The sequence below is a fragment of the Sus scrofa genome, chromosome 6 (assembly GCF_000003025.6).
Source record: "Sus scrofa isolate TJ Tabasco breed Duroc chromosome 6, Sscrofa11.1, whole genome shotgun sequence".
Taxonomy (NCBI): domain Eukaryota; kingdom Metazoa; phylum Chordata; class Mammalia; order Artiodactyla; family Suidae; genus Sus; species Sus scrofa.
In genome coordinates this window covers 18253182-18397360 of record NC_010448.4, presented here as the reverse complement: position 1 = coordinate 18397360, position 144179 = coordinate 18253182, and the positions used below count along the sequence as shown (strand labels likewise).

Here is a 144179-nt window from a genome sequence, read left to right as displayed (position 1 = left end):
CATAGAAAAGAGAAGCAAAGAGGCTAAGAAAATATGTAGAAACATGTCTCAAGACTCCTACCCATTGCCTCCTTCTCCCTGAAAACACACTGAGCATCCTGGGAATAAGAGCCTGCTCACATCAAAGAAAGAGACAGCAAATATTCAAACTCCTACACCAAAAATAAATAGTAACCCCCCAAAAAATACAAAGGGTTATTCTTGCATAGAAGTACCCTTAAAGGACTACAGTTTGCCTACCCCAAACTCACAGAAAAAGAAAGAAAAACACAAGCACGATGGAGAAGCACAGAAACCACTCCCAGTTAAAGGAACAGAGGAATTCACCTAAAGCAGTCAACAATGAAACAGACCTCTGCAGTCTGACAGACACTGAGTTCAAAAGGGAGTTATTGAAAATACTGAAGGAACTAAGAGAGGATATGAACAGTAATGCAGATTCCTTAGAAAGAACTAAAAATATAAGGAGACAAGAAAAACTAGAAAATTCACTTGCAGAGATACAAACTGAGCTGAAGGCAGTAAAGAGCAGAATGAATAATGCAGAGGAACGAATTAGTGATGTGGAAGATAAAATAATGAAAATCAGCCAATCAGGACAGCAGACAGAAAACCAAATGGAAAAACATGAAAGAAATATGAGAACAATGGGATAATATAAAGCAGGCCAATCTACACATAAGAGGAATTCCAGAAGGAAAAGAAAAAGAAAAGGGGATTGAAAACATATTTGAAGAAATTGTGGGAGTTCCCGTCATGGCTCAGTGGTTAGCGAATCCGACTAAGAACCATGAGGTTTCAGGTTTGATTCCTGGCCTCACTCAGTGGGTTAAGGATCTGGCATTGCTGTGAGCTGTGGTGTAGGTCGCAGACTCAGCTCAGATCCCGCATTGCTGTGGCTCTGGCGTAGGCTTGGCAGCTACAGCTCCAATTAGACCCCTAGCCTGGGAACCTCCATATGTCGTAGGAGCAGCCCTAGAAAAGGCACAAAGACAAAAAAAAAAAAATATGGCTGAAAACTTTCCAAATCTAAAGGATACTAATATCAAGATATAGGAAATCCCAAACAAGTTGAACCCAAACAGACCCACACCAAGACATATTATAATAAAAATGGCAAAAGTTAAAGAGAGGATTCTAAAGGCAGCAAGAGAAAAGCAAAGCATTAATTATAAGGGAACCCCCATATAATATTTCTCTACAGAAACACCACAGGTCAGAAGGGCGTGGCAAGATATATATAAAGTGCTGAAAGGAAAAAATTTGCAACCTAGAATACTCTATCCAGCAAGAATATCATTTAAATAGAAGAGGAAATAAAGAATTTCTCCAACAAACAAAAGCTTTACAGAAGATTACAGAAATACTAAATCTTTACAAAAGATACTAATCTTTACAAAAGATTACAGAAATACTAAATCCATTCTTAAAGAAATACTGAAAGGGCTTCTATAAATTAAAAAAAGAGAGAGAGACAGAAAAGAGAAAAAGAGCAATTAGGATGGAGGAAACCACAATTGGAAAGCAGTCACTTAAATAAGCCAGCATACAGATATAAACATGAGGATGTTAAAAAAAAAGACATTAAAATTTAGATTCTTTTTTTCTATTTTAATGATATGCTTGAGCCTGTATGACTGTCAGGCAAAAGCAAGCAGATATAGGAAGGGCTTAACATGCTTAAAAAACAGGGCAACCACAAAACAAAACCAAAAATTACATTCACAAAAACTGAAAAGTACTCAAGCACAAAATAAATGGAAACCATTCAATCCAAAAAAGAAAAGAAGAAAAAAGAAAAGAATCAACTGGAAAACAAGGTTTAAAATGGCAATAAATATGTATCTATCAATAATCACCTTAAGGAGTTCCTGTCGTGGCACAGTGGTTAACGAATCTGACTAGGAACCATGAGGTCGCGGGTTTGATCCCTGGCCTTGCTCAGTGGGTTAAGGATCTGGTGTTGCTGTGAGCTGTGGTGTAGGTCACAGATGTGGCGGATCCCTCGTTGCTGTCACTCTGGCATAAGCTGGTGGCTACAGCTCCGATTGGACCCCTGGCCCAGGAACCTCCATGTGCCAAGGGAAGCAGCCCTAGAAAAGGCAAAAAGATAAAAAATAATAATAACAATCACATCAAATGTCAATGGACTGAATGCTCCAATCAAAAGACACAGAGTGGCAGATTGGATAACAAAGAAAAACCTTCAATCTGCTGTCTACAAAAGCTTACCTTAGAGCAAAGGACACATATAGATTGAAAGTGAGGGGATGGGAAAAGATATTTCATGCCAATGTACAAGAGAGGAAAGCAGGAGTTGCAATACTCATATCAGACAAAATAGACTTTAAAACAAAGGCCATAAAGAAAGACAAAGAAGGACACTAATGGTTAAAGGATCCATTTAAGAAGACAATATTACAATCATCAATATATTTATATCAATTTACTGGTCTTCATTCAGCCAATCCGGCTTTAGATCAGGTCTTCCCTACCATGTGTAGAGAGAAAACAAGGAGGCTCACATGCAAAGAAAAGGACAGAATTTCAGGAGACCTCTGGAGAGGAAAAGCACACGGAGAAGTGCAGTGGCTCACCAAAATATCACCTTTGACCACCTTCCAAGCACAACCCTCAGGCACCGGATCCAGATCCCAAAGCCAGGTCAGGCTGGGGTTTCGAAATGACCACCTTGACACCTGACACCACCCCAGAGCAAAACAAAACCAGCAGCCCATTTAAAAAATGGGCAGAAGACCTGAATAGACATTGCTCTCAACCAGATAGAGGGCAATAAGCATGGGAAAAATTGATCCCCATCACTCATGAGGAGAGAAATGCCTACCCAGACTAATTGGAGGTACCACCTCACACCTGTCTGAATGGCCATGATTAGGAAGTCTACTAATAACCAGTCCTGGAGAGGGTGCTGAGAAGAGGGTGCCCTCCTAGAGTGTGGCTGGGTATATACATTGGTACAACCACTGTGGACAACAGGATCGAGGTAAATCAGAGAAATCAATACAGAACCACTGCCACTGTATTGCCCAACAATCCCAATCTTGGACGTATATCCAGAAAAATATTCTTTTAAAAAGTTAAACACCCTGCTATGTTCATTTCATCACTGTTCACAATAGACAAGACATGGAAACAAACAATGTCCATCGACGGATGAATGGACTAGGTAGATGTTCTACATATACAAAATACTCCTCAGCCACAAAACAAGAACCCCACTAATGCTATTTGCAGCCACAGAGATACGACTGGAATCTCCTGGACTATGTGAAATAATGGCGACAGAGAAAGACAAACACCACAGGATACCCCTTCTCTCTGGAATCTCAAAATTAGCACAAATGAATGCCTCTACAGAAAAACACACACACACACACACACACGGACTGGGAGTTCCCATCATGGCACAGTAGAAACAAATCCGAGTAGGAACCATGAGGTTGTGGGTTTGATCCCTGGCCTTGCTCAGTGGGTTAGGGATCCGGTGTTACCATGAGCTGTGGTGTAGGTTGCAGATCTGGCCTGGATCTGGCATTGCTGTGGCTGTGGCAGGTGGCAACACCTCTAACTGGACCCCTAGGCTGGGAACCCACATATGCCAGGGGTGTGGCCATGGAAAAGACAGAGACAAAAAAACAAAAACAAAACCAAAAAAACACATGGACTGAAAAAAAAGTTGGCTGTTTGCCAGATTGGAGGGGTTGTGTGCTGGAAGAACTGGGATTTGGGGGGTAATCAATGAAAATTCTTGTGCATGGAGTGGGTAATTGATGAGATACTGCTCCATAGCATAGCGAACTATATCCAGTCTGTTATTTTGGAACAAGAGGGAGCATAATGTGAAGAAAAAAGCATGTATATACATAGAGGTCTGGTTCACTTTGCTGTCAAAGAGAAATGCAGCACTCTAAATCAGCTATAATTTAAACAAAACATGATAAAAACATACTCCAAGATTACCAGCTCAGTGTTTACCAGAGAAGGTGTTTGGGTCCAGACTCCAGCATCTCAAGAAAAAAAAAAAAAAAAAAACAGGCAGGCTGATTCCATTAAGTCTGTCAAGATTTCTTAGCCTTCTGACATCAGACCATATATAATTACCTGGATGTATGAATTTATTTTTATATTAACAGCTTTAGGTATTTATTCTTTTTCCTTAACCATGGATTTTTTTCTGCACCCATTTGTGGCACTCAGATACCATCTGCCAATAATTTCATCCATGCCACAGCTGCACAATGCCAGGCTCATACTTCCAATACTCTGTGACCAGAAGTGTTGTGTCAGGAGAAATTTTATTATTGCCTTACCTATCAATTCCCTTAGCTGCTCTGTATGTATGTATTGATGGACTACTTTATCACTTCAGCACATTCATTTCAATAACTCTTTATTTATGTATTAATTTGGGGGCCACCTGTGACACTGGGATGTGGTCTGGCCAGGGTTTGATTTCCCAACACAGTTCTTACCAAAGTCACAGCACAGAGAAAGAGAGAGACTCTTATGCCTAGGAGCCATGAGGGAACTCCCAGAGAGCTTACTAAATGATACCAATCCACCCTGCTTAATATATCAATTCTGGTTTTGGTCAGGCTGCCATACCCTGGCCCTGTACTGAAAAAAGATGCTCACCTCGAATGGCAAGAAGGAAATTTCCTTGGGTGTCTTGAGCGAAGACAGCGCAGGGATTAGCCCAGCTGCCCACCATAATGCCAGCGAAGTTGACATTCATTCATCAGCGCCAGCCTCTCTCTCTCGATACTTAAACCCCCATCAGTCAGGGGCTTGAAAATGGCCAGTTCACGATTCAACACTGATACAGTGTGTGTCTCAGCTCCTGGCTCTGGAGGAACACAAGGCATTCTGAAACCCAGTGAATCCCTCAAGCATTCTCAACACACCACCCCCCAACCAGGCTGCAAATCCACACCAAATGCTGCAGGGACACCTGTGTCCTCTGCCTGATATGAGGCGTCTTTCAGCAGAGTCCCAGGTGCCAAGAAAACAACCCCAAACCTCTGGGTGGTTGGTGTGGGTTCCACCCAACACACAATCAACCCCTCCTCTGAGCCTGCACCTGAAGCTTTGGAGTTGCACCTGGGTCCATTACAGACTCTGTCACTGTCTTCGGGACCCCTGCTCTAACAGCCACACTCTTGTATTCCTCCTCTCTCTGGCTTAGCAGCCCCCATGGCTGTATTGGCTGTGGGCCATATGTGGGTTTGGTCACATTGCCCCTCTTTCTGGAGGAAGTGCCCTTCCAAATGTCTATTTCTCTCTCAAAGACTTCCAGAGCCCTGAGGCCATCCTACCCAATGCCACTCCATTACAAACACTCAGCTCTTGAACCATCAGCCTTCTTCCATTTTTTCTAGTGTCTTGCATTTATGTTTTTAAGATGAGAAGTGTGTACATATGGAACTCTTGATTTTTTTCTTCATTTCCCACCTCTTACTACTTCATTCATACAATTCATACTACATTCATACTTCATTCATACAACAGCCTTGCTGCTGCTTTCTTTTTTTTTCTCTTTTTCACATTTCCTCATTCTTTAATTTATGGACCCCACCTGAAGTGTGTGTGATTTGTATGCCCTTTGATGGTTTTCAAGCCACAGTTTTTACCAAAGCCACCACAGCAACAAAGACAGATCTGTGCCCCAGAATTCCAGGAGGGATCTCTGTGAGAGCTTTCTTTATATCAGTTTATCAGCCTTCATTCAGCCAACCCTGGCTTGAGGTCAGGTCTTCCTACCAGGTGTAGAGAAAGAAAAAAAGAGGCTCAAATGGAAAGAAAAGGACTGAATTTCAGGAGACCTCTGGAGAGAAAAAGCACATGGATAAGTGTAGCTGCTCACCAAAATATCACCCTTTGACCACTTTCCAAGCACAACCCTCAGGCACTTGATGCATATCCCAAAGCCAGGTCAGACTGGAGTTTCAAAATGACCAGCTTGACCCCTTATACCACCCAAAAGCAAAACAAAAACAGTAGCCCAATGGAAAAATGGGCCAAAGCCCTGAATAGACATTGCCCTCAACCGGTTACACAGAGGGCAACAGGCATGGGGAAAACTGATCCCCATCACTCAGGAGGAGAGAAATGCCAATCCAACCTAATCATGTTACCACCTCACACCTGTCTGAATGGCAATGCTTAGGAAGTCTACAAATAACAAATCCTGGAGAGGGTGTTGAGTAAGTATTTCCCTCCCACATTGTGGGTGTTTGTGAACATTGGTACAACCACTATGGACCACATGATACAGGTAAATCTGAAAAATCTATGAAGAGCCCCTGCATTACCCAGCAATCCCACTCTTGGGCATATATATGGAAAAATATTACTTTAAAAAGTTAAAGGCTCCTCTATGTTCATTTCAGCACTATTCACAATAGCCAAGACGTGGACATCGATGGATGAATGGATTAGGTAGATGTCATACACAGACACAATAGAATACTCCTCAGCCATAAAATAAGAACCCCAAAAATGCCATTCACGGCCACAGGGATGGGACTGGACACTCACAGAGTATGTGAAATAAGGGCGACCGTGAAAGAGAAACACCAAAGGATACCCCTTCTCTCTGGAATCTCACAAAGGCACCAATGAAAGCCTCTACAGAAAAGAAACTCAATGGAATCAAAACCCTGTTGCTGATTGCCACATTTGAGGGTGGGCGGGTGTGAGGGTAGGACCGGGATTTTCAGGGTAATTGATGCAAACTCTTTCACTTGGAGTGGGTAAGGGATGAGATCCTGCTCTATAGCACAGGGAACTATATCCAGTCTCTTATTTTAGAACAAGATGGAGGAAGTTGTGGGGAAAGAACATGTATATATGTAGAGGTCTGGTTCTCTTTGCTGTTAAAGAAAAATAGAGCACTCTAAATCAGTTACAATTTTTAAAATGATAAAAAAAAAAAATACGGAGTTCCCATCGTGGCGCAATGGTTAACGAATCCGACTAGGAACCATGAGGTTGCGGGTTTGGTCCCTGCCCTTGCTCAGTGGGTTAACGATCCGGCGTTGCCGTGAGCTGTGGTGTAGGTTGCAGACGCGGCTCGGATCCCGCGTTGCTGTGTCTCTGGCGTAGGCCGGTGGCTACAGCTCCAATTCAACCCCTAGCCTGGGAACCTCCATATGCCGCGGGAGCGGCCCAAGAAATAGCAACAACAACAACAACAAAGACAAAAAGACAAAAAAAAAAAAAAAAACCTCAATTACCACTCTGCATTCACCAGAGAAGGTGTCTGGCTTCAGACCCCTGAATCTCAAGAATGAAAACAGGCACAAAGACTCTAGTAAACCTGTCAAGATTTCTTGGGCATGTGACCTCTGACAAGATGTAATTACGTGTGGTGTATGAATTTATATCCATATTTACATCATTAGATATTTGTTTTTTTCTTACCAATGGATTTCTTTCTGCACCCATTTGTGGCATGAATACTCTCTGGCCAGGAATGGCATCCATGCCCCAGATGCACAACCACAGGCTTGTACTTCCTACCCTCAGCCACCAGAGTTATTGTGTCAGGAGAAACTTTATTATTGCCTTATCTATCACTTTCCTTAGCTGCACTGTTGGAATATATGTATGTATTTATGGATTCCTTTATCACTTTAGCTCATTCATTTCAATATCTCTTTTTATTTATAAATTAATATGTGGGCCACTTGTGACATTGGACAGGGCACTGGCCAGGTTTGATTTCCCAAAGCAGCACATGCCACCACCACAGCACTGAGAGAGAGACTCTTAAGCAAGGCAGCCATGAGGGAACTCTCAGAAAGATTTCTCAATGATACCAATCCACCCTGCTTAATTCATCACACCTGATTTTGGTGAGCCCTCCATAAACTGGGGCCATACAGAAAAGAGAAGCCCAACTTGAAAGGCAAGAAGGAAATATCCCTGGGTGTCTTGAATCTGAGAGTACAGGGATTAGCCCTGCTGCTCACCATAATGCCAGAGATGTCCAACATTCATTCATCAGCACCAGCCTCTCTTTCCACATACATAAAACCTTGACAGTCAGGGCTTGAAAATGGCCAGCTTACAATTCAACACCAATGCAGAATGGGTCTCAGCCTATGGTTCCGGAGGAATACAGGGCATTCCAAAACCCAGTGAATCCCTCAAGCATTCTCAACAGACCACCCCCAACCAGGCCGCCAATCCTCATCAAATGCTGAAGGGACACATTTGTCCTCTGCCTAACATGAGTCATCTTGCAGCACAGAGGCCCAAGTGCACAGAAAACAACCCCAAAACTCTCAGTACTTGGTGTGGGTTCCACCCAACACACCATTAACCACACCTCAAAGCCTGAACCTGCAGCTGTGGAGCTGCACCTGCATGCAGAAAAGATTCTGGTGCTGTCTTGCTGACATTTGCCACTCTCGGGTTTTCCTCATCTCTCTCTCTCTGGTTCATCAGCCCCCAGGGCTGCATTGGCCACAGGCCATATGCGGGTCTTGTCTCCTTCCTCCACATTCTGGAAATACCAACATGTGCCCTTCCAAGGGGGCTTTTCTCTCTCAATGTCTTTAGGAGCCCTGAGGCCAAGCGGCCCCATGCCACTCCATTACAAACACTCAGCTCCTGATCATGACAGCCTTCTTCCTTTTTTACTAGTGTATTGCCCTTTTGTATTTATGATGAGAGGAGTGTACATATGGAACTCTTGATATTTTTCTTAATTTTCTACCTTTTATTCCTTCCTTTGTACAATAAAGTCTAAATTCTCTTCTTTCTTTTTTCACCTCTTTCTCTCATTCCTTCATTCTTTCTTACTTTATCCACCAACCTGAAGCCTGTGTGAGTTGTATGCCCACTGAGGTTTTTCAAACCACAGAGGTTACCAAAGCCACCACAGTGACAAAGACAGATTTTGATGCAGGGAGCCAGGAGGGATCTCCCTGAGAGCTTTCTTTTTATCAATCTCCCAGGCTTTATTCAACAGACCTGGCTTTAGATCAGGTCTTCCTACCACATGTTGAGAGAGAAAAAAAGAGGCTCAGGAGTTCCCGTCGTGGCGCAGTGGTTAACGAATCCGACTAGGAACCATGAGGTTGCGGGTTCGGTCCCTGCCCTTGCTCAGTGGGTTAACGATCTGGCGTTGCCGTGAGCTGTGGTGTAGGTTGCAGACGCGGCTCGGATCCTGCGTTGCTGTGGCTCTGGCGTAGGCCGGTGGCTACAGCTCCGATTCAACCCGTAGCCTGGGAACCTCCATATGCCGCGGGAGCGGCCCAAGAAATAGCAACAACAACAACAACAACAAAAAAGACAAAAAGACAAAAGACAAAAAAAAAAAAAAAGAGGCTCACATGGAAAGAAATGGACAGAGATTCAGGAGACCTCTTGAGAGAAAAGCATGGAGAGAAGCATAGCTGCTCACCAAAATATCACCCTTTGACCAATTTTCTAAGCAAAACCTGCAGGCACTTGATCTGGCTCCCAAAGCCAGGTCAGGATGGGGTTTCAAAACAACCAGCTCAACATCTGATAGCCCCCCAAAGCCAAACAAAACCAGTAGCCCAATTGAAAAATTGGCAAAAGACCCGAATAGACATTGCCCTAAACCAGATAGTCAGAGGCAAACAAGCACCCAAATAATTGAATACCATCGATCATTAGAAGAGAAATTCAAATCCAAACTGTTTGGAGGTACCACCTCACACCTGTCTGAATGACCATAATTTAGAAGTCCACAAACAACCTATCCTGGAGAGGGTGTTGAGCAGAGGATGCCTTCATATATTATGGGGGTGTATTACATTGGTACAAACACCATGGACCTCAGGGTTGATGTAAATCTGAAAAATCAACAAAGATCCCCTTCATTACCCAGTAATCCCACTCTTGGGTATATATATCCCGGAAAATATTCCTTCCAAAAAGTTAAAGGCCCTGCTATGTTCATTTCAGCACTATTCACAATAGCTGAAACATGAAGAAAAACACAATGTCCATCAACAGATGAATGGATTAGGTAGATGTTGTACATACACATAATGGAATACTCCTCAGCCTTAAAATAAGAACTCAAAAAATGCCATTTGCATACACAGAGATGGAACTAGAAACTCCCAGACTATGTGAAATAATGTGACAGAGAAAGACAAACACCATAGGATACCCCTTCTCTCTGGAATCTCAAAAATGGCATAAATGAATATCTCTGCAGAAAAGAAACTCATGGACTGTAAAACAGGTGGCTGGTTTCCAGATTGGAGGGTAGGTTTGTGGGAAGGACTGGGATTTGGGTGGTAATTGATGCAAACCCATGAACTTGGAGTGGGTTAGTGATGAGACTCTGCTCTACAGCACAGGGAACTATATTCAGTCTCTTATTTTGGAGAAAGATAGGACATAATGTGGGAAAAAGAACACGTATATACAATTAGGTCTGGTTCACTGTGATGTCAAAGAGCAATGGAACACTGTATATCATTTATAATTGAAATAAAAAATGATAAAAGAATACCCCACAATTACCAGCTTAGCATTCACCAGAGAAGGTGTCTGGGTCCACAATCTTGCCTCTTGAGAAAAAAAAAAAAAAAAAAAAGCCAGGCTGACTCCATTGAACCTGTCAAGATTTCTTAGCCATGTGACATCGACCAGATGTAATTACATGGTGTATGCATTTATTTTGATATTAACTTCTTTAGTTATTTAATAATTTTTACTTACCAATGGATTTTTTCTGCACCAATTTGTGGTATGCAGACACTGTCTGGCCAGGAATGACATCCATGCAATGGCTATATAACACCAGGATCAAACTTCAAATAATCTTCCACCAAAAGTATTGTGTCAGGAGAACCTTTATTATTGCCTTATCTATCAATTCCCTTAGCTGCTCTGCAGGAATGTATGTATGTTTTTATGGACTCCTTTTCACTTGAGCTCATTCATTTAAAAAATCTCTTATTTATAAATTAATTTGGGGGCCACATGCAACATAGGGGTGTGGTCTGGCCAGGGTTTGATTTCCCAACACAGCTCTTAGCTCAGCCAGAGCACTGAGAGAGAGAGAAAAGAGAGACTCTTATGCCTAGCAGCCATGAGGGAATACCCAGAGAGCTTCTTGATGATACCAATCAACCCTGCTTAATTCATCAGACCTGACTTCAGTGTGGCCTCCATACGGGGCTGTTCTGAAAAGAGAGGCTCAACTTGAAAAGCAAGAAGTAAATTTCCTTGGTGTCTCAAGCAAAGAGAGCACTGGGATTAGCCCAGCTGTCCAAAATAATGCCAGTGAAGTTCCTCATTCATTCATTAGTACTAGCCTATCTGTCCACATACATAATCCCCAGCAGTCAGGGGTATGAAAATGGCTAGCCCATGATTCAACCCTGACACGATGTGGTCCTTGGCTCCTGGCTCTGTAGGAACACAAGGCATTCTGAAACCCAGTGAATTCCTCAAGCATTCTCAACACACCACCCCCCAACCAGGCTGCCAATCCACATCAAATGCTGAAAGGATTCCTTTGTCCTCTGCCTTCTTCCTTTTTTTCTAGTGTCCTGAACTTAACTATTTATGATGAGAGGTATGTACATATGGAACTATTGTTTTTTTCTTAATTTTCCAACTCTTAGTCCTTCACTAGTACAATGCAGCCTTGTTTCTTTTCTTTCTTTTTCTCTTTTCCTCTTTCTTACTTTATGTAACCCACCTGAAGCATGTGTGAGTTGTGTGCCCATTTATGGTTTTCAAGTCACAGAGGTTACCAAAGCCACCAGAGTGACAAAGACAGATCTTTGACCCAGGGAGCCAGAAGGGATCTCTGTGAGAGCTTTCTTTTATCAATCTACCAGCCTTCATTCAGCTGACCTAGATTTAGATCAGATCTTCCTACCATGTGCAGAGAGAGAACAAAAGAGGCTCACATGGAAAGAAAAGGACAGTTCAGGAGACCTCTTGAGAGAAAAAGCACATGGATGAACACAGCTGCTCACCAAAATATCACCTTTTGTTCACCTTGCAAGTAAACCCTGCAGCCCCTTGGCCAGATCCCAAAGCCAGGTCAGGCTGAGATTTCAAAATGACCAGCTCCACACCTGATACCACACAGCAGCAAAATGAAAACACCAGCCCAACTGAAAAATGGGAAAAAGACCTGAATATATTGCCCTAAACCAGATAGAGAGGGCTATCAGCACATGAAAAATTGATCACCATCACTAATGAGGAGAGAAATTCCAATCCAAATACTCGAGGTACCACCTCACACTCTCTGAATGGCCATGATTAGGAAGTCTACAAATAAGCAGTCCTGGAGAGGGTGTCACGTAGAAGTTGCGCTCATACGCTGTGGTTGGATATGCACATTGGTAAAACCACTATGGACCACAGGATTGGGGTAAATCAGAAATATAAATAAAGCACCACTGTATTACCCAGCAATCCCACTCTTGGGCATATATCTGGAAAAATATTCTTTAAAAATGTTAAAGGCACCACTATGTTCATTTCAGCATATTCGCAATAGCCAAGACATGGAAATAAACACAAAGTCCATCATTAGATGAACTGATTAAGTAGATGTTAATACATACACAATATAATACTCCTCAGCCATAAAATAAGAACCCCACAAATACCATCAGCAGCCACAGATATGGGACTGGAAACCTCCAGGCTATGAGAAATAAGAGTGACAGAGAAACACAAATACCATAGAATACCCCTTCTCTCTGGAATCTCAAAAATGGCACAAATGAATACCTCTATAGAAAAGAAACTCATGGACTGGAAAACAGGTGGCTGGTTTCCAGATTGGAAGGACTGTGTGTGGGAAGGACTGCGATTTGGGGTTAATCAATGCAAACTCTTTCACTTGGTGTGAGTAAGTGATGAGATCCTGCCCAATAGCATAGGGAATTCTATCCAGAAGGGGGATAATTTGGGGAGAAGAACGTGTATATACATAGAGGTCTGGTTCACTTTGCTGTCAAAGAGCAATGGAGCACTCTAAATCAGCTATAATGAAATTTTAAAATGATAAAATAAATACACCACAATTACAGGCTCCGTGTTCACCAGAGAAGGTTTCTGAGTCCAGACTCCTGGATCTCAGGGGAAAAAAAAAAAAAAGGCAGACTGCCTTGGTTGAACCTGTCAAGATTTCTTGACAGGTAATAACATCCGACCAGATGTTATTACCTGGGGTGTATGAATTTATTCCTATATAAACAGATTTATATATTTATTTTTACTTACCAAGGATTTTTTTTTCTGCACCCATTTGTGGCATGCAGATACTCTCTGGCCAAGAACTGTATCCACGCCACGGCTGCACAACCCCAGGCTCGTACTGCCAACCCTCTAGCACTGGAGGTGTTTTATCAAGAGAACCTTTATTATTTCCTTATCTGTCAATTACCTTGGCTGCTCTGTAGGAATGTATGTATGTATTTATGGACTTCTTTACCACTAGAGCTCATTCATTTCACTATCTCTTTTTATTTATAAATTAATTTGAGGGACACCTGTGACATTGGGATGTGGTCTGGCCAGGGTTTGCTTTCCCAACACAGCTCTCACTACAGCCACAGCACTGAGAGAGAGAGGAGACTCTTAAGGTGGACAACCATGAGGGAACTCTCAGAGAGCTTTCTTGATGATATCAAGCAACCCTGCTTAATTCATCAGACCTGAATTTAGTCAGATCTCTATACACTGGGGCCATACTGAAGAGGCTCATCTCAAAAGGTAAGAAGAAAATTTCCCTGGGTGTCTCGGGTGAAAAGAGCACTGGAATTAGCCCGTCTGCCCAGTGTAATGCCAATGAAGTCACTCATTCATTCTTCTGCACCTCCTCATAACAAAACCCCTGGCAGTAAGGGGCTTGAAAATGGCCAGCTCATGATTCAATCCCGACCTGGTGTGGGTCTCAGCTTATGGCTCTGGAGGTACACAAGGCATTCTGAAACCCAGTGAATCCCTCAAGCATTCTCAACACACCACCCCCCAACCAGACTGCCAATCCACATCAAATGCTGAAGCAATGCATTTGTCCTCTGCCTGACATGAGGCATCTTGCAGGAGAGAGTGCCAGGTGCCCAGAAAACAACTAAAAACCTATGAGTGCTTGGTGTGGGTTCCACCCAACACACCATAAACCCCTCCTCTGAGCCTTGGAGCTGCATCTGTGTCCAGAAGGGAATCTGGAGCCATTTTGTGGACACCTGCTCTAACAACCACTCTCAGATTTTCCTCCTCACTGGCTCAGCAGCACCCAAGGATGTATTGGCTGTGGGCCATATGTGGGTTGGGTCTCATTCAACCAACTTCTGGAAATACCAAGCAGGCCCTTCTAAGTGGGCTCTTTATTTCTCAAAGGCTTTCAGGGACCTGAGGCAAAGCTACACCATGTCACTCCATTCAAACACTCAGCAGCAGTCCCATATGTCTTGAGAGAGTATTTTGTTACATATGTATATGTATGTGTATATATATATACACACACACACGTGCACATATACATACATATACATCATGTTTGAGTAGCATTCCATTGTGTATATATCCATCCTCTTCTGAATCCTATCATCTCCCGATGGACATTAAGTTGTTTCCCATGTTTGGCTATTGTGAAGAGTGCTGTATGAACATAATGGGGCTTTTAAATTTTTAACAGAATTCCAGAAATAGGAGCAGGAGTGGGTCCTGAGGTCGTTCTCTATTGATTTTTGTGGATTCCCTCGATCGTGTGGTCCATCGCGGTTGTCCACACGTACAAAAATACCCACCGTGGAGGAGGGCATCTTCTTGTCCACACCCTCTCAGGGATGTGTGCCTTGTAGCCTTCCTAATGGTGGCCCTTCAGAGAGAGGTGGGTTGGTCCTTCAGAGTCCCTTTGACGTGCATTTCTCTCCTCATGAGGGATGCGGGGCCATGTCTCCCAGTGCTTTTTGCCCTCTGCATGTCTGTTTAGTGAAGTATCTATTCAGGACTTTTGCCATTTTTCCATCAGGTTTGGGGTTTTGTTTGGCTGTTGACAGGTGTCTGTTGTCAAGCTGTTGATTGTGAAACCCCAGCCTGACCTAGGCTTTGGTACCAGGAGAAAGTGCCTGAGGGTCGTGCATGGAAGGTGGTCAAACGGTGATCCTTTGGTGAGCAGCTGTGTTAATCCCTGGGCAGTTTCTCGCCAGAGGTCTCCTGAAATGCCGTCCTTGTCTTTACCTTTCTTTACCTCTTCTGGTCTCTCAATACAGCTGGTACGAAAATCTGACCTAAGGCTGGTAGATTGATTGTGAAAAAGGGAGGTGTCACCAAGAATCCCGATTCCCTGGGTAAAAGAGCTTTGTCCCTGTGGTGGGTTTGCTCACCACTTTTGTTGGAAAACCATCCATATGCAGTCAACTCAGCCCAGCAAATGTGGGGTCAATAAATTTGGAAGAATGAGGGAAAGAGAGGACAAAAGGAATGAAAGCAAAGAAGCAGTATTTTGGCATAGGAAGGAAGGAATCACACCTGGAAAATGATGAAAAAATCAATTGTTATATACCTACTTAATCTCTCTTCATCAATACATCATTGCAGGGAGCGCTGCACAAGGAAGAATGTTATCATGATGTGATGGGTTGGGAGCTGAATATTTGAATGGAGTGGCAAAGTGTAGGTTGGGCTCAAGGCTCCGAAAGCCTTTGAGAGAGAAATGGCCCACATGGGTTGGCACTTCTTGCTAGATCAATAATATGGAAGAAGGAAATTCAAGGAGCATATTGCCCCTAGCCAGTGCAGCCCATGTTGCAGGGGAGGGTCTGAGCCAGAGGAGGAAAACCTGAGAGTTGCTGTTAGAGCAGGTGTCCACAAGATGGCGCCAGAGCACCTTCTGGACCCAGGTGCAGCGGCAAGGCTGCAGGTGCAGGCTGAGTGGTGGGATGGAGAGTGTGTGGATAGGAAGCCACAGCAAGCACCCAGAGGTCTTTGCGTTGTTTCCTGGGCACCTGGGACTCTCTGGTCCAAGACGCCTCCTGTCAGGCAGAGGACACAGGCGTCCCTGCAGCATTTGGAGGTGGATCGGCAGCCTGGTTGTTTGGGAGTGTGCTTCGAGTGCTGCTGGAAGAGTCACTGGGTGTCGGAACGCCTTTTGTTCCACCAGAGGCAGGGGCTGAGAAACACACATCATCTGTGCTTTTCATGAGCTGGCCTTTTTCCAGCCCCTGACCATCAGGGGTTTTGATACGTGCAGGAAGTGGCTGGTACTGATGTAAGTATGCGGGACCTCGGTGGCATTAGGTTGGGCAAGATTGCTAACCCCTGTACTTTTTTCACTTAAGAGACTTCGTGAAGTTTTCTTCTTGCCTTTTGAGATTAGCCTCATTTTTTAGTACGGTTCCAGGTTATGGATGCCTGACTGAACCCAGGCCTGATGAATAAAGCAGGGTTGATTGGTATCATCAAGAATGCTCCCAGGGTGTACCCTCGTAGCTCCGTGCTTAAGAGTCTCTCTGTCACTGCTGTGGCTGTGGTAATAAGTGGGTTGTGAGATCAAACTCTGGCTAGACCATAGCCCATTATCTCATGTGGCTCCCAAATACCTTTATAAAGAGATATTGAAAAGAATGAGCTGAATTGATAAGCATGTCAATGAATACATAGATGACTACACAGTAGCTAAGCGAAGTGATAAACAATCCTAAAGGCTCTCCTGACCCAACACCTCGGGTGACAGGTGAAAAAAGTACTAGCCTGGGATGTACAGCAGAGTCTCGCACCCAATTCCTAGGCAGAGGGTATCTGCATTCCACACATGGGTGAAGGAATATCAATAGTAAGTAAAACATACATACATAAAAATATGATTATAGGAATAATTTCATACTCGCTACATCAGTATGTCTCATCGGATTTCACATTGCTAGGAAATCTTGATGTTTTCAACAGTCAGTTTGCCAGTCTCTTTTCTCTAAAGACAGGAGTCTCGACACAGTCATATTGTCTGCTGAACACTGAGCCCATGATTGGTGGGGTTTTTATCATTTAATATTTTCAAGTATCGCTTATGTATGGTGGTCCATTTCAATCTTGCAGCAAAGTGATCTAGTCATCCATGTATGGACATACTTTTTATAGTGCCCTTCATTATGTTCCAAAACCAAGACTAGATAATAGTTCCCTGTGCTATACAGTAGGATCGCAGTGCTTACCCAATCCAAGGACAGGTTTTTGGATTTACTACCCACAAAATCTTTGCCACTTTTCAATTAGGTTTTGGGGTTTGTTTTGCTGTTTGCTGGTGTCAGTTGTTGAGATGTAAATTGTGAAACCCCAGCCTGACCTACACTTTGGTATTAGGATAAAGCACCTGAGGGTTGTACATGGGAGGAAACCCTGAGAGTTGCTGTTAGACCAGATGTCCACAAGATGCAGCCAGAGTACCTTCTGGACCCAGGTGCAGGACCAAAGCTGCAGGTGCAGGCTCAGATATGGGGTTGATGATGTGTTGAGTGGAACCCATGGCAAGCACCCAGAGATTTGGGGTTTTCTGGACACCTGGGACTCTTTGCTCCAAAATCTTCATGTCTGGCTGAGGCTACCTATTGTCCCTTCATCATTTTGGGGATGGATTAGGCAGCCTGGTGGGGTGGCAGTGTGTTGAGAATGCTTGTGTTCCTCCAGAGGCAGGGCCTGAGACCCACATAGCACCAGCATTGTATCTTCAGCTATTTTCCAGCCCCTTGCCATAGGTAGGTTTAGGTAGGTGGAGAAATAGGGTGGTGCTGATGAATGAATTGGGGACTTTGGTGACATTAGGTTGGGCATCTGGGCTAATCCCTGTGCTTTTTTTCACTCAAGAGTCTTCAGGAAATTTCCTTCCCGCCTTTCAAGATTAGCCTCACTTTTCAGGGTGGCCCCAGGGTATGGAGGCCTGACTGAAACCAGGTCTGATGATTTACACAGGGTTAATTGGTATCCTCAGGCAAGTTCATAGGGAGTTCCGTCATGGATGCATGGCTTGAGATTATCTGTCTGTCAGTGCTGTGGTTGTGTTCAGAGCTGCGTTGGGAGATCAAACCCTGGCCAGACAAAATCCCAGTATCACAGGGGGCACCCAAATACATTTCTAAATAAAAAGATATTGAAAAGAATGAGCTTAATTGTAAGGAACTTAATGACTCCATATATACTTTCCTACAGCGTGGTTAAGGGAATTGATAGATAAGGCAGTCCTAAAGGTCCTCCTGACACCATAACTCGGGGGACAGAGGGTGTTAAGCAAGATCCTGATGTTGCAGAGCATGGCATGGATTCAATAACTGGGCAGACAATATCTGCATGACAAAAATTGCCACAGAACACAACTAGGTACATTAAAAAAGTAAATAGAAATGCTAATAGCTCTCTCTGGTCTGAGTTCCCATCATGGGTTGAATGCAAAACTCTGGACCCAGAAATACCTGGCTGGGATTTTCCCCTATACTTGGCTATCATCAGCCTGGTCCATGTGGATTTGTACTTCTGGAAAGTGGCCCTTCTGTTTGTGAATGTACGGTGTCAACACAGTGGTTTGGAGGGGGCAGGCTGTGCTCATACCATTTCTCTTTCTCTCTAGAGATCTCATCAAGCATTTTTCCCTCCCCACTAGCCGCGTCCTCCTCTGCCAGACACCTGTTGCAAGGTAGCTACCTAAAACTGGGCAAGGTATATAAAGGCTTGATGGTCCTTGGTCTCAGGCTGGGTCCCAGGGTTGAGTGGTGCTGATTGATTAGGGGCCTGCTCACATGACTTACAAAGGGGTGTCATTGATTTCAGGGTGTGGGGTGAGTGTCCTGGCTGACTCTGAGATTGTCATACCTTGGCCCATTGTGTACTTCTGTAGGCTGAAAGGGAGAGGAGTAAGGAAATCACACTGGCAGTGCCCCAGGCCAGTGCAGACCAGACTTCTGCTGGTGGAGGTGGCATCAGGGTTCAGAGTTGCTGTTACAGCACATTCTAGCCAAAGGGCCCTAGAGAACCCACAGAGAGCCTCCTCTCCTTCAGGCTGAAATACTCAGCTGCTGACTGGTGGGACCCCATGGAAGCGCTCAGGGCTGAGTTGTGGGTGCAGGGCGCCTCATCAGCTGGACATTTTATTTTCCACCTCAGAATGTTGACATAATTCCCTATTCTTTAGTTCAAATTCAGCATGTTGCTCTGGGTACATGTCCAGAAAATGTGACAGACTCTCGGGGTTCTGAGTGCCTTTGGCTTGTCTGAAGGGACAAGCACATACCTGGCTTGAATCTTGGATGTGCAGTTTTCTAAAAACAAGCTGACATCATGTCCTCTCTCGGGTATTCAGTTCCCTGAGAGGAGAAGGAAGAGGACAACCAGGCTGGTCCTTGCCCAAGACTAGGGCTTGCAATTGACAAGCCCAATCTTCAACACCTTTGTTTCTGGGACCCAAGGTCTGCCTCTGAGACACAGGGCAAGGTGACCCATGGAACGTGTCACACTCTTGCACGGAGCACCCAAGGTGGCTGACATGCCCCTGGGATGCTGAAGGCACAGCTGCGTCCCTTCCCTGAGGTGAGTCCATTTGGCCGGCGTATTAGAGGCACCCTGTTTCCAACCCCAAACCTCTAAGCATGTCCTGAGTGTTCCCACAGTCCCTCTGCAACTCCGTCTCGGGAATCTCAGCCAGGCATCTGCCCAGGGGCTCTGCCTGTGCTGTGGTTTGGCGGGGCCACCTTCAGCTCTCACACCATCTCTCAGCCCTTCCTCCTGTTTCCCTCAGCTGCCCTAGAAGCAACATTGGCTCTGGGCCCAGGCAGCTTGATTTTGTTAAGCAGCATGAATGCCCTAGACACTGGGGTATTTCTCTCGCAGTCTCCCTGAGTGCTCACCCCAACTTACCCCACACCCCAATACATAAACCTCTGCATCTCCACCCACTGGGTACGGAGAGCCTTCTTTCCATCAGTCGCAGCTGCCTTCGCTCACATGACTTCCTTCAGTTCTGCTCCTTGAAGCAGTGGCTGCACACAGGGAATAGAGGTACAGATGGAAGGGGAAGAAAGAACTTTGGGGAGAACTCCTGAAAGATAAAGCATGGGGATTCCTGTCTGCCCCTTAAAATAGCACCACTTTGACAAGCTCCACTCACCACCACCGGTCCCTTTTGACCTGTGATAACTTTACAGAGGCTGCAGACTTGGTGATTGCAAAGCCAAGATTCAAGACAGATATTGTGGGTCCAGTGTCCTTGCCCCTTGAGAGACAAAAAGCAAACCTAGCCAAGAGAACATGTCCACCTGTCTGGCCCCTGGGCAGCCAGAGCAGGATGGAAGTACTCAGCAGATGCAGAGAACACACATCTTTCTGCTCCCTGAGGTGACTCGATTTGTGCCAGAGAGTCAGCGGTGCCCTGTGAGCCATCTTAACACATCCTGGTGCTCCCACTAATGCAACTTTGCACCATCCCTGAGCCTGGAGGTGCAGCCAGGGAGCCCTAGGTGGGCTCTATCTGTGCTCTGGCCCCTTCTGGACACCGTCCCCTCTAATACCAACTCTCAGCCTTTCCTCCTGTTTCCCTTCTCAGCCCCGCAGGGCCCTACTGGCCTTGGGCAGCTGCCAGCTTGATTGAATTCCTGCTCACCTTTAAGCCAAGGGAAGTGCCCAGACAGTGGGGTCATTCTCTCTGAAAGACTCCAAGCACTCCCTGCTACCACCCCAACTTGATGCATTAAAAGCCACTGTTTTCTCCCACCCACACGTGTCATGAGAGCATCCTTTCCCTCCGTTACCCTACTTTAATTCCCAGAACTCCCTTTAGGTCAGCTCCCTGAAACAGGGGTTGGGGACAGGAAAACAAGGCCCCAAAGGAAAGAGAGGGGGGAATTTAGGGGAGGTGTCTTGAAGCACAAAGCATAGCGACTTGCACAGTTGCCCAATCAAAACAGCACCACTTTTATGTGCTCCACTCATGACCGGCAGCCCCTTCTGCCACCTGACAACTCCATGGAGGGGCGGGGGCAGGGGCATGGAGCTTGGCAATTGCAAGGCCCAGATTCAAGACCCACATTCCAGGTCCAGAGTCCTGCCTCTGAGAAACAAAAAGCAATCTTAGCCCAGAAAACCTGTCAAACTCTCTGGCCCCTGGGCTACCCAGGCAGGCTGGAAATGCCCATCAGATTGCCCGAAGGCACAGCTCTGTCCCCTCCCTGAGGTGAGGCAATCTGGGACAGAGTATTAGAGGCACCCTATAACCAACCCCACATCTAGGAGCCTACTGAGTGCTCCAACATGCCTGCTTCACCTCCATCTCTGAGCCCGAATTTGGTGGCAGACAGCTGCAGAGTGTCTCTGCCAGTGCTCTGGTGTGGCCTGGTGACCATCTGTTCTAACCCCATCTCTCAGCCTTTCCTCCTGTTTCCCTCAGCAGCCCCTGAAGCTGCACTCTCCTTGGGCCCTGGCAGCTTGATTTCACTTCTCCTCAGGCACCAAAGACAATGAAGTACCCTAGGCCCTGGGGTAACACTCTCACAGTCTCCCAGAACAGGCACCCTGGCTTACCCAACCCCAATATATTTAAACCCTCTGCCTGCCCACCCATTGGGTCTCAAGGGCCTTCTGAAAATCAATCACCCAGCCTTAGTTCATGAGAACTGCCTTTAGGTCTGCTCCGTGAAACAGGGAAAAAGAGGCTCAGATGGAGAAGGAAGAAGTTTGGTGAGATCTTTTGCAAGAAAAAGCACAGAGATGAGCAAATCCACCCACCAAAACATCACCCCTTTTATTTGCTCTATTCCCAACCAGCAGCCCGTTATTCCACATGAAAATCCTCTGCAGTCCTGAGGCTTGAAAATTGCAAGCACAAGATTGAAGACACAGGTTTCTCACCCAGAGTCCCACCTCTCTGGAACCAAAGGGAAATCAGGCCCCAGAAACATGTCAAGCAATCTAACCACTGGGCCCCTAACCAGGCTGGAAGTGCCCTAATACATTCTTTTTACTTGTGTGTATAGGGGGCACACCCATGGCATATGGAGGTCCCAGGCCAGGGGTCAAATTGGAGCTGCAGTCCCCTCCTATGCCACAGCCATAGCAATGCAGGATCCTAGCTGCATCTGTGACCTACACCACAGATCACAGCAACCCCAGATCCTTAACCCACAGAACGAGGCTAGAGATCCAAGCCAAGTCCTCATGGATTCTACTCGGGTCTGCTAACTGCTGAGCCAGGATGGAACTCCACCCCAGTATATTCCAAAGTGACTCCTATGCCCCTGTGGAGCGACAAAGACCCAGAGTAACCACCTCCTTGTCTCTGGTCTTGTGCGTGGGACTTGATCACAGTGATCTCCAAACCCATCTCAGACTGAAGGCACAGCCAGGGAGCTGCACATGGGCTGTGCCTGTGCCCTAGTGCCATCTGGCAGCTGTACCCTCGAACACTAACTCTCAGCCCCTCCTCCAGTTCCCTCAGTAGCCCTCTGGGCTGCCCTGGCCTTGGGCACCTGCCCAGTGGATTTCCTTCCTCCTCTCCCTCCCAGAGCACTGAAGTGCCCCACAGGCAGGGGTATTTCTCTCTCGCAATCTCTCCCAGAGCGCTCACCACAACCCACCACACCCCAATACATTAAAACCCTCGGTCACCCACCCTCAACTGGGTCCTGAGAGCCTTCTTTAAATCCAACCCCCTGCCTTCATTCATGATAAGTACTTTTACGGCTGCTCCCTGAAACAGAAAAAGGATACAGGAAAAAGAGGCTCAAGGGATAGAAAAGAAGGAATTTAGGGCCATGTCCTAAGAGAAAAGCCACAGCAATTCGCACAGCCACCAACCAAAATAGTACAGCTTTTACGTTCTCCCTTCATGGATAACAGCCCTTATCTGTACATGATAAACCCACGGAAGCCAGAGACATGAAAACTGCAAGCTCAGGATTCAAGACCAATGTTTCTGGGTCCTAAATTGTGCCTCTCCTGAAACAAGGGAAGTCCAACTCCAGAGAACATGTCAAACTCTCTGACCCCTGGGCTCCACGACCAGGCTGGAAATGCCAGTCAGATTTTGAAGTCCCAGGTGTGACCCCACACTGAGGTTGGGCAATTATGGGCGCCTTGTAACCAACACCACAGCCCTGGGTACATCCTGGGGGTTCTACCAACCCAGCTTCAATCGCACCTCTGAGTCTGGAGGTGCAGCCAGGAAGGTACAGATGGGTTCTGCTGCTGGTCTGGCACAGCTGGCAGCCTTCCTCTCTAACGACAACTCAGTGCTCCCTTTCATTTCTTTCAGCAGCTCACCAGGACTGCGCTGGCCTTTGCACCTGCCAGCTTGATTTCCTCCCTCCTCACCCTTCCAGTGCCATGATGTGCCCTACAGACTGGGCTATTTCTCTCTCAGTGTCCACCAGAGCACTCACCCAACCTACGCCACCCAAATGCATTAAAATTCCCTGCCTCCCCACACAATGGCTCATGAGAGCCTTCTTTAATTCAATCACCTACCTGTGGTCCACTCCTGAAACAGACGTTGGACACAGGAAGAAGCAGCTTAGATGGAAGTGGAAGAGTGAACTTTGGGTAGAACCCTTGAGAGAAAAAACACTGGAATTACCAGAGCTGCCCGATGAAATATCACTTTTTTTACATGCTCCATTCGTGACCACCAGACTTTTTCCACATGAAAACACTGCTGAGGATGGAAGCTTGAAAATGGCAATCCCCAAACTGAAGACAGATATTTCAGATCCAGAGTCCTGCCACTTGAGACAAAAAGGGCCATATGATCTTAGAGGACCAGTCAAACTCTCTGTCCCCTGGGCAAACGGGCTAGGTTGAAAATCCCACCAGATGCTGAAGGCACAGATATTTCCCCTTCCCGAGGTGGTGCAATTTGGGACAGAGTCAGAGGCACCCTGGAATTAACCCCAACACTCTGGCACATTCTGTGGGTTCCACCCTACCATCTCAAATCCAACCACTGAGCCTGGAGGTGCAGCCAGGGAGCTGAAGAGGGGTTCTCTCTGCAGGTGCTCTGGTGCCATCTGGTGGCCATTCTCTCTTAACAACACCTCTCAGCCAACTTTATTCCTTCAGCAGCCCCTGGTGCTGTACTGACTTTAGACACCTACCTGCCAGCTTGATGTTCTTCCTTCTCACCCTTTCAGCACAATGGCTTGCTTTGTAGACTGGGGTAGTTCTCTCTCAAATTCTCACAGAGCAGTCATCCCAACCTATCCCACATCAATACATTAAAACCTTCTGCCTCCCCACCCAATGCGTCTTGAGAATCTTTAAATACACCAGCTTGCTTTCATTTGCAAGACCTGCCTTGACTTTGGCTCCCTGTGATACAGAGGTCAGAGGCAGGAAAAAAAGCCTCAGATTGAAATAGGAGAGATAATTTTGGGGAGATGTCTTGAGGGGAAAAGCACAGCAATTCTAACAGCAGCCAACCAGCCATTCACCAGCACCAGCCTCTATCCAGATACAAAGCGCTCGAAAGTCAGGGGCTTCAGAATTGCCAGCTCAAGAGATTCAAAACAGATGGTGTCTCGGTCCAGAATCCCCCCACACCCCCACTCAATAAACAAAATGCAATCCAACCCCATTGTGCCTGGCAAGTTTTTCTAACCATCGTGCTCCCTGGCCAGGCTGGATATCCCACACCGGTGACTTCTGCTTGACGTGAGTAATCTTGTCTCTGGGAGTCACAGGTGCCATGAAAACAACCCAGTTCTAATGGGCCCTTTCTGAAGGTTCCTCCAAACCCATCATCACCCCCAACTCTGAGCCTGCAGGTGCAATCTTGGAGCAGCAGATATATCCCAAGGGTTACACCATCGCCCTCTTGTGGCCACATGCTCAAACAGCAACTCTCAGGCCTTCCTCCCCTCTCCCACAGCTGCCCTGGGGGCTGCACTGGCCTTGGGCAAGCCTGCTGGTTTGACTTGGCTCTTCCTCTCCCTCTAAGTGCCATGAAGTGCACTGCGAACCGGGGTATTTCTCCCTCAAAGTGTTTCAGGGCACTGACCCTAACTTGCCCAAGGCCAGTACCTTAATGCCCTCTGCTGCCCCCACCCACTATGTCATGAGAGCCTTCTCTACACTATATGTATTAATTCATATATATATATATATATATATATATATATAATATATATATATATATATATATATCTGTTTAGTTAGTTAGTTATCAGGTCCACCTCTGGCATGAAGAAATTGGCACAGATTGAAACACAGACTAAACTGTCTTTACCCCCGGCCAATACGTTAAAAACCCTCTTCCACCACAATTATAATGTTAGAGAACCTGGCTGTTTCAGAAAATCATTTTAAACTTTAAATACAACATTAAAAAACATAACTTCTCAGCGTTCCCGTCATGGCACAGTGGAAATGAATCCGACTAGGAACTGTGAGGTTGCAGGTTTGATCCCTGGCCTCACTCTGTGGGTTAAGGATCTGGCACTGCCGTAAGCTGTGGTAAAGGTCACAGATGTGGCTTCGATCTCGCGTTGCTGTGGCTGTGGCATAGGCTGGCAGCTGTAGCTCCAATAAGACGCCTAGCCTGGGAATCTCCATATGCTGCAGGTATGGCCCTAAAAAGACAAAAAAAATTAAAAAAATAAAAAACATAACTTCTCTCAAAACTACAGTGAGGTACCACCTCACCCCAGTCATTATGGCCATGATTAATACATCTGCAAATAATATACACTGGACAGGGTGTAGAGAAAGGGAAACCTCCTACACTACTGGTGGGAATGTAAATTGGTACAACCACTATGGAAACCAGTATGGAGCTTCCTCAGGAAACTAAAAATAGAGTTAACACGTGATCCAGAAATCCCACCTCTGGGCATATATCCAGACAAAACTTCCATACAAAAGATACATGCACCCTTATGTTCACAGCAGCATTATTCACAATATCCAAGACATGAAAACAACGTAAATGTCCACTGACAGAATAACAGATTAAGACAATGTGGTACACGTACACAGCGGAATACTACTCAGCCATAAAAGGAATGAAATAATGCCATTTGCAGCAACATGGATGCAGACTAAATGAAGTGAATCAGAAAGAAGACAGGAGTTCCTGTTGTGGTACAGCAGAAGTAAATCCGACTAGGAACCATAAGGTTGTAGGTTCGATCCCTGGCCTTACTCAGTGGGTTAAGGATCTGGCATTGCTGTGAGCTGTGGTGTAGATCGCAGATGCGGCTCATATCCTCTGTTGCTGTGGCTATGGTGTAGGCCAGTGGCTACATCTCTGATTCAGCCCTTAGCCTGGGAACCTCCATATGCCATGGGTACAGTCCTAACAAGACAAAAATAAATAAATAAAATACTTCATGAAATGAGCCTATCTACAAAACAGAAACGGATTCACAGACGCAGAGAACCAACTTGTGGTTGCTAGTAGGCAGGGAGTTTGGGGTTAGAATATGCAAACTCTTACATTTAGAATGGATAAGCAATGAGGCCCTATTATAGCATATAGAACTATATCCAGTTTCTTAGGATAAACCATGATGGAAAATAATATCAAAAAAATAATGTGTATATATATGCCTGTGTGGGTCACTTTGCTATACAGAAGAAACTGGCAGAACATTGTAAATCTACTATGCTTTAATTAAAAAAGGTACCTTGGAAGTTCCCTTGTGGTGCAGTGGGCTAAGGATCTGGCATTGCTTCAACAGTGGCATGGGTTTGATCCCTGGCTGGGAATTTCCACATGCTATGAGCAGCGCCAAAGCAAAGAAATGAAACAAAACAAAACCCCCATAACATTTACTGTCATTTTAAAACTATTCCAAAATGCTACCACTTTTTACATACAGAATGCAACTTTCTCTAGAGAATAAGCATAGACCATATCATAATTGGCTAAAAGTAGACGCCAATTAAAGTACTCAAGTTAACCACACATTCATATTAACACCAAAATAAATCTAATTTTTCTTTCTTTTTTTGGTCTTTTTAGTCTTTTTCTTTTCATGTTTGCACCTGTGGCATATGGAAGTTCCTGACCGAAGGACAGCATCAGAGCTGCAGTTGCAAGCCCTCACCATAGCCATGGCAACAGTGGATCCGAGCTACATCTTGGACCCATGCCATAGCTTGTGGCAGTGCTGAATCCTCAACCCAATGAGCCAGGTCAGCTGTCAAACCCGACATCCTCACAGAGACAATATTGGGTCCTTAACCCACTGAGCCACAATGGGAACTCCATCAACTCCTAATTTAATACTGGACTAATCTATTAATTAGTAGAAGCAATACTGTTAGTATGAGTAATAAGAAATAGTTCTCCTTGTATAAGCTTTTTTCAGGACTAACTCACTGATGGTTAACAATGAAATAAACCAAACTAATACAATCTTTTCAAACATTGTTAACCCAACAAAGTATGCATTTAAGGAAATATTTTTAAAAAGGTAAAAGGAACTCTGTAATTACACACCCTGCCTCTTTATAAGAAACATTGCTCTAGCACTTCTGGTATTAGAGGTTCTGCCCACACAGTGACATCTGTTTCATGGATGCTATATCCTGAGTGTGGAAAGGTGGCATAGTCGTTCATTCTCTAAATAGGGAGTGTGTGACGGGTTGCTTGAGGGTTTTACTGTCTTTTTTTTTTTTTTTTTTTTTTTTTTAATTTTAGGGCTGTACCCAGAGCATATGGAGATTCAGAGACTAGGGGTCAATTCAGAGCTGCAGCTGAAGGCCTAAACCACAGCCACAGCAACACAGCATCTGAGCCACATCTGTGACCTACACCACAGCTCACAGCAACAATGGATCCTTAACCCACTGAGCAAGGCCAGGGATCGAACCCATATACTTACGGAACCTAGTCAGGCTCGTTAACCACAGAGCCATGAAGGGAACAAGAGTATTACAGCATAGGGTTTATGGGAAGACTGACAGCATCAATTATGGGATAGTACCCCTGCCTTTTTAATACTAAGGATCTTTCTGCACATGCGTAGTTGGGATATCCCTGACCCAAGGACAGGAAGTATGTGACCTCTTGATCTTTTACCCATGCAGGGCTCAGCCCTTCTCTGTCCTCGAGGCCATTACCATTATTTTAAAGTGTTTGCAGGACAAAATGTCCAGCTATTTATCCTGTTTCTATTATTTTTCTCTTGAAGTATAAACAGGAGGCTAGTTGTAAATATCTAACCTGGAGCCTATCTATCTTCTGCCTCAAAACAACCCCTGAGGGATGAAACTTTAGACCAACTCAACAAAATGCCTTATCACCTACTGATCTAAAGCATTGACCATGGAAACAAGTTACCTTGGGGATAACGGCATAATCCTAATTCTAGATTTCAACGGTAGGGTTACAACCTCGATGCTGGATCAGGACATCCCAATGGTGTGACCGCTATGAAGGGTCTGTTTGTCCAACAAAGAAAGTCCTGCATGACTTGGGTTCAGACTGGAGTAGTCCTGGTCACTTTCTCTCCGGTATAGATTTCTCCCAGTAAGAGAGGACAAGAGAAATAAGGCTTAATTTTCAAGATGTCTTCAAACTAAATGATGATATAATCTACATTCAATTAATTTATACACCCCTACTGTAGACCAGGGTTAGCGTTTTCAGAGCCCAGCAATTGCATAAAACTTGAGCCTTTATCCACGGTGGTCCAATTCCTCTTCCTAAGCATATGCTCATAATCAGCATTCTTTCACCAACTACCCAATTTTACCTGCTATAGCATTCCTTACATGAAGTGAATTAAAAATCCTAGGCTAACCACAAATCCAGAAAGGGTCACAAACTGTCACTCCCTATGGATTATTATAACCCATTATTACTGAGGCAGTCGTTATTTATTAAAGAGCCGCTATGGACATTCCCATTGTGGTGCAGCAGAAACAAATCTGACTAGTAACCATGAGGTGATGGGTTTGATGCCTGGCCCCGCTCAGTGGGTTAAGGATCCAGGGTTGCTGTGGGATATGGTGTAGGTCACAGACATGGATCATATTCTGCATTGCTGTAGCTGTGGTGTAGGCCAGCAGGTGTAGCTCTGACTCGACCCCTAACCTGGGAACCTCCATATGCCTCAGGTGTGGCTCGACAAGCAAAAAAACCAAAGCCACTATGACCAACACTACCAGCAATTTGTATATTAAGGCAGCGATGCTAGCATTAACACTGTCACATTATGAATTCCTCTCCCCATGTCCTACATACTCATTGACATAAACCCAGGGGTACTGTTTATATTAGCTATATGAAGCCTAGCCATCTATTCCATCCCCTGACCTGGATGAGCTTCAGATTCAAAATACTAACTGCAGCTCTCTGTGGGCAGCAGCACAGACAATCTCATATAAAGTAACTCTAGAGATTATGCTCTTATCAGTCCTAATGACAAATGACCATTTACACTTTTTCCAGTAATTATTATTATTATTTTGTCTTTTGTCTTTTTAGGGCTGCACCCTACAGGGCATATGGAGGTTCCCAGGCTAGGGATCAGATCCGAACTACAGCTGCCAGCCTATGCACAGCCACAGCAATGCCAGATCCGAGCCATGTCTGCAACCTACACCACAGCTCACAGCAATGCCAGATCCTTAACCCACTGACCGAGGCCAGGGATCAAACCTGCAACCTCACAGTTCCTTGTCGTACTCATTTCCGCTTCACCAGGAGGGGAACTCCGACCAGTAATTATTATACATAAACACCTAGGACTAATTTTCCCACCTTGACCCCTACACAGAACTTGATTATTCTAGCAGAAATCCAATGGAGCCCCATGTAATTTAACAGAAGTAGAATCAAAACCTGTATTTGGCTTCAATGTAGAAAGTGTGGCAGGCCCATTCTCCTTGTTCTTCCCAGATACTGTGTCAATATCACTCTTACAAACACTTTCACAACAATCCTACCTTTAGGAGCACTTCACAACCCCTACAGGCCAGAATTACATACAGCCAATGTCATAGTTAAAACACCCCTAGCAATCTCCTTTCTACGAATTCGAGCACCTTACCCTCATTTTTGATATGATCCACTTACACATCTATTTTTTTTTTTAACCATTAGCCCCCTGTATAGGAGAGGTTTCATGATGTGTCTTCACATCAGAAATCCCACCATAAACTTAGTATGTCTGACAAAAAGTTAAGTAGCGTAAATAACAAAGGTCTAAACCCTCTTATTCCTAGAACCATAGGAATTGAGCTACTGTTAAAGAGTTTTACATGCTCCAAGCTTCCATGTTACACCACATGCTAGAGGAAGGTCCATGAAGTGAGCTATCAGGCCTGTCACCCCCACCCAAATATGTTGTTTAGATCCTTCCTGTACTAATAAACCCTATTGTTTTTACTGTCATTCTCCAGACCATTATCTCTGGAAGCATAATTGTAATAACAGGTGCACAATGATTAACATTATCCCTATTCTAGAAAAAAAAATATCCCATAAGATATAGAAGCATCAAACAATCCACCACACGTGTACCACTTATGATGGCTGTTATTGTTAATCTAATATACTCTGGTTAGGGAACACAATTAATTTCAAAAATCTTTAGTCCAAGGGCACCCACCATCAAAACAATAGCTTTTGTCATAAAATTGGAACACTCCCCATTTCATTTCGGAGTGCCTGAAGCAACACAATACTTCCATGAACAGCAGGCCCAATGCTTTAATGTGACAGACTTGCACCCCTAATAGTTTTATACCAAATCTTACCATCCCTCTGATCTCAGAGAGACAGCAGTGAGTGATGGCTTGAAGCAAGATCTTAATTCTCTGCTCAGGAATTGAACCTGGGCAACCTGGGTGGAAACCAGGAACCTTGACTACTAGAGTAGCTAGAAGGCAGAAGCAGAATCCCCTGATTCTTGGGGGTTCCTAATCCAACTAGTATCCATGAGGATGCGGGGTCAATCCGTGGCCTTGCTCAGTGAGTCAGGAATCTGGCACACCCATGAGCTATAGTGTGGGTCACAGATGTACCTTGGATCCTGCATTGCTATGGCTGCCGTGAAGGCCAGTGGCTACAGCTCTGTGAATTGACCCCTAGCCTGGGAACTTCCATACGCCTGGGTACAGCCCTAAAAAACAAAAGAATCCCCTGATTTCTTGCCCCCTGTTGAAAGCAAAAATGTTTCAAAGAGGCAAAGACTGTAAAAAGAGGTATATAAAGTTTGTTGTTAGAGACAAATCCAACATGTGGGAGACCACAGACAGAAGCCATCTATTTATCTAAGGCAGAAGCAAAGCAGTACTACACAGCCAAAGGAGGAGTACAGACTCAGGCATCCCCTGGAATGAGGGGCAGCCAGAGAGCTGCTTTAAATCACCTACACAGGCTGGTTCTTCTGGTTCTTTGTTTTCATTTGGCCAATTATCTTGTTTTATCTTTTTACCCGACTGGGCCCGGGCCCTCCCCGATCTGCATGCACATCTTTTGGCCAAGATGGATTCCAAAGCAAGGCCTTGTGGGAAGGTTATCTAGACTTATTATGGCCTGGCATCCCATCCCTTTATGCCCCAGAGAAGTCTTTCTGAGCATGTGTAGTTGGGGTCTCCCTGACCCTGAGGATGGGGAGTATGTGACCTCTTGGTCTTTTGACCAATCAGGGCTCAGCCCCTCTTCTGAGCCTGTCATTGTTTAACAGGTCACAGAAAATAAGTACCAAGTATTTGCCTTGGGCACATTGTTATTTCCATCCCCAAGCACAGACAGGTGTCTGCTTTTCAATGTTTATCCCAGAGCCCACCTATGTCCTGTCTCAGGAAATGAAAACAAGAGGCTAGTTACACCTATCTCCTGCCTCAAGAAGTGTCAACAGGGGAGTTCCCATCGTGGCGCAGTGGTTAACGAATCCGACTAGGAACCATGAGGTTGCGGGTTCGGTCCCTGCCCTTGCTCAGTGGGTTAACGATCCGGCGTTGCCATGAGCTGTGGTGTAGGTTGCAGACGCGGCTCGGATCCCGCGTTGCTGTGGCTCTGGCGTAGGCCGGTGGCTACAGCTCCGATTCGACCCCTAGCCTGGGAACCTCCATATGCCGCGGGAGCGGCCCAAGAACCAAGAGATAGCAATAATAACAACAACAAAAAAAAAAAAAAAAAAAAAGAAGTGTCAACAGGAAGTTAGTTGAAATGTCTATGCTGGAGCCTATCTCTTGCCTCACATCGACCTAAATATATTATCAGTCAGCTCTATCATGAATCATACCTGGAGACTGCAGAGGATTCAACCAAGATCAAGTACAGAAATTGTGGCCTGCTCATCAAGTGCCTATATATACATATAACAGCTATTACAATGGCAATCCAGCCATAACAATCTAAATGCACTGATTTACATCATAATAACACATCTTCTTAATATTGATGCCCAGCTCAAGTACCGCAACAGTATCATCATCACACACAGAAAACCACACACCTCCCCTCACAATCCTTATCCTCACCACTAGAGCATCATTAGGTCTCCCACCACTATTGGGGTTTTTACCCAAGTGAATAATCATGCAAGAGATAACATGATAACATTTTCCTACTTACCCTATTAGCCATCAGAGCACTACTTGGCATATATTTCTACTTGTGGCCATCATTGTCCACACCACTAACTATATTCCCTTCAATAAACATCAAGACAAAATGACAATTTGCATATACAAAACAAATAACCTCCCTCGCATTACCAATCATAATATCTACTCTATTATTACTATAATTCTTTCATGTAAGTATCTTTTTAGGGCCACACCTGGAAGTTCCCAGTTAGGGGTTGAATCAGAGCTATACCTGCCGGCATACACGTAGCCCCAGCAACACCAGATTAAAGTCGCATCTGCAGCCTACACCACGGCTCATGACAACACCAGATCCTTAACGCACTGAGTGAGGCCAGGGATAGAACCACGTCCTTATGGATACTAGCTGGATTCTTAACCCGGAGAGCCACAATGGGAACTACCTCTATTACTACAATTAACACCCATTCTATCAGTACTGGACTAAGAATTTAGGTTCATTTGACCATTTTTCAAAACCCTAAACAAATACAATTTATTTAAATTCTGAAGATAAGGATTGCAAGTCTCAGCCTACATCAATTGAATGCAAAGCAAATTCTTTAAGATGGGCTTCTGCCTCAGGAAATTTTAGCTTAACAGGTAAACACTCCAGTCAATGGCTATAATTCTACTTCTCTCACTTCAAGAGAAATAAAAGTCTGGAAAAGCAGCTGCAGAATTGAAACTACTTCTCTGAATTTGCAATTCAATTTGTTGATTCATCACAGGGTTTGGTGAAAAGAGGCTCAATCTGTTTAGATTTATACTTGGATGTTTGCTCAGCCATTTTACCTGTGTCCATAAACTGCTGAGTATTTTCAACACATCACAAAGATATTGGCACTTTGTATTTGCTATTTGGTGCCTGGACAGGAAGAGTAGGCAACACCCAAAGTCTATAAATCCATGCTGAGCTGTGCTGATCTGGAGCCTACATGGAGATGAGCCAATCTGTAATGTAGTCATGGCAGCCCCTGCATTTGTAATAGTTTTGTCCACTATGATTGGAAAGTTTGGAAACTGTCTTGTTCTACTAATAACTGAGGCACCTGATGTGGCATTTCCCCACATGCATAATATAAGCTTTGACTACTTCCCCCCTCATTCATACTCCTCCTTGTATCATCAATAGCAGAGCTGGTTCTGGTACCAGTTGAAGCATACATCCACCTCTAGCCAGCAATGTGGCACATGTAGGAGCCTCTGTTGAACTAACCATTTTCTCCTTAATTTTACCAGACGTTTCCTCAAATCTTGGTGGGAATACTTTGATGACTAGAATCTTTAATGTAAAACCACCAGCCATTGTTCCAATTCCAAATTGTTGGATTGGCCCCAATTATAGCTGTCTTACTGTAATTAGCACTCTCAGTCCTAGCGTAACCAAGCTAGTGTCCTGTGGGGCTCCTAGACACACAAGCTTTTGTGTGTCCTCCATTGCTGTTTTTGGGGAATAAACTTCAGCCTCCATGGCCTTCCCTGAGTGGCAAAGGGCAGGTTCAAACAGTTGATAATCTGGGAAGAGAGGGGATGCAGAAACTGGAGAGAAGTGATCAAGAAGGAATAGTGCAGATTTGGGGGCAGGGTCTTGGTCCCTCCTTGAGGAATATGGATAACAGTACCTTTGAATTCTTCTGCAGAACTAGAAGCCCCAACAATTGGAAGGTGTTACTGAAGCATTCTTTATTCTGGAAGGAAGACCACTAGACCATCGAACACCTGCTTTGAAAACAATGTCAGCTGGCTTCTACCCTGATCCTTATCTTCAGCCCCATTTTTCACTCTCAAAAGTATAAAACTGCTTCCCAATCTCTCCTAAGGAGGCCACAGTCTTTAAGAGGTTAGCCTGCTGTGACCCTTCGCTGCCTGGCAAAGCAATAAAGCTATTTTTTTTTTCTCCTTCACCCCAAAATCTGTCTCTGCACTTCTTTTCAGCACTGGTGAGCAGAGACTGAGTTCTGGCAACACTAGCAGCCAGAATTATTCTAGTTAACAGATCAAAATTTAAATGCTACTTTATTTGACCCTTCAGGAAGAGACATAATTCTATACCAACACCTAATATGATTCTTTGCTCACAGTGTCATGTCACAAGATATGTTTCTACAATATTTCCTTAGCCTCTTTGCTGAAAACTCCATCTTGTCCTGCTTTACTTTACCCCATCTTCCTGCTTGAAAAACAGTCACAGTTCTGGTGAATGACTTAAGCTTAAGACCAAAGACCTAAAGGCGTAAGTTATTCATAGGCTCAGCTGAATGAGGACCTAATGCGTTGGTCTAGGCACGTTGGACCTGTGCAGATTGGCACACCATTTGCACAACATGATACGTCCTCTTCCAAACAAAAAAAAAGAGGAGCCTCATGGCCCCAAGGGGTTTATGAGGGGTCATTAGCAGGATATGCATTAGCAAGGAGAATGAGGTGCAACAGTGGTGATTCTCTAGATGCTATGCATAGGTAGTTGAAGCCAAGCTTCCTCAAATGCTAATCACTGTTAAATGCCTAAAGGTCAGAATAAAAGCTTAATCAGCAGCCGGCTATGTGACTTTTAAAATAACTTAAAAAAAACCTGTATCCTGCACCTACAACCCCCTTCCCACTTGATGTAATCCTCAAGAGAACAATAAAAGCAGTGTGGTTTCTTGAGGTGGCGCTCTTGGTCCCTGAGACCTTGAGTTCCCCGGTTCCCACCTTTGTTTTATGTTAACTTTTCTCCTTAAGTTTCACAGCACCTGTTCTTCAGCCCCATCCTGCAGAGCTGGACTTGGCAGTACCATCTATATCCATAGCCTACCTGGGTTTAGAATAGTCTCAAATATTATTACATACTATTCAGGACAGAAAGTGCTTTGCAGACACATGGGAATGGTATGAATCATGCCCATTGGATTTTAGGCTCTATCTTGTGGGGCCATCATATCTTTACATGAGGATAGATGTCAACCCATGAGCTCACTTTCATCAGCTGCCATAATTATTGCTATTCTTCCAGGAGTAATAGCATTTAGCTGATTAGCACCTCTTCATAGAGGTAGCATAACATAATCTCCCACCTACTGTGAGCTTTAGAATCTATTCTTTTTACAACAGGTGATTTGACAGGAAGCGTTTTATCCAGTTCATCCCTGGACACTGTCCTCCATGGTACATACTCAGTAGCATTGCATTTCCATTATGTAATGTCAATGGGAGCAGACTACAACATTATAGGAGGCTTTGTACACTGATTTTCACTATTCTCAGATTTACACTTAACGTGAGCAAAAATCCACTTTACAATTATATGTGTAGGAGTAAATATGACCTTCTTCCCACAGCACTTTGTCTTTTAGGGATGTCACATTATTGCCACTACCCTGATGCACACACCACATGAAAGAGTTCATCTACGACCTTGTTCACTCAGTAGCAGCAGTGATGCCAATTCTCTTCATCATCTCAGAAGCATCTGCACCCAAACAGGAAGTCTCAGCAGCTGAAACTATCACTACTAACCTAGAATGGTTACACTACGCCTCCAACCTATCCTACATTTGCAGAGTCTACCCATGTGCATTCACAATTAAGGAAGGAATCCAGTCCTTGTCAACTGGTGTCCAGCCAACACCATAACCATCATGTCTTTCTCAATAAGTGAACTAACAGGTAAAATTATGTTGCTTTGCCAAAGTCAATTCAGGGTCAAAAATCCTATATGTCACTAGGCATATCAGTTTCAGGTAGGCTCTTAAGGGGCAATGTCACCTATTCTGGAAGAACTTCTACAATTTCATGATCACACATTAATAACCATTTCTGGTTAAGTTCCTGCCATCTCTATCATTTTACTAATATTGACAACTAAACTGATTCATACATGTACACCAGATGCATAAGTAGGACAACTTGAACCATTTACCAGCCACTGTTCTAATTTTTTTTTTAATTACATAAAGTTTAAACCCATGTCTGGGTCACATTATCTCTCATGACCTCATTTTACATGATTTTCTAGTAGCTACCTTCTATTCAGGTCAGTGTGGAAAGTAACATAATGTCTTTTCTATCAAAGGAAATCTTGGTTATTCCATTTTGCTCTGGCTCCAGCTTCCAGCTTCTGCTGAATCAACCCTGTGACCCCCTTCCTCCTTACCTCTTTTCCCAGTAACAATTTGTTTCAAATTAGCCAGCTGGGAAGACTGTGCACCCTGACCTGACCAATGGGAAGGGGACAGATACATCACCCACGTTAGGGATAAATAAGGGAGGGTCCTTTGTTCAGCGTGCACACTTTTTGGAGCACCCGCGCCCTTCTGCAGAAGTAAAGAGCCTTGTCAAGATTTCTCCTTGTCCACGTGTCTCACTTTCTGACACTGACGACCTGAGCCAGAGTTATTGTAATTTCCAACATCAGGGCAAAATTTTTACATTTCTCAAATACATCACAATTGTGCCTATGTCTGCCCTTCCAGTAAATCTAATTATGTGACTCTGGCTCTTAAATTCCTTACTGGCTTTGAGAGGGATGGAGTAGGCCCATGTCATTGTAGAAACCCCAATAAGGGCCCATAGATAAAGGGGGAAACTTAGGGGACTTTGGAAAATCTAAGTTAATAAATTACTCAAAAAAGCCATCAGAACTCTACAGGATTGACTGACTAGTGGTGGTATAAGAATTGCATCAGGTCTCTGGGTGGGGGATGGGATGAGGCCTGCATTCAGATTCAGAACAAGGCCAGGATTTGAGAAACACATTTTGCTGACTTGAGTACACACCTTATTGGATACGAAGGAGGAGCTACCACTACTCTCAGAAAGGAAGAGGCAGTCTTCTGGCCCCACTCCCCTTGGATAATAAAACTGTAGCCCACTGGATCCTCAAAGAGGCATGAGAAAACCTGAACCTCTGTGAGTCCAGACACTGCATGAGTGATTCTAATTTAAAACCCTGAGTTCGGAGTTCCCGTCGTGGTGCAGTGGAAATGAATCCAACTAGCATCCGTGAGGATGCAGGTTCTATCCTGGCCTCACTCAGTGGGTTAAGGATCCGGCATTGCCGTGAGCTGTGGTGTAGGTCACAGACATGGCTTAGATCCCACATTGCTGTGGCTATGGTGTAGGCCAGTGGCTACAGCTCTGATTGGACCCCTAGCCCAGGAACCTCCACATCCACAGGTGCGGCCCTAAAAGATAAATAAATAAATAAGTAAGTAAGTAAGTAAATAAAGCCATGGTTCAAGTCCCAATCTGCATTTAGGTTGGGTTCAAGGCCCAGCACTTCGGTTCAAGCCCCAGTCTGTGTTCTGGCCAGGTTCAGGCTGTTAGTGTTGTCCATTTCAGCTTCCAATTACAATGAGAGGAAACTCCTGACACCTTCTATAGCCTAGAGAATCCACCATGATCTGGGCCCCTTTTTTCACTTCTTCTTTTGGTCACATTGCAGCATATAGTGTTCCCAGGCATGGGATCAGATTTGAGCCACAGATTCAACCTAGGCTGCAGGTGTGGCAATGCTGGGTCCTTAACCCACTGTGCTGGGCTGGGGATGGAAACTGCTTCCCATTGCTCCAGAGACGCTGCTGATCCCGTTTCACCACAGCGGCTACTCCCACTGTTCTAATCTTAATTATCTATCAACACAGCAAGTCCTTTATGTGATCCATGCAATCAGAAACCCTTTCCTACAAACTCCAGGTCATCAATGAAACTGAAGCTACAAATACACAGATGATGAAGATTTAAATTTTGACTCCTCTAAATGCCTGCATCAGATCTAAAACCAGGATTATGACTAATAGAAGTCAACAGCTGAGTAATATAGAGATAAATATTGAATATTAATTTCACCAGAAAATGTTTTACACTCATTAGCTGTTCCCTCTTTAGGCCTAAAAACAGCTCCTCTCCCAGGATGCCTAATTTAGAGACCCTGATTCTAACAGGACCAGTCAAAGTTGTCTTCCTGTGTTCAAGACATGACAGAGGGATATGGAGGAGATGCAGGCTGAATCCGGAGCCCAAGGTGGACATGCTCTCTGAGCTTTAGGACAGGAAGAGGGCCTCTGGGGTCCCAAGCTGCCCACCGTGCCCTCCTCCATGGGATCTTGGGAACACTGTGTGTGATGAGACAGCCCAAGCAGGTGTCACAGCCCTAATGCAGGGTCGTCTGTGGGCCCCACACTCTTGGGTCATGTCCCCCACTCTACAGTGTCCCCTGCAGAGTCCTTCCTGCCACAGGAGCACAGACCACACAGCAAGCAGCCCCCACGCCCTCAAACCTGCAGGGAGAGGGGAGGGGAGCAGGGACACCAGAGCAATCTAACTCAGACACCAGCATCCCTGGAGCACCAGTGGGGACAGCGATGACACAAATGAGGCTCAGCTCAAGAGATGGGACCAGAAGGACCCACATGGCCAGTCAGGTCATGGCTCATCTGGGCCCCAAACACACTGTCCCTCATATGCCCTGTCCCTAAATGCAGGGTCTTGACACGCAAACAGGCTGAGCTTCAGACTGAAAGTCAACTCTTCCACACTGATTCCTCAGCAAACACTGCAGGAATACACTCAAATGGGGCCCTGGAGTTGACAAATCATGGACTGCAAAGCCAGGACTGCAGGGGGTTGGGGAGTGAGACTTCCACCCCAACTCCCCAGACTCCCCACCTGGGTACCACATCCACACTCAGTGACCCCACCTCCCCAAACACTGCGCCTGGGGTCACATCCTCTTGGTTGATACCAGGGCTGTGCTGGGTGGGACCCCAGTGTGATGTAGGGCCCTGGGACCTGCTAGGACCATAGAAAGAAATGCAGGGTACATCTCCTCCCCCCAACACTTTTCCCAGAGAAGTCAATCCCCTCCTCTTTTCACTTGGTTCTGGACTACTGTCTTTGTTTTTAAAGCTTTCAGATAAAGTTGAACACATTTCCTTGTCTCTGGCATGCTTAGCCCTTTCCTGTCTTACTGAGGTGATGAGAAAACTCACAGGACAGCAGAGTTGAAAGAGGAGGTGCAGGTCTGGGCTCTGCAAGGGGGAGGGGCAACCAGAAGGAGACTCTAAGGGCTACTTCACCTGCTGCCTTTTGGACTGAAACTGAGATCCCCAAGCCCAGCAATCAGTTTGCCAGGGAAACCTGCCCCCTCCTCGCCCTGTGCGTGCTGCTGAATTGGAGTCATTGTGAGGTAGCCCAGGTGAGGGGTCTGCACCAGCCCCAGGGAAGGTGACCTTTTCAGGGGTGGGTCTCTGGGCTTCCCATAGCACTGACCCCTGGGAGGCCAGGTCACCACACTCAGAGCAGACACTGTGACCAGATAAGCCTGCACAGCTCTAGACCCAACACTTAGGCGCTGACATTCAGACAGAAACACGAAGCTTCCCAGGATGGAGACCGGGATTCCCCCAGGTCCCCACATCCCCACAAAGCCCCAGGACCGAGGCTGAGTCTCCCCCAGGTCACGTCCCCCTGAATCTCACAGGACTGAGGCCAGATCTCCACCCAGGTCCCCACACACCCCTGAAGCTCCAGGACTGAGGCTGGGTCTCCATCCAGGTTCCCACATCCTCGTGGGGGCAGAACCTATCAGGTCTAAACGTTCTCACAGTAGACAGCACACAGTCAGGTCTAAACACACTCAGTGTAGACAGCACATGGTCAGGTCTAAACACACCCAGTGTAGACAGCACATGAAAGGTCTAAATCTACTGTGTAGACAGAACTTGGTCATGTATAAACTAGCTTAGGGCTGCTCCCCGAGAGGCACAGGTCATCCACATGGGGTTTCTCATCTCTGGACAGGGGCTTAGCCTGCTGTGGGAAGTAGGATGTCCATTTCTTGGTCAATAAATTGACACTGGGCTCCAAACTTCACCCACATCAGGAAACTGCACAAAGGCTTTCTGTAATTAAACATTTCCCCATGCAAAACAAAAATGTTCCCAATTTCTCTGGCCACATGATGGTTAGGACACAGGCATCTGCTAGGAGATTCTCATGGGGCAAACTAGGCTCCTGCAAGGACAGACCAGATGTGGCCTGATCCCAGCATCCTGGTCCCCACAGGAGTGGCTGCCCTGGAAGTTGGGAAAGGACAGTCCCACCCAATCCGGGTGGACTGTCCCACACAGTCCAGGTAGACCGTGTTTAGGATACTGAGAGCCTGGCTCCCAGGTCCTGCATCATGGCAGTATGTGCAGGGTCAGTTGGGGGATCATGGGGAAAGGACGGGACACAGAAGCCGCTCAAGCAGAGAACCCAGAGGCCGAGGTCCATGGGCACGTGCTGTTTCCACCTGTGGCCCATGTGCCCCCTTCTGCTGGCCAGCATCCACCCCACATCCACATTGCCTGCTCTTTCAAAAGCACAGGGTCTCACACAGAGGAGACCCGGGGGGCTAGCAATCCCCCTCTCCTAATGCTGAGTTTGGGGGTAATGAATCCCCATGATAGTTTTGGGACCCTCCAAGGAAGGAGGCTATGTGGCCCCATTCCAGTCAAGGCCATGCTGAGTGATAGGGGCACAGGAGCTACATTCAGGGCCTAGAGGGGTTGTCCACAGCCCGGGCCAGGCTCTCCAACCATGACATTGTGCCTTTCTGGAGATCTGGGACAGGGGACTGAATGTAATGGGGGCCTAGGTTAGACCTTGATGAGGCTTAGGGAAGACGTGAAGGACATTACTGAGACAGCTACCATGGTGGGGAGACAGACTCTGTTAGACAGCCTGCTCCATCCACTTAAATGCCTGAGATCTGTGACCTCACACAGCAACACAGGATCAACTGAGCAGGATGTGCTGATGTATTCATGCCCCAATTCAGTCTGCAACCAACTTGCAAGTGCTTCCAGCCAACACACAGGTGTGTGAACACATATGTGCAGCACACACTCCAACATAGGCACATACACAGCACAAATATGCACATGCTAGCACATGACTATGCATGCACAAAATGCATAGCACAGGTATGCCCTGCACACACTAACATGTGCTCCTACACACACCGCACACACACAGCACACGTATGTACACAGTCCAGCACACGCTTCACACACAGGGAATAATGAGTATTGTAAAGCATCAATTCCTGAACACAAGGGAAGTTCATATGTATTTTCCCTTTTCTTCACCTTAATGTTTTTCAAAATAAAAAGGTTAAGAAAAAAGTTACCAGCAAATGACTTTTGATTCATAAGACTTTCTGAAGTTATTCCACAATATTTTGACATGAGAAATTAATGTCGACGTTACACCTGTCCATTGATGGATGAAGAGTGAAGCAGAACAGTGCCCATCCACACAATGGAATGTGTCAGATCCACAGACAGAAAGTACGATGTGGGGCAGGGGCTGAGGAGGGGGGATGGGGAGTTAGTGTTTATTGGGGACAGTTTCAGTTTTGTAAGGTGAAAAAGTTCTGGAGATGGATGTTTGCACAACAGTGTGAATTGCTTCATGACTTAAGATGTGCACCTAAAAATGGTTAAGATCAGAGTTCCCACTATGGCATAGTGGGTTAAGAATCCAGTGTTGCTGCAGCTGTGGCACAGGTCACAATGTGGTGTGGGTTCGATCCCGGGCCCGGAAATTTCCATATCCTCTGAGTTCAGCCAAAAAAAATGGTTACGATGCGAAATTTCATGTTCTACATATTTGAGCACAAGTTTTTAAACTTTTTTAAAAAACAACAGCTAATCGTCCATGAATGCCAACGAGATGCACAAATTCACTAATAACCCAGGCAGGAAATCCAGAAGAAAATGCTATGCACACAGCTAGCAGAGATTGGCAGACATTAAAGACGCGGTATCAAATATCAGCCTCATGTGGAGCAAAGGATGCTGGTACATGGCAGAGTATAAGCACTTCTGAAACTATCTGGGTCAGAGAGCAAAGTATTTGCACACACAGACCACAGTGCTGCTTCCAGTCAAACTCACAGCCATGAGCACTGCTTGTGGACACGTGGACATGGACTCTGTAGCCACAGCAGCCAAACCCACAACCATCACAATCAGATGCAGAAATGAGCCATGTGCACTCACACAAAGGAAGATTCCACACACAGCAATTATGTTTTTACTTAACATTATTGAAAATTACTAAGAAAAACCCTATATCCACAGGATAAAAGAATCTCAGGACACAAACTCTGAAGACAAGATCCCTGTCACAAAATCGGGAGAACATGTATCTCCTGGTGGGGACAAGACTGTGATGCAGGAAAGGCATGTCCTCTTGTGATGTTCTCTCTCTTGATATTTACGATCATTCTTTACATGTACAGAACATCATTCTTAATACGTAATTAAAGCACATCACTTTGATTTAAAAAGGGCCAGAGTTCCCTTGTGGCTCAGTAGGTTAAGGATCTGTCATTCTCACGGCAGCGGCCTGGGTTCCTGCCGTGGTGTGAGTTCCAACTCTGGCCTGAAAACTTCCATATGCCATGGGGATGGTGAAAAAAAATTAAAATATGAGGCATCGGGAGGCCCTGTCATGGCTCAGTGGTTAACAAACCTGACTAGCATCCATGAGGACATAGGTTTGATCCCTGGCCTCGCTCAGTGGGTTAAGGATCTGGCATTGCTGTGGCTGTGGCTAGAGTTCAGATGGACCTCTAGCCTGGGAACCTCCATATGTCATGGGGGTGGCCCTAAAAAGACAAAAAGACAAAAAAAAAGGGGAGGAGGTGGTATCCACACCAAATTACAGGTAGAGAAGCCAGGAAGGGCAGTCTCTACCAATGAAATCTACCCTCAATCTGCTTCAACCCTCAAGCCTGACGGCAATGCCCGTGAGTAGGTCACCAGAGCAGTGACACTCAGGAGGCTCTAGGGCCTCAGTCCTGGGTCGCTGCCTCCGCAGAGCCCGCCCCACTGCGTCTGACCTCTCAGTCACTCTGTGCCTGGTGCTCTCACCTTGGTGGCTCTGGCACAGGTCAGCCATCACCATCGAGGGGAGAGAAGAAATGCAAAGAAGCAGGTTCAAGCTGACCTGCCTTCTCCTATGGAGGTGATGCCACCGTCCCCAAGAGAGCATGGCAAGGCCGTGGAATCCAGCCTCGCTACCCAAGGCCTGACCACACTAGGGCCCACGTGTCTGATGCACGGGAAGCATTTCCTGAGGTGCCTCAGACTGCCTGGCTGTACACGATGGGGCTTTTAGACATTCAGGTCCTTCCCAACCCCACACCTCAGGGGTCAGATCCCGGAGGTGGGACTGGACGCCTCCAGGTTTTCAGTTTTGATAAGGCTTCATTGAGATTTAATTCCAATACCACACAATTCACTCATTTTAGAACAAAGGTCAGCGGTGTTTCAGTTGAGTCACAGAGGTGTGCGACCATCGGCACAATCCATTTTAGAACGCTTCCATCATCTCCCCCCAACCCTCACCCTTCAGAGGCCCCCCCTCATTTACCACGGCCCAGCACCACCATCCCCTTTCTGTCTCCATGGATCTGCCTGATCTGGACGTTTCATGTAAGTGCAACACACCCACCTGTCCTTTTGCATCTGGGTTCTTTCTCTGAGCATCGTTTCCACAACGTGGCCTGTGTCAGCGCTTCACTCCTTCCCATGGCTGAGTAACAGGCACCCCCTCTGCTTTTAACTCTGTAATTTACTCTGAACAGGAATGGTGAGAAATTCACCCTCCATCATTCTGGAGAGTAATCAGCACTTGTAACCCACACCTGGGCTCCTGCACAGAGTCGCCCTCTTCTTCCCTCTGTGACCAGAGCCCCAGAGGGAAGATGAGACAGGCCTGCGTGTTTAGAGGACACATACCTGCAGTCTCACCTGAAACCAACTCACTGGTCACTGTCCTGTGAGAGCCGCCCCCAGGGCACCACAGAGGGAACACAGAACAGTCAGGGGCCACAGCGCTACCTTCAGTTCAGGCCCACCCCTGGCCACTGTCTACGGAAAGGGCTGAGGCTCCAGGGGAGGGTCCTTTCTGACTCTTCCAGCTTCTGGGGGCTCCAGGTGTCCCAGGACTTGTGGCTGCCTCCCTCCCATGTCTGCCTTCATCTTCACATGGCCTAGCCTCTGTGTCTATGGCTCCCCTCATCTTATTATTTATTTATTTAGTCTTTTTAGGGCCACGCATGTGGCATATGGAGGTTCCCAGGCTAGGGGTCGAATTGGAGCTACAGATGCAGGCCTACACCACAGTCACAGCAATGCAGGATCCGAGGTTTGTCTGTGACCTACACCACAACTCATGGCAATGCCGGATCCTTGACCCACTAAGTGAGGCCTGAGATCGAACCCACATCCTTGTGGATACTAGTGGGATTCATTTCCACTGAGCCATGATGGGAACTCACTCCCCTCATCTTAAAAGGGCACAGTCTCACAGGATTAGGGTCACCCTAATGCCTCCGTCTTACCTACTTAAAGGACCAGGCCCTTCTTCCAAATATGTCATTCCCTGAGCCCCTGGGGTCAGGACACAGATGTCTCTCTTTCCCTGTGGGGTGCAAACCCTACTCTCGAGAGGACAGATCCCATAGGACAGCTGTCTTTAGAGGAAGGGGGGATCAGGGCACAGGGGTACCAGACACATACCCAGGGCCGCAGGAGGTAATCAGGACTCTCTTCAACCATGTCTCACCCAGACCATCCTTGGCCTCAACTTTGGCCCTGTCCTTGCTCGGCCTGCCAGCCCCATCTAGCAAGAATCCTGCTAAGTCAGTGCATAAAGGAGGACACCAGAACACACCATCCCAGAAGATGCCTCTTTGGCATGGGGGTCACTTTGAGCTAAAGGTCACCCAGGTCCAGCAGACACAAGGAAAGCTCTAGAACAGGGCACAGGCATTCCTCCTGCAAAGGAAATTCACCTCTATAGAGGAAATGCATTGAACCAATGGCACTAAACACCCTTGTTATCTGTAGTTTCCTGGCTGCCCTCCCATAACTTACTGCCCCCCAAAGAATCCCAAACCCCCTCCTCTGTCCAGCCCAAGGTAGGTGACAAGCCCAAGTTCTGGTCACCCAGTGATGGGGTGTTCATCACCAGGTGCCCCCATGTGTATGAGTGATGCCACGAATGCTTCTGTGAGCTAACATTTTCCTAATGAACGTGTGGGTGCCTTCCTCTCGTTGGCCAGCCTTGTATGTGGGGCCCCAGCCGGAAAATCCACATGGGCAGAGGGCAGGAAGTTCTTGCCTCCCCTGCAGAGACCCTCCCTCGATATGTGGTCACCTTGGATAGCTGGTCACTCTGGGGTCCTGTTCACACCAGGGACCTGGTCACCCTGGATAGCTGGTCAGTTGGGGTCCTGGTCACCCTGGATACCTCAACACCCCAGGTACCTGGTTACTCTGGATACCTGGTCATCCCAAATACCTGATCAGCCTGGATACCCGACTGGGTGCTCATCCTCCACCTCCCCCAGGCGATGTCTGATTGCGAGGATCCTGGTAGGTCAGTGTAGCCGGATTCCCCCACCCCTGATCTCTATCTTAGCAAGGGTCCATCACGGCCCCTCATCCTGCTGGTTGGCTGTAAACCCCTGGCCCACTCTGAGTTCAGGATGGAGCCTGGTTACATATGCCCCCTGCCATGTCTCCTAAATAAAATCTGTTTTGATGCTTCTATCACCATCTTGCTCTGGTTCTTTTTTTTTTTTTTCTGGTCATAAAATATTTATTAAGGTATACTTTAGGGAATATAGTGAATATAAAATTTAGGATCACAATATGAAGCAATTTCAATCCTCTCAAAAAGTCAGCCCAGTCCTCAAATGCTTTACAGAGGTAAAACCACTGGTGAGACTCACTAAAAGCAGTTTGACTAGACCAGAAGAGGCTTTTCAAGAACATTTACAACTAGATCTGAATACCTCTTTTAAGTGAAAAACCACACCACATTGCACTAATGCAGCAACATCTGGTTCTCTTTGAGAGAAGACCCAGCAGGAAGAGAAGACGGCTTTCTACATGACAAAGAAGGAGGCCATAGGAGAAACCAACCCTGCCCACACCTCGAACTCAGAATGTCAGCATCTGAACCCAGGAGACACTACATGTCTGCTGTTTAACCACCCAGTCGGTGGTGTTAGTTATGGTGGCCCCAGGAAGCACAGTCCCCAGCTGCTATGGAGGGGTGGCCAAGAGTTGGGTTTGCACCGGAGCTCCACCACCAAGGAGCCATCCTTGGACCAGTTACCCCACTGTCCAGGCCTCAGTTTCTCACCTGTAAGGTGGGAGTGGTAATAGTGCCCATCCCATAGGGTCACAGGGTGGATTCTTTGAGCTAAAACACACAAGGCATCAGAACAGAGGCCCACAGTAACCATGCAGCATCCTTGCCACCACCTGGACATTCTGGACACTCTCCTCTAAGGGGAGGAGTTCCCTCTAGTTTGGAGGAGGCCTATCCACTGGCACCACCTCCAACTGTGGGAAACTTTTTATGATAGTTGATTTACAATGTTCTGTCCATTTCTGCTGTATGGCAAGGTGACCCAGTCATGCATACATACATACACCTTATTTGTCTCATACCACCTTCCATCCTGTTATAAGTGATTGGATATAGTTCCCTGTGTGATAGAGCAGGGCCTCATTTCTTATCCACCCCAAATGCAATAGTTCATACCTACTAACCTCAAACCCTGAGTCAGGAAACTCTCTATACAGCCTGGGGGGGGGGTCAAAATTTGCCACCCAACTATGCCACTTTGGCTCACAAGGGCTCCTCTGAGTGGAGGTGACTGAGAAGCTGTAGAAAGGAAAACTCTGCCCTCCTCCACCTGCTGACCCCTTTGTGAGGATGCCCCCCTCCCTCTCCTGCACCAGGAAGGGGAGAAAGACCTTTATCATCTGAGAAGGTACTGACTTCAGTCTGCATAACAAACCTCACTTACATGGGCTCCATCTTTTGTTATTTTCCCCCATACATTTACCTTCCCACAACTTCCTGGCCCCCAAAGCTGAAACCTGTCTTCCTTTGTCTTGTCATAGGCACCTATATCCTTAGGTCTGTCACTTTATGCCTCCACTTTTCTGTGAAGGGCTCTGTACACAGACACAATAAATCTTGGTTCCTGTTAATTCATTGTTTGTTAGTTAAATTGGCAGATCGATGGCACAGAATATAAGAGGGCAGAGGAAAATTTTTCCTCCCCCATACAGCATCGAGTACACCAACAGCCATCACCCCTTGGTCCTTGTTCTGCCTCCGCAGCAACAGAGATCCACCCTTTCTCATCTGTGAGATACAGACTGCACGCCTGCCTCCATCTTCTCTCACAGCCTGGCCCCTGGCTCTCTCAGCTCATGTCCTATCTCAGAAATGCCCTTCAGGCATGAGCACAGAACTCAGGCCCCCTGGAGGGCATGTGACATTCAGGCAGCAAGTGTCCATGTGGGTAGGTCTGGACTCAAACACGCAGGACACAGGACCACCTCCATCCTGGAGCCAGCCAGCTATGATGCCCTGCACATCCCCCACACAGGTTTACATAATGCTACATCAGGGCCTACCTCAGGTCTTTAGCGTGGGATGGCTGCACCACAGGGACCCCAAGTGAGAGTGTGACCAGCCCAACATAGGGAAACATACCTCTGCTGTCATTAGGAGAACAGGTGTGGGTCTGTGCCCCTCCCAACCGCCCGCCCCACGGGGCCACCTTCACAGCCAAGCAGAGGGTTGACGGGAATCCAGCCCCTTCTGGATCCAGTACCTGCTGGGCCAGATCCCAATGATCCCAGACCTAGGGGCTCAGGTGACACCTGGGATCTCATGGGGATTCCCCAGTTTACTTTGAAGGGGAAACCACTGAGTTTCAAATGAAGGGAACCAGAATTTATCAATCCAAATATGTTCATTTGGCATAGGGAGTATTCTGGGCGGAAGGCCACTGAGAACCAGAGGACTCAGGAAACACAGTAGGAACAGGGCACATGCTTTCCCTCTATAAAGGAAATGCCCAGTTGTAGGGACCTCGCCTTCTCCCACGCCTGGAAGAGGCCACTTAACGACTCTCATCAATAAAAAAGGCACCAACCTGGATCTGAAAACTCCACTAAACTCCCTTCTTCACAGGGCTTTCCTGGCCGCCTTGCCCTGACTCACCCTCTAAAACTTTTCCTTTGCTCAGCCCAGGGGGGTATTTAGGGCCCCTTCTCACTGCCTCCTTAAGTAACATTTCTTTATAAACACACACACGTACACATGCCTTTCCATCTTTACTTGTCTTGTTAGTCTGTCTTTTCTCAGTTTAAATTCTGGGTTCCAGGCGCTGAACATGGAAGGCGAGAGGATGCTGGAGCCACTGGCATCCAATGAGAACGCCGTATTGGAATCTTCAGGAATGGTGTGTGCGGGATGTTAAACACAGCTCGTGTTAGGAGCTAACTTAGAGCCTCACAAAGAATAAACGATGTTAAGAATCAAGGCAACACATCCTCGAAACTGCCCCCATCACTGCAGACTCACTGGTTGTCATACTGTATCTACTACCCACTCTGCTCGCTCTCACCCTCTCCCACCCGCACTGTGTGTGATGGAAATGCTTTCTGGGCATCCCCCGGACTCCGTGTCCAGGAACCTCTCACCGGACACTTGAAACTGGCCACTGTGGGAATACATACACCACAAAAATGGCAAATGTCAGGAGTTCCTGTGGTGGTGCAGTGGTTAACAAATCTGACTAGGAACCATGAAGTTGCAGGATTGATCCCTGGCCTTGCTCAGTGGGTTGAGGATCCAGCGTTGCCGTGAGCTGTGATGTAGGTCACAGACGCAGCTCGGATCCCACGTTGCTGTGGCTCTGGTGTAGGCCGGTGGCTACAGCTCCAATTAGACTCCTAGCCCGGGAACCTCCATATGCCGTGGGAGGGGCCCTAGAAAAGGCAAAAAGAAAAAAAAAAAAAAAAAGGCAAATGCCAGAGCGTGGCCATGGTTGATCATGCTCGTGATGGCCTAGACTTAGGAAGTGATGGGAAAGTGTGACTCATGCAGACCACATGCACAGGTATGTGTCTACGCGGCTGCATCCTAGTGATTAAGAGAACACAATTCTGTATCCAGAAGACAGGACGTGGCTCAGCAGAGGCTGCTGACATCATGGAGGCAGAAATGAGCTTCTATACATGCAGAGTTCAGTCTTGCTCCTTAGTTACAAGAAAATCAGAGCAATGTCTGAACCACTCTCATGAGTCAACTAGGGGACCACGGGTTGTAGAACAGGAACAGGGCCAACACCTACAAATGTTTCCTGTGAGGCCCTGGGCTCTCTGGAATTTACACCAGAGTCCTGTCCACTAGTATTTTTTAAATTGTTGTTTTACATATCCTGTGTATCAGTTTAGCTAATAAACATACATGCTCATATATACAAGTCTGGGGGGCTCATTGACAACAGAGGATTGTGTGTTATCTGCTATTACATGTCAGCATATCATCATCGTTATCTTTGTACCTCCATCCTTCACATGACCTTATATCATGAATTGTGCACACATGCTGGATCTTCTTTCCCTGGAGAATGGGGTCAGCTCACTCCTGCCCACTAGCCAGCACACTCCTGTCCATGACCCCATCACCAACCCCCTGAAAAGCTCAGACCCTGAAACATGAGCTGGACACACACCCAGGGATATGGATTTTCCAGACTTTCACCTCAATTTCACAACTTGCCTAATTGGAGAAACACCACTACTCTGCACACACAGATGTCAGCAAGGGCAGCGGGCAGAGTTCCTGCGAGACAGAGCAGGAAGAACACAGTGTTTCTGACCAGCAAGGCCATGATTACAGCTCTGGCAAAGCCAGGTACCCTCACATGAGAAGAAGGACTGATGCTGTTGCTGCAGGATGTCTGCATCCAGCAGCCAACACCGTGGGAGGGGGAGTCGCACCAACAGACCTCAGCTTCCCCCAGGGCTGAGTGAAGTAGGAACGGAAGGTGACCCAGCAGGGCACCCACAGGGTCCGCAGCCCTTCCCCCAGAGAAATCCCAAAGAAAAACAAACACATGGGACCCAATCAAATTCAAGCTTTTGCACAGCAAAGGAAATCATAAAAAATAGAAAAGACAACATACAGAAGGGGAGACAATATTGCAAATGATGCAACCCGCAAGGGCTTAATCTCTTAAATATACAAATAACTCCTACAACTCCACAGCAAAAAGTAAACAATCCAATCAAAAATGATCAGAAGATCTAAATAGACATTTCTCCCATGAAGACATATGGATGGCTAGTAGGCACATGAAAACAAGTGCGACATCCCTAATTATTAGAGAAATACAAATCAAAACTACAATGAGGTACCACATTACACCAACGAGAATTGTATCCTCAAAAAGTCTACAACCAGTAAATGCTGGATAGGATGTGGAGAAAAGGGAACCCTCCTACACTGTCGGTGGGAATGTAAATTGGTACAACGGCCATGGAAAACAGCATGGAGGTTCCTCAAAAAACTAAAAAAAAAAAAACACCTACCATATGGTACAACAATCCCACTCCTGAGCATATATCCAGACAAAACTATAATTCAAAAAGTATACATGCAGCCTTATGTTCATAGAAGCAAAAGACACGGAAACAACCTAAATGTCCATAAACAGAAGAACAGATTAAGAAGATGTGGTACATATACACAATGGAATACTACTCAGGCATAAAAAAGAATGAAATAATGCCATTTGCAGCAACATGGATGCAACCAGATATTATCATACTAAGTGACATAGGTCAGAAAGAGAAAGGCAAATTCCATGTATTACTTGTAATGTGGAATCTAAAATATGGCACAAATGAACCTATCTACAAAACAGAGACAGACTCATAGATACAGAGAACAGATGTGTGGTTGCCAAGGGAGAAGTGGGAGTGGGGAGGGAGTGTGATGGACTGGGAGGTTAGAGTATATGCAAACCATTATATTTAGAATGGATAAACAACACAGTCCTACTGTATAGCACAGGGAACTATAGCCAATCTCCATGATGGAAAAAAACATAAAAAGTGCGTGTGTGTGTGTGTCACTATGCTGTACAGCAGAAATTGGCACAACACTGTAAACCAACTATACTTTAATTTTAAAAAAACTTCCTGATTTCAAAAAAAATTATTTCCTCATCAAGACTGTAATAGGTGATGATGTTCACTGAGCAATACGTGCCAGACACTGAATTACCTCATTTAAAACCCATGAAAAACATTTGACTTACAGAGTTCCCATCGTGGCTCAGTGGTTAACGAATCCGACTAGGAACCATGAGGTTGTGTGTTCCATCCCTGGCCTTGCTCAGTGGGTTAACGATACGGCATTGCCATGACCTGTGGTGTAGGTTGCAGACGTGGCTTGGATCCTGCGTTGCTGTGGCTCTGGCGTAGGCTGGCGGCTACAGCTCCGATTGGACCCCTAGCCTGGGAACCTCCATATGCCACGGGAGCGGCCCAAGAAATGGTTAAAAAAAAAAAAGGAAAACATTTGACTTCGGTTCTTTCTTTCATCTTTTTAGGGCCACACCCCTGGCATATGGAAGTTACTAGACTAGGGGTCCAATTGGACCTGCAGTTGCCAGCCTACACCACAGCCACAGCAATGCCAGAACCAGGGATGTCTGTGAACTACACTGCAGCTTGCGGCAACTCCAGAACCTTAACCCACTGAGCGAGGCCAGGGATTTGAGCCCATATCTTCACAGAGACTACTGCAGGTCCTTGAGCCGTGGCAGGAACTTCCTGGGTTTTTAATCCCAGGCCCCTGACCCTAGAACTCTAGAATGAACCTTTGCAACTGTCATCAGCTTTACAAAATAAAATGCATTGAAGTTATACTTGAAACAAACACCTGTGTAGGATAAGGAACCATCCAACTCCCAGCTCCTGAGAAGACAACCTGACTCCAGCACCCTGTCTGGCTCAAAACACAAACCTGCCTCCACCATGAAGAAACTGGGACTGTTTATCTGGGAGCCTAGATGGAGCAGGTGGTCTCTGCTCAGCTGCACAAAGGGTGACACTCTTCCATCTCTGCAGCCTCTCAGCAGGTACCACTGATGTCACCTGTGATGTGTGTCAACTGAGGTTTCACGCTGCTTCCAGAATAAATGGTGTTTTCTCTTTGATGTTCGTGGCATGTGCTCTCTCTTCAGTCACAGTCCAGGTCTGAGTTTCCCCTCTTGTCACAGCCCAGGACTAACATATATGCCCCAAATATAGGAGCACCCAGATACATACAACAAATATTAACAGACATAAAGGGAGATATTGATGAGAATACAATCATAGTAGGAGACCTAAATACCCCCCTCACATCAATGGACAGATCCTCCAGACAGAAAACCAATAAAGCAACAGAGATCCTAAAGGAAACAATAGAAAAGTTAGACTTCATTGATATCTTCAGGACACTACATCCAAAAAAAGCAGAATACACATTCTTCTCAAATGCTCATGGAACATTCTCAAGAATCGACCACATATTGGGACACAAAGCGAATCTCAATAAATTTAGGAGGGTAGAAATTATCTCAAGTATCTTCTCTGACCACAATGCCATGAAATTAGAAATCAACCATGGGAAAAGGAAAGAGAAAAAACCTACTACATGGAGACTCAACAACATGCTACTAAAAAACCAATGGGTCAATGAGGAAATCAAGAAGGAAATTAAAAACTACCTTGAAACAAATGATAATGAAGACACAACCTCTCAAAATCTATGGGATGCTGCGAAAGCAGTGCTCAGAGGGAAATTTATAGCAATCCAGGCCTTCTCAAAAAGAAGAAAGATCCAAATTGACAACTTAACCCTCCACCTAACGAATTAGAAAAAGAAGAACAAAGAAGTCCTAAAGTCAGCAGAAGGAAGGAAATTATAAAGATCAAATAAGAAATCAATAAAATAGAGACTCAAAAAAACAGCCCAGGACTGAGTTTCCCCTCCTCCTGTCACAACCTAGGTCTGAGTGTCCCCTCCTCCTGTCACAGCCCAGCATCTGCGTGTCTTTTCCTCCTGTCACAGCCCATGTATGACTGTACCATCCTCCTGTTACAGCCCAGGATCAGAGTGTCCCCTCCTCCTGTCACAGCCCAGGCGTGACTCTTTCTATCTGTCACAGCCCACTGCCTTTCCACAATGGGGAAGGTGACCTGAAAGGCCAGAAACCCCCTCCCCCTCTGTGTCTGGAACGGTCTTCCCACGAAGACCCAGCTGAGACTCAGGACCCCCTTCCTGACCAGGCCACACAGGCAGAGTCCCTCCAAGCTCCTCAGCCGGGAGGTGACCTGCTCCTTCCCAGGACTGGTCAGAACAAAGCTGGTTACCCACATGTCCCCCTCCTTCCCTCCCACCTGTATCCCCTGCCCTCCACCTGGGCAGAAGCCCCTCTCTGGGCACCTCCTGAGTAGAGGACTCTGATCCATGTACCTTCAGGTCACCTTCATGCCAGCCCCCCATCTGGGCCCCTATACTTGTGTTTACTCCTCTCCACAGAGAAACCTCCTTGGCTCCAAGTCCCCAGATGCCTGCAGACCTTGTGGGCAGGGACCTCTACTGTCACAGTCTCCCCCCTCCCCACGGCAATATCCCTCTTCCATTGTTCTATTACCCCTACAGTAAGAGTCTCCCCTTCACAGCAAGAGTCCTCCTCTGTTGTTCTCTCCTGCCTCCAGAGTCACAGCCCCTCAGCAGGATCATCCTCCTCCTCTATTGGCCTCTCCCCCTCTACACTAACAGCTCCGCTCCAGCAGTCCTCGCTCTGCAGTAATAGTTCCCTATTGTTGTGGTTCCTCCTCTACAGGGAAAGTGCTCCTCAACTATTATGGCCCCCACTCTATACTAATACCCCCCTCTATAATAAGAGTCCCCAATCTATGGCAATAGACTACCCTCCCTTGGAATAGCCTCACCTACATGATAATAGTCCCCTCTCAATGGTAACAGTCTCCCCTCTGTGGTAAGAGTCCACTCTCTACAGAAATAGTGCTGCCTCTACTGTCATTGCCCCCTCTACAGAAGGGTCCTCCTCTATTGTACTAATCTCCTTTATTATAGCAGCCCCTCTGTTGTCACAGTCCCTTCTCTATTGCAACACCCCCACATTATCATAGTCCCCCCAATGTAATATTCCCCCCACAGTAATCATCCCCCCACTACAGTAGTAGTCCTCCATTATGGTAAGAGTCCCCTCACCACAGTATTATGCCCTCACCACCACATTGTCTCAGCCCCCACTTATTTCATATCCCCATCACACTGACACATCTCTACATGGGTCACCTCCCTAGTGCTCCTTGTGGAAATATAGTCCTTCCTCTACAATAACCATCCCCCCCATTGCAATGGTCCCCCCATTAGTATCCTCATCCCCCGTCATAGTCCCCCCTTTTTCCTCAGAATAATTCTTTTGAAATAAAAGTTTCCTAACTGGATTTGAATTTATTTCACAGGCCTCAAGGGACTGCAAGAATGACATACAGCAAATCACTCATTGAAGGGCCCAGGCCTGGGCAGTATGAGGCACCTGTGGATGCATGTCCCCCATCAGGTAGGGTACCTGTTGGTGGGCCCTGTGTCACCATCATGGGGCACCTCTGTGTCTGTCACCATTTGGGGACCCCTGTGGGTTTGTGTCTGCTTCTCCATTGCAAAGGAGATCTCTCCCCGAATACAAGTCACATGACACTAAGAGTGTCCTGTCCACTCTGATCCCCATGTTCCCAGGACTCTCCCCATAACTCAGGTCATCTAATCACTGGGTGCCCTGTCCCCTCCTGTCCCTATGTCCCCAGCCCTGTTTCATCAGAATCTGTGTCACTTTATACTAAGTCCTTCATCCTCCCATTTGCCCCTCAACCTGAGAAGGTCATGAGTTTGTCCGTGACGGGAGGAAAATTGTCACATCCACATGGACACCAATCCTGCACTTGCTAGGCACAGACCGCCTCCCAGGTGCACAGATGCGGTCACCCATCCTCTCCCTTGCTGCAGACCCCAGCTCTCTGGTTCCCAAGTAGAGATTCAAGTGTGCTCAGCACTGGTGCCAACCAAGAACCACCCAGGTGACCCCACTCCCTGGCCTCAAGCCCTCGGGCAGCACCCCTGGGAGTCAGCCGAGTGCCCCTGTGCGTCCTGCCGCCCTCTCCACCAAGCACATCCTCAGCTGGATCCACTCCACCCTCCGCCTTCTCAGTCAACATGGGACCCCGTGAGCATGAGGAGAGGCTTTCACGCATGCGTGGGGGGCAAGGGGAGTTAAGCATGGCCAGGTGAGACATTTGGGCCGCCCACCTGTGACCACTCAGCAAGGCTCCAGCTCTCCCCATGCGCATGTGCAGGTGGTGACTCGCACAGAGTAAACACGGGAAATCCTTCTCAGCTGAAGGAAAGGGTGAACGTGCATATGGATGGAAAACCCACCCAAAGCGCATGTCCTTCCCCCACTGGAGGCCCCACATGCTCACAGGCCACCCAAATGCTCAGAGGGCTCCCCCAATCTTTACTGGCTCCCCAAAGGCTTGCCAGGCCCCTCTGAATGGTCAACAGGCTACCCAGCTGCTCATCAGCCCCACGGAACACTCATCAGGCCTTCTGAACGCTCCCTGGGCTCCCCCAAAGCTCAGTGGACTCCCCGAATACTCACTGTGCCTCCTAAATTCTCATTGGATGTCCTGAACAGTCAGTGGTCTCCCCAAGTTCTCACCCACACCGACCGGCCCTGATGGCCCTGTCCCCGCAGCATAAGAACGACAGGAGACCTCAGCCAAGAGCTGTTCCTTGACCCCACCCTCTGCGCTGGGAACACCAACCCTGTGAGCAGACGCTTTGCCAGGGTCCGGGTCCCTGCAGCTTCTCTGGCTGCCGCTCCAGCCCCAGGTCCCAGAATGGAAGGAGGAGCCGGCGCCTGAGGGGAGCATGGACCGCCCTCGACCCCCACCCCACCTCGAGCCCGCATGCAGGTGGACAGGGTACTTACTGCGACCTCCGAGCCCGCAGCGTCTTCGGCCTCGGCCCGCAGCTCTGCCTCCCCTAGCATCTCTCCTCCCACAGGGGGCCTGCGCAGTCATCCAACACGCTGGGCTGTGACTGGATGGAAACTCCCGCTCCTGCGGGTGTGGGCGGAGCTACCTCCCATTGCTGATCTGCCCCCATCCCAGCACCGGCTGCAACCCCCACTTCCAGATGGACTCACACTGTGGGGACCTCACTGCCCAGCTGGGGGTCGCCAGATCCTCCTGGCTGACCAGGCCCTCACAGGGGGCTTGAGGACCTCCTGCCTGTGACCGTGGCATCCAGTGGTCAGAGGACAGGACATGAGGAGTGCTACTTGTGACCACGGGGTCCGGTGGTCAGAGGAAAGGAGGTGAAGTTGTCCTGAGTGGGACCACAGTTCCCAGTGGCCAGAGGATAGGGAAATGAAGAAATGAAGGGGTCCTGAGGGTGATTTCAGGGGCCAGTAGTTAGAGGACCAGGATGTGAGGCTTTCCTGGGTGTGACCACAGGGCTCAGTGGTCAGTGGACTGGAAGTGAGCATGACCTGACTGAATGGCTGAGCTCTGGTCACTGTCCATCACTGTGGTCACTGGATCCCAGGGCTGCAGCAGACAAGAATCTCACTCCAGGGCTCTGTTGCCTTGTCCCCCCAGTGCCCACAGCAGCGTTCTCTGAGCACATTGGTCAACAGACCATCAAGTCCTCCATGGAAGTGTCCAGCCCTTCCACCCTGAGTGGCCCTTGTCACAGTCCCGACCAGGGTAGGTGACCTCAGTGGATGGAAGTGGATCCCCAAGGCACATCCACACCTGCAGGCCCACCTGCGCCTGACGCTGACCCCAAGGTGACTACAGCCGAGGAGGGTGCGCCCCTCCCCCTTTCCTCATTCCTGTCTGCTACTCTTGGTGAGTCCTCCACTCAGTGAAGTGCCTTGTCCACCTGCACCCCACCCCCCCACTGGCTGGAAGTCAAGGAACAGAGTGGACAAATGTTGGGATGGCTCAGAGGCTGACTAGGGTGAATTCTCCAGGGGCCTCTCGCCCCTCCATTCAGAACCCTCATCCCTCCGTCATTGCTGCCAGTGGACCTGGGCTACTGATCTCTTATGGGGACGTCCACTCAGCTGCCCCAAAGCACCTGGCTGGCTTCCCATTCCTTACCTCCATCCAGACTCAGGCCCCATGGGCTCCCTCCCACCTTCCCTCCACCTCCCACCCTCACATTTCCTGCCCTGCCCCCTCTGCTCTCCTCCCCCTTCCCTGCCTGCAGCTCCTCACTGGCCCCTTGCTCTCTGCTCTGCCCTCCTCCACAGACCAGGACCCCAGGTGGAGCTTGTAAAAAGGGCCTGCCCACCCGCCTCTACTACCTTTAGAATAGACTCTACCTCTTGTCTGGGCGGGGCTTCCTGACAGCCCACCTTCAGGCACCTTACTCCCAGGAGAGGTCTCCTCCTGCCCTTTACCCTTCTGCCTCCAGGGGGCAGAATCACTGCCCAAAGTTGTCCAGAACCCCAGAACCTATGACTTCCTCAAGCTCTGTGGCAGAGGGGAATCAGGTTGCAGAAAAGCTGAGCCTGAGGCAGAGGCAGTTCCTTCTTCACCCAGGCAGGCGGAGCAATGAAAGCGCTCAAATGTGGATGAGGGACCAGAAGGAGGTTCAGTGACTCTGTGGGAAGGACTCTGTGGTGAAACGGTCGTATTTTGTTGAGCAGCTGCACTAATCTCTGTGCTTTTTCTCTTAAGAGGTCTCCTGAAACTCTGTCATTTTCTTTACATGTGAGCCTCTTTGTTCTCTATATACATCTTGTGTGAAGCCACAATTTAAAGCCAGGTTGGGTGAATTAAGGCATGTAGATTGATAAAATGAAAGCTCTCACTGAGTTCCCTTCTGGATCCCTGGATGAAAGATTTATCTTTGTCACTGGGTTGGGTTTGGGATCCTGTGTGGTTTGAAAACTGTCAGTGGGCAGACAACTCACACACACTTTTGGTGGGATCACTAAATCAAGAAAGAAAGAGGGAAAGAGTGAAAGAGAAAAAAAGAAAGAAGCGAGACTTTGTTTTATGAATCAAATAATACCAGTTGGGAAATTAAAGAAAAAAAGTTATATATTCATAAATACAAAAGTGCAAGAATACATGCAAAAGAAGGCTATCATGACATGATGGGGCGGAGGCTGAGCATTTAACTGGAGAGACCTGGCGTAGGTTGGCCCCAGGGCTCTGAAAGCCTTTGAAAAACAAAGAGCCCACTTGGAAGGGCACTTCTTGGTATCTCTTGAACGCGGGGCGAGGAAATCCATCTAGCCTATTGCCCAAGGCCAAGGCAGCCCCCGCCGGGGACTGCTCAGCCAGGAAGAGGAGGAAAACCTGAGTGGCTGTTAGAGCCGGTGTCCACACGAGGGCGCCAGGTGCAGCTCGCAGGCTGGAGAAAGGTGTGAGTGTGTGCTCCCTCGGGTGCACAAGGGAGCGCTCGTAGACCCCCTACGATGGATGGGATTTGGGTTTCTTCACCTGGCCCCTGGGATCACAGGAGCATTAAAAATGAAGCTCGGGTCGGCCTCACTTGTCAAATGACGTCCAGGTGAAAAGTCGCTTTCAGTGTTCCGCCACTCTCCATTATCAATTTTGATTCCTTTTTGGCCTCTGTATGCCTTCCCAGTTTTCTAACCCGCCAATTCACTTTAAACGATTTCAGAAATATTTCATCCAGCATTACAGCTATTTAGTCCCACAGCCAAAATGCAAGTCGGTTTGTGAGTTCTTTCCAGGGACCCCACTTCCCCCGGACTTGGAGGGTCTGCTCGCTCTTCCACCCTCCCCCGTGCCTTCTCCCAGCCAGGTGATTCACAGGCTCCTGCCGCGGTGAGGCGCATCCATCTCTCACCTCCGCTGGGAGCTAAAGCCCCATTGTCTTCCTTTGCATCCCCTTACCATGAACACGAGGAAACGTCAGGCTGCTCCCCTTCCGCTCGGCCTGTTCTCATCTGATGCCCCTTTGCCCTTACTTTGGGGAGGCCTTGGGGGCTTCCTAAAGGCTACCCCTCTGCTGGGTGCTCTCGACGACGTGGAGAGTGCTTTGCTTTCTGACATTCATCTTGGGATAGCGGTAGAGCCTCGCATTGGCCACAAGGGGGCGGCCTTGCCCCCCTCAAGGTTTCTGCCTCGCCTTTCCCATCCTGGCTTGGGGTGCCGCCCGGAAAGGGGGGGGCGGCTTTGGCGCACCGGTTGATCGAAGCAGGGAAAATTCATCGCCCGGACCCCCTTTGTAAGACCTGAGGTGTCTGACCCCAGATGGTTTTTGGTTTCCTTTTTTCCTTCCAGGTTGATTGAGAACTAATGGAGTAGAGCACTGTACAAGTGCCAGGTGTCCAGCATACTTTGACTCACGGACATCAGGCAGAGACTCTCACTATAAGTCCAGGGACCATCCATCACACCATATAGATATAGAATAAAAGGACGGGGAGACCATTTTTCCCCCTTTTTTAATTTAAATTTTTTGTAAGAGTGTACCTGTGGTATATGGAAGTTCCCGGGCTAGGGGTCGAATGGTTGCTGTAGCTGCCAGCCTATACCACAGCCACAGCAACTCTGCATCAGAGCCTTTTCTGCAAACTACACCACATCTCATGGCAACGCTGGATCCTTAACCCAGTGAATGAGGCCAGGAATAGAATCTGAGTCCTCACGTATACCAGGCTGGTTTTTCACCACTGAGCACTGAAGGGAACCCGTGTGTTTTGCATTTTCACAGAAATTTTAGAATTATTTCTTCTAGGTCTCTGAAAAATGACATTTTTTTCTCTCTTTTGAATGTAGACGAATTTAATCTCAGCTCTGAGTCCTTCTTACAGATTCTGGGACAAAAGGGAAAGCTTATTTTATCCCCTCATAGTAGTAAACGATTCCATTGCTGCTGCTAACCCAGTGGTTTCCATCAAACCCAGTGTACAACCCATACTCCTAATGACAGCCTCCAAAACCCTGTGCATCAGACCCCAGCCTATCTGCCCTACCTCTACCCCACCCACTCCTCCATGTTTCACTACATCTATTTGGCAGCAGTTTCTCAAACACATCAATCTGTAGGCACCTTGGGGCTTTGGATTCCTCAGTTCCTGCAGCCTGGAATCCTTCTCTCCCTCCTGTTCTTGCACTTGTTTCCTTAAGTCTCACTCTACTGAGTCCCTGCCTCAGCGAGGCTTCCTTAGACCACTCAGTCTTCTTTCTGAATTTCCAGAGCATTATATTCATTCGGCAGTAGTGGAAAGCACTGTCTCCTTTGTTTGTGTTTTGTCTTTTTAGGGCCCCACTGGAGGCATATGGAGGTTCCCAGGCCAGGGTTCGAATCAGAGCTACAGCTGCCGGCCTAGGCCACAGCCACAGCAATGTGAGCTCCCGGTCATGTCTGCGACCTACACCAAAGCTCACAGCGATACCCAATTCTTAAGCCACTGAGTGAGGCCAGGGATTGAAACCGCAAGCTCACATTTCCTAGTCGGATTCGTTTCTGCTGCGCCACAATAGGAACTCCTGCAGCATTGTTTTTTTTAATGTCCATCCTCTTGATAAAGCTTGCAATCATCTTCGACCCTGTGAATATGTAATACTCTTATGTTAAAAAGCCATCTGTCTAGGGAACTTTTTAGACTGGTTATTTGTTATATATAAAACATAATTATGTAAGTCTAATTTTTTTTGTTAAAAGTCCCCATTATTATTTATTTCCGAAGAACAAAATCCTGAGCAATGGGATACCAAGTAATGAGAAAACATGGCAGTGGCACAGTTTGATTTTGAAGACTGTTAGGAAGCCCCAGACTTACCTGAGGGTTTTCCCCCCTGTGGTATCCACCAGTTCATCAAGGATCCTAGTCGTAGCATACATGGTCTGAGGAAGCAGGGTCCCAACCTTTGGTAGCGACTCAAGGGTGAAGACGGCATAGAAGAGGTAACGTTGCTCCACTCCCTTCACTGTCTTATTCCTACAGCTGAAGGCAGCACCTGAAATTATCTAGTTGGTGGATTTACATTTTTGCTATTGACCTCGTCCACAGGAGTGTACGCTCGCTCCCACAAAGCAGGATCTTTCCTGCCGGATCTACCGCTGTGCCCTCCCCTCCCTCGCCCCCCGGCAACACGCTCCTGGCGCAGAGCAGGCGCTCAGTGATTATCACCGGAATGAGCGGACACAGGGGTACTCGAGTCCACTCTCTGACTCCTTCGGCCCAGATAGCGGTCCCTACTGGGGTGACTGTGAAAGCGCGGCGTCCTCCGCGGCTGCCCGGGTGGGACCCACGCGCGAGGACCTCTGGGAAGTGTAGTCGCCAGCCCTTCTTCGCCCGCAGTTACGGGCCCGAGGCTCCGTGTGCGCAGGCGCACTTCCGGCTCTACCCCGCCGCTGCGGCCATTGTCCGGCCCCGGCGCAGCTCGGCCCGCTTTGGGCCGCCCCTGGCGCTTCAGGATTCCAAAGGACTGATCCTGCAGCGGGGGCGGGAGGAGCCGACCCGAGTCTTGGGTGGGCCTAAAGTCGCCAAATCCCAAGCTTCCAGGAGGCGGTGATTCCGAGCGCGCGTGTCCGGGTGGCACCTCCCACGGGTTTGACTCTGTGCACAAGGCCGCGCCCACCGTCCTGCGGGTGGGACTGGGCGTGGCCGGAGGAGGGTGTCGGGAAGGCGGCGAGCCTTTAATTTAGGGGAGGCTGGCTTAGGCGGGGCCCGCACACCTTCCTCTCTCTCGCACTTGGAGAGATAGCAGAGAGGCGGAGGCTGGTCCGGCCAGGCGGGGCACGGTGGGGTCGCCGCTTCCAGCCGGCTGAGTGGGCCCTCTCCTCTCTCCCCAGACCCAGTCTGGAAGCCTGGCCCAGCGACGCAGGAATGGCCCCGAGGCCTCCGACCGCCAGGCCCCAGGTGAGCAGCCGGTTCTTATCCCGGGGTATATTTGGAGCAGTCATTGTTCTCCGCTTGAGCGACTCCCCTTCTTGGGTCGGTCGCCACCTCGGAGCCTCCTAGCCGTACGAAACCGAGGTGTCTAGAGCAGAGAGAGCGGTCTTCCCCAAAGGGGGCTGCCCTGTGGGAAGGAGGGGACCGGGGCTGGATGCGCTAGTGGGAGGAGTTAAGAGTGGACGTAGCGGGAAGTGTCAGTGTCGATGAGAATCGTGAGTGTCAGGCCAGTTCCTGGAACTCTGACAATTAGGACCTAGACAGTGGAGTGACAGGATAGAAGACTGTAGAGGAGAAAGTGACTGTCAGTGAGTGAAGAAGAGGGGAGCTCCAGCTTCTGACCCAGGGGCCATAGAGAGACCTTAAGGGACCAAAGACGGCTGGTCTGGATTTGCCGAGGAAGAGGCTGGAGATGGGCCCTTCCTGGGCAGGGAAGGGAAAAAAAAAAAAAGGAGGACTTGTCTCATAGCTTTTCATGACCTTCTCTGCTTTAACGGAGGTATAATGCACATCCCCACATGTCCAGCCTTCAACTTCATTATGCCAATTCGTGAAACCATTTATGCTTGTGAAAGATGAGGCCTTTTCTAGAAGCATCTCAATTCTGAGGTTACCCACCGATTTACACAGTCTCTCAGTGAAAGTAAAACAAGGTCCAGATGGTATTTTAACCCACTCTTTCTTTACAATTAAGGAAGAATCACAGATCCTAGTTGCTAGGGTGTGAGACAAAGCAGTAGAGATAAAAATACCAGTGTTCTTTAAACGAAGTTTACAGTAAGTTAAACGCAGCATGTATTGCCTTTATATTTTTCACTTCTTGTTATATGTTTTTGTTTTACAGGGATGAGCCTTAAGAAGTGAGACAGTAACAGTACTAGAACAAAGCAGTTATTTGGTTTGAGGAAAGCCAGAGCAAACCACTGTCATTAGCACTTTTCCATTATAAGTGTTTTGCTTAATAGGTTGTGAGAACTAGGATGACTTAACACACTTAAGAGGACGATGATCCTTTTTGAATGTGTCTGTGGGAGGGAGGGGGTGCCTTTTTGATAGTGAAAGTGGATCCGTGTTCTGAGCAGTGAATTTTAGGGACCGCCTTAAACTTCACTTTTGAAGCTGTGTTCCTTAAGCACTGTAGTTCGGTTATATTCTCATGGGATGACCTGACAGTCCACTTGGGTTACCTAACTCAGGCTGCAGATGATGGCTAGGAACGGAGGACGGAACAGAACACTCCCTATAAATGGGGCTTTTTAGGCAGAAATTTCCCTTTGTTGCTGGTTTCCTTTCTCTGAGCATGACCCTCAGAGGAATGCAGAAGATGGGTAGATGAGTCGTGTGACTGCTTATTCAGGAAGTTAATGTAGTGGAGGAAGACAGCCGCATGCAGAAGGATAGCACGAGATAGATGGTGGCGAGTGTGGCTGCAGAGACCCAGGGGCTGCTGTGAATGCTGAGGGAGAGGGAGTTCAGCCTGTGGGAGAGGGAGTTCAGCCTGTGGGAGAGAGTCAGTGAAAATTTTGCCTTTGAATAGGAGCAGGAGTCGAAGCAGGTGAAAAACAAAGGGGTTGGAGTAGAGTTGATTGTGTGTCAGGGAAGTTGAAAGGCAAGATGCCGAGACACCTATACAGGAAGCCATTGTCCTATGTGGCAGTGGGTGGGGGCTGCAGATGATGGGTAGATAAGGATACTAGGAAGTATGGACGTCTTTTTTTTTTTAACCACACCCACAGCAAGTGGAAGTTCCCAGCCCAGGGATTGAACCCGTGCTGCTTTCACAGAGCTTATATCCTAGAAGGAGGAGACAGAAGAAGTCCTAAGTTAGGAAATTGTATCATGTAAGAGAAGGTAACAGCACCTCAGGAAAAGGATAAAAGAGAAAGATAAGGAGGATTGAGTAGGAAAGTGGGGGCTCATGGTAGGAGTGCAGTTGAAATAGGATGGTCAGGTAAGCCTTATCCTTGTTGAGAGGGTGTCATCTGAGCAGACCTGGAGAAGGTGCAGGAGTTAATGCACAGGTCTGGGGAAGGGTGCTCTGGGCAGAGGGAACATCGGGGTGTGTGTCTAATGTGTTCCAGGAGCTGCAAGGAGGCTATTATAGCTTGAGCCAATGTTTTTTGAGCAGGGAACTGTACAGTTTCTTAATTTTAAAGATTGCTGTGAATGAACTGCAGGAGCAAGAGTTTGAAAGTTGGGTCTCCGGTGGGTAAGACTTTCTCCCAGGGTTCAGCTAACAAGAGAAGTGGCCACATGGTGGGAGGGGAATGGGAGCAGTGATGTGCTGGGTGGGTTACCTGGAAAATCCTTGGGGCCTGAGGATCATTAGTAACTGTATCTATGCAAACACTCTGCATTCTTTTCTTATAATTGTACTAGGTTTTTAGTTAGAATTTTTAAAAAAGGTGTTTGCCATTCGCAAAGTTGAAGCCACCAGAAAAGTAAAAAATGGAGTTTTATAGGAAAAAGCTGCTCATGGAGACCAGGGTTCTGGGTGTTCTGTCTTGAAGGGGAGGAAATGCAGAGAACCCAGGGCCTGGTCTCTCTTGACTCTAGATCCCAAGAGAACTCTATGCTTTGGTCATCAGCATGAATAGACCCAGCAAAGGCTGGCTCAGAAGATCCTTCGGGGAGGCCAAGTCACTTGCTGAACCAGGTCAGGATGTTTGTGCTCAGGGATGTTCAAGCTCCCTCTGCCCAAAGGGCCCCTTTCTTCACCTCTTTCTGAGCTGACTGATGCTGGTTTTTAAGCTTCAGCCCAAAGCCTTCTTCCCCACGGGCAGGTCCTTTGATTCTCCTGGGCATTCCTGTTATGCTAATATGTCATATGGAGTGGTGTCGTTACCCATCCTTCTCTGTACTGGGCTTTTGGCTTTTTTTTAGGGCAAAACAGTACACAGTGAGTGAGTGTCACATGAATGATCATTCGTAACCACATAACCCCGAGCAGTGATTTTATACATCCTGCATTTTCTACTCCTCACATAGCAAAGATGTAATTTTTTCCAGTTATAGCGATGTGTATTTTCTTTTTCTTTCTTTCTTTTTTTTTTTTTTTTTTTTTTGCTTTTTAGGGCCTCACCTACGGCATATGGAGCCTCCCAGTTTAGAGGTCAAATTGGAGCTACGACTGCCAACCTATGCCACAGCCACAGCAGCCTGGGATCCAAGCCATGTCTGCAACCTGTACCACAGCTCACAGTAACGCTGCATCCTTAACCCACTGAGCAAGGCCAGGGATCCAACCCGAAACCTCATGGTTACTAGTTGGATTCTTTTCCACTGTGCTACAATGGGAACTCCTGTGATGCATGTTTTCTGATAAAACAGTTGCATGGAAGTTCCCACTGTGGCACAACGGGATGGATGGCTTCTTGAGAGCACTGGGACATAGGTTAGATCCCTTGGCCCAGCACAGTGCATTAAGGATCCAGCTGTGGTATAGACAGCAGCTGCTGCTTGGATCTGATTCCTGACCCGGGAACTCCATATGCCACAGGGTAGTCAAAAAAGAAAAAAAAGAGAAAAAAAAAAAAACGAAAAACAGTTGCATGAAGCAATGTGACGTTCAACTTAATGGTTTTAGGAAATTTTAAAGACAATGTTAGGATGTAAAAACATGTTCCTGTAAGACCTATTTCAAAAATAGGATTATTGGACTTCCTTGGTGGCTCAGCAGGTTAAATATTCAATGTTGTCACTGCTGTGGTGTAGGTGCGATGACTGGCCTGGGGACTTCCACATGTAGCCAAAAAAATGTGTGTGTACATGTCTATATGTAAAATATACTTTTGTTAAGGTATATTTTTATTAAGGTATGTGAGAGTATATATAATACAGATTTTTTAGTGGAAAAAAGTAATTTATGATCCCTCTTCTTTAGCACTTTTATATCTCTTTCTTTTTTTTTTTTTTTTTTTGGTCTTTTCTAGGGCCGCTCCTGCGGCATATGGAGTTTCCCAGGCTAGGGGTCGAATCAGAGCTGTAGCCACCGGCCTACGCCAGAGCCACAGCAACACGGGATCCAAGCCACGTCTGCAACCTACACCACAGCTCACGGCAACGCCGGATCCTTAACCCACTGAGCAAGGGCAGGGATCAAACCCACAACCTCATGGTTCCTAGTCGGATTTGTTAACCACTGTGCCATAAGGGGAACTCCATGTTTATATTTCTTTTAATGAATTTCTTTCTTTTCTCCCTAAGCATGTTTTTGCCCTGAACATTTTCAATATAGCATTTATTTTTTATTTTTTAAAATGATTTTTATTTTTTCCATTATAGCTGGTTTACAGTGTTGTATCAGTTTTCTACTGCACAGCAAGGTGACCCAGTCACACAGACATGTATGGATTCTTTTTTCTCACATCATCATGCTCCATCATAAGTGACTAGATATAGTGTCCAGTGCTATACAGCAGGATCTCATTGCCTATGCATTCCAAAGGCAAGAGTTTGCATCTATTAACCCCAAGTTTCCAGTCCATCCCACTCCCTCCCCTTCCCTCTTGGTAACCTCAAGTCTGTTCTCCAAGTCCATGAGTTTGTTTTCTGTGGATAGGTTCATTTGTGCAATATATTAGATTCCAGATATAAGTGATATCATATGGTATTTGTCTTTCTCTTTCTGACTTACTTCACTTAGTATGAGAGTGTCTAGTTCTATCCGTGTTGCTGCAAATGGTATTATTTTGTTCTAATTATAACATTTTAATTTTCATACAGTTTTTATGAGGATTTTTCTTTTTTAAAATATCACTTTTAATGGCTCTGTTATATTGCTTTGTATGATATGCCAAAATTTATTTAACTGTTTCTCATAGGACATTTATGTTGGTTCTGAAGTTTCTGCTATTACAAATAATCCTGGGTAAAATCCCATTGGTTACAATAGGCAATTTTTTTTTAATTCTTTTAATCTGTGTTAAGTGAAACAATCCTCAGAGCAGGAGAGAGAGAGATCTTGGCAGGTTTTGGTGCCATACTTATCCTAATTTGTAGAAACATTCAGATTGCTTTTCATCTTTTTCTGCCTTTTCAAAGAATTTACCTATAAAATATTTAGATCCAGAATTTTTATAGAGAGGAAGATTCGGGAACAGTTTTCTCTGTTTCTTCCTCAATTATTAAGTTTCTTCTTTTTCTGTGTGTTAAAATTGGTGGTTTAGGGAGTTCCTGTAGTGGCTCAGCAGTATCAAACCTCACCTTTGAGGATGAGGGTTCCCTCCCTGTCCTCGATCTGTGGGTTAAGGATCTGGCTTTGCTGTAGCTGTGGTGTAAGCCTCCTAGCCTGGGAACTCCATATGCCACAGTGTGGCACTAAAAAGACAAAAAAAAAAAAAATGGTGATTTAGGATTTTAAAATTATCCTCTTCACTAAGATAGTTCACTTTCTTTCTTTTTTATTTTGTTGGCCACGCCCACAGCTCGCAGAAGTTCCTCAGCCAGGGATTGAACCTGTACCACAGCAGTGACAACACCAAGTCCTTAACTGCTAGGCCACCAGGAAACTCCAGGTCTTTCACATTTCTTAACACAGTGCTGGATATTTTACTGGTTTATTGCCATATCTTTAAATTGGTGGGGGTTTTGTTGTTGTTGTTGTTGTTGTTGCTGGTTTTTTTTTTTTTTTTTTTTTTTTTTTTCTTCTTAGGGATGCACCTGTGGCATGTGGAAGTTGCCAGGCTAGGAGTCAAATTGGAGCTATAGCTGCTGGTCCAAGCCACAGCCACAGCAACACGGGATCCAATCCTGTCTGTGACCTACACCACAGCTCATGGCAATGCTGGATCCTTTAACCCACTGAGCAAGGCCAGGGATGGAACCCACTTTCTCATGGATACTAGTCAGGTTCATTACTGCTGAGCCACAATGGGAACTCCCTAAATTGATTCTTTTTTAATTTCTTCTTTTGCTGCATTTGTCAGAGGTTTTTCTGTTGGGCCAGTATTTAAATGGAGCCAGCTTTTAGATTTGGCTATTACTGATAACTTTTTTCCATTTGTCCAAGAATATAATTCACTAATACACAATTTTTTAAAAAAAATCCTCAAAACGACTCCTTGTTTTTCTTCAGTAAGAATTACCCAGCTCTCTTCATTCACTCAGCAGACATTTTTGGAATGTCTGCTCTGTGCCAGGTGGTGGTTCTTTTTGTGTGTGTATATGAATTTTTTTTAATTAAAATATAGTTGATTTACAGTGTTGGGCCAATTTGTGCTGTGCAGCAAAGTGACTCAGTCATACATGTATTTACTTTTCTTATGTTGTCTTCCGTCATGGTCTGTCCTAAGAGATTGGATACAGTTCCTTGTGCTATATAGTAGAACCTCATTGTTTATCCATTGTAAATGCAATAGTTTGCATCTACCAAACCCAAACTCTGAGACCATCCCACTCCCTCCCTCCTCCCCCTTGGCAACTACAAACAAGTCTGTTCTGTGTGTAGATTTCTGTTTTGTAGATAGATTCATTTGTGCCATTTTTTTTTTTTTTTTTTTTTTTTGTCTTTTTGCTATTTCTTGGGCTGCTCCCGCGGCATATGGAGGTTCCCAGGCTAGGGGTCTAATCGGAGCCGTAGCTGCCAGCCTACGCCAGAGCCACAGCAACTCGGGATCCGAGCCGCGTCTGCAACCTACACCACAGCTCACGGCAACGCCAGATCGTTAACCCACTGAGCAAGGGCAGGGACCGAACCCGCAATCCCATGGTTCCTAGTCGGATTCGTTAACCACTGCACCACAACGGGAACTCCTGTGCCATATTTTATATTCCACATATAAGTGGTATCATATGGTATTTGTCTTTCTGACCTCACTTGGTATGATAATCTGTAGGTGCATCTGTTGCTGCGTGGGTGGTGGTTCTTAACCATGGTCACACTTCAGAACCCATCTGGAGAAGACACTTGCTTCCTGTGGGATCACAGTAAGGCTTCAGTGAGAAAATTTAGTGAGAGGGTGTTTCGCCTGCGTTCAATGCTCAGTAAATGTTGGTTGTTGCTTTTTTATACTGAATCATCTGAGGGGCTTTTAAATATTGCTTGGTAGGGCCCTTCATGCATGGACAATTCACTTCCAACATGCTTGATTTTGGAATACTGAAATGAAAAGGAGTTTGAGAAATTGTTGAGAGAGAAAAATGTGAAAATGTAGCTACGGTTATGCAGTGGACATATGGACCAAATACTGAAGCTGGCAGGGGGAAGATGAGGAATCTGGAAAGGCCTCCGAAGGCAAGGGACCATTGAACTGGTTCTGAAAGGATAACTTGTAGAGCTGAGGGTAGAGAGTACATGATAGTCCGAATAGGATGTACAAAGGCGAGGGGACATGAAGTAGAATGATGTGACCCAGGCAGAGTCCACTTGGTGGAATCATGGAGTGGGTGACAGGAGACAGAATTTAAGAGAAAGGTGATTGTCACCTCGAGAGAGTAGCCTAAGGTGGAGATTTAGAACAATGCTGACCAAAACAAACATAAGCTACATGTATAATTTTAAATTTTCTAGTAGCCACAATATAGAAAGAAGCAGGTGAAATTAATTTTGGTAATACATACGATTTACCCCAATATAGCCAAAATCTTATCATTTCTATAGAAGTCAATATTTTACAGTTATTAATGAGGTGTTTTACATTTTTTTTTTTTTTGTAACTGAGTCTTTGAAATCCAGTATTTGATAGTTACTGCACATCCTGAATTGGACTGGCCACATCACCAGTGCTCAGTAGCCACATGTGTCTAGCATAAATCTACAGTGTTATTGCCTGGCCTCATGGCACTGTTGGCAAGGGAGGATTTGAGTTGGGTTGAAAGAAGGGAAGGGCCTGAATATAGGCAATATTTTTGAGGGTTTTGGTAACTCTAGGGCATAAAGGAAAAATGAAGAGTCAAGGGCCAGGGCCAGGTTTATGGTTGAGATACTGTAGATGATGCTTTAGCCTGAATAGGGCATCGGTGTATGTATGTGAGGGCTAACAGTAGTCGTGTTACTTCTGTCTGTACTCAGTTGTGAGAGTCACTTTAACTCTGATATCAGGGAATACCGAGTACTTGAGTGAAAATGCTGTACTGTATTCCAGTAAGTTTAATGTGCTCTAATTGGATAAACTTACATGGTCTTAGAGAGGGTAGTTTTTATATTATAATTGTGTCTAATATAAATGATTAAATATTATATTTGATAGTTATATTAAATATAATGTTTTATAGTATAAATGAAGTATTTTAAAATATGTAATGTAAATAATTTGGTTATTTTTTACACAGTAGCTGCCAGTCTCTGGTTTTCAGCTTTGCAAAGTTTCAAAACTACAGAGTTTCTTGAGTTATGCTTTTAGAGGATTTCACCTGCAGGGTTGGTACATGGTAGAATTGGAGAATCATGTCTCTTTATATTTGTACATGTGCTTTCTGGACATGCTCTTCACCTGTTATTAAAACTCGTACTTCTTCAGTTCATGCTATAGATGAGAAGATTGGATTCCAGGAGGTCTCTGATTTATCCAAGGATACTATATACTTACCAGTTGTGGAGCTTTTTAGGGGCCATGGAATTGAGTCTTCTCTTAGTATGTGCTGCTTCCAGTTCTTTGCTTTGGGCTGCATCATTTGGCCAAGGTCTTCTTTATGTCAGCATGAGGAAGGGGAACATTTTGATAGTAATTGTTAAATTTTTTTTTGCTTTTTTAGGGCTGCACGTGCAGCACATGAATGTTCCCAGGCTAGGGGTCGAAATGGATCTACAGCCGCTGGCCTGTGCCACAGCCACAGCAATGCCAGATCCAAGCCAAGTCTGTGACCTACACTGTAGCCCATGGCAACATCTGATCTTTAACCCACTGAGTGAGGCCAGGGTTCAAATCCGTGTCCTCATGGATACTAGTCAGATTTGTTAGCACTGAGCCATGATGGGAACTCCCCTTGGAGGCATTTTAAGTGAGGAAATGATTCGATCTGAAAGGTTTTAACAGGATCAGCCTAGTTGTTACATGGAAAGCAGACTTGGGAGGGGACATGAGTGGAAAAGGAGAGACAGGGTAGGAGACTGTAGTAGTGGTCTAGGTAAGAGATGATAGTGGCATGGACTCAGATGAGGGCAGTAAGAATAGGGGAAAGTGGGAGGAAACTAAAGGTTTGTATGCATGATCAAATTTGTGTTTTAGGATGGAACTAGAGACTCTCATACTAAGTGAAGTAAGTCAAAAGAAGAAAGACAGGAGTTACTGTCATGGCTCAGTGGTTAACGACTAGGAACCATGGGGTTGCGGGTTCAATCCCTAGCCTTGCTCGGTGGGTTAAGAATCAGGCATTGCCTTGAGCTGTGGTGTAGGTCGCAGACTCCGCTCGGATCCCACATTGCTGCTGTGGCTGTGGCGTAGGCCAGTGGCTCTAGCTCCAATTGGACCCCTAGTCTGGGAACCTCCATATGCTGTGGAAGCGGCCCTAGAAAAGGCAAAAAGACAAAAGACAAAAAAAGACAGACAAATACTGATGATATCACTTATATCTGGAATCTCATATACAGCCGAAATGTACCTATCTGCAGAAAAGAAACTCATGGACCTAGAGAATAGACTTGTTGGTGGTGGGCGGCGACTGGGAGTTTGGGGTTAGTAAATGTAAGCTGTAGCATTTGGAGTGGAAAAGCAGTGAGATCCTGCTCTATAGCACAGCAAACTATATCTAATCACTTGTGATGGAATATGATGGAGGATAATGTGGAAAAAGAATGTATAAATGTATAACTGGGTCATTGGTGTACGGCAGAAATTGACAGAACATTGTGAATCAACTATAATAAAAAATTTTTTTAAAAACCCAACAAATTTGTGTTTTAGAGAAGTGACTCCAATAGCATATAGAAAAGAGGTGGTGGGAACATGAGTAGGAGAACAGAGGCCAATTGTCCTGCCAGGGCAAGAAATGATGAGTGGCCTGGACTAGACATTTGTTTACTGATCAGCACATTCCTTACCATTAGTTCAACCTATTTGGGGAAGCAGAATAAGGTCAGGAAGTCTTGTGTTAAATACAGGGAACCATTTAAGCAAAGGAATCCAGGTTGGCTGCTGAGTCTGTTTCTAAACCAAGGGGCCATATGTTTAGAGGACAGAGTAGGTAATAGAAATGTGTTACTTCTCACAATCTCACTTAAAATGTCTGCCTTGGTCCAAACCTTTCACCTGCTGGCCATGCACATCCCAAGTCCAGCTTTCTCTAGCTTATCAGTCCCTGGACTAGATTCCCACTTTGTCTTTTCCCATCCAAATGGTACTTACCTCTTAAGGCCCAGTGCATAGCCAGCCTTGAAGCTTCTCTCAGTTTTCCCTGATCAGAAGGCTTGTAGCACCTCACTTTCCTATGTATTGTCTCATATCATGCTCTAATAAATAACACAGTTTAAAATAAACAAACCAAGGACTGCAGTGTTTTCCATTTGCATTTTTATTCTGCCATGGTGCATGTGGTAAAGCCAGGCCCCTGGCAAATATCTAGTTATCTAGTGTCTTTTTTTTCTTTAATCTAGTGTCATTTTGCCTGGCACAGACAGATCCCAGACATCTGAAAGAAAAATCTGCCATGTTTCCACCCTTCACTGTTCTTATGGGGACATGGTCACAGCGTTGAGCAGGACTATGATATGGAGGAGCCACTGTTGTGTATGGATGTGGTCCTGCACCTCACTCCATAGGAGATGGGGCCATGCCCCTTTTCTCTAAAATTCAGGTCTTAGCCATCTCCTTAAGGCTCAACTCAGTCAGGAAATAGATATTTAGTGTTGGTCAAGTACTCACCAGACATTGGTGTGTTAGAGTTAAAAAAAAAAAAAAAAAAGTACAGTCCCTGCCCTCATTTGTGCTCACCTGGGAATGCTCAACTAGGAAAATAAGCATTAAATAGATTATTAGGCCTGCTTGAATAGTTGTGGTTGTGCAGAGTGACTTAAAGCACATAATATGGGGATTGACCCTCCATTGGGGGATCATAGGACCTCATGGAAAATCTGCTAACCTAGCCCTCAGGTATGAAGTGGAGTTAGCAAGGGAGAGAATAATGCGAGAGTAGGGAGGGAGCCATACCCTCTAAGCACATGGGGAGAAGGGCATGGAATAAGATAGAAACCTCCATGTAACTTGTCCTCACTGCTCCAGTGAACTCATGGCTCTGCTTTCAGTGTATTTTCATATAAATTATCTTCACATACTTTATTATGTACTTCTAAAAAATTGTTATTGGAGACAGTTGACTTACGGTGTCATTAGTTTCAGGTGTACAGCAAAGTAAACCAGTTAAACATATCCATGTATCCATTCCTTTTCAGATTCTCTTCTCATATAGGTCACTACAGAGTATTGAGTAGAGTTTCCTGTGCCATACAGTGTCCTTGTTAGTCATCCATTCCATGTATGATAATGTGTATATGTCAGTCCCAACCTCCCATTTTATACCCCCACCTCCCCAGTATTATGTACTTCTTCAGGTAGAAATCTAACCATGACCAAAGGAGGTATTTCAAGTCCGGCATGGTGTTAAGTCCCATGACTGAATGAGGCCTGAAAAGGCAAGACAGAAACCCTGTGAGCATCAGAACGGACAGTTTGGAGGCATGGGGGTCCTCAGCCAGACTAGTTTCAGCAGGTGGTGAGGAAGAAGTGATTGGAGTGGAGTAAAGCAGAAAAAGATCTTTGACCTAGCAGTTCTAGTTCTAGCTAGCTGACTATAGAAATTCTAGCATATTTGCACAAATAAGATGTATTGCAATAATGTTTGTAGTAGCAAAGTATTGAAACTAATCCAAATATCTATTAACATGAACTGGTCCATTTATTCATTCACCACATTTTTTTAAAGCATCCACTGTGTGCTGGATATCATTCTAAGCACTCTGAAGAAGATAGATAAAGTCCCTGTTTTCATGGAACTTGCAGTCAGGGAGACAGAAAAGCTAACAAGAAATATCAAAGCACAAGCATCTAATCTGAATCTGCTTCGTTCCTGAGTTCAGATGGCAGGAATTTGGACAGCAAGAGATATTTGTGCTAGGAGGAAAATTAAGCATTATAATATGATGCACAGTAAATTAGAAGGACGTGGTAAGAACACTTTTCTGAGGTGGCAGTACTGGACATGAGACCTCAATGATTAATAACTGATTACCAACCATGTAGTGATCCCAAGGCCCAGGGAGGGAATAAACGTGATATATTCAAGGATCAGTCAGCATAGCCAGAGCCCTTTGAGTGTTGGAGAAGTTTTAATCTTGTTCTTTTATTTATTTATTTGTTGTCTTTTAGGGCCACACCAGTGGCATATGGAGGTTCCCAGGCTAGGGGTCGAATCTGAGCTGCATCTGCGACCTACACCACAGCCCATGGCAACGCCAGATCCTTAACCCACTGAGCAAGGCCAGGAATCGAATCCGCATCCTCATGGATGCTAGTTGTGTTTGTTGACCACTGAGCCACAATGGGAACTCCTGAATCTTGTTCTTAGTGCTGTGGGATGCTCTGAGGTTTGGCAGTGGGTATGTTATGGTACAACTGCGCTGTGGCATGCTGTGAAGCAGTGGAAAGGAATAGGTGAGATTACATACAGCACTATGGGAAGAGCTCCAAGATACATAGTTAAATATAAAAAGCAAGTTGTAGAGCAATGTATATGGTAGTTCACAAAGAAAGGTTGTTTATATGAGTGTGTGTAAAACATGGAAAGGAACTGTTAAGTGTGTATATCGTACTGTTAACAATGGTTATTTGGAGGGAGTTTAGTGGGATTGATGATGGGAATAAAAGAGGGTTGTCACTTTTTATTCCCTGCCGTATTTGGATTTTGTAACAAAGAAGGTGCTCGGAGCATGAGGAATTAGTTACTGTATAAAAAGGCTTGGCTTTGAAGGGAAACAAGAAGAGAGCTTAGTAGGGATCGTGGGACGTATTGTCTATCATGACTTTCCTGCCTGCAATGTTAGATTCTTTAGGAAATTATGTAACACCTAGTGTGTTTAACCCAACATTGCCCCCTCAGGATATCAGACATGTGATTACCATTTCTGATAGACCCTACAGTAGGTTACCAGTTATCACCATGGGAACATCTGTGGGGTTGATCCCTACTTGAGCAGAAATGTGATCCTACAGGAATCAGTGACATTTAAGGATGTGGCTGTGAACTTCACCCAGGAGGAATGGCACCACGTGGATCCTGCTCAGAGGCGTTTGTACAGGGATGTGATGCTGGAGAACTATAGCCACTTGGTTTCTGTTGGTAAGAACCACATCTCATTGTCTTCTCATTGGTGGGGCTTTACTTTCCCAGTTGCTAGGATTGTGGGGCTCGTGGTTTGGGTGACCATAGTCAAGGTGTTCAGGGTCAGCTTGCTCATCTTTTTGGTACCCAGCTTTATGGATTTCTGAGCCACTCTTTAGGTAAAAGGTCTTTCTTCTGCAGAATGGGAGTAGGTCCTTTGATTGCATGACTCTTCAAATTGCACCTTTTTTTCCCCTTCAGAGCTCCTGAGGATCAAGGCCTAGTACTGAGTTGTAGAGGGTTCTTTGTCCACTTGCACAAACAACCAAATCTTGTGTATTTACCCATGAGCAGGATATCAAGTCTCCAAGCCAGAAGTGATCTTCAAATTGGAGCAAGGAGAAGAGCCATGGATAGCCGAGGGAGAAATCCAAAGACCTTTCTGTCCAGGTAAATAAGTGAGACTCAAGCATGTAGGAATCACTGCAGACAGTGGCACAGCTGAGGGAGAGGGAAGCACCTTCAGGTTGCTGCCTTGGGAGCTCCTAGGCCTGTAGAAGAGGCTGCACCATCTCCTGGATGACACTTACATACATCTCCCTTCTCCGATAGGGTGTTTCTGCTGCTGGTAGGTCTTGGAGGAAGAGGTACCCCTTGTTTTCCTTCCAAAAGTAGCCCTTTGTTATACACTTAGAATACCATCTCTCCCTATCCTATAACCCACTTGCTGGATTATTTTCTCTTCTGATGTCTTTCATTGTTTAAAGATCTTTCTTCTCATTCAGATGTTAATTGAACTTCCATGTCTCCTCCTTGCTTTGTCTTGCTGCTTTCACTGTCAGATGCCCCACACTTGTAGGAAATACCCACAGCCTTCATTCTCACTTCATAACTTGCTTCCAGACTTCTTTCCTTGACTGTGCTCCTGTACCACCTGTCTGGGCAGCAACACCGTCTTCCTTCCATCCTGCGCTCTCACTGATTTGATTCATTTTCTTCCCCTACAGTTCCTGGAGTATCATCCTCTCCTGGTTTTTCTATTTGTTGAATGCTTCTTGGCTTTATCTTGGGCTTCTCTTGCTTTTCCCTCAAAGTGAATCTACCTTAAGGAGCCTGCCTTCTGGTGGCTTCTTTCTTTCTGTGTCACCTCCTTATAAAAGGTTGTCTACCTGCCTTCTGGTAGTCCCAGCTCTTCATTCTGTGCTGTAAACTAAGAATTGTCCTTACTTACACCCAGGTCACTTGTTTTCCTTCTCATAGGACTCCTCCACTTAGAAGTCCCACACAGTTCTTATTAAAGGTGTAAAATCTAAATCAGTCATCTTGCATCCCCAGTCAAAACATTTTGCAACTTTACCCATTACCCATTTCTCCCCTTGCCTGTGAAAAGTTACTGACTTTCCAATCTCTCAAGCTAGACACCCATAGTCAGTCTAGTCTTTTTCCTTCAAGCTAGGCTATTTTCCTCCTTTGAGAAGTATCTTGGAATTTCCTGCCTGTTAACTTGGACTGGCCACATCCTAAACCAAAACCCAGATTTAGATTACTATAATTCCCAGTTGAAACTTCTCACTCTATCTTATCTTTTTGTAATCCATATTGGATTTTTTTTGCCTTTTAGAGCCTCATTCACGGCATAAGGAGTTTCCCAGGCTAGGTGTCCAGTCAGAGCTGCAGCTGCTGGCCACAGCCACAGCCATGTGGGATCCGAGCTTCATCTGTGACCTACACCACAGATCATGGCAACACCAGATTTTTAACCCACTGAACGAGGCCAGGGATTGAACCCTCAACCTTACAGTTCCTAGTTGGATTCGCTTCTGCTGAGCCACAATGGGAACTCCAGTTTGGTTTTTTTTTTAATTTTTAATTTTTAAAAATTTTTTGGCTACAGCTTGCAGAGGCTTGATGTGGAATATCAGTTCTTAGACCAGAAGTCGAACCTGGCCTGCTGTGCTGAAAGTGCCAAGATGTAACCCCTAGACACCAGGGAACTCCCAATATTGGATTTTAAATTTTTTATTATTTTTAATTTTTTTAACTTTTTATTTTTCTATTCTAATTTATTTTGCTTTTTAGGGCCGCACCCTTGACCTATGGAAGTTCTCAGGCTAAGGGTCAAATTGGAGCTACGGCTGCTGGCCACAACCAGAGCATCTTGGGATCCAAGCGACATCTGCAACCGGCACTACAGCTCATAGCAATGCCAGATTCCCCTGCCCTCTGAGTGAGGCAAGGGATTGAACCCGCACCCTCATGGATACTGGTCAGATTTGTTTCTGCTGCACCACAATGGGAACTCCAATATCGGATTTTTTAAATCATAGTTCTATTGAGATATAATTCACATACCATAAAATTTACTCTTTTAAAGTGCACAGTTCACTTGTTTTGGATATTTACAGAGTTGTGTAGCCATCACCACTATTGAATTACAGAATGTGTTCAGCACCCCAAAAAGAAGTCCTGTACCCACTAGCTGTCACCTTGCATTTCCCATCCCTCCCAGTTCTTGGCAACCATTAATCTACTTTTCATCTCTATGGATTTGCCAATTCTGGATATTTTCTATAAATGGAATCATAATATGGAGCTCTTTGCGACTGGCTTCTTTGTAATGTTTCTGATTCATGTAGCATGTATCAGAATTTCATTCCTTCGTATTGCTGAGTAATATTCTATGGTATGGATATATCATACTTGTTTATTCATCACTTGATGGACCATATTGGATTTTAATACTTTAGCTTCATAAACCACCCACCTCTGAAAGAACCTTGCTATAACTCCTTGTACCTCATTGTGGCAAGCAGAATGATTTTCCTTGATTTAGAGGTCCCTATTATACCCTCCAATATTATCTTTTATTGCTGTTTAAAAAAAAAAAAAAAAAAGCTCCACTTAGGTTGAACTTCTTTTTGATGTTTTCTGTAAGTAGCATACACTTTCTCTCATTAGATAATATTTATGCCTATTCAAAGCCATCTATTCTTTAAGTTCAAGATCTGTCCAATCCATAAAACCTATATACAGTATACTAATATATTAACCTTTCTTCCCTGATCACCAGATACCATTTATGTCATCTCTACCACACAAATTCAGATTTGATAATATACTATCTGATAGGTTTGGGGATTTTTTTAGTCATCAAAGAATTGAGTCTCATTTTTATTCTTAGATTTTTAAGCTCTTGGAGAGTCTGTTTATTATATTTCTATGTATTTTCTGTCTGTGTTACAGAACATATAGAAGGCAGTCAGAAATTACTTAATTATTATGAAATCTGGCTTGGGAGAGAACTTTCTCATTCATTCATTGCAACATGCATTTTCTTAAATGTCCCATTGAGAAGTATTCTAAAAGTTAATATAAAGCATTTTTATCCTCAGGAGTTTAGAATTGAGTCTTGTTCCAGGGTAAGGAATTTGGGAGTTTAAGACCCCTTAGTTGCTTTTTTTTTTTTTTTTCCCCTCCTAAGTGAAAAATTTCAAACATATGAGGAATTGAAAAAATTATACAGTGAAGACCACCTTGATTCTATTTATAGTTAATATCATTATATTTGCTTTACCATGTATCTTTCTTTTTGTCCATCTGTTGTCTTACTTTTGATGCATTTTTACAGTGACTTGCAGACATGAGTGCATTTCACCCCCACATACTTCAGCATGTATGTCATTGACTAGAGTTCAGTATTTTTTTATAATTCTTTTTTTCTTTCTTTTTAGCAAATTTTACTTTACAATGAAATTACACCTCTTATATATACCATCCAGTTGATTTTGACAAATGTATTCTCCCATCTAACCCAAACTCCTGTTGATATGGAACATTTCCATCACTCTAGAAACCTCCTTCCCCTTAGTTTTTAAGGGTGACCATTCTTAGAATCTAGACACTAATTAAATTTCCGCTGTTAGTATTCAGAGTTAAAGAGAGGTTTAGAGATCAATTTTTAGGCAGACTAAAATAAATCATTTTTCAGAGTTCCCATCATGACTCAGTGGTTAATGAATCCGACTAGGAACCATGAGGTTGTGGGTTTGATCCCTGGCCCCACTCAGTGGGTTAAGGATCCAGCATTGCCATGAGCTGTGGTGTAGGTCACAGACACAGCCCAGATCCTGCATTGCTGTGGCTGTGGCATAGGCCGGCAGCAACAGCTCCAATTAGACCCCTAGCCTGGGAACTTCCATATGCCATGGGTGCAGCCCTAAAAAGACAAAAGACGAAAATAAATAAATAAATAAATAAATAAATAAAATTATTTTTGGTTAGGAGAGGTGATTAATGTAGAATTAGAACTCAAATAGACTAACACAGTTCCAGTTGTTGTAAAGGCGAGGATGATTTGCCTCTTGAAATATTACTTTTTTTCAGCTTGGGAAGTATAGCCCTTGATCTTCAAGTATGTCAAAGAACTATTTCAGTTATAATCACTGGCTGCAGATTTTTCTCTGCAGGGTTTGAAGATTTGAAGCCTCAGAGGTGACTTTAATATGAAATGGATGTATTAGGAAGATAGATTCTGTGGCAGTTTGTAAAATGGACAGGAGACATGGAGAGCAGATAGGATTCTGCAAGACGGACTCTGATTCTGTTCCATTTGTATCTATGCCTAACTCTGTCATGCCCACCTCTTCCCTTATTCCCTAACAAGCCCTCCAATGTGGGCTTCCTCATTCTGGACTTACCCTTCACTCTGGATCTGCAGTCTGCACTGTCACCTCTCTCCACTCTTCCTTTCTCCATTTTGGGTCTTCTCCTCAAGCTACAGGACTAATGTCAAAACAGAGTGATGTATAATTTATCTCTTTCACTTCCTCATTCCTACTGTAGCAGTTTGTTTCAACAGGAAGGAAAAGGGGACTTTTGCACTTTGGATTTCTTTCAGACTGGAAGACCAGGCCTGAAGCCAAATCTTCAAATCTGCGGCAGAACATATCTGAAGTATTCCCTAGCACAGACGATCTCTCACATGCCACATTAGAAGATGCTTGGGATGTTAGTGGCCAGTTAGAGAGACACCAGGAAAACTGCAAGAGACATCTGGGGCCAGATGCATCCACCCCGAAGAAAATAATCACACCAGAAGAAACTTGTGAGCAAAATAAATTTAGCGAAAACTCTAGGTTTAACACAAACCTGGTTATACAACTGAACATTCCTCCAAGGCCTAGTGAATGTGATTCGCTTGGGAGCAATTTGGGACATAATTCAGACTTAATCAATCAGAACAATGTCCTTGCAAAAAAGAAACCTTATAAATGTAATAAATGTAGAAAAGCCTTTATTCACAGGTCGTCACTTACTAAACATGAGAAAACTCATAAAGGAGATGGATCTTTCCCCAATGGTACAGATCAGGGAATTTATCCTGGAAAGAAACACCATGAATGTACTGACTGTGGGAAAACCTTTCTCTGGAAGACACAACTTACTGAGCATCAGAGAATTCACACTGGGGAGAAACCCTTTGAATGTAATGTGTGTGGGAAGGCCTTCAGGCATAGCTCATCCCTTGGTCAGCATGAGAATGCTCATACTGGAGAGAAACCTTATCAGTGTAGTCTCTGTGGGAAAGCCTTCCAGCGCAGCTCCTCCCTTGTTCAACACCAGAGAATTCACACTGGAGAGAAACCCTATCGATGTAATTTGTGTGGGAGGTCTTTTAGGCATGGCACATCCCTCACCCAGCACGAGGTCACACATAGTGGAGAGAAACCCTTCCAGTGTAAGGAATGTGGGAAAGCCTTTAGTCGATGTTCCTCCCTTGTCCAGCATGAGAGGACTCATACAGGAGAGAAACCTTTTGAATGTAGCATATGTGGGAGGGCTTTTGGTCAGAGCCCATCCCTTTATAAACATATGAGAATTCATAAGAGAGGCAAACCTTACCAAAGCAATAACTATGGCATAGATTTCAAGCACACCTCATTACTTACTCAAGATGAAAGCACTCTCACTGAGGTGAAATCCTATCATTGCAATGACTGTGGGGAAGACTTCAGTCACATCACAGACTTTTCTGACCATCAGAGGAGTCACACTGGAGAGAACCCCTATGATTGTGAGCAGGCCTTTAGTCAACAATCCATTTCTTATCCTGGAGAGAAACCCTATCAATGTAATGTATGTGGGAAAGCTTTCAAAAGGAGTACGAGTTTCATAGAGCATCACAGAATTCATACTGGAGAAAAACCCTATGAATGTAATGAATGTGGAGAAGCCTTCAGTCGACGTTCATCACTGACTCAACATGAGAGGACCCACACTGGAGAGAAACCCTATGAATGTATTGACTGTGGGAAAGCCTTTAGTCAGAGTTCATCCCTCATTCAGCATGAGAGAACTCATACTGGAGAAAAACCCTATGAATGTAATGAATGTGGACGAGCCTTCCGAAAGAAAACCAATCTGCATGATCATCAAAGAATCCATACTGGAGAAAAACCCTATACTTGTAAGGAATGTGGGAAAAACTTCAGCCGGAGCTCAGCTCTTACGAAACATCAGAGAATTCATACACGAAATAAACTCTAGGAACCCTGACATTAAGGAATGTCCTGAAAGCTTTAGGTAAAATGCTGTTCTTATTCAGTATCCATGGATTCTTACTGGAGAGGAAGCTTGAGAATGTAATGAAGTTTTGTGTGTGTGTGTGTGTGTGTGTGTGTGTGTGTGTGTACACGTTGTGTGTAGAGAAATTCTGCTAGGAGCCTATTGGTTTTTTTAATAAAAGCCACATACTCAGATTGGATTACAGGTGTGTGTAAAAACAAGCATCAGATATAACCTGTTAGAAATGATATGCCTATATATTGGACTTTGAAAAGTTTTTGAATATATATATGCAGGAGATCACCAACTTTCAACAGTTTAACTTATAATTTTCACTGTTTACAACCTTCTTAATAAATAAGACTCCTGCAGCAGTGACCAAAACTGATTTTTAAATTGTTCGACAACTGCATTCAGCTGCAGCTCTTACATTAAATTTATCACAGAATCCAATTCCACCTTCAGGAATTCACGATTCCGAGAACTAGATCAGCTGGTCCAACCACTTCATTGTACAGATGAAGAAACTGCAAGCCAAAGATGTGAAGTGGTTAGCACAGCATGATACAGTTTCTGAAGGCAAGTCTGTGTGAAAAATGCAGATCTCCTGGATCTTTGTTCCCCAGTCTTTCCACTGAAAAGATATTTTGGAATTCAGAGCTTTAAAATAAGTTTTAAAATAAATCATATGCACAAATATTTAATGAGCACTCAGGAGCTGGATACTTTGGGAGTTCATAAAAGCATAAGAGGCAGCAAGATGTATGCAAATTTCATACTTATTTAAAGTTGGAAGCTTACAAACCAAAATGTTAACAGAAATTGTAAATAGTTTAACTACTAATGACTTTTTTTCTTTTCCCAAGTGTCATACTTCAGTTAACATATGTCAGTTTCATAGAATTATTGTCTTCCTACTGTGCTTTTCATGATCCTTCCATGAAAAAGCACTGCCCTAAGCTTCCTATATTGGATCAATGGGATGATAACACAGAACTAAGAGAAAAAAGATGATGCCCCAAATTAATTTTACTGTAGAAAAGTGTATATTCAATTATCCACTGCCATAACATTTGCCTCTAAAACAGTTTAGAGAATCAGCATGTAATGAATCACTTTGTATGTCAAGGAAATTTTCACAATTAAAAAATTAACTTTTTTAGCTCTGTGGTGCTTTTCCATCAGTAGAACATGAAGTAAATGTCAGCATCCCACTCTAATCTTTAATATCCCCTGGTGCCTCCCATGGGCTATCCTAATGGAATGTCCAGAATCCACTGGTTCATTGGCACCAGTATTGACAGTAAATTTGGAACCAACTGTGGACATTGACCCTGCATGAAAGAGCCTCTGCACCCTCTAAGATCAGCACATTTTCCCACCCTAATGATGAATCATGGGGAGTGATATGTAGTGGTGTTGATGGTGAACCTTTCCTATTGGCTTCTTTGCATGCAGCCTAGCAAGATCCATAATCTTTGTCTCATCCTGGACAGCATGAGACGGCTCCCAAACATCCTTCATAATTCTCTGCAGGAAAAAATTTGCTGGGGCCCAAAATGTGGCATGTATAGCCCAATGAGTTTATCACATGTGGAGCAAGATGGGATATTCTATAGCTGATCTGCCCTTCAAGACTTTAACCCTTCAAAATACCTTCTGATGTTCCATAGGTAGCATACACATAATGCCAAGACCATGCTTGTGTTGCCTGATACATAGTTGACAATGGGTAATTCTACTCTAAATCTCCCCTACCAATTGGCTAGGATGCCTATCAGGAACTCATTTTGGTGCTCATTTTTTGGGGATCCCCATACTGGACTGTTTTCAAGAAGGCATGAATTGTAACCAACTGAGTGCTACCCGACTGTTAAAGTTTATAAAGGCTTAGTTCTGGAAGAACTAAAGGAGACCACTGGTTTGTGTGTGGAGTCTGGCCTAAATCCAACCAATCTCTGGATCTCAGCACATCTTTGCTGGCAGGAGGGAGCCCAGGATGCATGTATGGCTGATTGAGCAGAGGATTCTCTAGTCCCAGCAACCATGCACCATGCACTTATGAAGACTCAGATTTCTAGGCCATATGAAATACACCCTTGTAACATCATTGTATTATTTCAATAAATAGCCTCTTTTGTCAAATGGGAGTCAGTTTGACTTTCTCAGTTTCAGAACTTGGCTAAGATTAAAGAGTGGCGCATCAAGGAAGACGAATTAACTGCTAAACTCATCGCAGCCAGGTGAGTCAATAATAGCTACCGTTTATTGAATGCTTACTACAACTCTCCTTTCTAGGTCTTGTGGAGTCTCTCGTCTGCTCAGCTTCCCCTGCCCCCTTTTCCTCTCTTGTAACAGTCCCTGTGGTACTGATCACAGGGACACAGTCAGGACATCCTGGGGCTCAGTGATAGTTCAGGACAAACATTTGCCTATGAGCAAGTGGTTACCTTTGACACAGTTTTTTAAAACAGAGGTTAGCAAAGATATTTTAATTGGGGTTGCCAGGCTGGTAAGGTAAAGGCCTAGAGGTGCAAGGTGCCTGGTCCCTTAACAGAGAGAGGAAGGCTCTTGTAGAAGGAGAGGATACAGCCACCATGATGATGTTCTCATTTCTAATTCCTGAGGTCAGGTCCTTGGACTTGGCTTAATTTCTGAAGCTCTTGCTGGGATTCAGTGGGCTCCCAGCTGTCAGTCCAAAGATTCCCCCTTTATTATGTTTCTGTTGCTTACATTAAAAAAAGTTAATGCACATATTCTGTTTTATAATGGGGAGAAAAGCCCAAAGAGGTAGAGCACTACCTGTGGCAGATTCACACTTGGAACCCAGAACTGCCTGACTGCAAAGGCATAGCTCTTGGGAGTTCCCATCGTGGCTTAGCAGAAATGAATCCGACTAGCATCCATGAGGATGCAGGTTCGATCCCTGACCTCACTCAGTGGGTCAGGGATCTGGCATTGCCGTGAGCTGTGGTGTAGGTCACACATGCGGCTCAGATCCCACATTGCTGTGGCTGTGGTGTAGGCCACAATTTCAACCCCTAGCCTGGGAACTTCCATATGTCAAGGGTGCAGCCCTAAAAGGCAAAATTATTAAATAAAGGCATAGCTCTTAAGCTCTAACTCTCAGTCATGTCTTCAGAGCCACCTTATGTTCAAGGAGCTGCATGTAACACTTATGTGTGGGTGGGTGGATGAAGGAATATGCTGCTAGTTTATGTCAGAGGTCAAGTGGAAACATGGTGAAGGTCCTTAGAATTTTTTTATTTTTTCAATAAACTAAGTCCACTAATTTGACCCACAATCCTCACACTTTAATATATCATTTATATTTGCCTGTACTCTAGATAAAATGTATCATACTGAAACACAATTTTTTTTTTCCATGTTGCTACAGAGTCTCATGATCATCTTAACAGGCTCCCTACTGTTCAATAATATTTGGATTGTTTTGGGCATTTGTTTTTATTATAATGACATTGAATACTTTTATCTTTTTAAGCGCCCCACCTTTTTTCTATAGGTTTTTTTCTTTAAATATCCAGAATGAGATAAACTATCTAAAATAAGATTATTGGGTCAGCATTTATAGGTAAGTATAACCAGGTAGTGTGGAGTTTGTATAATAACCTGTATATAATAATACAGAAGTAATAGTCTCAAAATTGTGGAAGGGGAACAGGATACTGGGCTCCCACCCCTGGTGTGTGGGTGTATGTGGAAGGGCTCCTGGGCATCTAGCACTACTTTGCAAGTGTGGGATAAAAGTTTCTGCAGTTATTAAGCATAGCGATGATGGTGATGCTTGGTTCCTTATAACTGCAGTGGACTTTTATAAATACTCAACGAGATAATTCGTATCTGTTAAAAATGCAGATGTTGGAGTTCCTGCTGTGGCTAAGCAAAAACGAAACTGACTAGTATGCATGACAACAGAGATTCAACCCCTGGCCTCAGTGGGTTAAGGATCTGACATTGCTGTGGTGTAGGCCGGCAGCTGCAGCTCCAATTCAACCTCTGGCTTGGGAATTTCCATATGCAGTGAGTGTGGCCCTAAAAAGACAAAAAAAAAAAAAAAAAAAAAAAAAAGCAGATGTTATATCAGCGAAGGTTTTCATGACTGCCCTGCTTAATTGCTCTCTTTTTAAATTTTCATGATTATTGTTAATACCCTTAATCTTACTATAATTTGTATTTGTGATTATTTGGTTTTCTCCCCATCTCACAGTAGATTGTGAGTTCTAGGAAGTCAGGGTCCACATCTGTTTTTTTAACTTTTTTGTTCCCTGGTTATCACAATGCCAGGCACGCAGCAACTTAATACAGTCTTGTTAGTGAGCAATACAGTGGAGATGTGTTGATAGACAAAGAAGACTGGCTTTTCAAACTGAAAAGATGCTCAATCTTGAAATCAATATTGAAAAGAAAACAATGGGGATATATCCATTTAGGCTGGCAAAAAAATTTAGCAGTGTGGCAGGGCTTAGAGCTTGCAGACACTGCTAGTGAGTGGTTAAGCTGGTATAATTGTTTTGGGAGGTAATTTGGTAATACTCGGTAAAATTGAAGCTGAGCACACTTTGTGACCTAGCAATTCCACTTCTAGATGCATGCTATGGTAGAAGTACTCCCTTGTGAGCAGAAAGACATGTACAAGGATAATCATTAAAGCAATGTTTGAAATAGCAAATATGTGGACATAGCACAGATGTCTGACAGTAAGTGAACGGTTACTAAATTGTGGCATATTCTTAGTATAATACCATACTTCAGTAAAGGAACCAGCGTGTCTTTTCAAAAAACTAGACAACTAAAAAAGTCATTCCAGCTTGCCTACTCCACTCCTGTACCCATGCATCTAAATGTGGCTAGAGCCACAGTGACTAGTCCCACTTTAAATTTCTGACTGCTAACCTCAAGCATTTGTTTCCCTAGTTCAGTAGTCGTCTCAGTCTCCTTAAGGTAGTCTTTTATAGCTTCTGCTTTTTAACCTCCAGCACTTCACCCCAGTCCTCACTCAGACGGTGACCTGGTTTCTTAGTTAACTGAGGAAAATAAAAGCAGTTAGAAGATATCTTCTCACCTACATGCTTCTCATCCATGTGCTCTTCCTTCCTTTCCTGCCACTGTGGTTGACACTTGGTTCTCTAAGACAAGCTTCTCTGATGTATTAGATCTGTTTGTCAACTAGAACATGCTTCCTACAATTGTCCTCTTTCCTGCATCTTTTTTTTCTTGTCTACTGAATCTTTCCCATCAGCTTAATAATGTGTGTTTTTTCTCCTCTTAGATATATATTTATAAATATATATCAAATACCCACATGCACTACATCCCCCTCCACCTTCCACTTCATTTCCTACTTCACTTAATAGGAATATTCCTCAGTAGAGGACAGAGGTATCTAATTTTCATTGTCTCTAATCCTTCCTCTTGCAGTCTTTCTCGCAGCCACCTCCAATTAAGTCTTTGTCTTTGCTCTTGTCAGAGGTCACTGGTGGACTCCATGTCTAAATCCAATGGTCTTTTTTCATTCCTTTTACTTGAACTGTCAGCATTATTTAGTACAGTTTATCACTTCCTCATCCTTGATGTATTTTTTCACTTAATCTTCCCAGTTATCACACCTAGATTTACTTGTTCTTTATTGACAGCTACTTCTCCCAGGTTCTTTATTTTCCCTTGCTATAGACATAGGAATTCTTCTAGGGCTCCATCTTTGACCTCTTCTTTTTTCTACAGTTACCCCAGTGGGACTTTTATCCTGCCTCAAGTATTTGACTTTTTGCTGACTACTTCAAACTTTTTATCTCTAACCCAAGATTCCATACTCATAACCACCTGCCTACTTGACATCTCCACTTGGGTGTCAAATTTAATATGCCCAAAGATGAACTAGCTCATGGTTTCCACCTCCCAACCCCATCATTAGCATGTTCCTCTCTCAGTTCTCACATCTGGAAAAAGGCAGCCCCATCCTTCCAGTTTCTCAGGCCCCAAACTGGGGAACCAGTCTTGATCCCTTTCTTCCATACCCCACATCCAAGCTTCAGTAAGTTCTGTCTGCTAACGTGCAGGATAAACGAGGATGGCCATTTCTTGTTGCCTCTACTATCCTAACCCAAGTCACCCTCATCTCTGGTTCACATTTTTGCAGTGGCCTCCCAGTTTGTTTCCCTGCTTCATCTCTGCCTCCCTATGTTCGAAGTTGAGCAGCCAGCGTGATACTGTAAAAGTTTAAGTTTGCATCACTTATCTTTTCAAAGCCCTCTAATGGCTCTCCACTTCATGAACCAAGTCTAAAATAAAAGCCCTACATAGTATTGCCACCAGCTGCTGCCCCATTTTGTCTGTCTGACACCACTCTTTGTCTTTCTTGATCACTATGCTCTGGACCCACTGCCCTCTGCAGTAGCAGAGACCCACGACAAGCTTCCACTTCCAAGCCTTTGCTTTCACTCTTCACTCCTCCTGGAATACTCTTCCCCTAGACACCACATGGTTTGGTTTCCCACCTCCTGCAGATTTTTCTTCTGTGAACTCTTCCTTGAATATCCTATCAAAATAGCAGTCTTCCTGTGTGGCACCTCCCTTCCCAGCTTCATTTTCCCCATAATACCTACCACCACCTGCCATTCTAAATATTTTACTTGCTTATTATATGTCCTTCTCTAGAAGGTAAGCAGTATGAGAGCAGAAATTTGGGGGGATGTGAATTTTATTGAGGCTTAACCTATATTAAAGAACACACATAGCAAGTGAACAGCTTTATGATTGCAAGCAGCAGCTTATGTATTTTTTGTTCAGTGCCTTGTCTCCAGTACAGGAAATATATATTTTATTAATGGTTGAACTGGATGTACATATGTTAACAAGGTTAACATGGAAAACAATTGAAGATAAAGATTCAGTGGGATTACATGCAGTGTGATAAAACTTAAAAATCTATAGAACTTTATCAACTCATGAAGTAAAAGTGGGAGAGTATTAAAATATTAGCTTCAGAATGGTGGTTTCCTCTGGAGCTAGAGAGGAAAGGGATAAGAAAGGATAAAAGAAGGCTTAAAGTTTCATCTCTCTTTTATTTTGGGTTTTTTTGTTGTTGTTGGTGGTGGTGGTTTTTTTGTTTGTTTGTTTTTTGCTTTTTTTTTTTTTTTTTTTTTTTGCTTTTTTTGCTTTTTAGGGCTGGGCCCATGGCGTATGGAAGTTCCCAGGCTAGGAGGTCTAATCGGAGCTATTGCTGCCGGACTACACCACAGCCTTTATCACGCCAGATCCTTAAGCTGCTGAGCAAAGCCAGGGACCAAACCTGCAACCTCACGGTTCCTAGTTGGATTTGTTTCCGCTCCGCCATGACAGGAACTCCTCATACTTTATATTTTTTAATTGAAAATCTGGCAAAGCATTAATATTTGTTAAAAGAAGGTGATGCATATTTGTTGTATGTGTTTCTCAGAATGTTAAATTCTTTCACCCTTAAAGCCTGCCTCCCTGCTCTTTTCTGGTCCCTCCTTGCGCAAAGCCTCCTGCTTGGTTTCCCTTGAACCATGAGCCTGTCTAATCTGTATATCCAGAATGCCTAAAGGATTTAGAAGAAGGAATAATGGGTATTCGTGCTCCCAAGGGTGAGAAGCTGATCCAAGCCCAAGAAAGGAGGGTTTCCGCACTGTCAAAATCGAGCAAAGTCTTTCCCAGTCTCTAGAAATGCCATTTGAGGGAACAATTAAAAAGAAAGGGAGGGCGGGGGAGCAGAGGGCTTCCTGTAGATACAGAACGTAAGTGATTATTGGTGGAGTTGATAGAAGGAGAGGACTATTTTTTTTTTTTTTTTTTTTTTTTTTTTGCTTTTTAGGGCTGCATCTGTGGCATATGGAAGTTCCCAGGCTAGGGGATGAATCAGAGCTTCAGCTTCAGCTTCAGCTGCCGGCCTACGCCACAACCACAGCAACATGGAATCCAAGCTGTATCCTCGACCTACACCACAGCTCATGGCAACGCTGGATCCTTGACCCACTGAACAAAGCCAGACAGCGAACCTGTGTCCTCTTGGATACTAGTCAGATTCATTTCCTCTGTGCCACAATGGGAACTCCCAAAGAAAAACACTTTTTTTGGACATGTTAATGGATGAAATGAACCAAGAAATTTGGACCTAATATATAGATACTTTATTCTGCTATGACTAGATAAGTATTAATTATAATAATTAATGGGGTTTTTGTTTTACCATGTGTATTAAGAAACTAGAAATTATCAATTATTCTTGAATTTTAATACTCATTTTTGGAGTTCTCATAGTGGCTCTGCAGAAATGAATCTGACTAGTATCCATGAGGACGCAGGTTCGATCCCTGGCCTCGCTCAGTGGGTTAAGGATCTGGCATTGCTGTGGCTGTGGCATAGGCCAGCAGCTACAGCTCTGATTCGACCCCTAGTCTGGGAACCTCCATTTGCCTCGGTTGTGGCCCTAAAAAGACAAAAGACAAAAATCCAAACAAAAAACCCCCTCATTTTCAAAAGTTAAGAGTTGTCACAGGATTTTGGCAGGGACTTTCTGTTGGCTTAGAGTTACTGATAAAGCTGCAAAGACGAAAACAGAATGTCATGTTCCCCTCCACTCTAAAGGTTCCCACAAGAACTGGGCACAATGTCCTATAGGATTCACTAGGAGCTGTGACACTGGCACAACCTCTTGGTCCTAGGCCCACACTGATATGTAACCACGCATCAGAGTCAGATCCAGAGAAGAGGGTTCTTATGGTCCTAGGATGAGAACTTTGAGGCTCAGTCACCGTGGACGACTGGGCATCCGAAGTTGCTGAAGCTTAGTATCTTCATGTCTTGAAAAACCACAGGTCCTCTTCGGAGCTACTACCTGTTCTTGGGAGAGCTTGCCATGTGCCTCTGAAGAGTGTGTATTTGGTGGTAAGGAGCTGGGCAGAAATCTAACACAGCCGTCTGGTGCCTGCAGTTGTCGAGATTTCTGAAGGGAGGGGTAAAGGACTGTGCAGAGTGTTAAGCCTTCTGAGGATCAAAGTTTGTGTGGTGTCTCTGAAGAAAAGGACAGGATCACTCTACCTGATTTCTTCAAGACATTGGATCCTGGGTAGAGTGACTATATATATAACTGATCACCTAAACCAGGATCCTTGAGCTCATTCTCAAGGGGGAGCTAACCTGTGGGGAAGCTGGAACTGTGCTCCCAAACTGGGATATACATTTATCCTGTGCCTGAACTCCCTGAGGAAAAAAGGAAGAGGGTGGGTGGGAGCCATAGTGCTGTGTCTCAGGGTCTGCCCAACCAAACTAGGGGGTGACCCACCTGGAGAGGGTTTAGAGATGAGGACTGAACTAGGCCACCCCGCTTTGAATGAATACACTGGGCTGGGGTGAAGCAAGCAGCCCCCAGGCAGGACCACATCTCCCTGTGAAGAGGCCACTTGTCTGGGCAGACTACTGCCCAGGGCCAAAGAGGCTGACACAGCAGACCATCACTTTCCTTCTTAGCCCTTGCAGGACCCTAGCGAACCAGGTGCAAGGGTATCAAAAAATAAGGTATATGGGAGTTCTCATCATGGCTCAGCAGTAATGAGACCCACTAGGATCCATGAGGACGCAGGTTCGATCCCTGGCCTTGCTCAGTGGGTTAAGGATCCAGTGTTGCTATGAGCTGTGGTGTAGGTCACAGATGAGAGGCTTGCAGCTTGCGTTGCTATGGCATAAGCCAGCTGCTATAACTACAATTGCATCCCTAGCTGAATACACTGCGGGTGCAGCCCTAAAAAGCAAAACTAAACAAAAAATAAGGTATGCATTTGGAGTTTTAAATTTGGTCTGGACTACTTGCAACTCCACACACAAAACTGCTTTTCCTTGGGTTATGAGCTCCTAAAAGGTTGTGAGAAAGCGTTTTAAAATGGCGACACTACACAGATTAGAAAGGTTCATACCACCAAATATAGAATAAGGTATGGGTGTGCCCTTTAAAAAGGTGTCAAGAAATGCTACTGTCCGAGCGCTGGGGACTGAGCGTAGTCTACCAAGTGCGATCCACCCGATCCACCCGCATCGAAAGAAGCGCCCCTCCGGAGCCTCCCCCCTGCCCCCCCGCCCCCCTGCCCCCCCTGCCCCCTTAAAGCGTGCTTCGGCCGGAGACTACATTTCCCAAAAGCCTTTGCGGTGACGCACTTCTGCTTCCGGTTTGATGTCTGGCGCCGCGGACGCTAGAGCTACAGGAACGAGTCTCGAGGCGCTTTGTGCACTGTGCGCAGGTGTGTGCACCGTTCTCCCTTTTGAGCACGTGCAGGGGATGTCAGAGCTTGGGCGCTCTTGTTATTTTTGCCCTGCGCCTTGTTTCCTTGGCCAAGCTACCTTCCTCCTGTGGCAGCCGCCAACCACCCGTGCCCCATGGGTAGAGCACCCCAGGTCAGCAGTCCTCTTTTTTTCTCGAGCTATGCTCAGCAAACTGAGCAGCACACTGCCCTCTCGCGTCACGTGAGCTTCTGGACAATTTGGGGATACATTGAATCATAAGAGATAGTCTAGGTAAGTGGAGAAACTTAAGGTAGCAATATATCCTCTCTCTGAAAAAAAAATGTGTTCCTTTTTCTGAGGAACTGTACGTTTCTACTCCCTGAAACAAAGTCTTGAAAACAGAAACACAATCTCCTCTTCCTTTCTCCTATCTTCTCTTTTTCTTGGGACCGGAAGGGTCCTGTGCAGGTAGGCTGGAGGGGGAATAACTAATCCTTGAATGAAGGGTTACACTTGTGGTGACGGTGGTCTGAGTAATTAGGACCAGCTTTGCCATGGGAAATAAACTGGGTGAAGCATTGAAAATAGAAAATAGAAAAGCATTCCAAAGAACTAACAAGAGAGTGAAGAATTAGGAGTCAGTTCTCGGAGACACAAGAGACTAACTCATAATCTCAGTGCTCAAGCTGCTTTTGCCTGGAGGCATTTGCTGATGGAGACACCTGTGAAACACAGCTGTAAGGTTGGCAGGCTTCTGATATAAGGGATATGAGTGTAAAAGTGCAGAAGGCTGGAAGTTTGAATTATCACCCCACATTTGAACTGGAACCCCAAGTGATGACAATCGCAAGAAAATGTTGAACTAGGAGTTCCCGTTGTGGCTCAGTGGTTAACGAACCCGACTAGCAGCCATGATGTTTCGGTTCAATCCCTGGCCTTGCTCAGTGGGTTAAGGATCCAGTGTTGCTGTGAGCTTTGGTGTAGGTTGCAGATGCGGCTCAGATCTGGTGTTGCTGTGGCTGTGGCATAGGCCGGCAGCTACAGCGCGGATTCAACCCCTAGCCTGGGAACCTCCATATGCTATGGGCGTGACCCCCCCCCCAAAAAAAAAAAAAAAAGTTGAGCTGGAGATAAGCCTGGAATAGATTTTTTCCTAAATTCAGGTTTTCTAAAAAAAAAAAAAAAAAGTTCCCGTCATGGCATAGTGGTTAACGAATCCAACTAGGAACCAGGAAGTTGTGGGTTCGATCCCTGGCCTTGCTCAGTGGGTTAAGGATACAGTGTTGCCGTGAGCTGTGGTGTAGGTCGCAGACGCGGCTCGGATCCTGCGTTGCTGTGGCTCTGGCTAGGCTGGCGGCTACAGCTCTGATTAGACCCCAGCCTGGGAACCTCCCATATGCCGCGGGAGCGGCCCAAGAAATGACAAAAAAGATACACACACACACACACACACACACACACACAAAATAAATAAAATAAATAAATTCAGGTTTTCTTGGAGGTGTAGAGAACCTCAACCTTCAGTGACGTTGACCTAGTGGTATGCCCAGGTGCCTGATGAAAGTAAATGAAAACGACCTAGAGAAAAAGGTGTTATCTCAGACATCAGTGGTTTCTCATAGATGCTCCTTTTCTAGTAACTTCTAGCACATTCTCAAAGGTAACCAGATAGGAGTTCCCAGTGTGGTGCAGCGACTCTGCAGTGCCAGAACACAGGTTCAATCCCTGGCCCAGCACAGTGGGTTAAAGGATCTCCTGTTGGCACAGCTCCTCTGTAGGACTCAACTGTGGCTCAGATCTGATCCCTGGCCTGGAAACTATACATCCCGAGGGGTGGCCAAAGATGGGGGGGGGGAGATAACTAGATACAGAAGGAAATAAACAGAAATAATAGGCAATGAATATAGACACGAACAGACTTAAGATATTGGAATTATCAGAGAAGGAATATAAAATAGCAATTCTTAGTATTTTTAGAGATGAAAGACAAGGTTGAAGATATCCACAAAACAAAGCTTAAAAAATTGATGTAGCGGGTTTGAAAAAAATAACTAAATAGAATATTTCTTTTTACAAACATAATTAAAAAAAAAAAAACACCTATGTGTTTAACAGCAAATTAAAGGTAAAGGAGAGAACTAATGAACTGGCATACAGCTGAGAAATTGTCCAGAAATTAGTGTGAAAAGACAATGAGGTGGAAAGTACAGAAGACAAAACACATTAAACTATCGGGTAAAAAGCCCACCATAAGTTTAATAAGATTCCCAGAAGGAAAATACAAAAAAAAAACTACATGAAAGACATACCAAGATACAGAGTCAAGAAGCCCAATGAAACTCAAGGTAAATAAAAATAAGTCTGCAACAGATACATCATGGTGAAACAACAGAATGTAAAAGATAAATAAAATCTTAAAATCAGCTAGAGAAAGAGATTAAGAGGTAATGTCTAACTTCTCAGTATCAATTATGGAAGCCATCTCAATGGGGAATGAAGTCTTCATTGTGCTTAAAATATCTGTCAACCTAGAAATCTATTCTGATGGAGCAGTTCTGATCCCAAAGCATTTGCAGTTCTGAAAAGTTCCAGATGCAGAACTTAAAAGTTCCCAGTGTGAGTCCAGGCATCACACTATTAGAACCACTGATGGAGCTTCTCAAAAATACAGCTACTTCCATGGCATACTCTGTTGTTTTCTAATCTAACACTCCTCCAGTTTGTTCAAACTCAGCCAGTGTTTCCAGCCATAATCCTTTCTTCAAACATACGTAGACAGCATTTCATGGAGTATATAAACCAAAGTAGTACCAAGGATGCTAAGAGTGAAAATGCTACTCAAGCTCATCAAGTTGTATACATGAGTTACATACATCTTTTTGTATGTCAGTCATACCTTAAGTGGTTTTTTTAATAGAGTGAAAATGGTAACACCTTGTGCTCTTCATCTTCCTACGAAATTTCTGTAGGTATCTTGTTTTTGACTGTTAGCTGAAAAGAAAGAAAGTATGTGTTGGTGGGAAGAGCAGTGCTCAGCTGGTCCTCAGTGCACTCCAGTCCAGGTGACAGTGTGTTGTAGGCACCCTCACGGTGGGCTGTAGACCTGGCCTCTCTGGAGGGCTGCTTCATCCTGGGGTCTCGACCAGATAGGAGAGGGTGTATGTCTGGTAACTGCCCCGCAGGCCCAAGTTTGGACCTTCCAAGGAAATCCTCCTGTGTAGCAGCACAGGGGGAGGGAGGAGAGATGCTATTGAACTATGGCTGGACTTTTCTGGACCCTAGAATGGACCTGAGCAAGGCCCCCTGGGAAGCTTGGCATGGGAGGAGCTGGTTGCAGGTGATGATAGTCTCTGAAAATCAGGTTGAATAGTTAGATTCTCTTTATTAGGAGTGGAAATTTAAATTCATATATAAAAACTTTTTTGGAATTTCTCAGGAGAATGATAACGCCCTCCTTTATTTTTCCTCAAAGTAAATACCCAGCCAAGGTGTAAGTGAGGACTTAGTGTGTTACTTCTGCTGGCAGTTTGCAGTGAAATGTTTATAGTTTCTCTCCTCTTCCCCAGAAATGATCCATTTGTTCACATTTACTTTTATTTCCCACTTATCTTAAACAGTTCCATTCTCAGAGTTACCATCGTAGCTCAGCAGAAATGAATCTGACTAGCATCCAGAAGGACGCAGTTTCCATCACTGGTCTTTCTCAGAGGGTTAAAGATCCGGCATTGCCATGAGCTGTGATGTAGGTCACAGACGAGGCTTGGTTCCCACGTTATTGTGGTTGTGGTGTAAGCTGGCAGCTACAGCTCAAATTTGACCCTTAGCCTGGGAACGTTCATATGCCAGGGATGCAGCCCTAAAAGACAAAAAACAAACAAACAAAAACCATTCTCCCCATTGATGCTTTCATTTTCAGAAATGCATTTCTTATAAATTGATTAGATTTGCTCTTTGCAATTTTTTTCATTTTTCATTTTTTCTAGTTCTTTTTTTAAAATCCCCCTTTTTTAAAATTCCTCAATGAATTTCATTACATACATAGTTGTACAACAGTCACCACAACCAAATTTTATAGCATTTCCATCCCAAACCCTCAGTGCATCCCCCCACTCCCCCAGCCTGTCTCATTTGGAAACCATAAGTTTTTCAAAGTCTGTGAGTCAGTATTTGTTTCTGCAAAGTTTATTGTGCCCTTTTTTAAGATTCCACATGTGATAACATTTGATGTTGGTGTCTCATTGACTGACTTCACTTAGCATGATAATTTCTAGGTCCATCCATGTTGCTGCAAATACCATTATTTCCTTCCTTTTAATGGCTGAGTAATATTCCATTCTGTCTTCTTTACCTACTCCTCTGTCGATGGACATTTAGGTTGTTTCCATGTCTTGTCTATTGTATATAGTGCTGCAGTAAACATTGAAGTACATGTGTCTTTTCGAGTCATGGTTTTCTCTGAATAGATGCCCAGGAGTGGGATTGCTGGATCAAATGGTAATTCTATTTTTAGTTTTCTGAGGCATCTCCATACTGTTTTCCACAATGGTTGCACAAGTTTACATTCCCACAGTGTAATAGGGTTCCTTTTTCTCTGCATCCTCTCCAGCACTGTCTGGCTGTCTTTTCTCCATTGTATATTCTTGCCTCCTTTGTCATAGATTAGTTGGCTGCAGGTACGTGGGTTTAATTCTGGGCTTTCTATCCTGTTCCACTGATCTATGTTTCTGTTTTTGTGCCAGTACCATATGGTTTTGATGACTGTTGCTTTGTAGTATAGTCCGAAGTCAGGGAGCCTGGTTCCTCCAGCTCCATTGTTCTTTTTCAGGATGTCTTTGGCTATTCTGGGTCTTTTGTGCTTCTAAACAATCTTTAAAATATTTTATTCAAGTTCTGTGAAAAATATCCTTTGTAGTTTGATAAGGATTGCATTGAACCTGTAGATTGCCTTGGGTAGTATAGTCATTTTGATAATATTGACTCTTCCAATCCAAGAGCATGGTATATCTTTCCATCTATTTGTGTCATCTTTGATTTCTTTCATCAGTGTCCCATAGTTTTCAGAGTACAGGTCTTTTGTCTCTTTAGATAGGTTCATTCCTAAGTATTTTATTCTTTTTGATGCAATGCTAAACTGGATTGCTTCCCTAATTTCTCTTTCTGATTTTTCATTGTTAGTATATAGAAATACAGTTGATTTCTGTGTATTAATTTTGTATCATGCGACTTTGCCAAATTCATTGATGAACTCTAACAGTTTTCTGGTAGTCTTTAGGATTCTCTAGGTATAGTATCATGTCATCTGCAAATAGTGATAGTTTTACTTCTTCCTTTCCAATTTGGATTCCTTTTATTTCTTTTACTTCTCTGATTGCTGTGACCAGGACTTCCGAAACTATGTTGAATAGTAGTGGGGAGAGCGAACATCCTCGTTGTCGGAGTCCAGCTCCAACAACCAGGTCCAGCAGCCAGGGCATATACGTCCCGAAAGGAGATGAACGGCGCCGGCTTTTGCAATGGAGACAGTCTCTTTGTCCCTTCTGTCAGGGTGCTGGACTGCTCAAATTTTATTAGCATAAGTGGTTGATTATATAGACAGTTTTTTACTACAGATTACATCATAGTGTTAAAAGTACATTGGTTAACTATTAGGCTTTGTTTTTTGATCACATGGTACAGTAGCAATACGTCATGTTTTAAAATCTTCAACTTAAGTAAATTTAGTGAGTACAATTCAAGGACAAACAGGCACAGCATATCATATGGAAAGAGGAGACCCAGCACAAACCATCTCATGGCCAGCCAATTTCCACAAGCTGAAGAAGTTACAGACACAAGAAATCTTGTCTTCAGACTAGTGTCTATCCTCAGAGTGTCCTTGGCAGGGAAACAGCATGAGAAAATACAAATCAACTTAGCTAGCTACCACTAAAAGTTTCTAAAATCAAGGACAAAACTCACAGCTAGGTTTCTTTTGATGATGAATAATATGTGTGTAACTTCTATAATCCTCATTAAAATCCTAACTCTAAAGTTTACTGTGTAACTGGTTAGTAGATAAACACTATGTTTTAATTAAGTTGGATTTAAATAGGTGAAAGTCCTTTAGAATGAAATTCTTATCATATTATCATTGTAATTTTGTTAAATCACAAATCACCATAGGAAAATAAGAATGGGAAGTAAGAATAATAAGCAAATAATCAGGAAAGACTGAGGAAAACTGAATAACAAATAAAACAACAGGAAAGACTAGGTCACCCGAGAAACAATCCATGTTCTCCGGCACAAACATGGAAATTGTTTTTCCAGGAAAGCCCCAGTTCTTCCCCATCAACATCAACATGAGAGCCGTGTAACCTGAGGCCTGCCCTCGGATTGCACCATACAGGCAGGCCTCAGCCTGCCCTGTTTTTTACCATACAGACAGGCTTCTATCCTGACCAGAAGCCCACCTTCCGCTTGTCCTGTTCAGGCAGGCCCCTTTTTCTAATTAGGGGCTTGTCCTCGGGACTGCACCGTACAGACAGGTCCCTTTTTCTGATTAGGAGCCTGTCCTCAGAATTGCACTGTCCTCAGCTTTTTGCGTCTTCTCAGCTCCCCGCACCTAGTCTTGTACCTGATCTCAGCGGGAATTCTTTCAGCTTTTCACCATTGAGAATGATGTTAGCTCTGGATTTGTCATATTTGGCCTTTATTATGTTGAGGTAGGTTCCCTCTGTGCCCACTCTCTGAAGGGTTTTTATCAGAAATGGGTGTTGGATTTTGTCAAAGGCTTTTTCTGTGTCCATTGAGGGGAGCGTATGGTTTTTATTCTTCAGTTTGTTAATGTGGTGTATCACACTGATGGATTTGGGGATATTGAAGAATCCTTGCATCCCTGGGATAATCCCACTTGATCATGATGTACAATCCTTTTAATGTATTGTTGGATGCGGATTGCTAGTATTTTGTTGAGGATTTTTGCATCTATGTTTATCAGTGAAATTGGCCTGTAATTTTCTTTTTTTGCAGTATCTTTGTCTGGTTTTGGTGTTGGGGCGATGGTGACCTCATAGAATGAATTTGGGAGTGTCCCTTCCTCTGAAATTTTTTGGAATAGTTTCAGAAGGATAGCTGTTATCTCTTCTCTAAATGTTTGATAGAATTTGCCTGTGAAGCCGTCTGGTCCTGGACTTTTGTGTGTTGGAAGTTTTTTAATCACAGTTTCAATTTCAGTACTTGTGATTGGTCCATTCATCTTTTCTATTTCATCTTGGTTTAGTCTTGGAAGATTGTACTTTTCTAAGAATTTGTCCATTCTTCTAGGTTTTCTGTTTTATTGGTGTGTAGTTGCATAAGTAGTTTCTTATGATTCTTTGTATTTCTGTGATGTCCATTGTGACATCTCCTTTTCATTTCTAATTTTATCGATTTGAGTCCTCTTTTCTTCTTGATAAGTCTGGCTAAGGGTTTATCAATTTTGCTGATCTTTTCAAAGAACCAGCTTTTATTTTTTATTTTATTTTTTTGGTCTTTTTGTCTTTCTAGGGCCAAACCTGAGGCATATGGAGGTTCCCAGGCTAGCGGTGTAATTGGAACTGTAGCCACCGGCCTACACCAGAGCCACAGCAATTTGGGATCCGAGCCGAGTCTGCGACCTACAACACAGCTCACAGCAATGCCAGATCCTTAACCCACTGAGCGAGACCAGGGATCAAACCCGAAACCTCATGGTTTGTAGTCAGATTCGTTAGCCACTGAGCCATGACGGGAACTCCCTCTTTGTCTTTAATTTTGGTCAGTTTGATTAATGTGTGTTTCGGGGTGTTCCTCCTTAGGTTTGTTTTATATGGTACTCGTTGTGCTTCCTGGATTCGAGTGAGTGGTTCCTTTCCCATGTTAGGGAAGTTTTCAGCTATTATCTCTTTGAATATTTTTTCTGTCACTTCTTTCTCTCTTCTCCTTCTGGCAACCCTGTAATACTGATGTTGGTGTATTTAACATTGTCCCAGAGTTCTCTGAGACTCTCTTCATTTCTGTTCAATCTTTTTTCTCTTTTCTGTTCTGCATCAGTGATTTCCAGTAGTCTGTCCTCCACCTTGCTTATTCCTTCTTCTACCTCCTGTATTCTGCTGTTGTGTGCTTCTAATGAATTTTTTATTTCAGTTATTTTATTTTGCATCTCTGCTTGCTTAAGTTTTAAATCTTGTATTTCTTTGCTCATTGTTTCCTGTAAATTATCAATCTTTGCCTCCAGGTTATTTTCAATGTCTTCAGCATCAGCAGTCTAAAGTCTTTCCTGGAGTCGATAATCTCCAGATCACTTAGTTGTTTTTCTGGGGGATTTTCTTTTTCCCTTATCTGAATTATAGTTCTCTGTCTTTTCATTTTTATAGGTTTTTGGTGTGGTGTCCTTTTTGCAGACAATAGCATTGTAGCCTCTCTTACTTCTGGTGTCTGCCCCCCTTGTGACTTAAGTTGGTACAGGGACTTGCTGTAGGCTTCCTGATGGGAGGGACTGGTGCCTGCCCACTGGTAGTTGGAGCTGATTCCTATCCCTCTGGTGGGTGGGGCTTTGTCTCTGGGTGAGATTAGAGGTGGCTGTGTGCCTGGGGGGTCTTTAGGCAACCTCTTTACTGACAGGTGGGGCTGTGATCCCACCTGGATTGTTGTTTGGCTGGGGCTTCTCAGCATTGATGGGTGTGGCCACATTTTCCCAAAATGGACACTTCCAGAGAAAAGCACACACTGAGGAATATTCCCGGGAGTTTTGCCTCCAGTGTCCTTCCCCCACAACAAGCCACAGTCACCCCCTGTTTTCCCAGGAGATCCTCCAAGAACTGCACTCAGGTCCAACCCAGATTCCTATGGAGCCTTTGCTTTGCCCTGGGACACAGTGCATGTGAAAGTCTGTGTGTGCCATTCAGGAAGGGGTCTCTGTTTCCTCCAGTCCCGTGGAACTCCTGTGCATAAGCCCCACTGGCCTTCAATGCCAAGTGCTCCGGGGGCTCCCTCTCCCAATGCCAGATCCCCAGGCATGGGGATTTGACATGGAGCTCAAAACTTTTGCTCTTGTAGGTGAGTCTCTGTGATACAGTTACTTTCCAGTCTGTGGGCTTCCCATCTGGGAGGTATGGGTTGCTTATATCACATAATCACCCCTCCTGTCTTGATGTGGCCTCCTCTTTGTCTTCTGGAGTAGAGTATCTTTTTGAAAGTTTCCAGTCTATCTGGTTGAAGGTTGTTCAGCATTTGGTTGTAATTTTGTTGTTTTTATGAGAGAAGTTGAGCTCCAGTCCTTCTATTCCACCATCTTAATCCCGTCTCATTTTTTATTTTAATAGCACTATTTTGTCATTGAACACTCAGGTCTTAGTTCAGGGTCCTACACTTAGTATGTCCTCAGTAAACATTTATGAACTGAGCTAATGGACAATTTCAAGACATGTCAGTGTTTTCTTAGAAAATAGATCTCTCTAAGTGACCTGGGGCAAGCTTCTTAAAACTCTTTGTACCTGAGTTTCCTCAAATGTAAAATGGGCAATTTAATAGAACCAAGTCCCTAGGGCTGTTGTGGATTAAATGAGTTAAGGGAGTTCTCCCTGTCATGGCTCAGGGAATTCCCATGGTGGCTCAGCAGTTACCGAACCCAACGAATATCCATGAGGTCGTAGGTTTGATCCCTGGCCTTGCTCAATAGGTTAAGGATCTGGCGTTGCTGTGAGCTGTGGTGTAGGTCGCAGGTGTGGCTCGTATCTGGCATTGCTGTGGCTGTGGTATAGGCCAGCAGCTGTAGCTCCAATTCAACCCCTAGCCTGGGAACCTCCATATGCTGCGGGTGCGGCCCTAAAAAGGCATAAATAAATAAATAAATAAATAAATAAATAAATGAGTTAATGTGCGCACAGTACTATAGATGTGTCTTGGTATTTGTTATTTTGTTATCCCACTGTCATCATTGGAAGCAGCAGGGCTGTACTGGGCACAGCATTGGACCTAGAGTTAGAAGATGTGATACTAGCTGTGCAATCTTTGGGAATGTCATCTGCCTCTCAGCTTTAGTCTGTCTTTTAAAAGGAGGCAGTCACAGTCCCAGCTATTTGGGCTGATGTGAGGGTTAAGTCAGTTAACATCTTTAAAGCACTTTGCTTTGTGCCAGCTCACGTAGTTGGTGTTCTTTAAAATGTGCAGTCCCAGAGTTCCCTTTGTGGTGCAACAGGAATGAATCTGACTAGTATTTATGAGGATGCAGGTTTGATCCCTGGCCTCACTCAGTGAGTCAGAAATCTGGCATTGTTATGAGCTTGTGTGTAAGTCTCAGAGGTGGCTCCGGCAATGCTGTGGCTGTGGTGTAGGCTGACAGCTGTAGCTCTGATTTGACCCCTAGCCTGGGAACTTCCATATGTCGTGGGTGTGGCCCTAAAAAAAAAAAAAGTGCAGTCCCAGACTTTTCTTGTGTCTTAGCAGGTTAAGGATCCAGCATTATCACCACTGTGGCTCAGGTCGCTGCTGTGGCACAGATTTGAGATCAAGAACGTCCACGTGCGGGGGGGCGGGGCAAAATTAAAAAAAAAAAAAACAGTTGAGTCCCAAAGTGAACAGGCAGGGATTGTGGGGGTGCTGCCCTTCCCGGAGCAGGTTCAGGTAGGATCCAGTGGTGCAGGATCCTGCCCATCTCCCCCCTCCCCAGATGCTGCATACGTGTGGGTGGCCATCAGGGGGCAGTGCTGCACCACAGAGGGCGCACAAGAGACTGCAGCGCTTGCACCAGGCAAACCTGTTACTCGTCTTACTCTCCTTTCCTTTTTTTCCTCCTTTAAACGATGCTGAAATTTTGCAACATCAAAATAACAAGATACTGGACTCGGGCCCTCCATTCAAAAGGATGCACCTAAGGGGAAGAGCTCTGGAGCACCTGGAATAGGGGAGATGGGCAGCTGTGGCAAGACCTGCAAATCCGAAGCAACTTGCTGTAATGCAAGAAGGGCTCAGCAGCCTCATGGCAAAGCAATTTTTTTTCCCTACAACTTAAAAAAAAATTTCAAACCAGCAGAAACATTTTTAAAATGTTTATTTGGATTTATTAGTTGTGCATACAGTTTGCCAGATTATTTACAAACACACACTTTTATCTTGTTTTAGTTTTAACTGAACCATTTGAGAGCTACCTGAAGATACCCTTCACTCTTTACCCCTAAATACTTGTTCTCCTAAGAAGGAGGACATTCTGGCATGCAGCCACAATGCTGTTATCACACCTAAGACACTCAACAGTGGCATAATTAAGTACAATTTAATTATATATAGTTCCATGTTTAAAATTCCCCAGTTTTCCAGTTCTCTCCTGTATAGCTGTAGATTTGTTTTGTTTGTGATCCAGTGTTCACTTTATTTTTTCTTTCATGACATTTTTTGAAGAGTCTAGACAAGTCTTACAGAAAATTCTACAATCTGAATCTATCCTATTTATTTTTCATGGTTAGATTCAAGGAAGTCACTTGTGGTAAAATACTGCATGGGCCATGTTATCTCTTTCCCAGTATACCGTGTCAGGAGGCCCTTTCATAGGCTTGAACTATATTAGTGACACTAAGTTTAATCATTGGGCTTGTAACAGTTTTCTATGCTTTTTTGTCTCTCCACCAAAAAACTGAATCTGATCAAGATACTACAAGAAGCAATCAGCTAAATCTGGGATGTGAGTAAAATAGGCCAGTTTTCCCAACAAATCTATGATATGCAGAGAGAAGAAAAGACTGTTTAAGAATAAAATATATTGGAGTTCCCGTTGTGCTCAACGGAAACGAAACTGACTAGTAACCATGAGGACGCAGGTTCAATCCCTGGCCTCGCTCAGTGGGTTAAGGATCCAATGTTTCCGTGAGCTGTGGTGTAGGTCGCAGACATGGCTCAGATATGGCGCTGATGTGGCTGTGGTATAAGTCCGTGGCCAGAGCTGCAATTCAACCCCTAGCCTGGGAGCCTCCATATGCCATGGGTGTGGCCCTAAAAAGACAAAAAAAAAGAATAAAATATATTCAAGAGACGTAATGGCCAAATACATTGTATGAGCCTCCCTTGCATCCAGATTCAAATATAGTAGTTGTGAAAAGACATCTTCGAGACAGGGAAATTTTAATGTGTACTAGCTATTAGATAATAAGAAATAACTGCTAATTTTGTTGGGTATGATAATGACATGATTATTTTAAACATTTTAATGTATTAATAAATTGTAATCATGCAATATAATATCAGAGAGCAATGAAAAAGAATGAACCAGAGCTGCATAGATCACATCACACTGGCTAAATCTCAGAAATAACACAAATGATAAAAGCAAATTATAGAATGATACAATTGACATACCAGTAATACATATACATATTTACACACACATATATATATATAATATATAAAACATGATAAATGATAGATTTACTTTTTTATTGTGTTCATAGCCGGTGTTTACAGTAGGCAAGACATGGAAGCAACCTAAATGTCCATTGACAGATGAATGGATAAAGAAGATGTGGTATGTGGAACGGAATACTACTCAACCATTAAAAAAAACAGAATGACAAAGGAGTTCCTTTTATGGCTCAATGGGTTAAGAACCCAACTAGTATCCATGAGGATATGGGTTGGATCCCTGGCCTCGCTCAATGAACTAAATTTCTGACGTTGCTGTGAGCTGTGGTATAGGTCACAGACATTGCTTGGATCCCGTGTGGCTGTGGCTGTGGTGTAGGCCGGCAGCTGTAGCTCCGATTCAACCCCTAGCCTGGAAACCTCCTTATGCCGCAGGTGTGGCCCTAAAAAAAAACAGCAAAAAAGAGAAAGACCAAATGCTTAACATACATTATCTATGTAATCCTCTCCTCATCCCTTTAATAACGTGCCACCACTCTGCCCTTTGAACACTCCACTCTAGTCACTGGCCTCCCTCTTGCCTTTTTGAAAAACTGGGCACGGTCCTGCCCCAAGACCTGTACACTTGTTGTTCCCTCCACCCAGAATTAATTCTTCTCCATGGAGAGCATCATTTCCCTCCCTCACTTCCTTTAAGTCTTTGCTCAAATAGCACCTTTTCAACCAAAGCCTTCCTTGACTAGCCAGTCACCCTTTCCCTGCCCTACATTTTCCCCACAGCAATTGCCACCTTCTGACATAACATATGATTTACTGACTGTTTCGTTTGTGATCTGTCTCCCCTGGTAGTGTGTGAACTTCCTAAGAGCAGGGATTTTTCTCTGCTTTATTCACTGTTGTATTCCCAACACTTCAAACGACTTGCCACATAGTTAATATATGTTTGCTGAATGAATGAATGAATGAATGAATGAATATGTTATCTATCACTGCATGACAAATTTTCCCCAAACTTAGCATCTTAAACTATAGATATTTATTCTCTCGCCTGGTCTTGGGTGGTTCAAACTCAGGTTCCCCAGGAGGCTGCAGTAAAGCTGTTGGCTGGAGCTATAACCGTCTTAAGGCTTGGCTGGGGCTGCAGAACCCCTTCCAGGCTCCATACATGGTTGTTGGTAAACCTCAGTTCCTTAGTGACTGCTGGCTGGAACCTTCAGTTCCTAGCCACAAGGGCCTGTCCACAGGGCTGCCTCGTGTCATGAGAACTGATTCCCCCAAAGCGATGAGAGAGAGCAAAGAAAGAGGAAGAATGGGTGGAGGTGAAGAAGGAAGGAGAAACAGAGAGAAAAAGAGAAGGGAAGGAGGGAGGGAAAAAAAAGAACTCAAGACAAAAGCCAGAGTCTTATATTACTTCATCACAAAGGTGACATATTGGGAGATCCTGTGTGGCTCAGCAGGTTAAGGGTCCAGCATTGTCACTTCAGCAGCTTGGGTTGCTGCTGTGGCGCAGGTTTGATCCCTGGCTTGGGCATTTCCACATGCCACAGGTGTGGCCAAAAAAAAAAAAAAGTGACAAGAGTTCCCAGTGTGTCACAATGGGATCTTTGGGGTCTCTGGAACCCCAGGACACAGGTTTAGTCCTGGCCCTGCTCAGTAGGTTAAAGGATCCGGCCAGGGTTGCAGCAGCTACAGCGTACATAGGTTGCAGCAGCTACAGCGTACATAGGTTGCAGCTGTGGCTCAGATCTCATCCCTGGCCCTGTGACTCCATATGCCACTTGGCGGCCAAAAATGAATAAGTAGATAAATAAATTTCTTTTTAAAGTGATAGGAGCTCCCATCATGGCGCAGTGGAAATGAATCTGACTAGGAACCATGAGGTTGTGGGTTCGATCCCTGGCCTCGCTCAGTGGGTTAAGGATCCGTCGTTTCCTTGAGCTGTGGTATAGATCTGGTGTTGCTGTGGCTGTGGGGTAGGCCTGCAGCTGTAGCTCCCATTCAACCCCTAGCTTGGGAAGCTCCATATGCTGCGGGTGTGGCCTTAAAAATTTTTTAAAAATTTTTTTGAAGAGGCATTTGGGCAGATAAAATTATGTCCCCCTAAACATGTTCATATGTTCATGTCCCAATTCCTAGAATCTGTGAATATCTGTTACCTTACAAGACAAAGGGACTTTGTTGGTATGATTAAGGATTTTGAGATGGAATTATCCTGCACTGTCCACATGGGCCCAATGTAATCACAGGGTCCTTACAAGGGAGAAAGGAGGCAGGACAGCAGGTGACAAAAAGAGGTGACAGTGGAAACAGGTTGAAGTGATGTACTTAGAAGTTGGAGGAAGGGACTATGAGCTTAGGGATGGAGCTGTCCTCTGGAAGCTGGAAAAGACAAGGAAACAGATTCTCCCCTGGAGCGTCCAGAAGGAACAGAGTCCTGAGGAAACCTTGACGTTGGTCCAGTGAGACACATGTAGTTGTTCAACCTCCAGAAGTGCCAGATAACAGATTTGTGTTGTTGTAAGCTGCTAAATTCCTGGTGATGCATTAGAGCAAGAAAGGAGTTATCGCCCGATCACTTCTGCCACGTCACATGTATTGGTTAAAAGTGAGTCATCTACACTCACAGGGTGTGAATCCCAGGACTTGGAATTGTCGGAGGCACTTTGGAGGCTGCCTGACCACAGTGGTCGAATTATTATTAATGAATGAATGATCATCCACTTTATAGGTAGCTAAAATAAAGCTCAGGGGAAGAATATATATATATATCTGCCCAAGTTCCTAGAGCTAGTAATGGTGGAGTCAGTTCCATCCGATACTCAGAATAAAGCCCCGATTCTTTTGACAGGGAGCTAGAAGGACCTATCTGATCTGGCCCTACCCACTTCCCCAATCACCTCGAAGACAAGTTTTTTTCTACCTCAGGGCCTTTGCGCCTGCTGTTCCTTCTCCAGAAGTGCTCTTCATCAGGCGAGCTCCTTCTTACCCTTCAGGTCTCAGTTCAAATACAATTTCCCTGGCACCATGATGTCTTTTTATCTCTTTACCCCATTTTAGTTTATGTGTCGTATTTTTTATTTGTTTACTGTCGAATGTCTGTTCCCACTACTCCCATTCCTCATGAGGACAGGGGCTTTGTCTGCTTTGTTTAGTGCTATATTCCCGGTACTGGCACATAGTAGGTACTCAGTAAGTATTTGCTGAATGAATGAATGACTTTAAAAGGAGGTAAAATAGTTAAAAACGATCTACTGAGCTCCCTTCCACGGGCCTCTTGAAATAACACTTCTTGCCTGGTGAGCTTATGAAGATTAAAAGAAATAAAAAGAAGTCACAAGGCCTAGAGCCATAGAATACATTTTTAAAGAATTGAGAGTTTCGATTCTCCCACCACCAGCAGGCTGGACCTGGGGGTATTCTCAGGGCTCTGTGCTCTGAGAGCCCTTTGTCTCCAGAGACGGAAGAACCCCGGTAGGAGGGGTGAGCAATCTACTAGCACCACTGCTTGGGTAATAACTAGGCGTTTTCTTCCCAGGCTTGTTCTGCTGGTCCGCACGCCCCTTCCTGCAGGCAAAAATCTTGTCTGCTTAGCCAGGAACCAGAGCTTCTGAAGACCCTGCAGGTCAGCCATGAATTGAATGAGGTGTATCAGGTGACGAGAAAGCAGGCCTTGGAAAGGGAGGTGCAGTTGTGGTCTCAGACAAGGAAACTGTCTTCCTTTTTAGGAGGGTAAGGTAGGGAACTGAGTAAAGAGAGTTGGATTAATCATCTCAGTTCTCAGCCTACTCTTTTTTTTTTTTTTTTGCCTTTTTTTAGGGCTACACCCGAGACATGTGGAAGTCACCAGGCCAGGGGTCAAATCAGAGCTACAGGTGCTGGCCTACGCCACAGCCACAGCAACATGAGAACCGAGAGATGCATCTTCGACCTACACCACAGCTCACAGCAATGCCAGATCCTTAACCCACTGAGGGATGGAGCCTGCAACCTCTTGTATCCTAGTCAGCTTCCTTATCTGTTGAGCCTTGATGGGAACTTCCCATTCATTTCTTTTTATCCCTATCCTCCATTCCCATCATCCTCCCCCCTTTAGTCTGTTTAATAAATACCTTTGAATTTGTTATGTAGCTTTGTCACATGCATGGTGTTGTCTCATGTGAATGTGCATTTCATTTTTTAATTAAAAGAGATCCTGCTACAGGTCGCATTCTATTTCTTAGTGTGGTAGCCAGCCTCCGATATGGCCCCTAGGGAGTCACATCTCTGAGCAGCCCCCTCTTGCACTGCAGCACCGCACAGAGCTGACTCTCCTCAACAAATAGGATGTTGCAGTGATAGCACTGATAAACAGGCTAGGTGATGAAGGGTATGGCAGCATCCTCTTTGCTGTCTCATGGGTCACCCACCCTAGGGGAAGCCACCTGCCATGGTGTGAGGACACTCAAGCAAACCTGTGGAGGGGGTCTGCGAGGAACTGAGGCCTCCTGCCTGTAGTTAGTACCAAAGGTTGCCAGCCATGTGAGTGAACCATTCTGAATGATTCTCCCACCCCAGTCAAACCTCAGATGACTGCAGCTCCAGCAACATCTTAACTGCAACCTCATGACAGATCCCAAGCCAGAAGCACTTGGTCAAGCCATTCCCAAATTCCTGACCCACAGGAGTGAGGTAGAATAAATATTTGTGTCTGTTTTAAGTCATTGAGCTTTGAGGTAATTTGTTACACAGTAGCTGATAACTGATACTTACTGTTAAAATTCAGCTGTATGCTTTATAGATCTGCCCAAATTTCTTTGAGTTTGTCTTGTTCTGGAGTCACAGAGCTTTAAAGAGCAATATATAAAAGTTTGTAGGCCATAGGGTCTCTTTTGCATCAGCTCAGCTTGGCTGTTGTAGCGCAAAAGCCCAAAAGACAGTATATGAAGGAATGAGCATGCCTCTGTGCTAATACAGCTTTTGTGGAGACTGAAATTTGGATTTCATGTAATTTTCTTGTGGCATGACGTATTCTTTTTTTCCACCACTATTTAAAAATGTAAAAATCATCTTCAGCTCCTGAGCCAAGCTGTACAAATACCAGTGATGTGTCACATTTGGCCCCTAGGCCTTTGTTTGTTGACCCCTGGTGTGTTTCATCATTTTGAGCTGCCGCATAATTATTCTTTGCTGTGCTTTCACCATGTTCACACATTGACTCCCATTGAGGGCCATTCAGCTTATCTCCGACAGCCGACAGCGGCAGTGAACGTCCTCGGCTGTGTGGACGGTCCCCGGAATATTTGTCCAGGAGTGGACCTGCTGGGTTTCACTCAGCAGTGGTGTCTGCGAGCCCCACTGACACTAGGGGTTATCCACCTTCATGTTTGCTAGTCTGTGACTTGGTCTCTCCTTTTTGTTTGGCTTGCATTTCCCCGATAACTAATGACTTTGAACAATTATTTGCCTCCTAGCACCCATTGGGTTTCCTCTCTAAATTGCCTGTTCATGTTCTTCACCCATCTTTCTATTAGGTATTTCTGACTTTCTTGCTGGGAAGGCTCCCCCTGCCTGGGCCTCAGTTTCTCTACCTGCACCGCAGTTGCCTACAGGGCTCTCTCAGATGCCATTCTGGCTTCTGAAATGCCTACAGCCGAGTTTCAGATAATGAGGATTTGGCCAGGTGGTGGGTTTTTACATATATTCTCTTGTTCAAGAAACCTGGGTTTGATTTGGGGATTATAACTGAGACTTCTGCCAGAGAGGTTGGTGATCAGCCCAGGGCCACCCAGGGCTATCGTGGGGTTGAGCAGATGCCCAGACTGAGTTCCATTAGGAAGAGTTTGAACAGCAGCAGCACTTTTCGTGGGTCAAGCTGGAGATGATATTTCTGAATAGTAAGGAGACAAGGTATTGGGGAGCATGGGGGGCCACCTTTTTGAAGCAGGTGAAACCTGTTGTAAACTTTTCTGAGGGGCAGTTTGACAGTTAATGTGCCAGAAGCCTTAAACACTTGTACCCTCTTTGACTCAGCAGATTCCCTGGGAATTTGCCCTGAAGTGGCTTACTGGTCAAAGACAAGGAGAAAACGATTTGGTCTTGGGGAAAAGAATCACACCCAAGGGAGCTGCCGTTGTGGCTCAGAGGTAACGAACCTGACTAGAATCCATGAAAATATGGGTTTGATTCCTGGCCTCATTCAGTGGGTTAAGGATCTGGCATTGCTGTGAGCTGTGGTGTAGGTCGAAGACAAGGCTCAGATCTGGTGTTGCTGTGTCTGTGGCTTAGGCCAGCAGCTGTACCTCCGTTTTGACCCCTAGCCTGGGAACTTCCATAAGCTGCTCGTGTGGCCCTCAAAAGACAACAACAACAACAAAAAATCACACCTAAATAGCCCACTTCAAGGGATAGGATTCTACATAAGCAATGATGTATTGAGTTCTTGCTATGGGCCATGCACTATTTTGTTTTTCTTTTTTCATGCACTGTTTTTAGTGCTTTTCATAGCCTCACTTTATTGTCACACAACTCTGAGTAGATACTATTATTAATCCCATATTACAGGTGAAGCAACTGAGGTCAGAGAGATGACATGAGCTGCTAGAGGCTACACAGATGATGGTGAGTGTCGAAGCCGGAATTTGAACTTCAGAGCCAGTTGCAGAGCCATGTTGAGATCTGAGGAGTGAGTCCAAGGTGATCCTTATTCGCTTTTATCTGTATTTCCTGATTTTTCTACAATTATTTTTTTTGTCTTTTTTTGGGGGGTTTGTGGCACATAAAATTCCCAGGGTAGGGGTTGAATTGAAGCTATAGCTGCTGGCCTACGTCACAGCCATAGAAAAGCCTGATCCTTCACCCACTGAGCAGGGCCAGGGCTCGAACCCTGCATCCTCATGGATAGTTGTGTTCATTACTACGGAGCTATGATGGGAACTCCCTACAATTAATATTTTTAAAAGAGGATCCTCCACCTGAGCCCTCTTGTAGCAGTTGGTGCCTTTGAAGATATGCAAGTGGGGGAAGTTGTTGGGGGAGGCATTGTGGGGAGAAAAATCAGGAATGGGTATAGCTTGGCTCACCTCAGACGCTACCCTAGCCCCAAACCCTCTCTCTTTCATTTTCAAAAATATCAAGGGAATCAAAGGTCAGATATCAGCTGTGTGACCTTAGACCAGTTCCTCCCCCTTTCAGAGCCCTTTCAGGATAAATCATAGAGACTGAATTTCTGGAGCCGCCTCCCTGTTCTCCTGCCCCTGCTCCCTCCCTCCCAGCGCCCTTCGTGAGAGGTAGGGAGGGACAGCCTTGCTCAGTGGTTCTGGGAAGGAAAGGAGAGAAGGACAGGGAGGAGCAGGGGGCGGAGAGGGAGAAGCTGGCACTGGGAAGGGCTCGGTGCATGCAGAGACACCGCAGGGAGGGACAGCTCTAGGGAGGCCCTCCTCTCCCCTGGGGCTTTGAGGAGTGACCTATCTGGCCTGTGAATGTATCTCTGGGAAAACCTGTGCCACAGTGAGCACCAGACAGGGGGTCCAGAGCCCTGGCTTCTGCTCACACCTCACCGCTGGTTACCTGTGTCCCAGTCAGCCCCTTCTCGGAGCCTTGGCTTCCTCAGCCATTGAAGGGGCCTGTGTCTGGCTGGTGGTGGCAATATGAGGAAAGGTGCTTTGTGAGAGGCTGAACAGCTGGGGGCAAGGTCAGGGGCCAGCAAACTCTGGCACCCCTCTTGTGCCATACTGAAATATGATTCACATACCACACCGTTCACCCGTAGAAAGGGTACACCTCAGTGGCTTTCAGTAGATTCACAGAATTGTGAACCATCACCATGATCAATTTGAGAATGTTTCATCAAGCCCCAAAGAACCCTTTAGTTATCGCCCGCCAGTCACCTTAGCCCCTCAGCCCCAGGATTTCTGTCTCCGTAGACATTTTATATGCGTGGACTCGTACACATGCCATCTTTGTCTGGCTTCCTTCCTTAGCATGTTTTCAATCCTCACCCATATTGTAGCAGATATAAAACTTTCATTCCTTTTTTATGGCTGAATGTTATTCCGTTGTACGGATATATCACGTTTTGTTTATTCATTCATCAGTTGATGGACATTTGGTTTTCGTCTGTTTTTTTGGCTGTTATGAATTGTTATAAACTTGAATGTACACATGTTGTGTGAACTTATGTTTTCATTTCTTTTGGGTTTTTTTGTCTGTTTGTTTTTTGTTTTTTGTTTTTTGCCTTTTTAGCATATAGAGATTCCCAGGCTAGGGGACAAATTGGAGCTGTAGCTGCTGGCCTACACCACAGCCACAGCAACACCAGATCCAAGCCGAGTCTGCGACCTACACCACAGCTCATAGCAAGGCCGGATCCTTAACCCACTGAGCAAGGCTGGGGATCGAACCTGTGAGCTCATGGATGCTAGTCAGATTTGTTTCTGCTGAGCCATGACGGGAACTCCCTTCATTTTGGGGGGGTATTATGTATTTAGGAATAAATTGTTGGGTGAAACAGTAATAGTGTTTAATATTTTGAGGCAACACCTGTTTTTATATAGTCTAGGAGTTACGATTTGTTTTCATGTTCTTAAATGATAAGGGGAAAAAAATCAAAAGAAGAGTAATATTTTATAATGTGAAAATTATGCAGAAGCCAAATTTCGGTGTCCACAAGGAGAGTTTCACTGGACACCTGCTTTCATTCCTTGTCTCTGGTGCTTTTGCACTACACTGGCAGAGTTGAGTAATATGATGGAGACCACTTGGCTTGCAAAGCCTAAAATATTTACCATCTGGTCTTTGCTAGACCAAGTATTTGCTGACCCTGAACTATGTGTTGGCATTATTATTGTTTGGTGGCAGCAGCTTGGGTGTGTAGGGCCTTGCTGGGAACAGGACTCAGGTTTCCAGCCCCTCGGCCAGGACCTGGCCTAGGAGCAGAAAGGGACAGAGCCCATATCTGGCCCCATTTTCTGGATTGAGAAACTGAGTCGTGCAGGAGGGCACAGGCTCATGCAAGCTCAGGAGGGAGTGAGGGCCTAGCTTTTTTCTACTCCTTGGCAGCCTCTTCTCCTCTAGCTAAGACCCAGCCGTGAATAATTCATGGCCGGTGTTTGCAGAGCACTCCATCTTGTCAGAGCACTTTGATCGTCATTAATTAGTCAGAACCTGGCTCCAACTGTCGCCTAATAAAGCAAAAACAGAAGTGGCTTTGATGTCTCTATCCCTAAAACTGGAAGCGTCCGTCTCCATTGCAAGGCTTTATACTCGCGGATTCCCTCTTTTTGCCCATCACCCCTCAAAGACCTAAAACCTACCGTTTTGGCCTGAACATCAGGCTTCCTGAAGGAAGGAGGGCAGTCCCAAGGTTGGAATCCAGCCCTCGTAGCTGAGTGTCTTCTGAGAAGTCAGGTCCCTTCTCTCTGACCTAGTGTCTTCGTCATAACGATGCCTGTCTCTGGGGTTGTTTGTGCACGTATTTGGAAAGGAGCCCTCATACAGTGCCAGGCGCGGGGCGGGGCGGGGGGAGCAGAATGGCTCAGCCATTGAGCAACTCTCCCAGTTCAAGAGACTGAGTGTAGAGTTTCCACCCGACGCAGCAGTTCCATTCCTGTGTGTATACCCCAGAGAAATGAAAGCCTGTGTCCACACAATATCTCGTGCACAGGTATTATTCAAAATAGCTGGAGAGTAGAAACAAGCCCAATGTCCATCAGCTGATGAATGGACACATAAAATGTGGCTTATCTTTACAGTTGAATATTAGTTGGCCATAAAAAATAATGAAGTACTGACACATGCGATAAAATGGATGAAAACATTGCGTGAAGGGAAAGAAGCCAGACCCAGAAGGCCACATACTATTTGATCGTATTTATGTAAAATGTCCGGAATAGGCAAATTCATAGAGACAGTAGACGAGTGGCTGCCAGGGGCTTGGCGAAGGAATGAAGAGTGACTGTAGATGGACAAGAGGTTTCTCTTCGGGGTGAGGGCAGTGTCTTAGAATTGAACGTGTTAATGGTTATACAACTCTGTGTATATATTGCGAACCACTGAATTACAGGCTTAAAAACGGTGAATTTTATGGCATGTAAATTATGCCCCAATAACGTCATTTTTAAAAAGTGCTCTGAAAACTGTCAAGTGATGAGCATAGTGATACTCACATGCGAAATGGGTGACTTATCCTGATGGATGGGGCCAAGTGCTCTGACCAGTCAGTTTAGGGTCGTTCCTAAGCCTTTGAAATGGGAGACACCTAGATATCATCTTGCTGTACATGATCTCAGGCAAGTTGTTTAACTCTTTGAGCCTCAGTTTGCCCATCTGTAAAATTGGGACAGTGATCTTTGTGTCTTAGGATTGTTGTGACAATTAAATGAATATTATAGGAACATGCTGAGCTCGGTATTTGGCACCTCGTAGATGCTTATTAGTAAATGATGATGACTGTTTTTACATAGTTACCGGACTCCTCCCAACCAGCCGAAGGAACAAGCCCATGCTCTTCCACCTTCCTCAGAGTCGACTCTTTCCAAATCTTGCCTGATCGTAAGAATTACCCAGAGTGGAGTTCCCGTCATGGCGCAGCGGGAATGAATCTGACTAGGAACCATGAGGTTGCAGGTTTGATCCCTGGCCTCGTTCAGTGGGTTAAGGATCCGGCGTTGTGTGAGCTGTGGTGTAGGTCGCAGACTCGGCTCGGATCTGGTGTTGCTGTGGCTGTGACATAGGCCGCCAGCAACAGTTCCTATTCAACCCCTAGCCTGGGAACCTCCGTATGCCATGGGTGTGGTCCTGAAAAGACCAAAAAAAAAAAAAAAAAAAAAAAAGAATTACCCAAAGCATCTGTTAAAAATACAGATTCCAGTGCCCTACTTCAGACCCACAGATGAGCATCTGTGTTTTTAAAAACTCTCCAGATGAGTCCTATAATCAGTCAAGTTTGGGATTAGAGCCAGTCCAAGTTGGAAACATTTTGCTTCTTATTTGTACACTTCCACCACAAACCTTTATCTTCCTTTGTTTGCTGTTTCACTCTGACTTGCTCCTCTTTGCCAAAGGCCCTTCTGTTGAAGAGCTCCTGCTCTTGACTTCATTTGTAACACTCAGCACTTGAGAGTTTATAATTTCCTCATACTTTATTCCAGGGCAAAGATAATAATATTAATAGCAGCAATAGTGAACCCACATGTTCTTGGTGCTCCGCAGGGGTTTCCCCAGCACCTCTGTGTCCTCACAGCAGCCTTGCGAGTAGATTTAAGTAAGTTAAATAACTTACCCAAGGCTTTTAACAGAGTAAGTAGCAGAGTCAGAATTGAAACTCAGGAGTTCATGGCTCACTGGTTAACAAGTCCGACTAGGAACCATGAGGTTGTGGGTTTGGTCCCTGGCCTCGCTCGGTGGGTTAAGGATCTGGTGTTGCCATGAGCTGTGCTGTAGGTTGCAGACATGGCTCGGATCCCGAGTTGCTGTGGCTTTGGCGAAGGCTGGCACCTACAGCTCCAATCAGACCCCTGGCCTTGGAACCTCCATGTGCCGCAGGTGCGGCCTTAGAAGATACAAAAAAAAAAAAAGAAAGAATTTAAACTCTTTTGAAACTTTTGCCTGACCCCAAAACCAGCCTGATTAACTTTACAGTATATAATATTCACTAGTTATCCCAGTTCTTCATGTGAGGAAATAGGGGCTCAAAGACATCAAAGTCTTTTTTCAAGATCACACAGCATCTCCTTAACTAACAGCCAAGACTGGGATCCAGGTTTTTGCATCCTCCTGTCTGGGGCTTTCCTACTTCATCATACTGTGACATAAATCCCACCCAGTAACTTTATTAACAAATACCATACAGAAAGGAAAAATTGAATGTCTTTTAGAGTCAACTTAATGTGTTCTTTTTTACTTCTAGAAAATGTTCCCAATGGTTGATAATAGTGGTTAACAGTTATGGTTGATAATAGTGGTTAACAGTTATTGAGCATTCTCGTCATGCCAAGCATTGTTTTAATTGCTGTGTTTGTGTGAATACATTTAGATCCTTAACAGAAGTGACGTGGGCACCATTATCACTGTCCCATCATCCCCATTTTACAGATGGGGAAACTGAAGCACCAGCCAGGAAGCAGTTTGCCCAAAGTCACAGAGCTGGTGACTGTTAGATCCAGAATTCGGACCTGGGCAGGGTAGCCCTGAGGCCTGCGTTTTAACCGCTACCTTGTGCTGCTGCTTATTTGAGACGATGTTCATGCCATGTGATTTATATTGTGGAAAATGGAAAACAAGCTACATGCCCACCAACAGGGCCCTGACCAAATAAATTATGGTGTACTTTTTGGATGTTCCAAAGCCACTAAATATGGTGCTAGGGAGGAACTTGCAATCGCATAGAAAAACATTCATGACTTAAGTGAAAAAGTCAGGTTGAAAAATAGTATTACCCATTGTACATACAAGTCCTTTTACATAAAGCACAAAATTAGGCAAAATTAATCTCTGTTTTCAAAGTCAAGTCTGTTGTCAAAGTCAAGGCTGTCCTTGGGTGGGGCGGGGGGTTAGGGACTGGCAGAGTTTACAAGGATGCTTTGGAAGCAGGTCATGTTTTGTCCCTTATTCTTGGTGTTGGTAGCACGTATGTTCAGTGTCACTTGTGATCTGTTCACTTTTCTGTATTTGTGTTATACTTCAATGAAAAGTTTAAAAACATAGCAGTACTATATGATCCTAATTTTTAAGATACGTATACATTTGCATAGAAAATAAATGGAACAAACCTAAATCGAGACATCTTATAAAATATAACTGGCCTATATCATAAGAAATGTCAAGGTCAAGAAAGAAGAAGAAAAGGCAACAAAGATAATTTGTATAGCACAGGGACTTAGACCCGCTATCTTGAAAAAACCTATAATGGAATATAATCTGCAAAAAATACTGAATCACTGTGTTGTACACCTGAAACTAATAGAATATGGTAAATGAAATATACTTCTCTAAAAAAAAAAAAAGACAAAGAAAGACTGAGACATTATTCCAGTAAAAAAAAAAGACAAAGAAAGACTGAGACATTATTCCAGTTGTGACTCAGCAGTAACGAATCCATGAGGATGGGAGTTTGATCCTTGGCCTCGCTCAGTGGGTTAAGGATCTGGTATTGCCGTGAGCTGTGGTGTAGGTCACAGATGCAGCTCGGATCCCGAGTTGCTGTGGCTGTGGTGTAGGCCGGCACCTGCAGCACTGATTCAACCCCTAGCCTGGGAACTTCCGTATGCCCGGTTTAGATCCTAGACTGGTAAAAAACCTACACGCACACACACACACATACACACACACACACACACACCTCATTGATTCAATTTAAAATGGACCATAAATTAGACAGTAGTATTGTTACAATATTAAATATACTGAGTTTGCTAGTTATACTGTGCTTATGGATGGGTGTGTCTTTGTTCTTAGGAAATACACACTGAAGTATTTAGGGGTTAAAGACCATGGTGTCTCTAATTTAATCTCAAATTGTTCAGAAAAATGCATACACACTTGCATGAAGAGAGAAAATAAGAAAGCAAATAGTAAACAATTGGTTGATTAGATAAAGGGTTTCAGAAGTGTCTTGTAACTATTTTTTCAACCTTTCTGTAGAAGTTTTACATTACACTTGTCCCTTGATCTCTGCAGGGGATTGGTTCCAGTCCCCCAGCAGATGGCAAAGTCCACAGATGCTCAAGCCCCTTATATAAAACAGCATAGTATTTGCATGTAACATACTCATATCCTGCCATATACTTTAGGTCATTTCTAAATTACTCATATTGCCAAATACAATGTAAATGTCATGTGAATAATTGCTGGGCGTGTGGCGAATTCAAGTTTTGGGTTTTTGGAACTTTCTGGACTTTTTTTGTTTCAATCCATGGTTGGTTGAATCCTTGGATGGGAACCCCACAGATATAGACAGCTGGTTGTATATCAGATTTACAAATTCACAGAAAATGGTGGGAAGGAGAAGACAGCCCCTTTGTGTAATTTTCATTCTCCTGAGGATAGTACTAAAAATAAAACTGGAGAAGGACAAGTACTGATTTTTCAAATAGCCTTTTAAAAAGTTGTCAGTGCTGTGTGGCTTGGGCCACTGCCATGGCACAGGTTCAGTCCCTGCCTTGGGAACGTCCACATGCCGTGGGTACAGACAAAAAAAGAAAGAAAAAAATCTACTTTTAGCAACGTTCAAATATGTGCTGCAGTGTTATTATCTATAGTCACTATGCTGCACGTTACACCCATGACTTACTTATTTTATAACTGGAAGTTTGTTCCTTTGACTCCTGTCCCCCATCTCACCCACCCCTGACCTCTGGCAATCATCAGTCTGTTCTTTATAGCTATGAGTTTGGGTTTTATGTTTTGTTTTGTTTTTAGATTGGTTTTTTTTTCTGTCTTTTGTCTTTTTAGGGCCGCACCCCTGATATGGAGGTTCCCAAGCTAGGAGTCCACTGGAACTACAGTTGCTGGCGTACACCACAGCCACAGCAATGCCAGATCGAGCCACATCTGCGACCTACACCACAGCTCACGGCAACACCGAATCCTTAACTCACTGAGCGAGGCCAGGAATTGAACCTGCAATTTCATGGTTCCTAGTCTGATTCATTTCAGCTGTGCCATGATGGGAACTCCTGTTTTTAGATTTTCATATAAGTGAGATCACATGTTGTTTGTCTTTCAATGTCTGACTTATTTCTCTTAGCATAATTACCTCAGTCTGTATTTTTTAAACTCCATCAAGTCAACCCACAGTAATTTTGTGATCAGAACAGCAACAAAAAATCAAATAAAAATATTATTAACATTGTTTTTTAGGGGATGAGGGGAGACCCCTTTCAAGTGGCTCAGCTTTTTTGTCTTGGACCTCCCTCTGTCTCTCCTCTCCTGCCATCCTCTTCCTCGGCTCCCTCCCCTCTGCCCACCAGATTGCATTCCTCACTTCTTTTCCCAAAGAACTGTAATTAAGCTCTTACTCTGTAATTGCCCTTTCATGGTTCCCCATCTGAAATCATGCTCCCGCTTGGCCTGGTTGCCATCTCCTTCTCAGCCTTGGGAAGAAGAGACAGAATTCCGCAGGGCCCAGGATGAGCCTTTGCTCTAAGAATGATAGGCCCTCTGGTTGTTGAATATTCACTTTGTGTGTGCCAGGCACACTGTGTGTGCTCAGCCCCTTCCCTTCATTACCTTGTTTGATCCTCACAACAACCCTATGAGGAAGCCAAAGCTCAGGTTGTTGAGTAAATCACCCAGAGGCCTCATGGATGGTTGGTGGAGCTGGCATTTGAATCTACTTAGATCTCTCCTCAAACTGAGAGATGGGGAGTTCCTGTCATGGCGCAGTGGTTAATGAATCTGACTAGGAAGCATGAGTTGCGGGTTCGATCCCTGGCCTCTCTCAGTGGGTTAAGGATCCGGCGTTGCTGTGAGCTGTGGTGTAGGTCGAAGATGAGCAACGCTCGGATCCTGCGTTGCTGTGGCTCTGGCGTAGGCTGGTGGCTACAGCTCTGATTAGACCCCTAGCCTGGGAACCTCCATATGCTTCGGGAGCGGCACTGGAAAAGGCAAAAAGACAAAAAAAAAAAAAAAAAACCTGAGGGATGGTACTCCCACTTCCTCAACTGACAGATATATTCTGAACTCTCCACACCAAGCATCAGTGCCCTAGCGGTAGTTTAATATCAAAACTGGCCACTCTCATCCCTCCCTTTATCCTCACCCTTTATGATGAGACTTTACAGCTCCTCCATCTAAAAAGTGGAGTCTATTTCCCCAGGCCTTGAATCTGGATCACCCTTGCTTTGGCCAATAGAATGCAGCAGAATTGATGGTGTCATCACCCCTAGGCCTCAAGAAGCCTTGCACGCTTCTGCTCTTTCTCTTGGCATACTGCCTCATCCATGACAACAAGCCCAGTCAAAAGCCAGTCACCTGTCAGACGTGAGTGAGACCATCCTAGACCTGTCAGCCACCAGCTGAGCCACACAGACTCATGAGCAGTCATTCAAGTCCCTGAGTTTTGGGATGGTTTAATATACAGTAATAGCTAACTAATATAGCTCTTTAAAGAGGAGATAAGATGGAAGGCTGGCGAGATGACCCCCGTGTCCTAGAGGACAGAGCACTGACTTAACAAACATCTATTTCATGTCTCATTTTAATTTAGTTCACACAACAATTTTAAGAGGGAGGTACTTCTCTTGTACTGAGTCTGCAGATGAGGAGACTGAAGCAGAGTGGTAAAAAATTTGCTCAGAATCTCACAGCTAGTAAATGGCAAGGATTCTGCCAACTAACAAGTCAAGATGTGGGAAGCAGAAAGTCTAGTCCAGAAAGCTGCCTTGTGGACCCACTGGGGGCAGAAGATGGGCATTCAGAAACCTGATGATGGGGGACTTTCTGTTGTGGCTCAGTGGTTAGCGAACCCGACTAGTATCCATGAGGATGTGCGTTTGGTCCCTGGCCTCGCTCAGTGGGTTAAGGATCCAGTGTTGCCAGGAGCTGTGGTGTAGGTTGCAGATGTGGCTTGGATCCCACATTGCTATGGCGTAGGCTGGCAGCTGCAGCTCTGATTCAGCCCTAGCCTTGGAACTTCCATATGCCTCAGGTGCGGCCCTAAAAAGTGCAAGGAAGGCAGGGGGGGAGGGAGGAAGGAAGAAACCTGATGATGGAGGCACTTCCCCACTGAGCTCAGTCAGAGGGCAATGGTACTCTGGGGAAATGGGTTGTTTAAAGAGACAGAATAATAATAATAATTCAAAGTGTAAGTATTAGTTTATTTCTTAAACCTTGTTTATATTTATAAATAAATAAGAATCAGGGGCAGACCAAGGGGTGCAGAGTTATATGCTATGTTAGTCAGTGTTAGCCAGAGAAACAGAACAAATAGGATGTGAATGTGCAGAGAAAGAGATTTATCTTAAGAATTGGCTCACATAACTGTGGAGCCCTGGTGAATCCAAAATCTAATGGGGGAGACCAGTTAACGGGGCCTCAGGAAAGAGCTGCAGTTTGAATCCAAAGACAGTCTGCTGGCGGAATTCCTTCTTCCTCAGGGGAGGTTGGCAATTATTCTATCCAGGCCTTCAACTGATTGGACGAGGCCCACCCACATTATGGCGGGCATTCTGCTTTACTCACAGTTCACCAGTGTAAATGTAAATCTCAGAAACACACTCACAGAAACATCCAAAATAATGTTTGGTTGAATGCTCGGGCGCTGTGGCCCAGCCAAGTTGATGTATAACATTAACCATCAGGGATACCAAGGGAGGTGGTTAATGCCCACTGAGAGCCAGGGTCAGAGCTGACAGAAGAATGACCTCTGGACTGGCCACATGGAGGCGGTTGGTGACCAGAGAGGATTCACTGCAGTGGATAAGTCAAGATTAGCCAGCGGAGGTTGAGGAACGAAGGAGGGAGGAGGGCCAGCAGTGTTGGCAGAAGCTGTGTTATGGAGGGAAAGCGTGGTAAGAAGAGTAGCTCGAGGAAAGCGGGGGAAGGTGAGCTACTTAGTTTGCTTTTTCTAATGGAGATACTAAAGAAGGGTGGTTTCCAGACTATAGGTTTCGATCCTTTATTGGGTCAGTTCAGCAGGCAATAACCAGCACTTAAAAAAAATAAAAGGACAGAAAAGAAACAAATACATCACACACAGTAAGAGTAAGTATTGTTTCATGAAGCTTGTGTCCTAACTTCTTTTGTGTGTGTGTGTGTGTGTGTGTGTGTGTGTGTGTGTGTGTGTGTCCTGACTACTTCTTTTTTTTTCCTTTTCTCACACAAAGTTTCCAGGCCAGGGATCAGATTCAAGCCACAGTTGCAACCCATGCCTCAGCTGCGGCAACGCCAGATCTCTTAACCCACTGTGCCGGGCCAGGGATCAAACCTGCGTCCTAGCTCTGCAGAGACACTGCCAATCCCATTGTACCACAGTGGGAACTCCTTGTGTACTGACTTATAACATCATAGATTCTTTTTGCTTGTAGTTAAATTTATGTGAATCACAGTTCTATGTACTCTTCTCTGCTGATTCTTTCACTCCTCATTATGTTCACGAGATTCATCCATGTTGTTTCATATTATTCTAGTCTATTCATTCCCATTATTGGGCACTCTTCCACTGGGTGAATCTCTCAGTTGATTTATCTGTTCTACTGTGGATGTCCTCGAAGAGTATGCAATTTTGGCAGCAGTGCAATAAGTAAAAGCAGTAATGGGCAACAGGTGCTTTTTCTTTTTTTTTTTTCTTTTTTGGTCTTTTCTAGGGCCGCACCTATGGCATATGGAGCTTCCCATGCTAGGGGTCTAATCAGAGCTGTAGCTGCCGGCCTACCCCACAGCCTCAGCAACTCGGGATCCGAGCCGCGTCTGAGACCTACACCTCAGCTCACGGCAACGCCAGATCCTTAACCCACTGAGTGAGGCCAGGGATCGAACCCACAACCTTATGGTTCCTAGTCAGATTTGTAAACCACTGAGCCACAGTGGGAACTCCAACAGGCGCTTTTTCAATCTTGTTATCTGAGTAACCAGGCCCTCCCTACCTGGGGGTAAAGATGGAGTCACCATGATAATGAGTAGAATGCAAAACAGCAAAGATTTGGATGAGAGGAGATGAGGACCAGAAAGGCAGATGCTTTCTCAAGTTCTCATAGCTCCTTGGGATTATCTTTATCCTACTGTTACCATGCATTATAGAAAGCATCTGTTCACTGTCTGCCTGCACACTAGACACTGGAAGAGACTAAGTCTTGGTCAATGCCAAATCTCTATCCCTGTGCAAAGCCTGAGGCTTAAACACAGCAAGCACTTGAGAATTGCTTGTTGAACTGGGCAGGGTTTGGGTCAGTTCAAGAGAGACCTTCGTTGCCAAGCTAAAGAGTTTGGACTTAAGTATTCAAAGGCACTGAGAGCCATTGAAGTTTATTAAACATGAGGAAGTCATAATCTGTAGAGTGTTTTAGAAAAATTAACCTGAGCAGCAGTAGCAGGGAGGAGGTTGGCTTGGAGAGAGGGAAACTTCAGGTGGGACAGGAGAGGGGGCTTGGTTGTAGAAAGGACAGTTAAGAAGATGTTGCAGAAATGAATGATGACCTGTATTAGGGTCATGGAGGAGGGAACAGAAAGGAAAAGAACAACATGGGCAACACTTATCTTTTTAAAATATGGAACGTGATCTCATTTTTATAAAACTATGTTATATAAGTGTCTGAAAATATAACATATGCACAGAATCTTATAAATTGCTAGGCTTGACCTTAGTCAGCCGAAGAGGCTTCTGGGAAAATGGTGTTGTGCGAGTATGTTTTAGTAAAACTTGTAAGATTTTTCATCCTTACAAAAAAAAAAAAAAAAAAAACCCTGTGAGGTAGAATGTTAGCTCCACTGTACAGATGAAAAAACTGAAGCTCAGAGGGAGTTTCAAATCATTTGCCCAAGGTCATGCAACCAGTACTCTTCCCACTCTAGCATGCCTTCCTCAGAGATACTCTGAAAGAATAATCAAGGAGCCTTCATGATTAAATGGATGGGGGAGAGGAGGAGGGGAAGACGAGAGGAAAGGATTTAAAATGACTTGGACACTTTGAGCCTGACCAAGTGAAAAATAGTCAGCAAATCAGGAAGGATTTCTGAGTTGCTGGGGGAAGGTTTAAGCTGAAGGAATAAATGTCTAATGCTGAAATTTGGTGCATCGATTAGGGCTTGGAGGAAAGTCCCTAAGTGCACTCCTTGCTACTTGGCCCTGCTACTGAGCACCTGAAGCCCCTTATCAACTGGACATTTTCAAGAGAAAAACAAAATTCAACCCCACACTTCCAAGCAAGTGGTGTGTTCCTCTGCATACTTGAGTCCTTCTGCATCAGCGGCTTGTACTCTCTGTGGCTCTACGTGGCCTGATTGATTGACCAGGCTTAAAAGGCTGCTGTTGAATTTGAGATCCTCAGCTTCCAGCCTCTGTAGGTCATCAACAAAGACCTAAGGGTCTGGCATGAACGCAAGGTTATTGTTTACCCAAGAAGACATTATAAACCACAAGAACGCAAGCCCAGCAGGCAGGAATGGCTGCCTAGCTCAGTAGGCACGCCATGTCCTCATCTATCCATCCAGCATGATTCATAATTAAGTATGCGGTGTGCAGGAGGCAAACTAGAATTTCGTGCAAACCTATGTTGGAGAAGCTCTTTGAATACAATTTAATTTTAAAGTTCTAGGGCTCCGGAACTTGAAATGCTTGTGACATTTCAAATTTGAGGGGTTTTTTTCCTCCCTACCCTTCAGTAGGACCATCCCCTGGGAGGGAGATGACACAAGGGAAAGAAGTTGTTCGGTCGCTAGGTGTATATGAGTCAGAGTTCTCTAGGGAAACAGCATCAGTAGGATCGACATAGGTGTGTAGAATGAGACTCACTGTGAGGACTTGGCGCACAGGATCATGGAGCCTGAGAAGTCCCACCAACTGCTGTCCGTGAGCCGGAAGCTCAGGAAAGCTGAAGACGTAGTTCCAGTCCAGACCGAAAGGCCTGAGAAGCAGGGTAGGGGAAGAGGCAGTGGTATAAGTCCAAGTTCAAAGGCGGAGGACCAGAAGTGCCAGTGTTTGAGGGCAAGACCGACAATGGATGTCCCAGCTCAAGAAGAAAGCAAATTCACTCTTCTCTGCCTTTTTGTTCTCTTCAGGCCCTTAGTGGATTTAATGACCTCCACCAGCACTGGAGAAGGCAGTCTTCTTTACTCAGCCTTCTGATTCGAATGCTAATCTCTTCTGGAAACACCCTCACAGACACACCTAGAAGTAATAATGTTTTACCAGCTATCTGGGGATCACTTAGCACTGTCACATTGACACAGATTTAACAATCCCACTAGGTAAGGTGTAGATTTGGAAGACCGTGGCACTGAAGATGCCTATATATTCAGGCTCTGTATATGTTTCCAGTTAAATATATCATGAAAAAAAAATGCCAGCATGTGAGTGAAGGACCTAATGAATTCGCAAAAGGAAATTCATATGGTGTGTAACGATATTACAGGTTCACCATGTTGCAAAACTCCAGGGGAAGCATTCACCTCAAATTCTGTTCACAAAGATGCACATTGTAAGGGTCTGTAAGAGAGGATGTTCAGCCTCTCCCAAAATAAGAGAAAAGGCACTTAAAACAGTAAGGTTCTGTTTTTTGTACATTGAATTGGCAAGGCTCAGAGAGTTGATAAGGTCCCGAGTTGCTGGGAGTGTGATTTGGTATCACCTCTATGGAGAGAATAGTCAATGCTATGAATTGGCTCTCTTAGTTTGGCCTGTTTTACCCTCTTCTAGTTGGAGATGTAGGAAAACTGAACCCTACACTTCCCAGGATCCCTTGCAGTTAGGATTCTACCTGCCATGAATGAGAGTTCTTGTTGCTCCACATCCTTGTCAGCATTTGGTATTATCAACATTTGGTATTTTGGCCATTCTAATAGGTATGTAGTAGTATTTCATTATTGTTTTAATTTTCATTTCCCTCACAAGATGGAGTGTCTTTTCATATACTTATTTTGTCTCTATATCTTATTCTCAGGTCTTTTGCCTATTTCTTAGATTTTTTTTTTTTTTTTGTCTTTTGTCTTTTGTCTTTTCTAGGGCCACAATTGCGGCATATGGAGGTTCCCAGGCTAAGGGTCGAATCAGAGCTGTAGCCACCGGCCTACGCCAGATCCACAGCAACGCTGGATCCAAGCCACGTCTGCGACCTACACCACAGCTCACGGCAATGCCTGATCCTTAACCCACTGAGCGAGGCCAGGAATTGAACCCACAGCCTTGTGGTTCCTAGTTGGATTCATTAACCACTGAGCCACGACGGGAACTCCAGCCACAACAGGGACTCCTTACCTATTTCTTAATTGGGTTATTTTCTTATTGTTGAATTTTAAAAGTTCTTTGTATATTTTGGTGAACAATTCTTTCTCAGAGTCTTTTGCAAATGCATTCTCTTAATTTTTTGGTTTTTGTTTTTGTTGGTTTTTTAGGGCTGCACCTGTGGCATATGGGATCCAAGCCGTGTCTGCAACCTACACCACAGCTCATGGCAACACTGGATCCCCAAGCCACTGAGCAAGGCCAGGGATCGAACCCGCATACTCATGGATTCTCCTTGGATTCTTTTCTGCCGCACCACAATGGGAATTCCATATAATCAGATTCTTAACTCACTGTGCCACAGCAGGAACTCCTGATTTGCTGTGATTTTGATTAAGAATGCTTTGAATCTATAGATTAAGTCAGGAACAATGGCTACCTTGACAATATTAGGTCTTCCTAGCCATGAATATAGAATATATCTCCATTTATTTACTTCTTTGATTTTTTTTCTTCAGAATTTTGTAGCTTTCCTCATATAAACAGTGTACATATTTTGTTAGATTCATATCTAAATATTTCCTTTTGGAGGTGCTGGTGTAAATAGCATTGCGTTTTTAACTTCAAATTCCACTTATTTATTGCTGATATAAAGGAAAGCAATTGGACTTTTTTAAAAATAATAACTTCATATCCTGCAACCTTGCTATAATCACTTATTCCAGATTTTTTTGGTTGATTCTTTCTAATTTTCTACATAGATGATCAGGTCAGCTGCAAAAAACAAAGACAGGTTTTTTTTTTTCCTTCCCAATCTGTGTCCTTTTTATTTCCTTTTTTGATTATTGCATTAGTTAGGACTTCCAGTATAATGTTGAAAAGCAAGTAAGAGGGAACATTTACCTTTTTCCTGATCTTAGTGAGAAAGCCTCAAGTTTCTAAGGACACACAGTTTTGAGGGCATTAGCCTAGTGGGCCCCTTTTGCTTGGCCAAGCAATAATGCTATTCTTTTCTATTTAAAAAAAAAAAAAAGTTTCTTACCATAATGATATTAGCTTCAGGTGTTTTGGAGGAGGGATTGGGGGGTTTTTTGGTGATGCTCACAGCATACACAAGTTCCTGGGCCAGGAATCAAACCCATGCCACAGCAGTGACCCAAGCCACAGCAGTGACAACACTGGATCCTTAACCTGCTAGGCCACCAGGGAACTCCCAGCTTCAGGTGTTTTTTGGTTTGTAGTATTATTTATTCAGTTGAAAAAGTTCCCCACTATTCCTAGTTTACAGAGAAATTTTATCATGAATGGGTGTTGAATTTTGTCAAATGCTTTTGCTGCATCTATTGATATTATCATAAAGTTTTTCTTCTTTAGCCTGTTCATGTGATGAATTGCATGAATTGATTTTTGAGTTTGTTTTTTGTCTTTTTAGGGCTGCACCTGCAGCATGTGGAGGTTCCCAGGCTAAGGGTCCAATCTGAGCTGCAGCCTCTGGCCTGCACCACAGCCACAGTAACGTGGGATCCAAGCCATGTCTGCAACTTACACCACAGTTCATGGCAACACTGGATCCTTAACCCACTGAGTGAGGCCAGGGATCGAAGCTGCATCCTCATGGATGCTAGTTGGATTCTTTTCAGCTGAGCCATGACAGGAACTCCATGAATTGATTTTCAAATGTTGAACCCCCCCTTGCATGCTTGGGATAAATCCCAATTTGTCATGATGTATGATTTTTATACATCATTGGATTCAACTTACTAATGTTTCATTGAGGATTTTTGCATCTATATTGGTGAAAGACACTGTTCTGTACTTTCCTTTTTTGTATGTCTCTGCAGGTTTCAGTATTAGATTAATGCTGGCCTCAGATTGAATTAGGAAGTAGGAGTTTCCATCGTGGCTCAGTGGTTAATGAACCCAACTAGTAACTATGAGGTTGCCTCCTTAGGGGGTTAAGGATCCGGCGTCGCCATGAGCTGTGGTGCAGGTAGCAGACACGGCTCGGACCCCCGCATTGCTGTGGCTGTGGTGTAGGCCAGCAGCTACAGCTCTGATTCGACACCTAGCCTGGGAACCTCCATATGCCACAGGTGCAGCCCTTAAAAAAAAAAAGTGAATTAGGAAGTACTCTCTCTGCGTCTGTCTTCTGAAAGAGATTGATAAAATTTCTTCTTTAAATATTTGGTAGAATTTACCTGTGAGTCCATCTGGGTCTGATGTTTTCTGTTTTGAAAAATTATTAATTATCGATTCAATTTCTTTAACATATACAGCTATTCAGATTGTCTACTTCTTGTGTGAATTTTGACAGACTGTCTTTCAGGGAATTGGTCCATTTCATCTAGGTTATCATATTTGTGGGCATAGAGTTTTTCATAGTATTCCTTGATTTTGTTTGTTTGTTTGTTTTTGTTTGTTCTTTAGGGCTGCAGTTGCAGCATATGGAAATTCCCAGGCTAGGGGTCAAATCGGAGCTACAGCTGCCACCTTACGCCACAACCACAGCAACTCGGGATCCGAGCTGCATCTGCAGCCTGTATCACACAGCTCACAGCCATGCCAGATCCTTAACCCAATGAACAAGGCCAGAGATGGAACCTGTGTCCTCATGAATACTACATAGGTTCTTAACACACTGAGCCACCATGGGAACTCATTCCTTGAAAAAAAAAAAAAGTACATATATATATATATATATATGTACTTTTTTTTGTCTTTTGTCTTTTTAGGTACACACCCGAGGCATATGGAGGTTCCCAGGCTAGGGGTTGAATCGGAGCTGTAGCCACCAGCCTATACCAGAGCCACAGCAATGCCAGATCCCAGCCTCATCTGCAACCTACACCCCAGCTCACCATGACACCAGATCCTTAACGCACTGAGTGAGGCCAAGCAGCGAACCTGCAACCTCATGGTTCCTAGTCGGATTCGTTTCTGCTGTACCAAGATGGGAACTCCCTTCCTTGAATATCTTTAATGTCCTTGGGATCTGTAGTGATGTCCCATATTTCATTTCTAATATTAGAAATTTGTATCCTCTTTTTTTTTCTTAGCCTGGCTGGAGGCTTATTAATTTTATTGATTTTTTTCGAAGAAACAGCTTTAGGTTCATTGATTTTCTCTCTTGATTTCCAGCTTTCAATTCATCGATTTATGCTCTAATTTTTATTATTTATTTTTTATTATTTTGGACTTTATTTTCTCTTATTTTTCTGGTTTCCTAGGTGGAAGCTTAGGTGATTGAACTTAAGTATTTCTTTTCTTGATTCAGTGCTATAAATTGCCCTTTAAGCATAACTTGTGCATCCCACACATTTTGATGAGCTGTGTTTTCGTTTTCATTTTCATTTAGTTCAAAATGTTTTAAAATTTATCTTGACTTTTGAGCTGTGTGTTATTTAGAAGTGTGATGTTTTATCTCCAAGTATTTGGGGATTTTCCAGCTATCTCTGTTATTGATTTCTTGTTTAATTCCACATACTCTGAAAGCAGATATTGTATGATTTATATCCTTTTAATTTTAGTAAGATGTGTTTTATGGCCCAGAATGTGGTCTGTCTTGGTGAATGTTTCATATGAGCTTGAGGAGAATGTATATTCTGCTGTCGTTAGATGAAGTAGTCTGTACTTTGTCAAGTAGGAGGTACTTGATGGTGATTTATGGCATTGAATTTAGGTCCTTACTGATTTTCTGCCTGCTGGATCTATTTCTGATAAAGGAGTGTTGACGTCTCCAGCTATAATAGTGGATTCATCTATTTTTCCTTACAATTTTATCAGTTTTTCCCTCACATATTTTGATGCTCTGTTGTTAGGCATCTCTGTGGGAAGGACTGTTATGTCTTCTAGGAGAATTGACCCCTTTATCACTATACAATGCCGCTCTTTATTCCTGATAAATTTCCTTGCTTTGAAGTCTGTTCTGTCCAAAATCATTATAGCTATTCCTGCTTTCTTTTCATTAGTGTTAGTATGGTATATCTTACTCCATACATTTGCTTTAATCTACATGTGTCTTTATATTTAAAGTGGATTTCTTGTAGACAACATATAGTTAGGTCTATTGGCAATTCTCTCAGTTTTTATCTGAGAAAAATCTTTTTTTCTTTTTTCCTTTTGAAGGATGATTTCAAAGGGGACAGAGTTTTAAGTTGTGGGATTTTTTTTTTTCTCTCTCTCAACATTTTAGCAGTTTCACGCCACTCTTTCCTTGTTTGAATGGTTTCTGAGGAGAGGTCAGATTTGATTATCTTTGATCCTCTGTAAGTAAGTAATATCCCCCCCCCTACTTCTTTTAGGATTTTTTTCTTTATTTTTGAGTTCTTGTAGTTTGAAAATAATATGTCTATGTGAAGTTTGGAGGAAGGCGTTTACCTTGTTTGGTATTCTCTGAACTTACTGGATCTGTGGTTTGGTGTCTGACTTTAATTTAGGGGAAATTCTCCATCATTATTGTTTCAAATATTTTTTATGTTCCTTTTTCTCTTCATTTCTTTCTTACACAGATGTGACACCTTTTGTAGTTGTCCCACAATTCCTAGATACTGTGTTCTGTTTTTTCAGTGTTTTTCTGTTTACTTTTCAGTTTTGCAAGTTACTACTGACATATCTTCAGGCTCAGGGAGTCTTCCCTCAATCGTGTCCAGTTTATTAATAAGTCAAACACATTCTTCATTTTTGTTACAGTTTTTGATCTCTGACATTTCTTTTTAGTTCTTTCCTGGTATTTTTAGCTCTCTGTTTCTTGTTGCCCATCTTTTCTTGCATGCTGCCTACTTTATCTGTTAGAGCCCTTAACATATTAATCATAATTTTTGTAAATTTCTTCTCTGATAGTTCCAACATCCCTGTCATGTATGAGTCTGAGTCTGGTTCTCATGCTCGCTCTGTCTCTTCAAACTGTGTTTTTGCCTTTTGGTTTTATCTACATGTGCATCTCTCTCTGTCCACACCTCCAGACACGATGTGCTGGGGAAAAGGAGCTGCTGTACGCTGCTGAGTATGCAATGGTGAGGCGCGGGGGGAGAAGGGTGCTGTAGTCCTGTGATTCGGTCTCAGTCTTTTCATGAGAACGCACCTCTGGACTGAAGCGCACTTGATCTCCGTTGTCCCCCCCTTAGTTGGGACATGATGCCTGAGGTGGACTGGAGGTGGGGCTTTCCCTTCTCCCACGTACAAGGCTGGAACCACCTGGAGCTTTGTATTTATTTTTTAATCGTAATACTTTCTAAAAATAAAATAAGCCTCAACACCTCCTCCTCCCCAAATCCACGGAGTCCTTTCCTTTGCTCTTATTTTCCTCTCTTTCTCTCTCTCATTGTCTCCTCCATGTGAATCAGCTCAGGAGCTTTGGCAGGGTTGGGGTTGGAGTGATCTCTTGACAGAATTTCTCTTCTGGAGTTGCTGTGATATGAGAGAGGGGGCCTCAGCAAATCCCCAGCCCTGGTTGCTGAAAGGAGAGTGGGTGGTCAGCTTGCTCAGGCAGCGAGGCAGAGTCCTGCCTGCCCAGATGACCATGTGGGAGCAGGAAGGGGTTGTTGCAGGGGTGGGTGGGGAGGTGTGGAGGAGCCGGGCACTGTTGCCCAGGCTGGGGCACCCACGGCAGCAGAGCACCGAGCTCCACCGCCGCATCGCCCGGACATCGGAGCACAGCTGCCTTGCCTTCTCCTCTGGTGTTTGTGCTTCCCTGGGGCACCAGTGAGCCTGCTCCTTGTCTCCTCAGTCACATCCGTTCTGAAAGGGTCTTAGCCCACAGCCTCAGCTGCCAGGCTGTGTCTCATGACGCCACCACTCGGGCCATGGTGACTGAACCAGCAGTGAACAACAGACCCGGAGGGACACCAGCTCATGTCATGTTCCTTGTACTGCGAATTTAGGGTCTGGAGATGAAGTCAGTCAGATGACAAGCTAGGGTGCATGAAAGGCAAGGCTCTGGAGTATTGGAGCTTCTGAGGCCATGGCAGGCGAGGGAGAGGGAAGGACCACAGAGGAGAGTCTGGGGGCCCGGAGGCACGGCCCTGGTCCTTGACTTTCTGGTTGAGTCCTTATAGCCAGCTTTATCATCTGTCCTCACTGGACTCCCTGGAGTAAACCTCTCTTTATTCGAGCTGATCTTGATGCTGACTTCATCTGATGTACCATCCTCTTCCCTCCTTACAGCAGAGATCTAGAGACACTGGGCCACTCCCCTTTCCCTGAAGGTTTTTAACTTCTGGATCACTGTCCTTCTCACCAGCATCAAGAATCATACATTTTTAGTCATTCCAGTATTAACAAAGAGGATAAACCTTGGAAACATCATGCTAAGTGAAAGAATCCAGTCACAAAGGACTGCATTTATGAGGCAAGTCCATAGACACTATAGGTAGAGTAGTGGTTGCCTAGGGCTGGGGAATGTGGGGAGATGGCAGTTAATGGCAAAGGGTTACGGGTTTCTTTGGGAGTAATAAAATGGTTTAAAACTTATTTTAGTGATGGACCAGCACAGCTCTGTGAATATGCTAAAAAACCATTGCATTGTATACTTTCAGCGAATGATCCTTAACCCACAGAGTGAGGCCAGGGATCCAACTTACTTCCTCATGGATGCTAGTCAGGTTTGCTAACTGCTGAGCCATGATGGGAACTCCTGGGAAGAAAATTCTTAAATCCAACTCTCTGACTCTGTCCTGCACCCAACAGCTCAGTGGGGCCGGGGAAAAGTCAAAACCACGTTGTCTTGTTTCAGATGCCTGGCCATTAACTTCAGGTGGACCCCAGGGTTGCTTGGCAGTCTTCCTGTATTTCTTAGACCATTCACCCTCCCACTATCCTAGATTATTTCACACCTTTTTCCTTTCTCTTCTGACTTACAACACTTCTTCCGTCCTTGTGTTCACTCCGAGCCGGTGACTTCATCAGAAGAGAACTTCCACAAGCTCCCACACTCGCATACACATGCTCCCAGCATCTCTGCTCATGCGTCCTGCCTTCGTTCCTATGATGATGCCTGTCTGTCTGTGCTCCTTGCTGAAGGCCAACCCCTTATTAGCACTAGATCCCAGCCCCTCTTTTCCCCTCGGCCCATTGTTTAATAATCCTTCCCCTAACTTTCTCCTGAATCATTAGTGTCCTCCACCCACTGAATTTTCCTAAAAACCCCCAGTTGTGCTGTAATATGTCAATGTTGGGGAAAAAAAAAAAAACAACAATCCTACCTTGGGGATGGATAGATTGATAGGTAGCCATATATGTGATAATGCAGGTACAGAGTAAAGTGTTAGCAGAAGAATCCAGGTGCTGGATCTATGTGTTCAGTGTGAAGTTCTTTCAACTTTTTGGTGTGTTTGAAATTTTTCATTCATGAAATGCTGGGGGAAAATTCCTATCTTTACCCTACATCTCCCGCTTGCTGTTGCCTCATTTCTCTGCTCTCTTTCCCCACGGAAATCCTGAAAAGCTTGTCTGAACATGTGTCCCATCCTTTCTCCTACCACCTCCAGTCAAATTTTTGCCTCCAACAGTCCGCCAAAATGAAATGTCTCTTATACAGCAGTGATTTCCGCTGTAGGGAATTGAGTGATCATTTTTCAGTCCTAATCTCGCTTGTTCTGTCAGCTGTAGAATTTGACTCCGTTGATATCCCTTGCTCCTTACAAAACCTGCCTTCCTAATTCCAGAATGGCACTCTCTCCTCCATTGCCTCGTACTTCCTTGGTCAACTCTGTTGATCTCTCCTCATCGTTCCAACTGTGAAGTGAAATACATGTGGCCTCCGTTCTTAAGCGTTTTCTCTATGTACATGCCCCGTCTTGGTTATCTTCTGCAGTTTCATGGCTTTAATTACGATAGCATTATTCCTATTCATATCCCTAGCCTGAACCCCTTTCAGCTGTTCTAGACACATGTATCCAGCTGCCTGCTTGACATCTCCACCCGATGTCTAAGTGGTATCTCAAACTTAATGTGCCCACAAACCAGTTCCTCATTGTGGTAATAACTGTCATGGTACTAGTCGCAATGAATCATACTTCCTTTGTGTCCAGGCCTATTTGCAATGTAAACATTAATATCTTATCCCCCCTTGAACGTGGGCTGGCCTTGCATCTTGCTTTGATCAGTAGGGAGGGATGGAGAATGATTTCTAGAACCTAGGCCATAAGAGGCTTTGCATATTTTAGTCTCTCTTCTAGAACCCTGAAACCACCCTGGTGAAGAGGTCCAGGCTAGTCTCACTAAGGGTGAGAGCCCATGTGGAGAGCCAACAAGTGAGGCACCCCCGTTGGCATCTGCCCCTGGTGCCAGCCGTGTCGGGGAAGCTGTCTTGGACCTTCCAGCCCCAGGTGGGCTTTCAGATAACCTCAACCACTTGACTGATCCCAGGCAAGATCAGCAGAACTCCAGATTGCCCATGGAGTCTAGAGAAATCACAATTTGTTAAACCACTAAGTTTTCATTTTTTTTTTCTTCAATAACTGAAACGTTAATTTTCCCACTATACCTTCTTCTTTGCAGCCTTCATCTCTGTAAATGTCAACTCCTTCCTCCAGGTGCTCAGGCCAAAAAACTTGGAGTTCCTTGACCCTTCCCTTTTTCTCACACTCACTTCTAATCCTTCAGCAAATTACATATCATTACCTTCAATTTATATCCAGACTCCTGTACTTACCACCCCCATTGCTACCACAGTGTGCCACCTAGCACCCTTTCTCGCCTGGGTTACTGCAGGGGCCTCCTCCCTGGTCTCTCTGCTTCCCTCCCAGCTCCTCTTCACTGCACTCTCCAGCCAGCAGTCGGCAGTCATAGCGGTCCCTTTAGAGTTTCAGTCAGGTCCCCTCACTCCTCTGCTCAGAAGGCTCCAGGACTTGGCATTTCACTCCGAGGAAAAGTTACCGAAAGGGTAACTTTGTGCCTGCTCAGATCTCACTTTATCGAAGAAGCCTTCCCGTCATCTAGAGCCCACTACGCCATCCACCAAAACCCCGAGCTCCATCCCTTTCTAGCTCTCGCCCTGCTTTGGACGTCTCCACAGCCTCACCACCACCTGACACAGGACATTTTTATTCGTCTGTTTATTATCTGTTTTCTCCCACTAGAATATAAACTCCATGAGGAGTTACTCACTCCAGGATCTCCTGCGCCTATTACTTAGCAAACAGGAGGTGTTCGATACAGTTTTTCTGAGTCAAAGAAAGCAGAGGTGTACTGTGTTAGTTTTCTATGGCTGCTGGAACAAAGTACTGAGAACTTGGGGACTTAAAAAGCCACAGATTTGTTATATCTTACATTTCAGGAGATTAGAAGTCCCAAACCTGCCTCACTGGCTAAAACCGTGGTGTTGGCAGAGCTGCATTTTTGCCAGGGAAGCTCTCAGGGAGGACTCATCTCCTTGCTTTTTCCAACATCTGGAGGCCGCCCGCGTTCTCTGAGTGCCGACTGCCTTCCATCCCCAGAGCCGGCAATGACTGATGGAGTCTCCCTCACTGGGCATCGCCCTGACGGCTCCCAGCATCACGTCTCCTTCTCCATCTCACATCCTCCCGCTTTCACAAATAAAGACCCCTGTGACCCAGATAATCTTACCTCCTCGATATCCTTAATATAATCACATTTGCAAAGTCCCTTTTGCCTTCGAAAATAGCGTATTCGCAGGTCCTAGGGATTAGGAGGTGGACATCTCAGAGGGGTCATTATCCCCCCTACCACAGGTATTTATCAAGAAACTAATGAAGGGGGAGTTCCCACCGTTAGTGCAGTGGTTTTCTGTTCTAGCTTGTCTCTGTGGAGGCGCCGGTTTGACCCCCAGCCCACTGCAGTGGGTTAAGGATCTGGCATTACCGCAGCTGTGGCGTAGGTCACAGATGCAGTTCAGATTCAATCCCTGGCTGGGGGATTTTCCGTATGCCATGGGTGCAACTGAAAAAGCAAAACAACAACAACAAAAAGAAACTAATGAAGCATAAATTCAAGCCCACTAACACAAGCCCCTTCTAAGACACAGGAAAGGGCCTTAGTGATGTGTTTACCAGGTCATGTGTGTTTTTTTTGTTTTGTTTTGTTTTGTTTTGTTTTTTTGTCTTTTTGTCTTTTTAGGGCTACACTCGCTGCATGTGGAGGTGCCCAGCTAGGGACCGAGTCAGAGCTGTAGCTTCCAGCCTACACCAGAGCCACAGTAATGCAGGATCCGAGCTGCATCTTCAACCTACACCACAGCTCACAGCAACGCCGGATCCTTAACCCACTGAGCAAGGCCAGGGATCGAAACCGCAACCCCATGGTTCCCAGTCGGATTCGTTAACCACTGAGACACGACGGGAACTCCCAGGTCATGTTTTTTAAAAAATTTTACAAAGGTAAAATATTTGAGGTGTAATTGACTAAGTTTTCTGTGTGTCTGCATTTTAACTTTCCCTCCATTGTACTCTTTCTCCTTTTGGGTGACCTGGGCATTTTGAGGATTTAATCACTAAGAGGAAGTTGAGTTGTGTTTACTAAGATATGTTTATGTGCTTTGTAGTAACTTCCATGCAGAGTTAAGTTATGGTTAGTCTTCCTGGTAGAGTGATGGTTTCAGAAAAACTGCAGCTGCCCAATGTTGTCATGAAAGATGGCAAGGCCAGAGGTCCTGTTGTGATATAAACAAATCCTATGGCATCTGGCACTGGAAGTACGTGGTGGTGGAGGAAACAAGATTTCAAGTGGAGGGAAGCAGAAGCTCGTCTGTGGGGAATTCTTCCATTCATCAAATGTATAAAATGGTAAGCAGGCAGTTTTAGTGCTCATCCCTAAACGGAAGCCAAAACAGAAGTGCTCTCCTGTCAAGAATGTACTCGGTATGCAGTACAGAGTGGGTCATTTGCAAAGATGTTCACAATAATCCATCCAGTCCCTGCACAGATGCCTTCTGCAGTAGGACACTGTCCTTCTTCCCCTCAAGATGTGGAGTCTGTCCCCATCTCTTGAATCTGGGCTGGCCGTGTGATTTGCTTTGACTAACAGAATGTGGCAGAAGGGATGTGGGAGTTTCAAGCCTAGACCTCAGGAAGCCTTGCAGCTTCTGCGCTTTGCCTTTGCTGTATAAAGAAGCCCAAGCCAGCTTTCCTGAGACCTCATGGAGAGAGGGACCCGACTGGAAGCCAACACCAACCACCAGACCTATGAGTGAGGCCATCTTAGTCCATCCAGTCTCCGTCCAGCCACAGGATGACTATCACTGCCCGACTGTTCCCAGGTGAGACTAGCAGAACCATCCAGCTGACCCCAGCCTGTGTTGCTGACCCACAGAATTATAAGTAAATAAAATATTTGCTGTTTTAAGAACTAGATTCGGGAGCTCCCGTCATGGCTCAGCGGTTAACGAACCCTCCTAGCATCCATGAGGACACTGGTTCAATCCCTGGCCTCAACGTGGGTTGAGGATCCAGCATTGCTGTGAGCTGTGGTGTTGGTCGCAGTCTACACCACAGTCTGGCATTGCTATGGCTGTGGCATAGGCCAGCGGCTACAGCTCCGATTGGACCCCTAGCCTGGGAACCTCCATATGCCTCAGGTGCAGCTCTAAATTAAAGACAAAAAAAAAAAACCAAAACTGGATTTCGAGGTGGTTTGTTACACAGCAATAATTATGATACACAGCATTTACATACAAATGTGCTATACATTCTCTTTTTTATGAGGATCTGTGTTTAGATCTCTTGATATTTGACATAATACACAGACAGTGATGAAAATAACCTAAAAATTATAATATGCATAGAAGGGCATCAATATTCAACTGATTGAGTGCCATCAATTCAAAGATAGTCACTGCACAAGAAAATGCAGAGTGCCCTGAAGTTATTCAACTTAACATATGAAAGAGGAGTTCCTGTTGTGGCGCAGTGGTTAACGAACCTGACTAGGAACCATGAGGTTGTGGGTTCGATCCCTGGCCTTGCTCAGTAGGTTAACAATCCGGCATTGCCATGAGCTGTGATGTAGGTTGCAGACAAGATTCAGATCCCGTGTTGCTGTGGCTCTGGTGTAGGCCAGCGGCTACAGCCTACAGCTCAGATTAGACCCCTAGCCTGGGAACCTCCATATGCTGTGGGAAGCGGCCCTAGAAAAGGCAAAAAGACAAAAAAAAAATTTAATATATAAAAAATAATAAAACTTTCCTCATCAAAAACAAAAAGGAAACTCAGCAGAGAATATTATAAAATTATTGTTGTGTAAAGAAATGATTGAAAAGTTTGTAGCTAAAAGATAAATGGAAAAAAAGGTATCAGAGAAAGGTATCAACACCATCAACTAATAATATTTTTCTGAATTTTTGTGCTGTTGTGACATTTATCACTTTTTCAACAATTTATAGTGGCTTGTAGTGATTTATTTTCTTATTCTAAATAAATTCTAACTTACAGGAATTCTCTTGTGGTGAGGCTAGTTAAGGATCCAGTGTTGCTACTGCAGCAGCTTGGGTCGATGCTGTGGCTTGGGTTCGATATCTGGCCTGGGAACTTCCACGTGCTGTGGGCACTGCCAAAAATAAATTAATTAATTAATACTAAGGTACCTAATTTTGTTTGTGATTTTTTTTTTCCTAAAGAGGGGACTCCCCCGGGAGTTCCCGTCGTGGCGCAGTGGTTAACGAATCCAACTGGGAACCATGAGGTTGCGGGTTCGATCCCTGCCCTTGCTCAGTGGGTTAAGGATCCGGCGTTGCCGTGAGCTGTGGTGTAGGCTGCAGACGCGGCTCGGATCCTGCGTTGCTATGGCTCTGGCGTAGACTGGTGGCTACAGCTCCGATTAGAGCCCTAGCCTGGAAACCTCCATATGCTTCAGAAGCGGCCCTAGAAAAGGCAAAAAAAAAGGGGGGGGGACTCCCCCATTGTACATTCTTCAACCCCCAAAACCTGCATCTGCCAGCAAATGAATGAATGAATCCAAGTGCTAGTCCACAAAAGTTTATGCAAAAAGAACCCTGGGGCCTCTTCTCAGAAGGAGGTTCTAGGTATGACAATCTTACTCGTGTGCACCTGGCATGCCCACAGCGGGGGCAGGTCATAAACACGAATGTGAGCCTTTTCGAATGGAAATGCAGAAGCTGGGAGACCAGTGGAGACCATTGCCATGATCCAGGGAGAACAGGGGGCAATTCTGGGTATATGCCGAAGAGAGAACTGACAGGATCCGCTGCGCTGGGATGTGAGAAAAGAGGGGAACGGGATCACCCAGAGGCTTATGGCCTGAGCACCCGCGTGGGATTGCCCTTGCTGAGGTGGGGAGGCCTGCAGCAGAGCGGAAGGAAGCCTGGTTCTGGGATCACGGGATGAGCTTCAAGGGCCAGAAAGGGCTTCCACCTCAAAGGCAACTGGGCTTCTGGTGAGCTGGGGTCTGACTCAATCTCGGGTGCAACGAACAGCCCCTGAGTGCAGAATGGGGAATCCCTGCCTGGGAAGCCGTTGCCACCTCATTTGCCCACGGGCAGTGGTGAGTGGACCCACTGCCAGAGTATTTTTCAGCTGTTTGTTAAAATGGGTTGTTATTGAGCATTTTCAGTTGTAAAATCTTGAATTGGACATGGGCAAAGATTGCCTTAAATAATGTTTATAGACCATATAAAAAACAAAGCATGAAAATTGAAAATATATGCCCACGTCAGAACCTCTCTCTGTAGATTCGTAGCAGCATTATTTTTTTTTTTGATGTCTTAGCATCATGAAATTTTTTCTGACCCACAAAGCTCTTTGTTTTGTGTTTTTTTTTTTTTTTTTTTTTTTTTTTGTCTTTTTGTTATTTCTTGGGCTGCTCCCATGGCATATGGAGGTTCCCAGGCTAGGGGTCCAATCGGAGCTGTAGCCACTGGCCTATGCCAGAGCCACAGCAACGCGGGATCCGAGCCGCGTCTGCAACCTACACCACAGCTCACGGCAACGCCGGATCCTTAACCCACTGAGCAAGGGCAGAGATCGAACCCACAACCTCGTGGTTCCTAGTTGGATTCGTTAACCACTGCGCCACGACGGGAACTCCCACAGCAGCATTATTAACAATAGCGGAAAAGTATCCATCAGCTGTTGAATGGATAAATAAAATGTGGTATATCCATACAATAGAATATTACTTGAAAATAAAAAGTGAAGTACTGGCATATGCTTCATGGATATACCTTGAAAACATTATTCAAAGTGAAAGAAGCCAGTCACTAAAGACCAGGTATTATATAATTCTATTTAGATGAAATGTTCAAAATAGGCAGCTCTATACAGGCAGAACAGATGGGTGTTTGCCTGGTAATGGGGAGCTTGGGAGAAAATGTGGAATAACTACTAATAGGTTCAGAACTTCTTTTCAGAGAGATGAAAATGTACTAAAATTGATTGTGGTGATGGTTCAAGTCTGTGAATACACAAAAAATATTGAACTGTGCATTAAATTGTGGAATCGTATGGTAGATGACTTACATCTTAAGTAAAGCTGATATTTTTTAAAAGCTTTTTTAAGAAAAGCACACTCCAGTTTCCCTCAGGGGGCTGTTACTACAGAACACCTCATGTGAGCAAGTGTCACGGCCTGACACTGAGACCAATCAGACCACAAATGACTTCAGCCAATTGCACTTGGCAGTGCTCGGTCACGCGCTGGTCACAGGGAACTGTTGGTACTTAATACTGATCATGGGAGTTTGGGCTGACAGAGCTAATTACCCATAGCGTGTGCAGCAGTGGTTAAGGGCACAGGCTCTGCAACAGGACCAACCCGATTGAGAACTTCAGCTTGTCTTCGGAACATCGGCAAGACAGCCTTTCTTGGCCTCAGTTTTCTCATCTGTAAGTTAGAGAGGATAATATCTACCCCATAGGGAGGTTAAGGGGATCAAAAGAAATACTCTTTGTAGAACACTTAGCGAGGTGCCTAGAACTAAGTAGAGGATCAGTAAGTGGTAGCTGGCATCATTGGTTTTTTTTGTTTTGTTTTGTTTTTGTCTTTTTGCTATTTCTTGGGCCGCTCCCGCGGCATATGGAGATTCCCAGGCTAGGGGTCTAATTGGAACTGTAGCCACCGGCCTATGCCAGAGCCACAGCAACGCAGCATCCGAGCCGCGTCTGCAACCTACACCACAGCTCACGGCAGCGCCTGATCCTTAACCCACTGAGCAAGGGCAGGGACCGAACCTGCAAACTCATGGTTCCTAGTCGGATTCGTTAACCACTGCGCCACGACAGGAACTCCTGACATCATTGTTAATGTATGAAGAGCACTGAGTATAGTGCCTGGCATGTAGAAAGTACTCAAAACATGCAAAGGTTAAAGTTAGGCTTTTCACAGGAAAATTGTTTATGAGACAGAATAAATTTTACAGACAAGGGCAGAGAAGCTGAATTCTGTTTCTTAAAGACCAAAGTAGGTGGCTTTGGAAAACTATTTGTCCTACACCTGGCTCCTCTGTAGCAAATACTCACACAGTCTAAAGCACTGGCTTTGCCCTGGAGCCTCTTGGTCACCCCCCCCCCCACCCCCGACATTACTAATGAGTGAATCGAAGCTTCTGGAGGCTTCTAGGAGGACGTTTTCCGCTGAGAAACTGGAGTTTTTGATGAGGATCCCAGATAGGAAATGAATTGCCCCTCCAAAGCATGATCTGAGACAGGGAGCTAGAAAAGGAAATCGGAGTAGAAAATAATTGCAACTGGTTATCCCAGGAATGCAGGGGCATTTCAGCAGCAGAAAATCTGTTTATGCAATAAAGCAGAAAAATGTGATCACCTCAGTACCTGCATGAAAAAGTAGGTGATAAGGAGTTCCCGTCGTGGCGCAGTGGTTAACGAATCCGACTAGGAACCATGAGGTTTCGGGTTCGGTCCCTGCCCTTGCTCAGTGGGTTAAGGATCCGGCGTTGCCGTGAGCTGTGGTGTAGGTTGCAGACGCGGCTCGGATCCCGCGTTGCTGTGGCTCTGACGTAGGCCGGTGGCTACAGCTCCGATTCGACCCCTAGTCTGGGAACCTCCATATGCCGTGGGAGTGGCCCAAGAAATAGCAAAAAGACAAAAAAAAAAAAAAAAAAGTAGGTGATGAAATTCAATACTCACTTTTTATTAAACATTAGAAAACTAGGATTAAAGGGAAATTCCCATTCTTGATATATCTCCCCATATGAAAACAAATCCTAATGGTGAAACAGAACTATTCCCAAATCAGGGGCAAGGCAAGGATGCTGGCTGTTATTCTCACTATTTGATATTGTAATGGTAGCAACAAGGTTCCCAAGACCACTCAATGAGAAAAGAAGTGTCTTTTCCACACATGGTGTTGGGACAACCAGATATCCAAAAGGATAAAACTGAACTCCTACCTCACATGATGTACAAAAATGAAATCAAAATGAATGGAAAACTTAAACGTAGAGCTAAAACTTTAAAACTCTTAGACAAAAACACAGATGTAAACCTTCATGACCTTGGATTAGGCAATAATTTCTTAGAGGTGAAACCAAAAGCATGAGCAACCAAAGCAAAAACAGATAACTTGGACGTCATCAGAATAAAAACTGCGTTTTAAAGGACACCATTGTGAAAAGGAAAGACATCCCACAGAATGGGAGAATACATTTGCATGTCATATATCTGATTAGGGTCGAGTATCTAGAATATATAAAGAACTCTTAGTACTTGGAGTTCCCGTCATGGCTCAGTGGTTAACGAATCCAACTAGGAACTGTGAGGTTTTGGGTTCGATCCCTGGCCTTGCTCAGTGGGTTAAGGATCCGGTGTTACCATGAGCTCTGATGTAAGTCACAGACACGGCTCGGATCCCAAGTTGCTGTGGCTGTGGTATAGGGCGGCAGCTGTAGCTCTGATTGGACCCCTAGCCTGGGAACCTCCATATGCCGCGGTAGCAGCCCTGGAAATGACAAAAAGATACACACACACACACACACACACAAGAAAAAAAAAAAAAAGAAGTGTCCCTTGACAGACACTGTAAACCACTATAATGAAAAAAATTAAAATCATTATTAAAAAAAAGAACTCTTAGAACTTAACAATAAAAAGACAAATACTCATTTTAAAAATGGAGAAGAGGAGTTCCCGTTGTGGTGCAGTGGTTCAGAATCCGACTAGGAACCATGAGGTTGCAGGTTCGGTCCCTGCCCTTGCTCAGTGGGTTAAGGATCCGGCATTGCTGTGAGCTGTGGTGTAGGTTGCAGACGTGGCTCGGATCCCGCGTTGCTGTGGTTCTGGCGTAGGCCAGTGGCTACAGCTCTGATTTGACCCCTAGCCTGGGAACCTCCATATGCCGCGGGAGCGGCCCAAAGAAATAGCAAAAAAAAAAAAAAAAAAAAAAAAAAGGGCAAATAAAAATGGACAAGAGACATTCTCTTATGGTTAAGGATCTGGCGTTGTCACTGCAGCAGCTTGGGTCACTGCCGTGATGCAGTTTGATCCCTGGCCTGGGAAGTTTCATATACTGCAG

The 144179-nt window shown here is 44.9% G+C and overlaps 1 protein-coding gene and 1 long non-coding RNA gene across 6 annotated transcripts; one reads left to right on the top strand and one right to left on the bottom strand.

The window, feature by feature from the left end:
- LOC106507563 lies at positions 22694 to 61890 on the bottom strand. Its single transcript, XR_001303624.2, has 3 exons — positions 61355 to 61890; positions 56510 to 61121; positions 22694 to 23573 (listed from the first exon to the last, which is right to left on the bottom strand). It is a non-coding gene; the product is annotated as an uncharacterized LOC106507563 (long non-coding RNA).
- ZFP90 (ZFP90 zinc finger protein) lies at positions 61903 to 84430 on the top strand. 5 transcript variants are annotated; one of them, XM_021093885.1, is made up of 5 exons: positions 61903 to 62166; positions 62371 to 62437; positions 75613 to 75739; positions 76076 to 76171; positions 80619 to 84430. In XM_021093885.1, exons 2-5 carry the CDS (start codon positions 62405 to 62407, stop codon positions 82265 to 82267), a joined length of 1905 nt encoding a protein of 634 aa, XP_020949544.1. In that variant the 5' UTR covers positions 61903 to 62166; positions 62371 to 62404; the 3' UTR covers positions 82268 to 84430. The 5 variants fall into 5 exon arrangements, with proteins under 5 accessions (XP_020949544.1, XP_020949543.1, XP_020949545.1 ...); XM_021093884.1 differs by having other exon boundaries at positions 61946 to 62046; positions 80580 to 84430; XM_021093886.1 differs by having other exon boundaries at positions 62000 to 62126.

Bases quoted from the DNA above. Each gene is read 5' to 3' on its own strand.
- ZFP90 (XM_021093884.1), top strand. From the start codon at position 62,405: ATGGCCCCGAGGCCTCCGACCGCCAGGCCCCAG. The intron at 75,740-76,075 runs GTAAGAACCACA...ACCCATGAGCAG, and splicing joins TAGCCACTTGGTTTCTGTTG to GATATCAAGTCTCCAAGCCA. The intron at 76,172-80,579 runs GTAAATAAGTGA...TTGTTTCAACAG, and splicing joins CCAAAGACCTTTCTGTCCAG to GAAGGAAAAGGGGACTTTTG.